General features: G+C 33.1%; 7 protein-coding genes across 13 annotated transcripts; 4 read left to right on the forward strand and 3 right to left on the reverse strand.

The window, feature by feature from the left end:
- Positions 1–6666: 6666 nt before the first annotated feature.
- On the reverse strand, positions 6667–13133 carry LOC148601111 (uncharacterized). Of its 2 annotated transcripts, XM_088554916.1 has the most exons (5): positions 13001–13127; positions 11506–11675; positions 9093–10297; positions 8309–8449; positions 6667–7509 (listed from the first exon to the last, which is right to left on the reverse strand). In XM_088554916.1, the coding sequence occupies exons 2-5, from the start codon at positions 11576–11578 to the stop codon at positions 7309–7311; spliced, it is 1620 nt and encodes a 539-aa protein (XP_088411042.1). In that variant the 5' UTR covers positions 11579–11675; positions 13001–13127; the 3' UTR covers positions 6667–7308. The 2 variants fall into 2 exon arrangements, with proteins under 2 accessions (XP_088411042.1, XP_088411043.1); XM_088554917.1 differs by lacking the exon at positions 11506–11675 and having other exon boundaries at positions 13001–13133.
- A 5-nt stretch (positions 13134–13138) lies between these two features.
- LOC148601112 (succinate dehydrogenase [ubiquinone] iron-sulfur subunit, mitochondrial-like) lies at positions 13139–21356 on the forward strand. The gene is made up of 9 exons (XM_088554918.1): positions 13139–13245; positions 13918–13989; positions 14282–14340; positions 15518–15661; positions 16027–16105; positions 16783–16905; positions 18053–18162; positions 18847–18961; positions 20389–21356. Exons 1-9 carry the CDS (start codon positions 13183–13185, stop codon positions 20470–20472), a joined length of 849 nt encoding a protein of 282 aa, XP_088411044.1. The 5' UTR covers positions 13139–13182; the 3' UTR covers positions 20473–21356.
- Positions 21357–23888: 2532 nt separating this feature from the next.
- Positions 23889–28338, forward strand: LOC148601113 (uncharacterized). Its single transcript, XM_088555882.1, has 3 exons — positions 23889–23988; positions 25151–25634; positions 27259–28338. The coding sequence occupies exons 2-3, from the start codon at positions 25325–25327 to the stop codon at positions 27903–27905; spliced, it is 957 nt and encodes a 318-aa protein (XP_088412008.1). The 5' UTR covers positions 23889–23988; positions 25151–25324; the 3' UTR covers positions 27906–28338.
- Positions 28339–34446: 6108 nt separating this feature from the next.
- Positions 34447–52916, forward strand: LOC148601114 (uncharacterized). 2 transcript variants are annotated; one of them, XM_088555215.1, is made up of 3 exons: positions 34447–34597; positions 48162–48660; positions 51187–52916. In XM_088555215.1, exons 2-3 carry the CDS (start codon positions 48186–48188, stop codon positions 51834–51836), a joined length of 1125 nt encoding a protein of 374 aa, XP_088411341.1. In that variant the 5' UTR covers positions 34447–34597; positions 48162–48185; the 3' UTR covers positions 51837–52916. The 2 variants fall into 2 exon arrangements, with proteins under 2 accessions (XP_088411341.1, XP_088411340.1); XM_088555214.1 differs by lacking the exon at positions 34447–34597 and adding an exon at positions 45454–45612.
- Positions 52917–61424: 8508 nt separating this feature from the next.
- LOC148601115 (uncharacterized) lies at positions 61425–68176 on the reverse strand. 2 transcript variants are annotated; one of them, XM_088554538.1, is made up of 5 exons: positions 67966–68172; positions 67303–67455; positions 66684–66781; positions 65612–65692; positions 61425–62070 (listed from the first exon to the last, which is right to left on the reverse strand). In XM_088554538.1, the coding sequence occupies exons 1-5, from the start codon at positions 68012–68014 to the stop codon at positions 61975–61977; spliced, it is 477 nt and encodes a 158-aa protein (XP_088410664.1). In that variant the 5' UTR covers positions 68015–68172; the 3' UTR covers positions 61425–61974. The 2 variants fall into 2 exon arrangements, 1 of the variants encoding a protein (XP_088410664.1); XR_015916988.1 differs by lacking the exon at positions 61425–62070 and adding an exon at positions 66121–66422 and having other exon boundaries at positions 67966–68176.
- Positions 68177–70333: 2157 nt separating this feature from the next.
- On the forward strand, positions 70334–85838 carry LOC148601116 (uncharacterized). 4 transcript variants are annotated; one of them, XM_088554534.1, is made up of 6 exons: positions 70334–70504; positions 76078–76545; positions 77210–77310; positions 80811–80927; positions 82188–82319; positions 82693–85838. In XM_088554534.1, exons 2-6 carry the CDS (start codon positions 76251–76253, stop codon positions 82999–83001), a joined length of 954 nt encoding a protein of 317 aa, XP_088410660.1. In that variant the 5' UTR covers positions 70334–70504; positions 76078–76250; the 3' UTR covers positions 83002–85838. The 4 variants fall into 4 exon arrangements, with proteins under 4 accessions (XP_088410660.1, XP_088410659.1, XP_088410663.1 ...); XM_088554533.1 differs by lacking the exon at positions 77210–77310 and adding an exon at positions 78676–78776 and having other exon boundaries at positions 70336–70504; XM_088554537.1 differs by lacking the exon at positions 77210–77310 and adding an exon at positions 78676–78776 and having other exon boundaries at positions 70336–70504; positions 76222–76545.
- Positions 85839–86277: 439 nt separating this feature from the next.
- LOC148601117 (fatty acid synthase-like) lies at positions 86278–113285 on the reverse strand. Its single transcript, XM_088554532.1, has 24 exons — positions 113099–113285; positions 111633–111785; positions 107573–107746; positions 106991–107191; positions 105697–105819; positions 103978–104208; positions 102816–103240; positions 102233–102466; positions 101807–101996; positions 101042–101271; positions 99810–100111; positions 99165–99547; positions 98508–98741; positions 97596–97775; positions 96045–97131; positions 95638–95780; positions 94629–94927; positions 93803–94160; positions 93158–93280; positions 91955–92178; positions 90545–90883; positions 89596–89842; positions 88797–89030; positions 86278–87587 (listed from the first exon to the last, which is right to left on the reverse strand). Exons 1-24 carry the CDS (start codon positions 113262–113264, stop codon positions 87397–87399), a joined length of 6471 nt encoding a protein of 2156 aa, XP_088410658.1. The 5' UTR covers positions 113265–113285; the 3' UTR covers positions 86278–87396.
- Between the last annotated feature and the right edge of the window lie 28097 nt (positions 113286–141382).

Raw genomic sequence — 141382 nt, forward strand, 5'->3', positions numbered from 1 at the left:
GTGGTTGTCGTTTTGTAAATAAAGCACATGGAAGGGAGTTCAGTATTATAAAAATAAGCAGGGATAGATTCTTTATATGTATGATCCATTTTGATATATCAGCAATTTTGATGAAATAAAAGATTGCGGGTGTTTCTAGAAAAGCAGAGGACGCTTACCCTACCGGTGCACCTGGTCCATGCTCCCAGTTTTTAGTGGAGTCCGAGTTGCTCATTTACTTTTGTTACTTTGTATGTATGATTTTAGTTACTTTATGTTCTTTGTTGTGAATGTCTGTTTTCCATGTCTGGTCTTTGTCCCTGGATTACATTCTTTTGATTACCGCTATAACCTTGGTTCTCTTGCTTACTCTTAAAAGAGTTGAATTAAGCAAGTTCCAGCGCAAAAGCTTTGTAGAATATATTGCATAAGGAAATAAGTGCAATTAAACATTTTTGACGCTTTTTGCATAAAAATTCACCTGTCGCAAACTCGCCCTAACTTCCGTAACAATTTCAAAATCATGTGTTATGATTGTTTATCAAGCTGCTGAATTTGATAATGGTAGTTGTAAATTCCCCAAATGAAGGCCCATCTACACCAACAAGATCAGCATCGACCGAACGCGGTTTTCTTGCATCGATACTACCAAGGTTTCCGACAAACGGAAAGTTTGTTGGGAAAAGATACAAGTCTTCTTTAAAGAATGCGAATAGAAAAATAGAAGAACTACAAAAAAAAGAATTCAGCACTCATCAGGAACAACAAAAGAATACAAAAAAGGATAGAGAGACTCAAGGCAAACGAGTTTAAAGAAAGGCATGTATCATCAGACGGAGATCTTGATACAAAAGATGGTACATTGTCACAGCTAGCCTGAATCTCCAACGCTAACTCCTAGATCCAAAACCAAAGAGTTTGTGAATAAACTGAAACTTACAAAGACCGGACGAAAGCTACTTTGCAAACGAATTATGTTCGCTGAATGCATAATCCGCGACTTAAAACAATCTATGGGGTCGGTGAATAAGACAATCGTTGGAAAACTTCCGTTCTACGCTGCCAAAAAGTACAAGCTTATGTCAGAACTGAACAGACAAACAGGAATCAATAGAAGAATCGGCAAGAAGAAAATGGAACCATCTAAAAGATTGATAAGAAAGGAAAAACTTTAGGAAACAATCACGACATTCTTGACCCGAGAAGACAATAGCACAGTATTAGTTGGAAGAAGAAGTCCGATGCAGTTCGGATAAATGAGACGGAACACCAAAAAAAGAATCCTAAATGATTACACACACAATCTGCACGAAAAATTTAGGTTAGAAAATCCTACCGTGAAAGTTTCAAAAGCAACGTTTTATAATGCACGACCCAACTATCTTCTGCTCGCAAACTTTGCCTTACGGAGAACATGCCTTTGCTCCCGCCACCAGAATATTGCGCTCAAACTGAAAGCTTTGTGATCCTTAGGCGTTCGTGTTTCAAGGAGTCCCGATACCTTAATTAAAGAAAACGACACAAATGAGAAAGTTAGAGAAACAATCGAACCAAAGTTACCGGAAAATGTCAAATTTACTTCATGGAAGAAGGTGCTGGAAAACAACAAAAACAGATGGAAGGAAATAGAAGAAACTGTATCAAAGAATCAGTTCCTGGAAATAATTGACCTTCAAACCTCAGACTTTAGAGATCATGTGAAAAGAGTACAGAACCAGTATTCTGAAATGAGAAAACTCAGAGAAACCTTGCCAGAAAAAGAAATATTTCTCTGGGTGGACTTCGCCGAGAACTTTATGTGTAACTCCGTTGAGGCAGTCCAATCATCATATTGGAACCAGGCCATGGTAAGTTTGCACACCATGGTGGCGTATTTTCCCCAAGATGGACACCAACGTCTTCAGAGCTATGTTGCGGTTTCAGATGTACTTTCGCAAAATGCTACTGTCGTGTATACATACTGCAAAAACTTATACCACGGCTGAAGGTCGACTATCCTAAGTTGAGTAAAATACACTACCTCACTGACTCCCCTACTAGTCAATACCGAAACAAAACAATATTTAAGGTACTAGCAGACCATAGTGATGACTTTGGAGTGGAGGGTAGATGGAATTATTTAGAGTCGGGCCATGGAAAAGGCCCATGTGACGGCCTAGGAGACAGTATTAAAAGAGGAGCAGACATGGCCATCCACCATGGAAAAGCACCGATTCAGAATGGAGAAGACTTTTACGCTTGGGCCAAGCAAATAGAGGAGAATGGAAGCAAGACATGACAAGAGATATGTCTTGTTCCTGCAACGAATGTCTAATGGACGTTAGAACCAGTACTCATTCATGGAAACTACACACACTTTGTAAAGCAGAAAATGGAAATGACAACAATGATAAAACTGATCAAGTCATTGAAGAAATAAAAGCAGAAGAGCTACGTGTGCATACGAGAGTAATTGGTACATCGGACAGGTAGTAACAGTTGACCATGATGATCCTGACAATGAATTCGAGGTAAATTTTCTTACAAAATCAGGAAAATATGGGAAATACAAATGGCTCACTCCTGACCAGATTTGGAGGGCTAGAAAACACATTCTGACCGTTTAACAGCACGTACCAAGACCAACTGAAAAGACTAAACGCACAGTAGGTACATACGAAATTGACCAAAGAGAAATTGACAATGCAGAAAGGAGGAATTTTTATTGCTGTCTCGTCCAATATGTATGCATGAAATAAATGTGACAGTTCAGCACTTTTGGTTAAGTATTATTTTCGGTTTCACTTTTCAATAGATAGACCAATTTCATTAGAACAACTGCATATGTATGGCTGGCTTGTATATAACAGCACAAGAAGGTGAGTTTTATAATTTTGAAATCAAATTCATCTCGTTTGTCATATATTTTTGTATAGAGATGATTAATGATTAATTGTCAGCTTCGAGGTGAATGTCTAAAAATTACGCACAGATAGTTGTGTCAGTAGTGTCTTCAATTTCTAGCTCTGGTGGATATATAAACTGAAGCCGCTCTTTAAATTTAGGATTATTAATGGAGAGAATATCGTCAATATACCGATATGTGAAATTAAAGGATCTAACCTCTTTAAACTGTTTGTCATGCACAAGGTTTTGAAGGAACTCTGACTCATAAGATTAAACAAAACAACTATGAGAGAGGCACAACTAGTGCACATTGAAATGCCTATACTTTGTTTAAAAAGTTCCTACAAAAATGACAAACATGTTGTCGAAGAGAAACCACTTGTTGCTCGGTATGGCAATTTTTGTCTTTTGGTTTTGTAATGGTAAAATATATAGAATCGTAGCTTGAAACGATAAATTTGTGAAATTTACTATTCTTTAAGTTAAATGCTTTGTAGGTGATTTCTTGAAAGAATCAACATAATTATGATTAATAACACTAGTCGACTTTCACAGTCTTTCTGTTGCCCCTTCTTCACTGCGGACAAAATATTTTACAGACAGCTCATCTGTTAAATAAGTTGATGATCCTGTTATGTACATTTGCTTGTATGGATTTTTACGTAGTTTGGATTCCAGTACAAAATGGTAAGTCCTCAGACTTCTAGCTTGAAGGAATATCCAACTAAATTAGCAGTCAAGGATATGAACTGATATAAATAAGCGAAATAAAAGTTACAAAATATAACAATAAACTGTTATCAAAGAGATTATGTCTCAAATATTTTACTTTTAATGTTAACTTCAGGTTCTACGATGTTCTCATAGGTAAACAGTAAGCACTGATTTTACCATTTTCTTCGTCTTTTATATATCACTTTTTTCATTTATTCATGTGCGCTCTGTGGAAATAAATAAATATACACTTTTTGAAGTATCGTGTAAACTGTGGGATAGTTGATAAGCGTATGTTATACACACTTCTGTGGGTAATTCTTGGGGTAGAATAAAACAAAATCTCGCGGAAGTGTACATAAAGCATGCTCATCGACTACCCCTGCACTAAACACGAAAGAGTCTATTCTCAATCACAAGAATACAGCGTGGAGCTAACAATAATTATACCCCTTCACTTCGAATTCAATGTCTAAACGGCAATAAACTGTCGGATAGTCAATGAGCATGGGAGGCCTTGGCCTGACATTTTCAGAGGGTTGCTGTCTCTTCGACATGTAGACCATACCTATTCTCGTTATATCAATATACACTTCTGCAAGGAAATTTTTCCCACTCACAGCAGCTTGCTCCCTTATAAAATATGCAGCCTGGCTAATATACATGCATAAAGTTCTATATTAATATAAGACTGCGTTCTATCCCAAGCCCTGCCTCGGGCAGTGCATGTAACGCGTGCTCATAAGGGTCTAAACCTATCTTACTTCACACACTTCAATCTTTAATGTACATTTCACACACTTCAATGTTTGATGTGCATATGCATGAATTAGCGAATCGTTGAGCATTTGCACACTAAGTAACATTCGTAATATATTTAGCTTTAAGTTTTTTTTTCTCTAATTTTTCTAGGAGTTGATAATGGATGAAAGAGTAATCAAGGAAATCAAGGTTCTATAGCTAAAATCAAAAGAATGTAATCCAGGGTAAATACCAGACACGGAAAACAGACACACACAACAAAGGACATAAAATATCTCCACTAAAAACTGGGAGTATGGACCAGGTACATCGGTAAGATCTCACGTACCTGGTATTTAACAATATCCCAAAGTTTCGTTAAATCGGATATAAACTTTTCCAGTTATCGTCGGGAAACCAATTATGTTGACGCACTCCCACCCGCATGCCATCACAATACCAATTAACTTCGTTGCAAATCGGCTAAAAATGTATTACTAAGTTGAGACTTAGCAGTCATAATTTAGCCGTTGAATGTGGTCCTTTTTTATGCCATTTGTAGAAAAAATAGATGTTATTTTTATATGTGTTCGTTTGATTCCCTCTTTATATTTTTATTGTATAGAAAATTATTCTTAAAATAATAATTTCGTTCTCTTGATTCCTTATTCAGTTGTACATATCACCTGAATACATTCTTAAGTCATATTATTTTCTAACACAATCCTCCCTTCTCAACGACTAATAGTTCCAATCAAGGAAAATTAATACTAGAAACTGTGTCATATCGCGTGATTTGTTGTGGATTTTATTTATTTTTGTTTTGCTTTCATTTCCTTTGCTTGGTTTGCTATTTATGTTTGTGTGCTGTATGTGTCTGTCTTATTGCTTGGTCAATGTATTTTACTTGTATGCATGCACTGTATAACTATTTATGTACATTAAGTCGGTTATAAAAGCTCCTGAGAGCTTATGTTGTACTGCTGTAATGAACTTGCCGACTTAAAGCTTTAGTGAAAATCATTGGAGCAGAACCAACTACAGCCTTGTCCTGTAACTTATCATGTTGAATGTATATACCAAAATCATGCCAATATCTGCAAGCGTTTGGAAAAAAAATCCGGAAAACGCTTTTTTCTGTGAAGTTTGCTAAGTTCAAGGCCCATAATTTCAGTAAAAATCATCAGAGCAGAACGAAACATAAACTTGACCTATACATGTAACTCATGGTGAACTTATATATAAAAGATCATGTCAATATCTGCAAGCGTTTAGAAAAAAAAGTCCCAAAAACTCTTATTTCTGCGAATTTTAAGTTCAAGGCCTGTTACTTCGGTAAAAATCATCGGAGCGGAACGAAAGTTAAACTTGATCTGTAACTTATCATGGTGAACTTATATACCAAAAATCATGTCAATATCTGCAAGCGTTTAGAAAAAAGTCTGGAAAACTGTAGATGGACTGAAGGACGGACGGGTCAAAAACATTATACCCTTAGCAACTTCGTTGCCTGGGGTATAATAATGCCCCCACTTTTTGGTTTTCAAAGCACCTTAGTATACAATTGAAATGCATGCACTTTATTTTCAAAACTAAAGAGTAGACAGTATCTGCATCTTATATACTTATTCATAACTTTTGAAATACCGTCACTTTGAATTTCACTGTGACATTGGAGTAACATTGCTGATTTTATTAAATGCATCAGCACGAATGATACCGTTTATATTTACCCAATAAATCCATTGAGGGGTTAAAAGGAGGGTATGTAAACACAAGTGATATGGACAGACGAGGGACAGCCTGCATGGTGGTTCCCATTTACACCCAAATTTTACACAGGAGTAAAAGTAATGAAAATCATCTTGATGTTATTGGGCACTAAACAGATTGAAGTTTGAACTTCAATTCAACATTCCTTGCTAAATTAATCTGCATGCCCAAACCTTTAAGTATATATCACTGATATTTTTTTCAAACAATTCCTATTATCTGGATCAATATTTTGAATATGGGAAGAATTAAGATGTTTTATGAAACTGGACAGGTTTTATTTTTTTCAAATGACAACTGGTTTTAAACTTACGGAAAGATGGGAAAAGACAAGAAATAATTTTTTGCTGAAAGTGTGTATAACAAATTGCAATATCAGGGTATGACTTGTCATAAAATATAGAATGTGTGCAAGTTGCATCAATGTCCATTCAGCAATTTTCTGAAGAATTGTGGAATGAAACTGGAGAAGTATGAATAAATGAATGGAAGATTAGACTGATGGAAGAACAGATAGATGGACAGACATGATTGCTATATACTGCTTCGTTTTTAATTGAGGCATAATGAAAATTTTACTACAAAATATTTTCTTTAATGTACATAACATTGTATAGACATTATCACAATAAATATAAAATTACTACAAACAGTTCAGAGTGATAATATAACATGGACAAATTACCAATCCTAAAAATTCTTCACTCAGAGAATGTTACTTAGTTTCTTGTAAAACTACAAACACAATAGATCGTGACACCACTATTGATTAAATATATTCTTGGATTTTTTTCAAATTTTGTTGCAACAGGGCTTTGATTTGAAATTTAACGGTAAAATTCTGATTTAATCATGCTGGATTTAGCATCCATGAATGCATGCGCTTTAATTTCATGTGAAGTAATAATTCAAACTCTACCTGCATAGAATCTTTACTTCCCATATCTTACTACCAAAAGCAAATTTGATAATATAAACTTTGGAAAGGAAACAGATTGTTTCTTTAGGTTAGCCCATAAACAAAACCTACAACTATTCAAAAGTAGATTAATTTATACCTGAGTTTACCTAAAGCCATGTAAAGACTTTTCAGTGTAAATCTAGCAACCCATTATATAAAACTTGACTTTTAATGTGCACCAGTATTTATATTTCCTAGTATTTTAAACCGACTTTTAATATTTATACATGTACACAATGTACCGGTACATACAATTACTTTTTCGAAGCACTGAAATAACTATTATTTTCCCAAACTCTATTGTGTCTATATAAATCAAATGCTCTCCTGTGATTAGCAGTCAATAAGGATTCTGATGGCGTTGAAAGTCCAGGAAGTGAAAATTCTGCTTGTTCTTTTTGTAACTCTGGTGTGAAAAACTCCATCAGGTCTGGCTCATTAGAATGTTTGGAAGTCTGTTAAAATAGTAAAATTGGTTTAATACAAAATTACATGGATTAATATCAACAAATTTATTTGAAGTAAAAAAAATAAGAAATAACCTGGCAATAATAAAAATTCTAATGGAAAGGTAATTTACCCAAAGAAAGCGGAATCTAGAACTCTCCTTGATCATTATTAGGGCTAATATGGCTAAGAATGTAGCAATACTCAAGCAAAAATATTTGTTTTTGTTGCAATTTTCAGTTTTCAATTCAATTGCAGTTAATTGTTCTCAGTTTCTGATTGCAGTTAATTCACCTTTTTGAAAGTTAAAGTACATATATGAATATGTTATATGAAATAATACAGTTTGTGGCAGTTTACACTTCATGGTTTAAAACATATTAATGCTTGCTTGAATTTCAGCAAGATGCCAGAACAGATGCCATAAGCAAGTAGCCAAATATTCTAAAGGAATCCTAGAAAAAGATTTCATAACTCAAGAAATTTAAATATTGCAATATATCAACTCCAGTGATTTAATTTCAACATGATAACAAACTTGTGGAGATTTGTTTGTTGTGATGTTCATATTTAATAACTGGAGTTGACATTTTGCGATATTCAACTTCCACTCATGAGTCATGTAACCTATACGTACTGTGGAAATTTATAGTACGTATCATTTTATCAAGGAAGCCTTTGGTTACAACCCTATGTTTGTGATCTCTTAATGCTGACGCTTCGGTATTTTTTTGCCAATATTCAGTAGCACAGGTTTTTTTGACATAAATTTATAAAATAATTTTTAATTCACATCTATGACCCTACCTGAGACTTTGGTCTAGAGACTTTACTGGAAACTTGACCAGCTTTACTTTGTTCTACATTGGTACACAGATCCTCCACTGGTATCTCTAAGCTTACTAAACCAGAAAACATACTTTCCTTTGTATTCACCTTGGAAGTAGCCTAAAACAAGAAAAAAAATACTACTAACATGTACATGTAAGTTTATTTTAAACTGCAATCAATTATCATATTTCTGTGACTGATAATATGTGTACATGTAACACTATTGGAGAAAATATTAATGGTCAGTACAATAAATGTGGTTCCTATGACCATGGGGGCAATGTACCTGTGGTTCCTATGACCATGGGGGTAATGTACCTGTGGTTCCTATGACCATGGGGGCAATGTACATTCAGAAATTATTGCATGTATATTACATGTACATTGTACATACTATTGCAATTTTGCTCTTTTTTATTTTAACAATTTTGTAGACAAATTCCAGATGTAACAGTATCCATATCAATTTTTGCTTACTTCATGTTCTTGATTACTCCTTCACTTTTTTTTACTATTGTGGATGAAGATACAGACCGACAGTAGTCATTGGCAGTTGATCAATACATTATGAGCATTTCAAAATTCAGGAATATTTTGTTTTCTTGTATATGTACATTGTGTTTGTGTTCTTGTACAAAATGTATTAAATAGGAAGTTGTTGAAATTGAGTCAATATATACAATGTACAAACATTACAACACAAACCTGTACAACTACACAATGTATAAATGTACATGTACAATGTACTAGTGTACTATACCTTTTCTGTGATCTCTGTTCTCTTTGTATCAGACAATGTCAGTTTTTTCTCTAAAGCTTTCGACACATTAACATGGCTATCCTTTATCTGTTGTAGTTCTGTCCTCATCCGTAATGTACTGTTATACTCTGGTCTATTAAATACATGTTCATACTCAGATGTATTCGGAATCCCATCAGAAAATGGAAAGTTATAATTGTTCAATGAAGGGTGCTCTGTGTTTTCACGTTTAATTTTCACTTTACGTTTAGGGGCTGATTCACCTTCACCTTTGATGTACACCTTTTCTTGCTGAATTTCCTTGACTTTGTCAATTCTCTTTGCAGTTTTGTTTACTTTCTGTGCTTCACTGATTTTAGGGTTTTGAACATGGCACACTGGACGAGAGTCTAATTGTTCGTCATATACAACCTCAGGTAGCACTGATTCGATTCCCTGCTCTTTACTTAGGGATTCTTCAACAATCTGATTTTCAGAGGCTTTTTCAAAATGATTAGCAAGTCCTTTGCCGTTCACAGGAACATAGACAGTTCGGTTATTTACCTTACTTACTGTATATTGTGTAGGTTTACCATGAGTTACTGCCCCTGTTTCACAAATGTTTTCTTTATTTGTTTTATCGCTGTAAGAAGCTGGTTTATATGGTTTCATTTGTCTTGATTTTTGAAGAATGAAAGAATCCTCTCCACTATCACTTAGTCCTTTTGAATTGTCCAGTTCAAATCTGACCCTGTGTTGATTTTTTGATTTTCCATCATCATGCATTCCATTTCTTAAGTTACTCTTTTGCTCTTTAGAATCTGTAGCTTTTTCTGGTGTTAAAGTCAAATCTAAATTAGTGTCAATCACATGACTTGATTGTTTTAGTGGAACAGGAGCACTTTGAAACTGACCTAGCTGACCGGACACTCTCCCAGCAAGAGACTTTTCTGGAGTGATACACAAAGAAGGATCTGGTCCAATCAATTTAGTTGTAGTTTTCCATGATGGTGCAGGCACTTGGAAAAGAGGCAGCGAGTCCTCAGAGCTCTCCGATGTGTTCCATCCAGGGGGAGGAAAGTGGCAGTGCTGCTTGTCTCTCAAGTTCAATACCTCATACTGAGAAACTGCACCATGACCTCTCTCTGGAACTCTTGAAGTAGGAAATTTATGAGGAAGTGGTTCTGTTGCTTGACAAATGAAATGAGTTGCCATGTTCACAATACCTGAAATCAAAAATAAATAAAACATTAAGTTTGTTACATGTACGTACAGTAGCTGAAATCATCTCATAAAAACATAACCACATTTGTACCATGAACATGTACATAGAAAGTTGGAAAAAGCAGAGAACATTAGTCTTGCTTTTTAATTTTGGCTTACACTGATATAATGTTACAAGTTATTCCAGTCTGCCACTTAATTATACAATTAATGCAGGACAGGATAATTATGACTACTGGGTACAGTTTACTACAAGACAGTTGAAACTTTTAATGATACTAATATGTTTCTATCAGAGTTAGCCCCTAAAAGCATTTAATACTGAAACCATGGACCAATCTAATTAAAACTAGCTCTTGTAATTTGTCCAATGCGGGAACATAGTGGACAAAATACAAGAGCTAGTTTTAATTGGTTTGACCATGTACGTACAGTGTACAGCATCAATTTACATGTACATCTAGTACAAAAATGTACATGTATACTGAAAACACTGTGTCACTGTGTTCTAGGATCCCACTTTCCCATCATTCAGAACTAGTGCAATTTTGGTGTGGGAAAGTGTTTTTCATGTTCCACTTGCAGTGTGTTGTCTGTCATAATTATAAGTTACAATACGAAACGGCGACCTCAGCCAGTTGTTTTCGACTGCTAAAAAAGCTTCATTTGAACTCTGAGACATTTCTAATTTAAAGTACATTTGAAATACAACCTACATGTACATAGACATTTTGTATCTTTATTTTCATGATAAGTTCTGTTAAATGATTTTGAACTTTAATAACTGAAAAAACCAATGTTTACTCCCATATAAAAATAATCCCTTGACAAACCTCGCACACAGTTGTCTATTTTTTTTAGAAATTTAAATGAACACATATACATTGTACAATTTCCTTCATGTTTCTCTGGTCATCAAATGTACTGCAATTAATTATAACTCAAAACAGGACAGTTATAAAGAATGTATCAACGATAAATGTCTTTATGATTTTCACACTATATTTGCCAATTGTTAATACCACACGCTATTCGTCTCAACCCCTGTTTTATTGTGCCGACTGCTTGATTTAACTATTGACTCATATTACTAGTATAGATTTCAGCGATTGGATTGAGAATTTTCATAAGTTCCCCGGACTCCCCTTTTGTGATTTTCAGCGGTCCCCAATTAATTTTGGAGGTCAGAGATAAATGAGATTACCGGTACCTTCACAGTGCTGGTTGAATTTCACACCCAGGTCAGTGATTCTCCATTCACAATTAAAAACCTGAATATACATGTGTATGATGTAGCATTAGTGTCCTTGAGTGTATTGTACATTGGGCTGACATTTTCATCCCGGTGGGGTTGTTGTCACTCTGACAAATACACCATACCTATTTCCATTATACAGTATTTGTATAGATGTGTACAATGCAATAAATTATCACTATATGCATACAAAAGATTTCATATTTTGAAGCTCATAGGTAAAACTCCTCCTAAAGTATTTACAATTACACTACACCCAGAGAGTATAGATTCTGGAACTCCCATTTTGATGTCACTTATTGGAGTGTCCCCAGGAAATTCCCAAAAATGCCATAAAAATCCTGGAGTGATCTTGGCATACCTCTTCCAAAAGGCAATAAAATACACCATGCTGGCAGTTTTTCATTGCCCTAATTATCCTTTGAAGTACCACCTACATCCTGTCTTACCTGTCAGGTGAACATGGCTACAATACACAAGGTGATAAAATACTTGGAGTGACTCCCAAATACTCCCAAAAAGGCAATAAAACACTCTCAGATTGGAGTAATCACCTAAAGGATTTTAGGAGTGGACTCTGATCGAATGAACACCAAAATAAATGTAAGAGAAACCTCCCTCTCTGGGTGTACTGTTGAAAGACCATTTGATGAAACTAAACAAAATATTGTTTCACATGTATCGGGTGAATAGTATTAACCATGAAGGAATTTTTTTCAGTTACATGGAAATGTATTACTCATTGCATTTTTGAGGATTTTTTTCTATAAAAATATTACATGAACAATATACTGTATGCTACAAAAGTCTGCTTCAAATGTTGCTTGAAGAGTAAAGTGGGGTATCATTTTTTTTTTCACATAAGGCGAAATTCCCATCATTTGCTTTTCATTTTAATATGTTGACATTTTTTGTAATTGATTTTTAATATTCAATGTTTAACTTAATTGCACTGTTAATATTTTCAGACATTAAATCAAAGGGAAAATTTTTAAAATGGTAAGGATAACAAGTGTGTCACTGTGTGGTATTCTTCCAACCCTCTGGACAGCTCTTAAAAAAGGCAGCATTGTAACCTAATAAAATCTACACATAACAAAATTTCATAGAACAAGACTCCAGAAAAACATTTTGAAAATAAGCTGGGACTCTCTAATTTTAGACTTAGACAAGTTAAGAGAAAACTTTGTCAATCATGGGGCTAAAATTCCCTCACATTGAACTATTTGCATGCCGGATTGCAACAAGTAAGCATAACTAGTAATAACTAAAACTGGTTTTTACCGTCTATAGTAAAATTACTTGACAAAATGATAAAAAAAACAGATTGCTGTTTAACTGATCATCATCAAGCCTCAAGGCAAGTCCATGCATGACAACAAAATAAAATGACGAGTATTCATAAAGAAGCCTCTTTTGGTACTTTAAATTTATGAATCTTTAAACAAACCGAATATTCTTCTATTCGCTTTTTCGTGTTTTGTGTGTTTTTCACATCACAATGCACTTTATCTGTTATTTTGCGTGTAACATTTTTCAAATGAATAAAAAGTCAGCCATTTGTAAACAAGCGGAAGTCGATCTTACCGGAAATGCCAAGTGCGCATTTCTGCTTACATAAAAATAGGGAAAATGGCAAGTTCAACTGTGATGAAAATAGCTCCTGCCAAGAGAGCTTTGGTGCAACTATTTCAGGTGAACATATTGTAAAATTAAAACATTGAAATTGTAGACTGTTAAATACCAGTGACTATACATGTCACATGCTCATTTTTTTGTTCAAATAATTATAAAAACAGTTTGTTCATGAATGCTACCTGGAGGTTACACAACATAAAATGTCAATGTCAGTGCATTTTAAAACCGTAATTAAAAGTTTTATTTAATGACAAAGTTTTGTCCTTTGATATTACTAAGGAAGAGGGAATGCTTCAGTTGCTTGCTATTGAACTTATACTAAGTAAACAGATAAATACAAAATGTACATGTAATCCCTTTTGGGTTTTGGCGCTGGTGATAATTTTTGCTTTTTAAAAACAAAAAGTATATGCGGTGCAAAATCCCAAACAGGATTAAAAATACATGTAGCCTTTTATATGATACATGTAATCTCTGAAACGTGTTTACAAACCTCATGAATTTTGTTCTTCTGCATTGAAGTCTTCCAAACTCTTTATCGACGCCTCTTTATTTCATAGCTTTTGTAATTAGTCTGCCTCAACCTTTCATGGTTTGACTTCTGTAGTTGTATCAAGCTGAAAACATATGATGAATCATAAAAATTCGATCTCATTTATCATTTGCTCTCTTGCAATGTACATGTACTTATATGCATATGAATTTTGAACATAGATTTATCTCTTTCAGACAAGATGTGCACAGACAGCAGCAGCTACTGCACCAGCTCCACGAATGAAAAAGTTCTCAATTTATAGATACGTAAGTAGGAGGAAAATAAAACAAAATTATGTACAACTTCTGAAACCATCAGTATCTCAAGAGCAAACAATTTTTTTTTATGCATCAGATGGTAATTTTCCACAACAGATTTAATATAATTTACAACAAGGCATTTATCCTGTGGGTAGTGCTTGTGAAACTGCTATTGACTTCTGTATGAAAAAAAACACCGTTTTTTAGATAGAAATGAAAGACACAAGATAATTTATGACTTTCGGGAAGTGGATTTAATTTTATTAATGTTTTATGACAGTACCTTTTTTTTTTATAGAATCCAGAAAAACAAGGTGACAAGCCAAGTGTACAGACTTATGAAGTTGATTTGAACACGTAAGTTTAAAAGGTTTCATATAGAATTACTAGACATGTTCCTGCTTGTGGAAGAAGTTCGTCAAGAACTAAAATTGTAAAACAAAGAAATTAGAGGTGATCATATTGTGTTTTGTAACTACATGTGTATTTATTGGTTATGCTGATGAAATTTAATTTTCATTGACAAATAGGGCTGCAGCGATACACCTACGTGTACCTCACGATATGTATTGTAACACAAGGGTAACAATATGATACACAACAGCATACTGATTTATATATATATAATTTTTTTTTTTTGGAGTTAAGAATATTTAACAGATTTAAATTTGGTAAGGTTTGTTGAAGCTAGGTTTCATTCTTAGAGTCAATAATTTTGATCTTAACAAAGATTAATGAATTTTTCCTCACAAGTAATATCCTACTTTACTATTTGCCTAGTAATTTCATCAATTGTTTGAAAAAAAGATGTATTTTAACCTGTATCATATCCTAACTTGGCCAAAAGTATCGTTATACATCAATTTCATGCCGAATTGTTTCATCTTTATAGACAAAAAGACAGAATTGAGTCCACTGTACTTTTTACAATTGTTACAGTATATGCAGTTTAGTTACAGTAATTACTGTTTAGTTGTTTTGATTTTATCTTAATGACCTAATTTTATTTTATGTTGTCATTTAAAATACTTTGGGAATCTGATAAAATTTGAACATATTAATCAGGTGTATAGCTTTACCTATAATTATAAAAGCTTTACACATAAATAGATTAAAATTTCTTTCATATGTTTGAGTAAACTTCGGAGTAAATTACATTACATTAGTTTATGTATGTTATCAATCATTTTTGTTTTGGTTTGTAACAAGCTTTCTAGTTGGTTGGTATTCTTTGATCAAACTAAGTTATTTTGTATAATTTGCTTTGGTACTTTGATGTCATTAACATCAATTTGTCTGCACTCCAGGATTTAAATAATTTCAGACAAAATACCCTTTTGATGGCTAACTATTTCTTAATCCATTAGAAATTGAATAATCAGGAATGTTTCTAATTTTTGAACATGTTATTTTGTACAGTCTGTTAAAAAAATAGTGATATTCCTTAATAAATATGTGAAACATGAACTTAAAACATATTTTCATTCATAACAGTATGTTTTGTTTTTGTTAATTGTTTGTCCTATTGTTGTAGATGTGGCCCTATGGTGCTTGATGCTTTGATCAAGATCAAAGATACAATGGATCCAACTCTGACCTTCAGAAGGTCATGTCGAGAGGGCATTTGTGGGTCATGTTCTATGAACATTGGAGGAATTAATACATTGGCATGTCTATGGTAGGTTGACAATGACATGTTTATATCTGTTGTAAAAATGAATTAGCTTACAGTATTGCAACATTTTTATTTTTGAGCATTATGGAATTTTAATCATTATTAAGCCTGGATATTTATCAAAACCACAGAAATTATAATTGCATTTTCTGCAAAAATTACATTAGTGCAAGAATTAATGTACACAATACTTTCTGAGTTTCATGTCATTTTATAAAAGAATATTTGAATATCTCTGTATTCTCCATTACCTCAAATCATGAAAATGATAAATTGAATAATGAAAAAAAAATTGTAATTATTCACAAGAAAGCCATTAAAAACAACCTACTAAATTAATATTCAAGTATTTGTATTTTATTTAACAGTAAAATCGACCCTAACACAAGTAAAGCTGTAAAGATCTACCCCTTGCCACACATGTATGTTATTAAAGATCTTGTTCCTGTAAGTATATTTAAAAGGATAGTACTAGTCTACTATATACATGTAGTTGTTTAGTTCAGTGGTTTATTACATGTATATGGAACCTAAGAAAAGTTTTTAAAAAAAGCTTACATATTGTATATACCCTCACTCAATGATTGTTATTAGAATCACCTTGTTCATCCATCATTCTGTAAACCTAAACTTCATCACAATTTTCTCAGCTCGTAATGGATGGATTAATTTCAAACTTGGGGTGTGGTTTAAAATTGATGGGGCATTTGTTGTAAGCAACTTCAACTTCCTGTATGAGCTGGGGTATATGTAGCACAATGAACCTCATGTTTCCATTTAAATCCCTTTTGCCATAAGTCTCACATATTATTATATATTGGTAGTATTGGCAAATTTTGTGTTGAAATTAATAATTTGAAGAGCATAACTTCAGGGAGAAACTTATTATTTATTATTATTATAAGATAAAAAAATCATCTATGTGAACTTTTTTCACCATATTTATGTATTTTATTTTATTTTTGTATTCATAAAAAAAAAACGTTTTGAATTTCTAGAAAAAACAGTTGTATCTATAGTGTGAAAAACCTTCTAAATATCATACTCCATACCAGCTGCTCTGTACTGTACTTATGATACCTGGTTTTGTCTATTGGTATTAGTTTCAACATACCTATATTTAGGACATGAGTAACTTCTATGCCCAGTACAGAGCCATTGAGCCTTATCTGAAAAAGAAGGACGGATCTGACAAGGATGTTGGAAAAGAACAGTACCTACAGTCAGTTAAAGACAGAGCTAAACTGGTAAGAATTAAGGGCACATAAAAAAAAGAGAAGATTTATGACTTGTCTTTCTTTGTTATTGGTAATTTTGGCCTTAAATGGCATTCAAATATATTCTATTCATGCACATTTATTCAAGGGTATAAGTTTTCATAGATTAAATGCAGGAATTTGTGGTTTCACAGAACCAAGAACCCCCCACCCCTAATTAGTATGCAGTGAAATAAATTTCATTCACCAAATATCACAAAAACGATATTTAAGGTAATGCAATTTTTATACAATCTAATGTACATATACATTTTCCCTGAATAGCAAAAAATGCCAAGGAAAAATTTCGTGGTATACATTATATATAAAAAAGTAACCTTATACCATTTGTTCAAGCCAAGAGAAAATATATATATATGTCTATTTAAGGTAACATTGGATGAAAAAATAGGGTGGGGATGAAGGTAAAATTTATTTTAAAAGTGATTTTATGTAGGCACTTATGGGAGGATTTCTTGACTTTGATGATGCTCAACTGAATAATGAAAGTGGCATTTCATTAAAAAAATACAATAAAATGTGCCAGGATAGGTAAGGTAGCCTTAAACAGAGAGTTTTTTTCTCTCTGACCTTAGGTCAACTCAGTGAGCAGTATTCCATCATTTATAGATGTTTGTACAGGACTTACATATCCCACTGACAGTATTTTGGCTTTTAACATTAATCTCAACTGCCTAATATGAACCTTTGGCTTTATACTTCATGTTAAACTTCAGAGTTATCTCCCTTTGATGATGAAATGGCAATGCATTTCATATAATTTATACCTTGAATTAGTGACACGTAAAAAAAGAAATGAATGCCATTTCTGCATTTCAGATAACACTTTGATTAAGATTTCATTGAAAGACCTTTTTCACCATGATTCACCCACTGCCTTATTCTTCCAAAAAAAAAAACAGTGATCAGCATAATTTGCAATGGACCGTAAAGTTTCAATTGAACCAATCCAAATCATTGTTATTTATAATCATTTATTAATAAACAAAGTTACTGAACTGACAGACAAACTGATTTGTACAATACTGGAGTGGGAATCAAATTTCAGACTTATATTTGATTGCTTCTGTGGTAAATGCTACAGTGCTACAGTGCATGTACTACATGTCTGTTGCAGGATGGATTGTATGAGTGTATATTATGTGCTTGCTGTAGTACATCCTGTCCAAGCTACTGGTGGAATTCAGACAAATATCTTGGACCTGCAGTACTCATGCAGGCTTACAGGTTAGTCTTTTATAAGGGACCTGCAGTACTCATGCAGGCTTACATGTCTTTTATAAGTCTGATTCTTACAGGGCTTCTGAAATGGAGGGTCCTGGACCTGGAACCACAACCACTAATTTGAGGCCCTGTTGTTAAATTTAAAAAAATTCCCCCTTTTAATTGCCTTTTGCTTGGCTGTCTATTACAAATTAATTACACTTAACCACTGAATTTATAGTTATTTACATGTATTCAAATTGTAATGAAACTTCTTAGTTATAAAGGTAAAAAGGTGAAGCAAGAAATGGAATGAAAATGTGTTTTATTTTTATGATACTAGAATTAAAATGAAAATTATATCAATAAAAATGATCATTGCTATGAAAAGCATACAAGCTGCATTTCCATCCCAATTTGATCATTATATAGCATTTATCATGAACACTATATATCCTCTGAGCAAATTGACTTATTTTCAAAATCATTTATTTTTCTTATTTCTTGATTTTCAATTTGAACAACACTTATGTCACTTATGACTGTTATATTTTTTGGTCCATTTGAAATAACCTCAATGCCCGTGTTGCACACTTAAAGATAACCTGCATTTTAGTGTGCACCATGTGATTGAGGTTTTTTCTTCAAGACCGAAACAATTTTCTCCTTAAATAAACCTAAAATTTTAGTACAAGAACATTTTTACAGGTGGATGGTAGACTCAAGAGATGACTTCACCAATGAGAGACTTTCAATGATGGAAGACAAGTTCTCTGTATACAGATGTCATACCATTATGAACTGTACTAAGACCTGTCCCAAGGTTTGTAATGATAGAATACCCACAAATTATCTCCCTTTTGACACAAGGACTTCCCTTTATCAAGGTGAGATAAAACTTGCAGTGTTTGTGGTGTCACTCTAAAAAGTTTAAGGATGTACTGTAAATCCAAAAGAATAAATGTAGTAGTGTGTTCTGAATTGCTGTATTTATTATATAATTATTATATAAATAGCAGTGTTTTATCCAATGTTCTCAGTGTGATGAATTTCGATAATTCACACTGTGAAATAAATTCGATAATTTCACTCTCGGACTTTCTTCCGCCAAAACGTCACAATATAGATATCTATCCGCCAATCACAGAATTCAAGATTCATGTTGAAAATATCGATAAATTATGAAGATAATCTATATAATAAATAGGATAATCAATTGGTTATCGTGAGTAACCAAAATATGACCACTCGTTCCAAGAATGCTTGAGGATTTAATTCGTGCACGGAACAAGTTCTGCATTCTAGTTAAATCTAGGCGTTCTTCGGCACACGTGATAATATTTTGGTTATTCACTCTTTCCAATTATTCATTTTAAAAGCATGGAAAATATCAAACATGACCAAAAAGTACAAGACAAGAAAACCTCAGACATCCTAGGATAAGATTACAATACTCTGTAGGGCCTCAGGAAAGAAGTTGAAATCTTACCCACAGGTGCCGGAGATTTCTTGGTCTTGCACTCTCTGCATTGTTAGATTCCTTCTGTTTCTTTACCGTTTTTTTGTTTTATTCACCATAATTTAAAAAACAAAGACAACTTTTTTTAGAAGTGGAATCATTGAAAAGCACAAGTTTACTTGCCTCTTTGTTAACATTTTTAAAGGCCCATCCAGTGAGGGGGTTGCATATTTTGGTAAGCAGTCTGTCCATTCATTCATGTTGCAATAACTCAATGTTCTTTGAAGGCTCTAAATATATTATGTAACAATGCATGAAACAATGCATGAATTTCTTCTTGGAAGAGTAATCAAGGAAACCATGTGTATTTTGTTGGAAGGTTGTTCATGTTAAAATGTGTTTATTTTAACCTTTGCCCTTGTGGGGTCATTGTCAGGGGGGAGATTAGATAAAAAAACAAAGACTGGTTTTGTATTTTATTAATTTTTTCCATTAGATAGTTGAACTTAGGATTTGTACATAGTATGCGCAACTTCCTTAAACAACTTTCCCTGGTGTGTTAAATTCTTTAAACACATTGAACCAAGGGAAATGAACTCTTTTTGATATAATTTTCAGAGATTAAAACCCTGAATTTGATTTTAATGAGACAAAAACTCTTAAAATCTTTTTCTTTCTTTTTTCAGGGTAACCCAGGAAGATTAAAATTCATTTGTTATTAATTTCAGGGATTGAACCCAAAATAAGCTTTTAATGAGATGAAGAGTCTTAAAAACTCTATCTTTTTTTAGGGATTGAACCCAGGATTGGCTATTGGAGAGATCAAGAAAATGTTGGCTTTGTACCAGAAAGAAGCTAAACAGGCCAAGGCATAATGATAACACTCAGCAATAGGACAGATGCTTGTGATATTAGTTTTATTTTCCACCTTATTTTTATTCTATTTTGTTGTTATGGATTAGATTCAATTCTTTTTTGAAGTATATGATGAAAAAGTTAAAGATGTATGATGTTGGTAGTAAAAAAGATGGCATGTGCTAGCCAGTTCTGTTGAGTCCTGAATATAAAAGTGCCATTTGGGACATTAAACCTTTTTCAGAGCTTCCTATATATGTATCAGTGGATATGCAGGATGATGAAACAAAATAGATTTCTCTTCTTTATGTAAAGAATGATACAAGATGAAAAGCAATTTGTTACTTAAAATTGTATGATAATAGATCCTAATAAAGAAAAATTCTTCTTTTTTAAATTAATATATAAATGATAAGTTAAAGATATGAAGAATATCTACCATGGCAACAGTTAGGGATCTGATTATTCAGTGGTGTTTTTCAATGAATTTCAAAGAATTTCAATATATTTTGTAAAAAGGAACACTCACAATTGCTTATAATGCTTGAAGTAATACAGGTACCTCGTAGATCTAAGAGAGGAAACTGTATTTATACCTGCTGTAATGCTTTTGATAATTATTGTTATATACTAGTATTTAAGGTAGAGACAAAAATTGCTTGATAAAATGTGTTAAATTTGAAAAATGTGACATTTTGATGTACTGAAATCCTCCAATATTTCAAAACAAGAAGCAAATTTTTTTTCAAGAAAATTTACTAACTAAAAAATGTGTATTGACAAACAAGTACAGTAGGTACTGTCATACAATCATGTATTTGTTGTATCTTATTGTTAAAATATTTGAAAACTAAAATTGTTTTATATTTATTGGAATCCATGATGATATAAATTTTGAAGCTTATTGTGTTTTTTTTGTTTCTACATTAATCTTGTGCTGGTATCTGTTTGGGGAAGGTATGTAACATCCAAACATTAATGTCGAATTCTACAGTAGAATATTTTCTGTTAAAATTTAACCTCCTCAGAACAACTCAAATTTTGTATCCTCTTTCCCTAACCCCTTCATCATTTGGGTAGCAAATCACTAATGGGGAAAAACTGAAAGCATTTGCATCATACAGAAAAGTGGGAAAAATACAGGTTCGCACCCTCAGCATGATTTTTCTGTTGTTCTGTACTTAAAAACTTGCAACCTCATTGTGACTTTTTCAAAGGAAAAAGTGCCATAGTTCTGGATTGATAAAGCATTGTAAAACATAATTGAACATAACATGTATTTTATTGTCCACATCATTGTGTTTAAATTTGAAAGTTCTGTAGTTGAGTAGTTCTGTATTTTGTTCCAGAATCAAGTAAGTATGAAAAACCAGCAGACCAGAGAATAATTTTTGCTCTTTTAGTACCCAAAACTCCTCGAGTGAGAGAGGTATTCCTCCCTTTCTATGCCGTCGGTTATAATACTTGTAACTTTTTTCCAGCGGCAATGATTAAATTTTTGGAGATGTTTATTATTTACATTTTCCTTATTTTCTACAGATTTCATGGTAGAAGACTTCTCCATCAGATTATTTTTATTTAAAGTATTTCTCCACTATCTATGGTGTAATTGATATATTAACGTGATTGCATAAGATTGTGTGTAAAAAAAGTTTTGCCACCTCGGGTTGAGAAATGATTACTCATGGAGAATGTATTTACAAACAGATATAATGATTTACCCACTAATCAGCATATCAGCTCTGGATACTGAATCCCAAAAGGACACCTGTCTCGGAGTGAAGGTCTTTTTCACACGCAATTGCATTTGGCAGCCTGTTATCGCGTTTTTAAGTACATCAAGTGATAGCTCTGTTCGAATCATTTTAATGGAACTAGCAGTGAAGATGATACAAAAATAAAAGAAAAAGAGTCGATGTAATTTACATACCATGAAAGTACTTTTAATCGTTGGAATTTATTTTTGTGGTTTTAGAGAAAAATGTTAGTTCGTAGATTCTAAACTTCGTGATCTTATAGTTGAATTGGAAATCCACGAAAATCGATACCCCGCGAACTATAATACTTTCACAGTGACACCATGAATGTTGAACGTGGTTAAACGTATGTGCCATAGTCGTATGATAGTTTTGTAATAAGCTTTCTCATTCGAAGGAATTCTTAGCTGTCGACTAAGGTATTTAAACGGACGTAGTTTTGATTGTACAAACAAAAATTCTTTAGATGAGCATTCTTGTAACTTACTAGTTTCATAGACTGGAGAAATACTTTAATTTAAATTGCTCCAGAAGATGAAAAGCAAGACATGCATACAGATTCTGTTTGATAGGACACGTTCAAAAATATCCAAATAACGGCAATTAATAATTCAAAAGTACAATCAATATATTGATAACGATTGCTGGTATATTAAATCATACTATTAAGGAAACTATCCCTGCTTATTTTGATAATACTGAACTTCCTTCTATTTATTTTATATACGAAACGCCAACCACTTAATATGTCTTTAATTATAGTGAATTATGCAAAGATGTAAACATTAAAGAAAATACCCCAACATATTGAAATTGGAGTAACAAAATATACTGTGTGCCGAGTACCCATTTTATAACAGGTAATAGTGAAAACACTATATATAAAAGGAGATTTTTGGCATGACATGGGCTGTACATGTGTCCTTATTGTATGACTTATGATTTACTCAACCCCACATGGGAAGAATTGGTATTGATTTTACATACGATGGGAACATAACTTTTTGTAGGTTTAAACTGGTCTGGAGCTGGCATGTTAGTCAACTGCTAGTAGTCCTTAGTCTGTAAATTTGTTCATATTCAGTTTCTTTATTTTCGTTGTAACAAGGGACTCATATCTTTTTGAGCTGATCTTTAGGTGTGTTAAAATGAGTAATATTTTTCCAAATGACCAGATTTTAAAGAGGAAGGATTGTGATCACGCCAAAATACTTTAACCCCGTCCCAATTTTTGCGCCTGTCCCAAGTCAGAAATTTCTGGTCTCTGTTTTTCTTGTTTCGTTTTTACCTTTAGTTTATTTTTTGTGTTACTTGAGTATATAGGGCAACTCTTTCGCTGTACCTGTGTATATTGGGGCCAACTGCAGCCTGCTTTGTGGAGTGAGGGTTTCCTCGTCGTTCACTGAAGACCAATGTGTGGCCTTAGACATTTTCATCCTGGTGAGTTGTTGTCTCTTTGACATATACACCAACCTATTCTCGTTATAAATTAAAAAATAAAACATAGAAAAAAACGTAAGTAACAATAGAGAAAAATCCTAGTTAAACCCAATGCCTTATCCAAAAAATGATATTTTCATTATAAGTGACGAAAATAGAAAGGAAACAAAGCGTACATCCAAATTCTGGAACTGTATATTGAAAAAGCAATTGCAGTACATGCATATTGATTAATGATCACACCATTTCTAATTTAAACTTCTCATATTTATTTTTACTTGGGAATTCCTGGTTTATCGATATTGCATTCAAGGTTATAAGACTGCTCGTAGATCAAAGGTAAATATATTGTGTGTTAATTAATTAATTTCATACTATCAAACTAAATGCTATTATTAGTTATACTTGTACAAATATCCATGAAAGCTTCAAAATGGTTTCAACATACATCGACATATATAAATCTTTCGTCCAACAACGTGATGACACAGAGGAAGTTAATTTATTCCCACACAATTAAACATCATGTTTTTGATTTTTCAATATCACAATCTGCTATCTACTGTCTCAGAATTACTGTTTACTAGTATATTAAACTAACATCCGTCGTCCTATTTTTCTAAACATAATGATATGCATTAGTTTTCTGTTTTTTTTTTTTCTTAAAACGGTCGCGGTTATTCTGCTTCATGAATGCGACCATTAATTCCATTCATATAACGTATGCACGCTCCATTCTAGGAACGACTTAAAGGGTATATGTATAGATTGTGATTAGGACATTTGAAGAAAGTATGAACTGAATTGCATTTCATTAATCAAAATACACACTCTTCTTTACTATAACCTTAGTAAATATTCCAACAATTGTTGTACAGCTTGCATGCATCTATGTACACATGTATTCTAAATCACACGTGTATGCATTTAGAAAATTTTTATTCACGGTTACATAAAGGTGTTTTTGATTGATTATCTTTTGTCCGTCTTTAGTTATTCTTTTAAGATAAAACTAACACTTTTGATTGATGAGACGGACACACCTACATGCAAAGATATTTTTTCCGTTTTTTTCAAACATATTTATAACACCATCCGTTCAAGGGATATGGTTAGGTCACAGATCTTTAATCTTATAGCTACAATGTATTATAAACTTGTTCATCTGCTTGAGGAAATACTGTGGAAGTATTTTAATTCATAGATGCCAATTTTCGTGGATTTGGACAGAAACATAAGTTCGTAGATTTTTGAATTCGTGGTTTTGAGGCTTTCAGTATAAACACCAATGAGATTCTCATTTTCGTTTGAAACCCAATTTTGTGGTTTGGTCTACTCCAGAAAACCAAACAAATTGGTACCCCACGAACAACAGTACTTTCACAGTACAAAGTGAAGGAGAAACGATTATTAATAGCAACGATTATTTCCTACTTCGTGTTTGAAATGACAATTGAATACGGTTGCAAAACACCTTGACATTATTTTTTTTTCTTTTCAGATCAAATTTTAATTATCACCTAACAATGGAAATTAACATAGAAGGGAAAGGGGAAGACATTCCCCGAACCATACCAACTACATTGCCTCAAGGCAAGAATTTTCATATCTTCATATTCTGTGGGTCAGTGAAACTGCACAGGACATTAAGAAACGGCTTTCTAAGAACGGGTACATGTGTACCATCTACGAAGTCGATTGCGAGCCTGGTGGACGGATTTTAGAAAGTATTTGTGAAAAGATCACTCGGTCGATAAAAGTAGCGTTTCTCTTATCAAAACACTCTTCAAACATTGGATTGTGCAAATATGTTTTCGATCTAAATGAGATTTATCAAATAGAACGCAAAGGATATAAACCAATTATTTTGAAGCTTGATGATGGTATAATTCCAGACTTGATGATGAAGCATACAACCCTGAATATTGACCGCGACTCTATGGACTGGGTTCCCATTCTTACTAACGCAATCGACGATACAACTGGTAAATGTAAATGCACATACATCTTGAGTTTACACATGCATCCGCGAATAAAGTGGAGTATGCTTTAAGTATAGGTTTACTGAAGAACATCCTAAAAAGTGACCTTCTTTAGTTGCATCATAAATCTTTCAGCAACTCCCATTTATGATAGAATATTTGTGTATCTTAGGTTTAAAAAAAGCGGAATTTGTCAAAACAGTTTAGTTGATTTCTATTGAAACATATTCCTCGCTTTTTTATTCATTATATAACCAGGCAATCGTTTCTTAGTTTCCCCGACTCTTTCCTTATTACTTAAATTCTCCAATCACTAATTGAATATGAATTTACAGTTTTGACTTATTACCATTTGTATGATTCTTCGGCGAACCCATACTTTTACGGTTTTATAAAGACTGAATAAAACATTTTGTTGAAGAAAAATAAATGGAACCGAGATTCGAGTATAATTAAAAGAATACACTCAAAGGATAAAGACCAGACAAGGAAATTCTACACGCCACCAAAGAACATATTGTAACTAAAATAAATACGTACGAGCAACACCATCTCCTTTTAAAATTGACCAGGTGCACCGATATGGTAACACGTCCGGGGTAAAGTAAAACTATGACATGGTGAACAAATTGGTTAGATGGATACGCCATAACGATATACAAAAAAAAAAAAAAATTAATAATAATAAAAAAATAAATAAATAAATAAAAAAAAAATAAAATAAAAAAATAAAAAACTTTAAGCAAGCAATGAACCCCCTTCGTGTTATTATGAAGAGAATATCAGCATACAATATACAGCAAGAATAATGGCTTGCCACCTACATATTACAGAAAAAATAGACAGTTTTCATGGGCACGGAAAGCAAATGATCATTTTTATTGATGTTAACAAATCCGTTTGTTTGGGGATAGTTGGTGAACATGCTTGGCATATACTCTTGCAAGATTAGTCTGGGTGGAAGGGGGGCAATATAATTTGCTTGCGAAACGGATATCGAGCATGCTCATTGACTCGCCTAGTTAATGATCTTTGGTTACTAGTATGTAGACATAACAACAATCCGCTTAAATTCCAGGGATAAAAGAATACGAACACGCACAACAAAGAACATGAAAAAAAAAAAAAAAAACGAAAATAGCACACACAACCCGAACCTTAAAAACTTGGAAAATGAACCAGGTGTACGTCAATATGGCAAAACTGACTGTATACCAGCACATTTAAAAAAGTAATAAAATACATATAACACATGACCCTTACTTCTAGATGCTGGCGCTTTGATATTTGCAAGCTTGCAAATTACCAGGACATTTCATCAATTAATTTGATCTCGGGATACAAATTATACTCCATTATAAAAATGAAAAGAGTGTACAATCTTAAGCGATCGACCTCAATAAAATTGAGAAAATCAAAAATGATTTAAACACAAAATTAACTCTGACGTCTTTGGTGCAAAACAAACTTAAGCCGTTAAACGTTTCGGAAATGAAATTTTGCAAAATTAAGAAAAAGATGATAAAAATTACTTCTTTGAGTCAATAATTTTCAAGTCGATTATTGTTTTATTTTTTTATTTCTGTATTGTCTAATCGGTTTTACATTCTTTTAACACATGTTTCAGACCATCTGATCACAAGTAGAAGGAACATTAAGTTTGTGGCTGTTCCCTGTATTGATTACAACAGAAACAAGAAACACGATGTCAACAATTGCAGGTACCCACATGTATGTGCCAAATTCATAATGAATGACGAACCATGTGACAAATATTGTGACAAGAACCATGATCTTGTCACAGACCAATCTCGCGAGATTCTGCTCGAATTGGGATTTGTCACAGACGAAAATGGCGAAGCCCTCTTAGAAGAATACAGACAAAGGTGCAAGAAGAAATTGACTTTGTTTGCAGATGATAATGTCACAGGACCGTGTTGCTATTATAATCACACGGGATGTTTAGATGGTGACTTTCATTGCCGGTTCACACATATTTGTAAAACATGGTTTCTAGGGAAATGTAACAATGGAAATTGTAGGTTTTCACACGATATTTTAGAACCTCATACCAAATGGTTGTTGGAAAACAAATTTAAAATAAATACAAACCAGCCTAAGGATGCGATATTAGATGAGTACCGACTAAGACATCCTCATAAGCAATTTCTACATTTACCACCAACTACGAACAAATGGCATTATGCTATTTTGGCACTTGGAGTGGGAATACATGTATGTTTTGGAATAAGTGTACTGATGTCTAAGAAATAATAAACGAAGCCAATTCAACACCGTATTTCCTTCATTGAATAAGACATTTTTCGAGCTATTGAATATGATTTTAATGCGTGGCATATTAATAGTGTTTAGGAAATTATCAGAAATATCTTTACTCATTCATTTTGAACTGACATTATTTGTCTTCTAACGAGTAATAATGAATATATTCCAGTGGAGTCGGATAAAGGTATTTTTTCTTGGAACATTGCTAGCAACTATCACGACATAATCCACGATTCATATGTAAGCAAGCGGAGTTAGGGGGGTATAGACAGTATTCATTTATTAAATATTGAATTTTAAGTCTGTCTTTTACACTTTATAGTGTCACAAAGAAATATTTTGTTAAGGTTTTCTGTAAATGAGTAAATTCATATGTGATATTATTGGTGCTATAGAGGATAAAATGTATAATTCATTGAGATTATCATTTTACGAAGATTTTTGCATTTGTATTCAACATTCTCGATGATTGCTTCATATTTTGGAGTAAAAGCCCTGAGGATGTCAACAAATTCCATCTGGAAATGAATGATACACATGAATCTATCAAATTCTCTATGGAAATTTGATGAACATCATCTTCTGTTTCTGGATATTTTGATAATGAAGGTCAACAATATCATAACAGATTTATACTGCAATGAAACCGATGCTCATCTATATTTCAAAATTTCAGGCACTACCATCCGTCTCTTACAAAAAGAATATTCCATTTAAGTCTTGACAGAAGAATATGCTTCGTAGTGATCGATCCCGAGTAACAAACACTTCGTTTTAAGACTACCAAGAAAACCTCATTATTTCGAGAGCACACAGAGCAAACATAATATCTACAGACGAATTGTGGCGTACAAAAGACTTCAAACCTACGGATACATTAATACCTTTCGTTATTACTCATAATTCTAGGAATCCTAACATTTATAGAAGGGTTAGAAAATATCTGTTAATTTCTAGAATAATCTCCTGAATCAAAGGCTTTTAACAGTCGCGTGTTGCCATATATGTCAAACATATTTGTGAAACTTCTACGATTACCGTACCATTATCATTATGATTTTGTAAGCATTATATTTCCCAAACCGCCTAATGCTATGCAACTTTCAAACATTTGTCCTGGGTATTCACAGTAAAGATTCTTTTCAACATGTCACGTAATGGAAGAGTAATCAAGGCAACCAAGATTCTAGCGGAAATCAAAAGAATGTAATTGAGACATGGAAAACAGACAAACACAACAATGAACATAAAGTAACTAAAATAATACATACAAAATAACAAGGTAAATGACCAACTATGACACGTTGAATTGTTAGAGGTGGTTAGTGAGACCAAGGGTCTGCCAAAATCCTAACGATGATATAACTGTCTAACTTGCAGGACAAAGGTTTGGTTGTTTCTTACACAGGCCTTCAATATTCGTAACGCTGTGACATATATGGTAACACAACCTGTACACAGTCCGCCATCCTCGGTCACTCAGACAGCCAGGCTGTATAGAGATATATATTTCGCTAGCCGATTCATTCCTCGTCGAATGATAAATCTAGGGTTGTAACTTAGTGCAAAAAGTATGGTAGTACAGGACAACTAATCTAGTTGTTGGTATGAAGGAAAGACGATCAAATTAACAAAAAAATCACATCAAATAAAAATTACTATACAATATTTTTTTGTCCGTACCATGGTACAACAGACTTCAGACTTCATTCTTCCTGATTGTGCTTAAGAAAAGGCAAGGTGTCTCCTGAGTAATATTTACATATGGTACATGTAATACATAGTTTGTATTAGAAAAATGGAACAGGCTTCGTGAAATGTTAATTCTTTTGAAAACCACAATTAGGTTTGCTGCAATATAGGAATCATAAAAGCATATTTTTTTCGAATAATTTAATGAAATGAAATTGCAAAATACAACTTGCATGTAATGTCAGAATAAAAAAGATAATATTCACAATGTTTTAAGAACGTTATTGCTATACATTTGTATTGAGTAAAGTAAATTGGAAAAGTAACAGTGTGAGAAAAAGAGGAAGACCAAAGAACACCTGTAGGAGGGGTTTGAACTCTGAACTGAAGAGAGTAGGACTAACGTGGAAGAATTGTAACACCATCGCCCAAAACCGAAGCGAATGGAGAGAAACTGTAGTCGTCCTATGTCCACCCATGGACGAAATGGAATAAATCAACAGTGTGACTTGTGACAAATCACATACAAAATATAAAAAAATCAAAAGAACTTTGATTCAAAATGTATAAAAACCCATTAGGTAAAAACAAATTGTGGAAAGTTCGAAGTTTATTGTACAAGGGGTTCCGAAACACAGTGCAACATGTGAAAAAAAGATATTAAAAAGTCAAATACTCCATAAAAAATAGATATCCCACCAAAATATATACAGATCTTAACCAGAAAAAATATGTAACAACGAATTATTTGTGTTTGGTTTGAAGTAAATCCAACATATGAGAAGTGGGATCTCAAAATTTTATATTCAATTCCAAAATATGGAATGGAATGTAAAATTTTGACATCCCACTTTTGATGGAATAAAGTACAGGTATCATAACTCAGAAACTAAAACTCGAAAAAAAAAGTATACAGACCAATTGCCTTTCATGACAAGCAATTGTATATGAAGTTTATAGTTAACAAGTGTTACTAAAGTATGTATCTAAATACGACCATTTTTGTCGGACTTTTAAAACTGCTTATTCATTGACAGAAGATTTGCTCTTTATTTGTAGCTGATTTGTGAATTTTGATTCTGCAAATTCGATTTAAGGTGGGATTGATTAGATATTCACGAAAGCAAGCTTGTGTTGGAATGAGTCTATATGCTACGTTAAAGGGCCATTTATCAATTAAAACTCTTGTCACCATTCCTTTTAAAGTCCAAGACTAAAATGAAAAGTGCTTTTTCCTTTTGCCTTAATTTTATTTGTTAAGTGGGAATAGTAAGGGGGTTAGGCACAACTGGTCGACATTCAATTTTTTAGGTTGAAGGGGAAAAATAGAGGTTCTCATAAGCACTGGACTAGGTGAATCAACTTTAAAAGTTAAAAGCATATTTGTTTACTACTTTCACATCCTATTGTCTTAGTATTCGATATCGTATTTTACACTTTATTTACCATGGAAGTGCTCACGTACCTCGGGATGGTAGTTCAATATACAGTTCATTTAGGAACTATAGAGTGTTATCACACAACTTCGTTATAAATGAAGACTATCGTGACATGAATGGAGAAGATGAACCCTGATCAGTTTGGGCAAATGTGGGCACGACATTGAAGCTAGATACCTCTCAAAATTTGAATTGTGATCAAATTTACACAACATTAGATTATTACCTACAAGAAATTCTTTATTGACAATTCATCTGTCCACGTACCTAGTAAGTACTATTTCAACGTTCCAGTTTTGTACAAAATGGGTCTAAAACTACTCTAAAAGGTCCGCATTGGAATATCTACTTAGCCGAATGCCGAAACCTATTTGAACTTGAAACTTAAGATGTAACCAAACTACCCAAAATTAAATTGTAGTATCCTTTCATCTATATTACAACCAATTAGAAAACAGGGTCCAATGAAATCAGTTCATGGGCTGAGATAACCCCCTGTTCCCTTTTATTCTTCATCTTTTGTCTTTCTGCAGGAAGAAGTAAATTCACATACTCGTATATAGGTTTTTCCAGGCAGTCCAATGTCTCAGACATTTAATTTTCAGAAAGAACTTAAACAAAAAATGTTACTCCTACCCCTAGAAAACTGGTCTCAGTATCAAACAGAATTCTCATTCACAGCATACTGATACAATAAAACTCATATTTGAGGTATTCATAATTAAGATAAAGATGCACCCAACTTATGTTATTAATTCAGGTGAGGTGTTTAAATGTTCTTTTTAGGGTTACAATTACTGAAAAATCAGAAATAGGGGAATTTTCAGAATTTCAGAAATTCAACTAAAATTGATTTTGCCTCAACGAGGTATAAAATGCAGCAAAAAAATACTTCAGATTATTTTATGGTGACAAAAAGACGTAAATGGGAAGTGTAGGGCTACCTAAAAGTCTCATCTTGGTTGACGAGTAGTGGGATGGGGTGCAATGAGGTTTATGTATACTATAACATAGCAAATTTTACCCTTACATTTTTTATTTGGTAAAAAGAGCTGCTGTTTTTGTAGGGTAGGAGTAATATTATTTATTTTCTAGGACAATTCTTACAAGAAAATACGCTTTTCTTGAATTCGCACTGTCGGTATGTGTATTGTCTATCGAATGATACCTCACTGAAGCCGTTTTTGTCGAGCAATAAGTTGTAGAGTCAACTTCAAAGGACTTCAAGAAACAAAAATAGAAAAATCCTCATTTTAGCTTTTTTCAGTTATGAAATTGCCAAACGCATCAAAAGAACCCATGAAGTATCAATGATAGTAGTTCTAAACAAAAAAATACCAAATTAGCCTTTTTTCACTGAAGCATAAATACTGTAGGAGTCTTTACAAGGTCAAACATATCATTGGGGTAAGGGTATATATTTTACAGATAACTCAATAACTGTAAGTGTAACCAGACCTATCGTGGCCGCATTGCAGAGCTCAGATTATATCTGTATATATTTGATTTATTCCTATTTGAAGGAAGATGCTATAACGATAGAGTCTGAACAATCTTTATTTTCTGATGGTAGTAGTTGCAACAACAAAAATCAATCATTGTTTGTATTTTTCAAACTTCTAGCACGATTTCATAAGTATCTATACATTCAATACACATAAGGTGCTGTCAGTTTTTGTTTATATAAGATAACATGTCGATTTTATACAAATGCATTTCCATCGTGATATGAATGTTCTTCAAACTATATTTGTTTTTGTTTTTGTATTTGTTTGTTTGTTTGTTTTCTTTTTTTTTCAAAATGTGTAAATACTCTTATCCAGTGCATATTCTTTGATTCTATTTTCGTTTCTATACTTGATTTTTTAATTTTTTTTAACCCTATGCATCACTTGTGGGTTTTGAAATAAAGAAAATTTATTTTTCGTATCATTTTCAATAACAAATAACAAAAAACACAAACAAGCAAAAAAAAAAAAGCAAAAGTATAATTTGTATAGCGTACTCCCTCAAATGTAAAATAGTCCAAGTTGAATTACTATAATTAAATTTAAGGAATGATATTCACAATAAAACATGATTTTGTTTTTTCTTAAGTGTCAATCTCTGTAGGAATCAGGCAGTGGGAAAATATATTCTATGCAAAAGTGTTTAATTTGAATATTTGGACAATCAGAATCAAGAAAAAAAGAAAAGATTTTCCATATCATTTTGGCAAATTGAGAAATGAACATTTCAAGGGCAAATAACTCTGTCAAAAACCTCATTTTTAACATACTCCTGAAGTAGTGGACTAAAGTTTACAATTACATGTATATAGTTGTCCTTGCCTACTACACAACAATCTTGATTTTTTGATGCCAATAATCAAACGATTACTACCATTTTTTCCCAAAGTACGGTTTTTTGTTGATATACTGGACATGCAGGATGTAAGCATGACAATGACAACCCATTAAAACATGAATGATGAATGAAATAATAAAGAAATTATTGGTGTTATCGTGAGTTGAAGTAGCCCCGTACCATAGTACATGTCCATTCGATAACGGTCAAATGAAGAAAAAACGCCCACAATTAAAACATTATAATAATCAAAATTTGATGTTTGCTTTTACAAAACATGCAAAACACGTGTTTTAATGAATTACTGGCGGAATTGACGCTATTTTGTAAATACGTTCAGTAAATAACAGTCACCTACATAACACTATAGGTATAATTATATAAATGGACAAATATTGTTATGTTGAGTACGTGTGTAGAATACGTTTACGCAGCAATTCGTTGCAAATGGGAGCGATAAATATGGCATATTTCACAGATTGTTTTCTAACATATTCATAAGCACGTTCTAGTTATCACATAAACCGCACAAGCATTTTGATTTTGAAATGTAAGCATTTTTTTAAAAGACCCATTTATGAACAACATGAAATATGCCAGCATTCATTTCACAAGTAAATCTACAATTTTCTAAAAGTTACAAACATTCTTTTGTGTAGATGTAGCTCTTTTTTTTTGTGTGTGTTTTTGTTTGTTGTTTCTTTAGTCTTGTTTTTCTTTTAATGTTTTTTTTTTCAAATTGTATTGTATTCTGTTTTCTATAAAGTGTATGTGGGTCAACTCTGTTCCATATTTTAATTTTTGGTCATTCATGTCTTTGAATTGTGAACATGTTCAGATTAATGTGCTTTTCTCACGACTCACACAATTTTATATTGCCGATGTTCAGAACGGTACAGATTCATACAAGCGAATATAAACATTAATATCAATTGTCACTCGTCAATAAAGAAATTATTTAAAATGAAAGTTCCTATTCTGGTCTATATGACTCTAATTGAATTACGATTACGTGATTACTATCTGTGCTGCACACACCAATTGATATAGTTATATTTTTAGACCTATTTAGTTGATTGCTAGAGCTATGGAAATTCATAAACAAATAATGGCCTCCGTAAAAGTCAAGTGAATATTGTCTACTAGGGAAAACCGGTCAAGAACGCGTAATGCTCTAAGACTAACCTAAATGCTAATACAAAGGTAAGTAAGTTATTTTGTAGTTTTGTTTTGATAAAATCCGATCCGTTATTACAAGTTCAGTAGCACTCCAGTTAAGAACCATGCAAAATGTGATTCATGGGTGAAAAGCCTATATATTTTTATTTTTTATAATTTGCTTGAATTCCCATAGTAAACAGAAATAAACAATCGGTTTTTCTTATTACCTGTGTTCTTATGAGACAAAATATAGAGAATGTACTGTAGATTTCAAAACTAAGGGAGGTAAGTATGTAAATTACACTATAATACAATAGAAACTGTTTGATTTTCAAAATGAATTATTTCCTAAGAGCAGACAGATTGGAATGTATAATTACACATTTCATAATATAAACCCATAAAACAACTTAATTACAAAAATAAAAATATGTAGCCTTATTTTGTTGTATTACATTTTACAGATTTTGCATGATTCTTTCATTGACTGCTACTTACCTTGATAGCGAACTCATTTTGATACAGTAAAACCTGTCAACCGAACCCTAAATAATCCGAAGTCCCGTTTTAAAAGTCCCTTTAAACAAATGTAAATCTATTTGAATCTAAGCAAACTAACCTATTTTTAAACAAAACACATTTAAATGGGGCTCTGATTAAACAGTTTCCACTGTTCTTGGATGAGGCAAAATTGTGTGTCATTAAGTTATCTCAAATCATTCTTTAAACTTTTAAACTGTTACAAATATTTATATAGAAAAGTAATCAAGGGAACCAAGGTTATAGCGGTAATCAAAAGAATGTAATACAGGGACAAAGACCAGACATGGAAAACAGACATACACAACAAAGAACATAAAGTAACTAAAATCACACATACAAAGTAACAAAAGTAAATGAGCAACTCGGACTCCACTAAAACCTGGGAGCATGGACAAGGTGCACCGGTAGAGTAAGCGTCCTCTGCTTTTTTAGAAACACCCGCCGAGTTGCTCATAAAAAGTCAAGTCCGGGGTAGACAAACGAGGGAAGGAAAACTATGTCCCGTTGAATAAATCAGTTTTCATGGTTCTGATGGATACACCACGAGTTCATGATAACGATCATAAAACTTCTGTAATGATGACTTCAATCTTGTACCAACATAACCCTGTTTCAGAAGCCTATTTGTTAGAGTTCTAGCGCGATACAAAAAGTCTGTGTAGTTTCGGCAAGCTCTGGCATAACGTATGAGTTGTGATATGAACACTCCATCAGCAGGAGCCGAAGGAGACTTTAATTATACACAATCTTAATATTTCAGTAGGATTTTGTGATAAATAAATGATTACAGGGAACACAGTCCTCTAATAAGAGCACTATGTATGTTGTGAGTAGTGAAAATGAATGCTTTGCATTCCATAGCTGTTTAATGCATATGGTATATCAATGTAAAATAAGCTTCCGTCTTGTTCTTTCTTTTAGCATAACGTACATGTACGTGCTATATCGGATTTTAACAAAGTTTAAATTGCTAGTACGAAACCATGTCAAGAACATTTCAATGTACAATCTTTTACAGATTACAAAAAAATGCAACTGCAGTAATTAAGTAAAAATTCTCAACATAACTGAATAACCATTTACAAATTTCGATCAACTAATTCATAACATAATAAGGGGACGAGAATTTGATACTGTAAACTTTCCTTAGCTAAAATGTACTATGTATGCATGATGGTATACTGAGATTATTATGCCACACCAGTTACTAATGAAAGATGATAATAGTACCAGCTGGTATGTCGCGATTAAGAAAATACTACTTATGTACGCTCTGCCATTGCCTATGGAATTATTATATAATCTAATAAAAAAAAAGTTTGGAAAACTTTAGTCAACAAGAGTGTAAAGTGTGTATATTGGAACGATTGCTTCTTTACAAAATGCTGGAATTTTGAATCGACAACATGTTTGTCCAGTGTGGTGGACATGTTTTCCAACAAACGGTCTGTATTCCAATGGAAACAAATTGTGCTCCTTTACTTGTTGACCTATTCCGTCACTCTTATGAGGCTGACTCTATCGCTGATCTGATCCGGAAGAAAGAATACCAATTGGCTAGACCCTTCAATCTCAGTTTCCGCTATATAGATGACGTATTATCTTTAAACAATCCTAATTTCGGGGATTAAATACATCGTATCTACCCAAAAGAACTTGAGATAAAGGATACTACAGACACTGTGAAGTCATCCTAATATCTTGACCTACACTTAGAAATCGATGGTAAAGGAAAATTGTTGACCAAACTTTACGACAAACGTGATGACTTTTCATTCAAAATTGTCAACTTTCATTTCAACTGTGGCAACATCCCTTCAGCACCTGAGTATGGAGTGTTCATATCACAACTGCTACGTTATGCCAGAGCTTGCCGAAACTACAAAGACATTTTTGTTATCGCGCTAGAACTCTAACAAATAGGCTTCTTGAACAGGGTTATGTTGCTACAAGATTGAGGTCATCACAACAGAAGTTTTATGGTCGTCATCATGAACTCGTGGATCGTAATGGTGTATCCATCTGTACCATGAAAACTGATTTATTCAACGGGTGATAGTTTTCCGTTCCTCGTTTGTCTAACCCGGACTTGATTTTTTATGAGCAACTCGGCGGGTGTTTCTAAAAAAGCAGAAGACGCTTACTCTACCGGCGCATCTTGTCCATGCTCCCTGTTTTTAGTAGAGTCCGAGTTGCTCGTTTGCTTTTGTTACTTTGTATGTATGATTTTAGTTACTCTATGTTCTTTGTTGTGTATGTCTATTTTCCATTTCTGGTCTTTGTCCCTGTATTACATTCTTTTTATTACGCTATAACCTTGGTTCTCTAGATTACTCTTTCATTTATGTCAGACATGCAACAAATTATACACTTGTCGACTTCCCAGTGAGATGTTCCATAAGTCCTCAAAACGACGCTTTAAAAGAAACAGCACGAATAGAAATAACATTAAAGTTAGTTACTGGTTCCTATATTTTCCAGAAAGATCCTTGCAAATATAATAATGAACACTTAACTTGTAAATTATGTCATGTGGGAGGAGAGAATTTATTGTGAAATTCTAGAATTACTCTGAAATACATATATACATTGTATTTTATACTTTATTCGTCCTGAAGCTAGATTTCTTAAATCTGTGCCGACATGAAAAGGCGCATCTGTTGCTTGACTGCTCAGGTATATCGTTCCCTGTGAAGGTTGAGTCAAAAGTTCTGGTGGACTCGGAAACATTTATTAGGCTTTATTATACTTTGCTTCGCTCACAAATAGATACAGATCATTAGATATAAGGAAACTCAATCTTAAAAAAGATCTGGATTAAACTACGCCTAAATGAGTATAAATATGATTTACGGTGATCATATTCAAAACAAGGGTACATTCTATAATATAAGTATATATCTTTTATTTTTACCAATATGCCCCCATTTACATATTTAGTTTGCACGGTCATAACAATCTGAATCATAGTACATGATATAGCAATATGCTCATTGATAGACACAATAATGTCGATATTATTAAATATGTTACCTATACCAGATAAAGTGACATGTAATTATTTATATTGGTATGGATTACACTGTAAAATATGTACCTGTAACCCTATCAAATTGACAAAACTCTTGAATTGTCAAAACCGCTAGAGTATTTCTGCTTCAATAAACAGGAGGCTCCCAGGAGCCTAAATGGCTCACCTGATTAAGTTTGTGCCTTTCAAGGGCAATAACCCTAACTAAGAAGGAGTTGTCCGAAAATTTGGACTCCATTTGATTCATATCCATTGGAGACTTTTGTAAGCCTTGTAATAAGGATTATTTCAGCAATTGAAAGCTTTTGGCTAAACCTAACGGATTTGGAGATGTATGCAAAATCTGCTGTCTGACCCCTTTGTTCCATTTTTAGAAACGGCTGCCATGCTTTTCAACCGATCAATAATCCAAACAGTTATTTTGTTAAGGATATCCTATAAAACAAAAATGTCAACTTTCATTGAATTTTGTAGAATAGTTTCTGAGGAGAAGATTTTTTAAAGTAATAACACCAAAAACAGAAAAAAAACGTTAAAAAGGGCAATAACTCTAACATGGGTTAACAAATTTTCACCAAACTTTAACCACAGATAGATCTCATCATGCTGAATACTTTTACTCATGTCAGAATTTGGTTAAACCTAACCATTTTGGAGATATATGCAAAAATCTGCTGTTTGACCCCTATGTCGTATTTTTAGTAACGACGGCCATGTTTTCAAACAGATAAAAAAATCCAAAGGATTATTTTGTGCAGGATACCCTAAGGAACAATCACCTTGAATTTCATGCAAATCTATCCTGTAATTTCAGAGAAGAAGATGTTTGAAGAAATACTTAACGACGACGACGGCGGACGCCAAGTGATGGCAATAGCTCACCTGGCCTATGGCCAGGTGAGCTAAAAAGGCTTTTTTGCTATTAAAATAAATGAAAAAAATAATTATAATTTCCTTAAAAACCCATAGCTTTTTGTGGCAGGTCAGCATTTGCTAACCGGATTTGGGAATAAGTATGTCACGCATTCATCATAGTAAATTGTTTGAAACTTTACAGGCTAGGAAAATAACGATCACAAACAAAATCATGTTAAAAGAGTGAAAGCTGAAACAAAAACATGATTCATTCGTAAGATGAGTGATAATATGTAAATCTGAAATTTCCTGTTTAAAATTGTGTCGTTTTATTGCCCTATGGGAACTGAAATTAAACATGTATACTAGAAAATAAAATTTATACATAAAATCTTTAATATAAATGTTAGGAAGGCATTATATACAGTTTTTACATGCTATAAACAATATTTGTTTGTTCCAAATGAGGCAAATTTTAGCGGGGAATTGGTACAATTCTTTCACCTAAATGACCTTGAAGTTGTTAAAGTGTTATTTATTTTGGCTTATTATATAGCTAAGATCTATATAAATTTGTGATGTGCACAAACTTGTTTAAAGTACAGTTTTTGGGGAGGAAAATGCCATTTAACATGTAAAATGGAAGATAATAAGATAATCTGAAATTCCGTAACTTCCCCTTTTTAAGAAAAGTTAATTATTGTCACACCAAAACCATTTAAATTAAGCGTCTGGAATGAACAGATATGTTACGTACATCGATATATAAAACATAAGTGCCTACATTTGTTTTCATTTGGTGTTTATATTTTACAAATTATAGGCATTTTGGTTCAAGTTGAGGTAAATTTTTCGGGGTAGGAGTGGCAATTTTTTACGTAAATGGAGGTGAAATAGTTCAAATATTTATTACTTGGTCTGCATGGATAGCTAAAACACTATACTAATGTTTGTTTGTTGGGGTTTAACTCCGAGCAGTATTTTAGCTATATTCAGACGATGAACATGACATTGATGATAGAATGAACATGAAATGATGATGAAATGAAAAAGGGATGGGCCATAAGGACAATGGGGTCGACAAATTTTGATTACCAGTGAAAATAGGGAGAGATGGGTAGGATCAGGCAATTAAGCCTCCTGTGGCGGAGCCCTATGGTTCCTACTCTCCTTTCATTTCATCACGCATTCATCGTGCATCTAGTTAATTGTTTGAAACCTTACAAGTTGAGATAAATTTTTCCGGGGTAGGGGTGGCAATTTTTCACGTAAATGGAGTTGAAATAGTTCAAATATTTGTTATTTGGGCTGCATGGATAGCTAAAACACTATACTAATGTACTGTTTGATATAAAAGTAAGATTAAATTGCGGTATTTAAAAAAAAGAAAAAGACCAAAACGGATGAAGTAGAAGAAAATCTGAAATTTCTTCCTTACAACTGTATAAATTGTAACGCCAAAACAAAAAACTAAGCCCCTGAAATGAGCAGATATAATGGATACCTCAGTATCTTTATATGAAGGCAAAAAATAAGAGATAAACAGTGCTAGTATGCTCTGAATGAGTATTTTGATTTCTACTGAGACCTGTGCCTCTTTCTTTAAAAAAATACGTGCTTAATATCTGTAGTCGTAAATTATGACGTCATTGTAGATCAACATATTGACAAAATAATAGTCCATGGTATGGGAGGGCCCACCGTGCACATGTTGCTTTTTAGGTACCTTTATACCTCCCATTTCCGAATCAATTTATCGCCAAAGAATATTCTCGGATTCGTTTTTAGTATAAGCCTATATTTGTACCCCACTGATTCAAAAAGCAAAGATTTTTGTAGCTCAATTGTTTGAGCGGCTAGGTCATCCTCGGGCAGCATGTGTGATCGAACTGAACATATTAAGACATCATCATGTGGCCCAATAACTCAGCTTTACGATTGCACAATGAAAGTAAGTTGCAGTAACACTTAGGGTTTGGGGTAAAATGAAAAAAAATGTACCCCTACCCCAAAGAAAAATCGCTTAAATTGACATATATTTCCATGCCAAAACCACTGCAGTATTTATGCCTCAGTAAAAATGGCTAATTTGGTATTATCACAATTATTACTTCTGGCGATCTTTTGATGAATTTTGGCGATTTTCGTAGTCAGAATTTATCATAAAATGCAAAAAATTAGATTTTCAATTTTCCGTAAAAAATCATATAAATTCGACCTACAAATTATTGCTCAACTAACACATCTGAATTTTGGTATAATTCGATAGATAATTTAATTTTCTACATAAATGAACAACACAAAAACGAGTTTGCAGAAAGAATTTTCAAAAAATGTTAAAAATGTTACTCCTACCCCTAGGAAACTGGTCTCAGTATCAAACAGAATTCTCAATCACATTATGATACCCTAAAACTCATACTTAAGGCACTCGTAATTAAGATAAAGATGCACCCAACATACGTGATTAATTCAGGTGAGGTGTTTAGATGTTCTTTTTAGGGTTACAATCACTGTAAAATCAGAAGAAGGGGAATTTTCAGAACTTCAGAATTTCAACTAAAATGGATTTTGCCTCAACGAGGTATAAAATGTAGCCAACAAAATAAATATCAAAAATGCTTCAGATTATTTTTTGGTGACAAAAAAGATTCGGAAATAGGAGGTGTAAGGCTACCTGAAAGTCAATTTATTTTGTAGAAAGAGCTATGGTTTTCTAGTGTAGGGGTAATATTTTTTCCCACGAAAATTCGTAAAAGAAAATACGCTTTTCTTCCATTCTATCGAATGATACCTCATTGAAGCCGTTTCTGTCGAGCAATAAATTGTAGAATAAAATTTAAAAGATTTAAAAATCGTATTTTTAGCTTTTTTCAGTTATAAATTCTGACAATGAAATTGCCAAAAGCATCAAAAGAACCCATGAAGTATTAATGATAGTGGTTCTAAAGAAAAACTGCCAAATCAGCCTTTTTCACTGAAACATAAATACTGTAGGAGTCTTTACATAGGCAAATATATCATTGGGTAGGGGTACATATTTTACAGATAACTCAATAACTGTCAATGCATGTAACCAGACCTAATATGGTCGCATTGCACAGCTGAGATTATATATTAAATTTATTCTTATTTGAAGGTTCAAGATGAGTTAAACGCTCTAACAATAGAGTCTGAACAATCTTGATTTCCTTACGGTAAGAGTTTTAACAGCAACAGTCAATGTATTTTTCATACTTGTAGCACGATTTCATAAGTATCTATACATTCAATACACATAGGGTGGTTTTTTTTTTATTATCTATATAGGATGGCATGTCGATGTTATACACATGAATTTCCATCTTGATAGGGATGTTCTGTTCAGACTATATATTTTTTTTCAAAATGTGTAAATATTCTTGTCCAGTGACGATTATTCGATCCTCTTTCCGTTTCTATACTTGATGTTTTAATTTTTAATCCTATGAATCACATGTGGGAAAACTTATTTTTCGTATCATTTTCAATAACAAATAAAATAACAAAATGATGATGTTCATTAGTCGGTAATAATGTGTTTGATTTGCCTTGTCAAAAAACACAAACAAGAAAAAAAAAAACGACAGCAAAACTATAATTTGTATAGCGTACTCCCTCAAATGTAAAATAGTCCAAGTTAAATTATATAATTAAATTAAAGGAATGATAATCACAATAAAACATTTTTTTTCTTAAGTGTCAGTCTCTGTAGGAATCAGGCAGTGGAAAAAAAACATTGTATGCAAAAGTGTTTAGTTTCATTATTTGGATAATCAGAATCAAGGATAAAAGAAAAGATTTTCCATTTCATTTTGGCAAACTGAGACATGAACATGTCAAAAACCTCATTTTAACATTTTCCATTTCATTTTGGCAAACTGAGACATGAACATGTCAAAAACCTCATTTTAACATGCTCCTGGAAAATGTCTGAGCAGAACCAGTAATGCACATATCAAATGGTGGTCTTTTTAAATGGAGAACACATTCCTGAATGAACTAGTAATCAAGAGAACAAAGGTAATAGCGGTAATGAAAAGAATATAATCCAGGGACAAAGACCACCCATGGAAAACAGACACACACAATAAAGAACAGAAACAAAACCCAAAATAATACATACAAAGTAACAAAAGTAAATGAGCAACTCGGACTCCACTAAAACGTTCTCAGCTTTTTTGAAACACCCACCGAGTTGCTCATAAAAAGTCAAGTCCAGGGTAGACGAAAGAAGGGAAGGAAAACTATAACACATCGAACAAATCAGTTTTCTTGATGCCGATGGATACACCGTAACGATTTACGAGTTCACGATGACGACCATAAAACTTCTAGATCTGTAGTGATGACTTAAATCTTGTAACAATATAACCCTGTTTCAGAAGCCTAATTGTAGGAAGTCTAGCGCGATACAAAATAGTGCGCAGTTACAGCAAGCTCTGGAATAACGTATGAGAAGTCTAGCGCGATGAAATAGTCCCTGTTTTGCGGCGCATACACACAATCAATTCTGATGGAAGTACCCCCACCACACGGGATAACAATAGGCGCACAAGAAAACATCTTACGCAACCGGAGTCCTAATTAAGAAGTTACATAATTTGTAACCGAACTGCAACCCAGTCTGCAGCTGTCGAATATTGATTCAGTAGTTCGAGAATGGCGCGATACGATGTAGGTTAAAATTGTTGACATGACCTTGTAAAGTTGACCCTTGGCCAAAATATATTAAAATACATTATAAATATTTAAAGGATTAGCTTATAAGATTGCGCCTGACCAATTTTAGACTTTTATCCTTGAAATGTCACGAAATATGGGATACACACATGATTGTTATATATAGTTAAAATTTTTCTCCTATTATTGGCCTTCATTTTATCTTTGAAGTCTCTAAAATTCTGTTGCAGCTTGGTAAACAAATGGTTATGTTTGTGACAAGAGTAAATATTTTAAAAGAGTTATCAAGGGAACCAAGGTTATAGCGGTAATCAAAAGAATGTAATCCAGGGACAAAGACCAGACATGGAAAACAGACATGCACAACAAAGATTATAAAGTAACTAAAACCATACAAAGTAACAAAAGCAAATGAGCAACTCGGACTCGACTAAACACTGGGAGCATGGACCAGGTGCACCGGTATGGTAAGCGTCCTCTGCTTTTCTGGAAACACCCGCCGAGTTGCTCATAAAAAGTCAAGTCCGGGGTAGATAACCTATGAATAAATCAGTTTTGATGGTGAAATTATATTGTCAGATCGTTGGGTTTTTTGACATGCATGTTTCCGACTTTCCCCATTTTACCTGATTCTTACAAATAAACTTACACTTAAACGTGGATTAACGTTTACAATTACATGTATATAGTTGTCCTTGCCTACTACACAACAATCTTGATTTTTTGGTGCCAATAATCAAACGATTACTACCATTTTTTTTTCCAAAGTACGTTTTGTTTTGTTGATATACTGGACATGCAGGATGTAAGCATGAAAATGACAACCCATTAAAACATGAACAATGATGAAAGAAATAATAAAGAAATTATTGGTATCATCATGAGTTGAAGTAGCCCCGTACCATGGTATATGTCAATTCGATAACGGTCAAATAAAGAAAAAACGCCCACAATTAAAACATTATAATAATCAAACTTTGATGATTTTTTTTACAAAACATGCAAAACACGTGTTGTAGTAAATTAGTGGCGGAATTGACGCTATTTTGTAAATACGTTCAGTATATAGCAGTCACCTACATAACACTATAGTATCGTTATAGAAAATGGACAAATATTCTTATGTAGAGTACGTGTGTAGAATACGTTAAAATGTTCGTTGAAAATGGGAGCGATAAAGATGGCATATTTCACAGATTGTTTTCTAACATATTCATAAGCACGTTCTAGTTATCACATATACCGCACAAGCATTTTGATTTTGAAATGTAAGCATTTTTTAAAAGATCCATTTATGAACATGAACTATGCGAGCATTCATTTTACATATAAATCTACAATTTTCTAATAGTTACAAACATACGCTGTGTAGATGTACCTCTTTTTCTTTATTGTGTTTTTGGTTTTTTTTTTCAGTCTTGTTTTTCTTTTAATATTTTTTTTTCAAATTGTATTTTATTCTGTTTTCTGTAAAGTATATGTGGGTCAACTCTGTTCCATGTTTAAATTTTTGGTCATGCATGTCTTTGAATTGTGAATTAAACAATGTTCAGATTAATGTGCTTTTCTCACGTCTCACACTATTTTCTATTGCCAGTGTTCAGAACGGTACAGATTCATACAAGCGAATATAAACATTAATATCAATTGTCACTCGTAAAGAAAAAAAAATTACTAAAGACGAAAGTTCCTATTCTGGTCCATATGACTCTGATTGAATTACGATCACGTGATATATATCTTTGTGTTGTTGCGACACGCATGCTGCACACACCAAGTGATATAGTTCTATTTTTAGACCTAATTAATTGATTGCTAGAGTTATGGACAAGAACACGTAATGCTATATATATGACTATATATATATATATATATCTAAATGGTTTTATTTAGTACAGTATGATTGACCACAATTGCTAATACAAAGGTAGGCACGTTATTTTGTAGTTTTGTTTGATAAAATTCGATCCGTTATTACATGTTCAGTAGCACTCTAGTGAAGATTCATGCAAAATGTTATATTTTGCTTGAATTTCCATAGTAAACAGAAACAAACATTCGTTTTTTTCTTATTACATGTGTTCTTAGGAGGTAAAAATTATAATGTACAGAAGATTTCAAAATTAAGGGAGATAACTCAGTACATGACACTAAACTGTTGGATTTTTAAAGTGAATTATTTCCTAAGAGCAGACAGATTGGAATGAATAATTACACATTTCATAATAAAGACCCATAAAACAACTTAATTACAAAAATAAAAATATGTCGCCTTTTTTGGTGAATCACATTTTACAGATTTGGCATGATTCTTTCATAGACTGTTAGTTAACTAGGTACCAAACTCATTTTGATACAGTAAAACCTGTCAACCGAACCCTAAATAATCCAAGTACCGTTTTAAAAGTCTCTTTAAGTAAATGTAAATGTATTTTGAATTTAAGCAAACTAACCTTTGTTTAAACAGAACACATTTAAATGGGGCTCTGCTTAAATACTTTTCACTGTACTTGGGTGAGGTAAAATTGTGTGTCAATAAATTATCTCAAATCATTCTTTAAACTTTTAAACTGTTACAATGATATAGAAGGATTATACACAATTTTAATATATCAGTAGGATTTTGTGATAAATAAATGATTACAGGACCACAGTCATCTTATAAGAGCACTATGAATATTGCGTGGTGAAAATTTATGCATTGCAATCCATAGCTGTTTCGTGTATATGGTATATCAATGTGAAATAAGCTTCCTTCGTTTTCTTTCTTTTAGTATGACGTACATGTACTTGCTATACCGCATTTTAACCAAATTAAAATTGCTAGTACGAGACCATAATTTAAATTCAAGTACATTTCAACGTACTTTTTGTTACAGATTACGAAAAATACAACTGCAGTAATTAAGTAAAAATTCTCAACATAACTGAATGACCGTTTACAAATTTCTATCAACTAATTCATAACATAATAAGGGGACGACTATATGATACTATAAACTTCCCTTAGCTAAAATGTAGTGTGTATATATGAGGGTATTCTATTATGTATCAACTAAGATTAACATGCCACACCAGTTACTAATGAAAGATGATAATAGTACCAGCTGGTTTGTCGCGATAAAGAAAATACTACTTATGTACGCTTTGCCATTGCCTATGTAATTACTGTATAATTAAATTAAAAAAAACAACGTTTGGAAAACTTTAGTCAACAAGAGTGTAAAAGTGTATTACACCGATTGGTTAATTAATTTATGTTGGACATACAACAAATTAAACTCTTGTCGACTTTCCAGGGAGAAGTTCCATAAGTCCTCAAAACGACGCTTTAAAAGAAACTGCACGAATAGCAATAACATTAAAGTTAGTTACTGGTTCCTATATTTTCCAGAAAGATCCTTGCAAATATAACAATGAACACATAACTTGTAAATTATGCCATGTGGGAGGAACGAATTTATTGCGAAATTCTAGAATTACTCTTAAATACATACATACATTGTATTATATACTTTATTCGTCAAGTCCTGAAGCCAGATTTCTTAAATCTGTGCCGACACGAAAAGGAATCTGTTGCTTGAATGTTCAGGTATTTCCTTAACTGTGAAGGTTGAGTTAAAAGTTCTGGTGGACTCATTTATTAGGCTCTATTATACTTTGCTTTACTCACAAATAGATACAGGCCATTAGATATAAAGAAACTCAATAGTAAAAAAGGTCTGGAATAAACTACGCCTAAATGAGTATAAATATGATTTACGGTGATCATATTCAAAGCAAGGGTACATTCTGTAATAAAAGTATATATCTTTTATTTTTACTAATATGCTCCTATTTACATATTTAGTTTAGATGATCATAACAATCTCAATCATAATACATGATGATATGCTCATTGATAGACATAATAATGCCAATTTTGTAAAATATGTTACCTATACCAGTTAAAGTGACATGTAAATATTTATGCTGGTATGGATGGCCCAACATGTATAAAGCAGATGCCAGTCATTTTAATGGTATCATCAAAGATCAAGCTTGTATTGTTTTAGAAGTCTATAATATATACAATATATCTCCTGCACTTGATATATCCGAAATTTACATTGATACTTTGTTTATATTAATATTCCTTAAATAGAAAATGAAAACAAAATGGGCTGTGATAATGAAAAGGAAATTTGCGAACATGTAAATGTTTTAAACCTGATAAATCTACCAATCTTCCACCTCAATATCAAATGGCCGTCCTTTACGTACGTTTATCAACAGATAAAAAAACCGTCTATATTCATGTACAAAAACTTCTATTAATAAAAATTATCAAATCCAACTTGTATGTGTGACTATCTGCACCTTAAAATTGTTTGTTCATGGCATTTAGATAGTGTTACATAATACTTCATTTCGAGTGTAAATACCTGTACAATTTATTAGTTAAATCAGTCATATATTTCACAATCCCTTTTTCAGAGGAAATTTGAAGTACTTGAATATATGATGGAGGTTGATGATATCAAATACGACGGGGATGGAAAATTCTCCATAAAGCCAGTGACATTACCTATTGACAAGGAATATCACATTTTCATATCTTACAAATCAGTGTCACCGGACAGAGAAACCGCCTTAAAGATTGACAAATTGCTTGCTGATGACGGATACAGGTGTTGCCTTCACGAAAGAGATTTTTTGCCTGGGGATGCAATAGTCAATAATATCACTAAAAACATTGAACGATCGGTTAAAGTCGTTTTCCTTCTTTCTGAAAATTCTGCAAGCAGTGAGTGGTGCCAGTTTGAGTTCAGTGTTACTGAGACACACCATATACAAAACAAAGGATATATACCCATCATTTTGAAGCTGGACGATTGTGATGTACCAGACATAATGAGAAAATATACTTATCTGAATATAGAAAGGGCCTCCGATTGGGATGTCAGACTTAAAAAGGCAATCAACAGTACAACTGGTAAATCTTAGATATAATATACATATACTATTGAAGCACAGGTATAGTCAAAGTGAGTTGCTATCATTTTATGTTCGCCTTTTCATAAAGACTTTGCTCTTAAGTGTAAGTATGTGTAGGAATCAAGCAAAATGGGAAAAATCAGAAACATGCATGTCAAAAACCTACAGATCTGACACTCAATTGTGCTTTCTTTTATTTTGAAAAAAAAAAACATTATTTGATTTCTGCATTACTGGATCACTCAGATTTTTTTCAATAGAATGTTAAAATGGGGTTCTTGACACAGTTATCTGCCCTTTAGATGTTCTGTGCATTTCAAAGAAATTTTAATTCAATGCACCAACATGATATGAAAAATATTGTCTTTTCTCTTCGATTCTGATAGTGCAAATAATCAAATTAAACTTTCAAAATGCTGTTTTTATACCATCTTTTACCCACTGCTTAATTCTTACAGGGACTGACACTCAATTGTATAATGATAGTTTTATGTCTTGATCTCGTACCATCCGTATTACTAAATAACTAGAATTTTCTCAAAAGATGGCATATTGTGTCTGAAATATATATTATTGACACAAAGTATTCCTATTTTCCCAAACCGTTGACCCATTCTGACTGCAAAAATTAGTTACTGCGAGTTTACCTCACACACACACAAACACCAAAGAAACCAAACAGTTTAGAGGTAATTCAACTTTTATTAGAAGATTTAACATTTTCTTACTGTCTATCTAAATTTTACTCTTTATCATTTGTCGATCTATTCTGAGAATCCATCGTCGCTATGAGGACTTGCCAACATCCACGGTCATGACATTTACTAACTGATGTGGCATAAACAAGTAATTCGTGCTTTAAAAATCACTGTGATACATTTCTTGTTCACACTATCATGCTTTCAAGGCTATGTGTTCTACATTTCCCAATTACCAATAGTATTCCTGACTTTAGTATATTACTCCTGCTACGATTGTATGTGCACTACTACTATACCCCGTTCCGTTTGAAGGCTTGAAGTATACAGTGATCTGCTGCTCTTTCGTCCGTCAGTTCCTCCTTCTAAGTATCTATTTACAACCCATCCGAAGTCACTGAAAAGAAAATGCAATAAAACTTACATATTTTCTTAATCAGATAATGCAATTGTGTGTCTCCTATCTTGATAAAACACATAGTGTTTTGGAGAGGTGGATAGATCGCCTAGTTAATTTTGCCAACATGCAGTTCCTTCTAAAAAAAAATGATTTGTTAAACGTGCAATAGTTTACCTTTCCTCCTTCGTCTACCCAGGACTTGACTTTTTATGAGCAACTCGGTGGGTGCTCCTGGTCAATACTCCCACTTTTCAGTGAAGTCCGAGTTATTCATTTACTTTTGTTACTTTGTATGTATCATTTTAGTCCAAATATACAGACGAAGATGTTTTCAAAATGCTGGAGTTTTTATATCGACAACGTATTTGTCCAGTGTGGTGGACGCGTTTTTCAATAAACAGTCAGCATTCCAAAGGGAACAAATTGTGCTCCTCTACTTGCTGACCTATACCTTCAGTCTTATGAGACTGACTTTATATCTTATCTGATCAGAAAGAAGGAAAATCGTTAAGCTAGAACCTTTAATCTCAGTGTCCGCTATAAAGATGGCATGTTATCGTTTAGTTTCGGGGACTTGATACATCGCATCTTCTTCAAAGAACTTGAGATAAAGGATTCTACAATCACTGTGAAGTCAGTCTCATATCTTGACCTACACTTAGAGATCAGATCGATGCTAAGGAAAACTATTGACCAAACTTCATGACAAACGTGATGACGGTTCATTCAGAATTTCCTTAAATCTGGGGCAACATCCCTTCTGGACATGCGTATGGAGTTTTCATATCACAACTCATAAGTTACATCAGAGCTTGTCGTAATTACGCCGACTTTTTGTATCGCGCTAGACTTCTCACCATTGCCACTCTGGAACAGGGTTATGTTGCTACAAGATTGAAATCATCACTACAGAAGTTTTATGGCTGTCCTCATGAACTCGTGGATCGTTACGGTGTATTCATATGCACCATGAAAACAGATTTGTTCAACGTGTCATAGTTTTCCTTTCCTCTTTCGTCTACCCCGGACTTGACTTTTTATGAGTAAATCGCCGAGTGTTTCTAGAAAAGCAGAGGACGCATACCCTACTGGTGCACCTGGTCCATGCACTCTGTTTTAAGTGGAGTCCTAGTTGCTCATTTACTTTGGTTACTTTGTATGTACTATTTTAGTTACTCTATGTTTTGTTGTGTTTGCCTGTTTTCCATGTCTGACCTTTCTCCATGGATTACATTCTTTTCATTTCCACTAGAATCTTGGTTCCTTTGTTCCTTTGATTACTCTTTTTAGGAAAAGATAGGTAGTGGTCCCTCTGTGAGCTTAAACTATATGCAGTCTTTCTAGTTTCTGGTGGGAAAAGATAACCAATGGTTCTTCTGTCCATTGCCTATGACTCTTTTGCAAGTTTCTTGATTTTATATTTCAGATCGCCTTATCTCAAATAGAAGGAACATAAAGTTTGTAGCTGTTCCCTGTATTGACTACAACAGAAACAAGATTCACGATATAAACAAGTGTAGATACCCACACGTGTGTGCAAAATACATCGTAAGTGATGAGTCATGTGACGGCAGTTGTGGGAAGAATCACAACCTTGTAACAGATCAGTCACGTGAAATTCTTGTTGATCTTGGGTTTGTAACTGAAGGACATGACAACTCGCTCTTGAAAAAGTATAGGTATGAATGCAAGCAAAAATTAGCGTCGATGGCTAATAATGTTGTTACAGGACCTTGTTGCTATTATAATCACACAGGTTGTTTACTTGGTGATTTTCATTGTCCATTCACTCACATTTGCAAAAACTGGTTTCTTGGAAAGTGCAACGCTAGAACTTGTAGACTTTCGCACGACATTTTAGAACCTCATACTAAGCGATTGCTTGAAATATTCCAAGTCAACATTAACCAGTCTGATTACGCAATATTGGATGAGTACAGATTTAAATATCCACACAAGAATTTTTTGCATTCGACTACGACAAAGACAAAGTTCTTAAAAGAAAACTGGCTTTTTGTTTGTGGTGTTTTAGTAGCAGTGATAGGAGTTACTGTGGTAATTGCTAAAGCATTTTGAGTATTACATAAAAGGACGCACAAAAAGAAGTAAAACAATTACAAACGGGGCTTGTTTTTTTACTGTTTCTGTTATACAGCGATGCAAGCAATTAGAATTAAAACGTTTGATCAGTGCTTGTGTATTTTTTCCGATAAAGACAAAGCAGTTCGTCCTGCCCCGAACATTAAATAAACAGGTATACAAGTAAATGCATAATTTTATAAATGCTTGATTAATTCATATTACTGTAATGTTCTCAATTACAATTTTAATATTTTTCCCTTGTCCCAATAGGTATTGTTTAGTTATATTTTCATTGGTTATATCTAACATTTGATATATTTAGATGTTCTAATAATTAACCTATTCCTATGTCCTATTTCATGACCCTAGGGTACGCTTGATTTCTATTTTGGATATTGTACTTTTACTTTCATTTTTGAGTCATTTCCTGTTTCCGGGTTTGAGATTACATGTGAACCACGTAAGTCAGAGCATTGAACCAATGCGTTTTCCATCGAGATTATGAGTCAATCTTTTCATGACAGACCACTATGTAAGTCTTATTATTATCTTTAATGCTTATATTTTATAGTTGCATACATATTTTTGATGGGAAAAGAGAAATTAATGATATTTTTTACACAATTGGCACACATGTTTTCTTACATTTTGCCTAGATAAGCCATGCCTTTATAGTTTATGATAGGTATTTTGAGTTGTTTTCATTCCACTTGCAGTATTAATGATATTGTGACGTAAAATATGATATATCATAATTATTTATGCATCCCACATTCCCTTCACCAGTTTTGAGATATTTTGAGATACTTTGAGGGGGAGACTTTCCTTTTTGAAAAATTGATCTTACCCCTGCATCATAAAAGGAGATAATTCAAGTTTATTTCATAACACTTTTCTTTAAAATATTATGTGATGTATTATTTGTTATCTGTATTTTGATTCTGATAAATATCTTTGATATTTTGAATGTATGATAATTTTGATTGGACAATTATTTAGGAAAATCCTTTTTTGTATATTTTCAGCTTTTTACCACACACTATGTGCATTCATCAAATAAAAGTGAACTTCAAATGTTTTTTTGATTGAGGCCCATAGATGGTTATCTATCTGTCTGTACCCGTCTGGCTACGAGGCGGAATAATTACATACACTGTTCTGTTATGGAGGAAATGTGGTTTTAGAAAACCGGGGCTGAAGCGCTTGAACGAAGTAATACCACACACTACCATTTCAAATATTTCCTATAGTGCGCACGTGTTGTTGAATATTCGCGAGCACTCACAAAATCTGAAAAAATAGCTCTGTAGGGTACTAATACACAGACTAAGCAAGTGAGTAATATTTATTCAGTGTAAGTATTTGCAAGAATCAGGCAAAATGGGAAAATTCAGAAACATGCATGTCATAACCTCACCTATCCGACAAAATAATTTCACTCACGGGTGCTTTCTCTATTCCAAAAGACCATTTTATTTTATCTCTGCAAAATTGGATTTGAAATTCGTTTATAGAATGTAAGAAAAATGAGGTTTTTGACAGTTATCTGCCTGGGAAATGTTCATTTTCAGTGCATTTCAATGAAATTGTAATTTAATTGTCCAGCATGATATGGAAAAATCAAAGTTGTTTTCCTTGATTTTGATGATGCAAATAGTCAAATTACAAAATGATGGGTATTTCATACCATGTTTCACCTACTGCCTGATTCTTACGGGGAAAGATATTTAAACAAGTAAGACATTCTAGCGTTTTCAGATTTGTTATTCATTATTAATCTTCTAGCATTGATTTATAAATATTTTCATCGTTACTCGAACAGTTCAAAACTTAGTCTAAATTGTATGGACCGTTTAATGGCTTCAAATTAAATTAACAATTTATGATGTTTCGGCGAAACATGCAAAGACCGCGAGAAAATTTATAACAAAAATTTACACTAATACCGTAATACTATCATAATTTCATATGAAAAGGGTACAATACACTCATCCACAAATGAATATCTAACGAAAATAATAACTTAAAATATGCATATAATGAAGAATAAGTCTTTGATAAAGTCAGACAAAATGGGAAAAGTTTGAAACATGTAAGTAAAAATATAGTTTCAATCAAAGAAATTGTTTTCTATTTGAAACGATCATTTTGATTGCTGCACTACTGCGTAATTAGTACTTGTTCAAAAGAACTTCAGAAAATTGGGCTTTTTGAGAGTGTTTCGTGACCTTGAAATGTTCATTTGCAGAGCATTTTAATGACATTTCAATTCATTTTGATGAAATAAGAAAAATGGCGTCTTTCTTTTTGGTGGTGGTACAAATTATCAAATTACAGTGTCAAATTGATGGTGTTTTACACACACACACACACACACACACACACACACACACACACACACACTATGTGATCACTACATAGAGATTGATACTTACATGAAACCATACAACTACGATGTACCATAATTTACGAAAAGTTGGATAGACATTTTGCCAAAGTAATGCATGAAAAATTGCAAACACTCACATGTTTTGACAAGCTCGGCTACTATACAAACACATTTTAGTTGTGTCATTTGTAAATAGAATAATACGTCAAAAAGAGTACATGCAATTCATTTTGTATGATATGATAGCTACTTTTAAGGACCACATATGTATAAATGATTTTTTTGGCAAAATCAGAAAGAAATGGGGACAAGCCTTTTAGCTTTTTCATCGGAAAAAAATATTATGATAGAAATGTAGATCGGAAACTCGAAAAAAAGTCGAGTTGACGATCTTGCTCTTGTATAAGGCCATGTCATAGAAACTCAGTATCATCTTCCCATGGATCAAAGCTACTGTAGGTCATGGTTCCCCTCGAAACGTCTTTAAAAAATTAATACAGTAATGTTGAAAATTCCCAATATATACCCGACGCGAATTTAGCTCACTTGAGGTACACAAAAAAAATTAATTGGAGGTCAAAACAGATTAATTCGAAGACGTCAAAACAATAGTTTTAGTAACAGAAACAATGAAATGTTGTTGATTGGTAAAAATAAATCACTCGCTCTTCGGACTTCTTTTTTACGAATCAACGGCATTTCATTGTATCTCTATTACATACAAGACCATTTTGAAGCATATCATGTTGACACAAGAATTTCTTTAATAAAATGAAATTGTAGATAGTATTCTATTTTCTTTCTTCAAGTTGAAAATTCTAGGAATAGAATTAGAAAAAAGGTCAATTACTTACAGAGTCAAATTGACTTAAGTACCAATCAAGATATAATTCAGACTGCCACTGATAAATTGATTCATGATGAAGAAAACCAAGCCAACCAAACGATGCATTTTCAGTCCTATATATGTTATACTTTTACGTAACGATAATAATTTTTGCATTCAGACCTATCTACACTTTTTGGAAAATCATACATTCATTTCCCGCTAAAATCAACCAAATGCGCCCTAGACTACTCGGCCAGCTAGGTTATATAAAAAATATAGCTTTCGCTGGCCGGTCATTCCTCCTCGTAGGATTAATCTAGGGCTGTAACTTAGTACACGATCTATGATAGTACCGGACAGTTCATTTAGATGTTATTATGTAGGACAGAGGATCAAATTAATGATGGATGTCACAATAAATTAAATAAACGTCTAAATATGTTAACATCACCAGAAGATGGTAAAATTTACATTGAATATTTCGGATAACTGATATCCTTATTCCGCATAAAACTCATAAAACCTTACGAGTATAAAACTTATAAAACTTAATGAGCATACAACTCACAAAGTTCAAGATCAAAACAAATTCAGAAGCTGAATCACGTACCCTGTGGGTGATTGTACCTTTATCAAATGCACACATAAGTGAATGATAAGGAGCCTGGATGAAAATAACAAAGGGGGTCTTTTTATCAAAATTAAAAATTAAAAAAAATCAAAATATAGTAGTACGGCGTATTGATGTACAGCATGTAGTGCTGTACCAGCCTTAGACCAAGAACTAAAAATGGATTATTTTTTTCTCGTTTATTCCATGTGGAGAAGTTGTTTGTAATTTCTTCGTCCGAAACACTCTTTTATATTTTGACCAGTTTTTTTATTATGTTCTATGATCGTAACCACAATGTTGTGGAGATCCTCCTGAGTGTATCCGGCGGATCTGAGATGGCGACTTAGAGGGAGGTCTGGTTTACATTTTAAGTCATTGCGATGACCATTCATACGCCTGTTGAAAGGTTGATCTGTTTTCCCAACGTACTGCATACCACATTGGCACTGGAGAAGGTATTTGCAAGTCACGTCGCAAAAAATGGAAAATTCCTTTCCAGAGCAGTAGCTTTTAAACGTTTTGGTGTGCAGAATCTGGGTACCGGTGGTACATCTTTTATCTCCACATGGTCGACACTGGCCCGTTGTATTTTGTTTGGGCTGCGATGAAATATTTCTGTTCTTACTAGGGCATCTCTTAGGCTCATAGGTCTAGGAATGCCAGGACCGGGGCCACAGGAAAGAGCTTGGAGAGCTTAGAATGGTTTTGAATGTCTTCCCAATTTAGATGCAGTAGCTGCGAGAGTTTCCCAAAGGCTGGATGGTATGTAAGCACAAAAGGAACCCTTTTGTTCTTTTTCTTAGGTTTGCACTCGAGGAGATCTTTACGGCTGATGTTGTTAGCACGTTCAAATCCCCGATCTATATCTGTAGATTTATAGCCAAGCAATAACAAATGACCACGGAGTTCATCTAGACGTTTGTTGGTAGTATCGTCAGATGAGCAAATGCCCCGAATTCGAAGTGCCTGGCTGTATGGTATGCTTTTAGTGCAATGTTTTGGATGACAACTATTGGGAGATAAGTATTGGTGACTATCAGTTTGTTTTCTGTGAAGATCCATTGACATTTCCCCGTCTTTTATAAACCTAGTAGTATCCAAAAAATGTGATTTTAGTGTCAGGAATTTCATGGGTGAATTTGATTGATGGGTGAACGTTGTTGGTATGTGTGATAAAATTGTCTAAATTTTGTTTCGACTCAGTCCATTTCATGTCAACATCATCGATGAATCGAAACCAAGAGAGGGGTTTCGACAAAGATGTTGAAATTATTTGATTTTCTAATTTACCCATGAAGATGTTAGCATACGAAGGAGCCATTTTCGTTCCCATAGCTGTACCATTGATTTGGAGGTAGTGTTCGTCGTTGAAAGTGAAGTTGTTACACTTCAAAACTAAAAAGTGAGTAAATTTACTAGGCAAATCAGTAGGGGGTCCAAAATATCTCGTGATTCCTAAGCTTCTCTGCAGGCTTCTATACCGTCATCGTGTGGGATATTAGTATAGAGTGAAGTGACATCAAGGGAGACGAGAAGTGTGTCGGGAGGATTCATTGATTCCATTTTCCTCAGATAGTCCATGGTGTCTTTTAAATATGACGGGAGCTTTTGAACAAGGGTCGGAGATGGTAATCAACAAATTCAGAAATGTTTTGGTTGGGTGACTATTAGCAGAAACTATTGGCCGTCAAGGGATATCTTTTTGGTGAATTTCGCTGATTATTTAAATTTTATCTCAAAAGCGCAACAACCAAATGAAAAATTAAGGCTAATTCTGTGATCAGTAACAATGTCTGAACAAAAAATTACACTGAATTCGGTGGATTTTTTTATCTAATCTGTTACTTAAGTTCTAAACCATTCTTATTTCGCACTATTTTTGGCAATAATAATAGGATAATTAATTGGACACAGTTAGTAACCAGAATATTATCACGAGTGCCGAAGAACGGCTAGATTTCACAAGTGGGCGGAACGTGTTCTGCGCACGAGTTAAATCCTCAAGCGTTCTTGGCACGAGTGATTATATTTGGGTTATTCACGACAACCAATTGCTTATCCTATTTATTATATAGATTTTCTTCATAATTTATCGATATTTTCAATACGAATTGTAAAAAATTCTGTAATTGGCGGATTGATATCAAAATCGTGACATTTTGGCGAGAGAAAGTGCTTGAGTGAAATTACCGAATTTATTTCACAGTGCGAATTATACTTATTTATTACACTGTGAACACTGTTTCTATATAATAATCAAGGTCATTATCTGACTGTATTTTGTAACATTTCTTTGATTATAGAAAACCAGTATTAAAGTTTAAGTGGTCCTATTGTTTGGATTACTTTTTCATTCGGAGAAAGGGACTTCAAATATCAATGCCCATTATTAAGAGGGACAGTTTAGTACTTACTCTGTATGCACATAATTAGACGATATCGGATATTATACTAATGATTAACTTTACCTTTTATGGAGTAATTTACATTCTAATAAATATTTCTATTTCCATATTTTATGTTATATATTACAAGGTACATGCATCTTTAATGACTTATAGTACGTGGTTTGAGATAGCCCATTGCACACCCGCAATATTCAACAATATGATTTTCATATACATGTACTCAACTAACTCCCATACAGTGTTTACCATTCTAAGTAAAAACTATCGTAGGGAAAGAGAGGAGTACATCAAAAGTATAGGAAACCTTTCAAGCCAATATAACAATAGCAAAAATTTGATGAATTTATTTGACAAAAATCCAAGACGGGAAAGGAGTCATGGCCATCGCCACTATACGTCACCTAAGTTACATGATGTCTACATAAATGGTCTCCTTCCTTTCATATAAAAACCTCTTGGACTTCATACACTCAAAATAAGTCTTGACACTCCTGTTTCTGACCCCACCCCATCATTATACAGACTTGTTGCCATCATGTTGGATATTGGTTTCCACAGACTCTTTAAACCAGTTTGTGTGAAAAATCAAGATGAAGAAAAACGATCATTTCTTCCACTACCGTTTGTCAACAAAGTTATAGATGCAATTCATTTGGCTAACATCCTCCATCACAAAAACGTTACCAACAAAATTCCCCCATATATTTCAAAGACAAATCCATATCAATTATTTCATATTCCTATACTTCACCCATTGCATCCAAAATTTTCAATTATAAAAGGCCATTGCAGAACCTCGAGATTGAGGACTTCAAGGCTAAAGCACTTGACTGTTCTTGCAAAACCTCACAATTCAAATATGGTCATTCTGGTGACGTCGTTACGGCATATTTAACCATTATCGAAAACGAATCTCTGCGTAATATCCCTTCTAAAGATCCAAAGTAACGTGAACCACGCTCCATAAATTGGAATTATAACTTTAAAGTTTTTATGGATGCCGTCAAGGACTATGCAAGTAAATGGATAAAACGAGAACAAGAAGACATTGATTCTCTGTCAAAGTGATTAAAGGCCGTGAGGTCTTTAATTTTGAAACGAATGAAAGTTTTAAGTAAGTCAATGAGTGCCAAGGCTACATCAGTTTTCAAAGACCCCGATATAGCAAAAACATTGTCTACTATACATGACAAATATACGGAGGTAGACGTAGAAAATGATAGCAGTGATAAGACCTATACTGCTACCACTCTCTCTCCAGAAAAGAGATTGTGGAAAACCATAAATCTATCCTCTTTTGGTCTCTCTACCAAGGACGATGATTGTGATTTACCGTCTATGTACTAGATTCCTAAACTCCACAAGAATCCATACAAACAACGTTTCATAGCTGGATCTGCAAAATGTACCCCCAAACCTCTTTCAACACTTTTAACTTCTATACTCACAACTGTCAAAGAGGGTCTGCAGTCCTACCACAACACTTGTTACTCCCGTAGTGGTATGAACTCAATGTGGATCCTGAAAAATTCGAAAGATCTTTTGGAGACAATCAGATCAAGACTATTATCTGAATATAATAGCATTAAAACCTATGATTTTTCAACACTGTATACTTCTATTCCCCATACTCAGTTAAAATTCCGGACTTAAAAACATTATACATCGTTGTTTTTCCAAAAAAGATGGTACACCTAGATACAAATATATAGTTCTTGGTAGAGATTCCTCATACTTTGTAAGAAATAATTCCAAATCATCTTCCAAATATACAGAGGAAGATGTTTACAAAATGCTGGAATTTTTAATCGACAACATATTTGTTCAGTGTGCTGGACGTGTTTTTCAACAAACGGTCGGCATCCCAGTGGGAACAAATTGTACTCCTTTACTTGCTGACCTATTCCTTCACTCTTATGAGGCTGACTTTATAGCTGATCTGATTAGAAAGAAAGAATATCGTTTTGCTAGATCCTTCAATCTCAGTTTCCGCTATATAGATGATGTATTATCTTTAAACAATCCTAATTTCGGAGATTTGATACATCGCATCTACCCAAAAGAACTTGCAATAAAGGATACTACAGACACTGTGAAGTCAGCCTCATATCTTGACCTACACTCAGAAATCTATGGTAAAGGAAAACTATTGACCAAACTTTACGACAAACGTAATGACTTTTCATTCAGAATTGTCAACTTTCCTTTCATCTGTGGCAACATCCCTTCGGCACCTGCGTATGGAGTGTTCATATCACAACTCATACGTTATGTCAGAGCTTGCCGAAACTACGCAGACTTTTTGTATCGCGCTAGAACTCTAACAAATAGGCTTCTGGAACAGGGTTATGTTGCTACAAGATTGAAGTTATCACTATAGAAGTTTTATGGTCGTCATCATGAACTCGTGGATCGTTATGGTGTATTCATCTGCACCATGAAAAGTGATTTATTCAACGGGTCATAGTTTTCCTTTCCTCGTTTGTCTACCCCGGACTTGACTTTTTATGAGCAACTCGGCGGGTGTTTCTCATTTGCTTTTGTTACTTTGTATGTATGATTTTAGTTACTTTATGTTCTTTGTTGTGTATGTCTGTTTTCCATGTCTGGTCTTTGTCCCTGGATTACATTCTTTTGATTACCGCTATAACTTTGGTTCCTTTGACTACTCTTTCACCTAAGTGTCCTTGAATATGAATTATTCATTGCTCTGCTCATTAGAAAACTACTATGCTATAAAAAATGTGTTTTTAATAACAACATTTTGATTAAACTACAGTTTACGAAAAAGAAATGCCAATTATATTTGATGTGGAAGAAAATCTGGAAACTCCAAAAATTCCCTTTCTAAGATAAGATCGAACAAAGGGGTTAGAAAAATATTTTACCCATTGGGGTACAAAAATATTCTTATACTTAAAAAATAATCTGAGAATATTCTTTGGCGACATACAGATTCGTAAATGGGAGGTATATCATCATGAAGTTGATAAGTGGGGGTGTACGGTGGACCCTCCCAGCACATGGACTATAATAGCAATTAAAAATATAAACTTATAGGTGTCGATTCCATACAGTGAAGCCTGTCACAATCGAACCCCTTTGGGGTGTAAATTTTGTTCTGTTTACCAAGGTTCAGAATATATTTGAAATGATATTACGGCAATTTATACAGTATTTAATAGGAAACCAAATATATGGCAGTATAAGAAATGACACCCAACCGTTTAATGAGTTTTGAAATTTTGCTAAGACAGAAAAGAGACAATCAGGAAATAGAAATTTATAGTAAAACTTGTAAATGTATTAACTATTATTATAATCAGTAATTATAGATACCAAGAACAGATCAAGTTTTAATTACCAAAATAAGAAGACTTTTATTACAAATATGAATACAAATATATGTGTCGCCAGTGCTCAGTTGAAGTATCCATGGTCAAATCCACAGCTTTGAATGTAACAGTACTTAATTGACATATAGGTTTAAGTACGACACACAATTATCATTATAAATATGTCAACATCTCTCTCATACATGTGTGACAACGTCATTTAAGCAAACATATTATAAAGTAAGAATTTTTTATGGACCTTGTAGTGTTTTGTGGACTCTTTAATGATAGCAAATTACAGATTAATCTTATATCACACCCTCAACTGATAATCATAGTCACGTAGTAGGATTACAGAGAATGAATATATAACCAATACCATAAATGACTATAATAAAAAAGTGTGAGAAACAGGATCATCGTACCCCTTTACTGAGGAGTTTCTATAACATACTTTGAAAAACTAATAAAAAACTTGAGTTCTCCCTTCGTGTATATATGGTTGTAATTGAATACTGATCTACAATTCAAGCCAAGTATTGCTAGCCTTAGATTTAATTATTTTTTCAGCCATCTGATATTCTTAGTTGCCTTTCCCGTGAAGTCTAAATCATCTTCCACCCGACTTTCCTTAGAAGCCATCGGCGACAGGAACTAAAATATAAATTAAAAATCGGTTGATGTAATAGACCGTTTGTAAGTACTACAATGTAGTCCATGTTGGTGTGTGCATGGCATCTTGTGGGTAATGCAAAACTGTATTCTTCGAGGCATATAAATGACTACTCTGTAGCTCAGCAGTTAAGAACAAATTAAAAAATCTATTTTGATTGACAAACATTTTCGGGTAAAATAACCAACACTTCCGGTAGTTCCGCTGACTTGCACTGTCTTCGCCAACATACTTCTTAAATATCATGTTAGTATTTCTGCACAAAATGTTTAAAGCAATGATAGGGACAACGAAAAAATTTCTGAATAGTGAACACATGCTTTAGAATAAACTACTGGATCTAAAAGAGTAATCAAGGGAACCAAGGTTATAGCGGTAAGCAAAAGAATGTAATCCAGGGACAAAGACCAGACATGGAAAACAGACATACACAACAAAGAACATAAAGTAACTAAAATCATACATACAAAGTAACAAAAGCAAATGAGCAACGCGGACTCCACTAAAAACTGGGAGCATGGACCAAGTGCACAGGTAGGGTAAGCGTCCTCTGCTTTTCTAGAAACACCCGCCGAGTTGCTCATAAAAAGTCAACTCGTCTTACAACTTTGATCCCTGGAGACTTTTGTAGGCCTTACAATAAGAATTATTTCAACAATTAAAAGTTTCATTCTATCTATCATAGTTTCCAAGATATAGGCTGAAAACTGTAAAACAAAAAAGGTCATTTTTCACCACTGAAGGGCTATAATCCTTACATGTAGTTGTCTGACAACTTTGATCCATTGGAGACTTTTGTAGGTCTTAAAATAAGGATATTTCAGCAATTGAAAGATATTGGCCAAACCTAAAGGCTTTGGAGAAATATGAAAAAACTACTGTATGACCCCTATGTTCTATTTTTAGTAAAGGCGGCCATGTTTTTTAACCAATCAAAAATCCAAACGGTCATTTTGTTAAGGATACCCTACAAAACAAAAATACCAAATTTCAGTGAATTCTGTACAGTAGTTTTTGAGGAGAAGATTTTTTGAAAGTAATAACATCAAAAACAGCAAAAATCGTCCAAAGAGGGCAATAACTTCAACGTGGGTCAACAGATTTTCACCAAACTTTCGCCACAGATGGATCTCATCATGCTGAATACTTTTACCCTATGTCAGAATTTGGCTAAATCTAACCGTTTTGGAGATATATGCAAACATCTGATGTCTGACCCCTATGTTCTATTTTTAGCAACGGCGGTCATGCTTTCCAACCGATCAAAAACCCAAACGGTCTTTCTGTTAAGGATACTCTACAAAACAAAAATATCAACTTTCATTGAATTCTGTGTAGCAAGTTTTGAGAAGAAGATTTTTGAAAGTAATAACATCAAAAAACGTCCAAAAAGGGCAATACCTCCAACATGGGTCAACAGATTTTTACCAAAATTTGACCACAGATGGATCTCATCATGCCGAATACTTTTACCCATGTCAGAATTGGCTAAACCTAACGGTTTGGAGACAGAAGCAAAAATCTGATGGCTGACTCCTATGTTCTATTTTTAGTAACGGCGGCCACGTTTTTGAACCAATAAAAAATCCAAACGGTCATTTTGTGCAGGATACTCTAAGAAAAAGTCATTATAAGTTTCATGCAAATCTATTCAGTAGTTTCAGAGGAGATGTTTGAAGAAATTGTTAAAGACGACGACGACGACGACGGACGCCAAGTAGTGACCAAATCTTAACCGCCTCCTCCGCGATCATTGTAGGTATAATTCGGTCATTTTTATACAATGCATCAAAATAAAAACAAAAAAATACATTAGACAAAAAATCTTAAATAAGAATTAGAGAAAAATGGAGAAAAAAATATTTGTAGAAATCGAAATAAACTGTGTTCACTCTCATAATAAAATGCATCGGACGAAATTTTGCCTTTTGTATTTTCTAACAAACTGTCCATATATCAAAGTCAATGATAATTACTACATATCCTTTATAAATAGTGATCATTTTGACTGACACCTTTAATTGTTTTGTTCGCAAAAGTTACAGTTTTGCTGTAATTGTTGAAAAAGTAATAGAAAATGAAGTGGAAATCTCCTATATAGTGGTTCACGATAATTAACGTGCTCCATTCAAGCTGTAGTACTGATCTGTTCACGTTCATTTCTCTCGCTTGGCAGTGTGACGGGGGTGAAGACATAGGTACATTGATTAAGTCATTATTTTATAATTATTCAAATATCCTTTATTATGCACCCCGTTTCGGAGCTATACTTTATTTCTGCTAAACCTATATAGAAACATTGGTATACAGATAAACATGCATATTTTACAATATTAATGTACAGTTGTTGAGGAACATAGATTGAAGTACACATAGACAACAGACAAAAATATTCAAATATAACGAGAATGGATATGGTGAATATGTTAAATAGACAACAAGCCCACCAAGATGAAAAATGTCAGCTCAAGGGCATCCATAGGTCTTCAATGAATGACGAGAAAACCTTCAAACCACAGAGCAGGCTGCAGCTGGTCCCAAAACAACATTATACACCGGTACAGCGAAATAGTTGCCCCTTTATACTCAAGCAACATAGAAATAAACTGAGAGCGAAAACGAAACAAAATACATGCAGACGCCAGTTGTTCCTGACGAGACAGGCGCAAAAAATGCGGCGTGATCACAACCCGCCCCTTGTAAACCTGGCCACTGCGGAAGCACATTTATTTAAAACATCCATTGACATTCATCAGATTTTTCTCTTTCAGTGGCAATTAATTCCATTCTTAGACTACTAGATGCAATAATTTTCACAAACACTAAAAGACAAATCTTTGTTTCTAGAAAAGCAGAAGACGCTTACCCTACCGGTGCACCGGGTCCATGCTCCCAGTTTTTAGTGGAGTCCGAGTTGCTCATTTACTTTTGTTACTTTGTATGTATGATTTTAGTTACTTTATGTTCTTTGTTGTGTATGTCTGTTTTCCATGTCTGGTCTTTGTCCCTGGATTACATTCTTTTGATTACCGCTATAACTTTGGTTCCCTTGATTACTCTATCAACCTTTATGATTTTGAACTATGAAATTTATAAATTTGTCTTATTTTCAATAAATAAAAAAGATATGTTGCCAATCTCCAATCTATTGTCTTTAATTTGGTATATCGTTCATCAGAATACATTCAGTTGTTTTTGCAAATACTCCTAAAAAATTACCCCATTTTCCAACGAAGAAATTTGTAAAAAATTGTTACTAGAACTTAATAAACATCCGAACAGCCACGGCAGTTATCTATCAGATTATTACATGTGACGTTTCCTTCTAATATACAAGTTCATCGCTCTCATCATGGTGACTTTCTTTTATTTTATTTTTTTGTATGTTAGTATTCTAAAAACAAATCTTGCTTTAAATAAACTAGATGGTTGAAATAAAACTTTCTAAACCCCTCGCCCTCATCCCCTAAAAATACCCAAAGATAAAAAAAATGCCTGGTGCTAAACATAATCAATACTCGCCATTGCATCGTCGTCATCCGGCTTAACCATGAACGCTGCTTGAAAAATCCGCTGCTCAGTCAGTGATTCATTTTCGGCAAACTATGGTAATAAAAAACGTATTTGTTATATTTTTCATGTAAATAAATTATCTAAACGCTTTTAAAATGACATTATTAAGTTAATTGGGCAGTATTGACTGACCCTCCACACCATAGACGGACAGTATCAAGAGGTCCAATTTCCCAAGATATTTGGCATAGTTGCATTTCTAATGGCAAACTATGAAGTCGTAAGTGTAACTGAAAGCAGAAAGTTTCCTTTTTGACGTTATTATTTACGACTGCGTCCTAGTCGCTCCTGACTTACAAGGCTCGTGAGGATATGCACAGCAAGAATCTATCTGTATAAATCAGAGAAAATATATTTTTCACTGTTTTTTCGTTTTATTGTTCTATATTTCTTGATTTTGAATTCCAATCTAATTAGCATAAATTATGCCTTTTCGTACATAATGATTGATTGTTCACCTTTTACCGCCTCAGCGATGGCTATTTTACAACTGTCACAGTGTAAATTCCCTTTGCATATCGTAAACTGCATGGCCATGATAATCATCGCTTCGAGAAAGATGGAGCCGTTTAGAGGCTCAAAATGGTATTATCGGCTTTATTCCATTCATTTGTCGGCATTGTATATTGAAACAAAAACTTTGAAAGAATATAATATATAGTTATCAGTAGCCCGTAACAATGAATATTGAAATTGACAACCATGTCACGCTGTCGGTTGAATGCCGCCATTTGAAACGTCAATTTCACTGAATGAGAGTCTACAAGAAAAAAAAATATTAATATATTTCAGTTAGTTAGGGATTGGAACACTGTTTTTTTTCAGAATTCTTGGGTGTGTAAAATCGACCCATCCACTCACAAACCTGACATAAACGTATTCGGACTTTTATTGTCTTGTGAGTGAATGGTTTAACCACGGGTTTCTTCGAAATCTCTCTTACATGTTCCAAACGTACTACATGTCGTTTCATTCGAAGGAAACATATTCTTAAAATTAATTCTTATAATAATATTCTTACCACATTGTCACAGTCACTGATTTCTTTTAACGACAAAAGATATACTCTAAACATCAATTTGGGTTCTTTAACCTCGTCAGCTGAGGACTTGTATTGTACTGAAATCAATGTAAACAGTAGATTATAAAGCATCATTTCAGATCTTTTCTTTTCGTTAATACCTTCCCTTTTCGCATATAAGTATAAACATAGTCCATAATGTGAATTTCTAGAAAGGCAAGGGTGCTTGTCACGCTGGAATACCTGACTCAATTATTTTTTTCCTGACGAATTCCGATTGCTTATCATTTTTAGCTTATTTGGTTTCTATATAAAATTTATTGTTTCTGTCCTAGTGTTTCTTCTATTTGTCACTTGGATTATATTTTAACATCGTTTTAATCATGGTAACCTTGAAATTACTCGAGATCCCAAATGAACTGGTAGCTACATGTAGTAAGATGACCGAGTTGATGGTTAAAACATACAAGTAGTTTTCTAATATATCAAGACTTCTTGCACAACGTGTGCTGATGTATTTTGATCATTGAAAAAAACAAGGTTATTTGTCAATAAAAAACTGAGTGAGAAAAATATGAAATAGTTTAAGTTCTATCTAGAACGGTTAACATTTTCGTACTTTTTACTGTTTTTGAGCCTTTTGCTTCTATAACTGCTGTCTGAGGTGATAAAACAACTCTTGATGGTAGAGTGGTCCGTATTTTGTATTTAATGTCATGGTTTTCATTGTTCTGAAGCTTGATTGTTCCGGAACAGTCCTCGTCAGCCGTTCCTGTAAAATTGTATTAAAAATGATATACATAAAGGATAATTTTATTTTGACTGTGCATAATCAAATTTCGTTTTCAAGTCATCAGCAATATTTAGATTCAATAAAGGAATTTCAACATACAACAATGAATAATCAACAAGAAGCACATCGAAGCCAAATACATCACCGACAGGTTGTAACATTTGTAATACAAGGAATAAGGTCTCCTTTTTAAGGTCTTGGGTTTTGATTTTTACTAAAAAGGATTAACAGAGAACAAATTTGGTCAAGTTACTAATAAAACTATCCCGTCTTGAACCATACATCCAGAAATGTATATTATGGTTCCTAGTCGAATGCATGCTTTGTAGACTGACTTTTAACCAACGCGGAGGTATGTATTCCTCACGTACATTGGAAGCAATCTATAATAGTATCTATAAAACTGAAAATTTGGAGTTGTATTTCACACAACATTTCCTTGGCTACAAGTAAACAAATAATGCACATATCTAAGTGGAGTATACACACCCGACAGAACGATGCCAGATTTTGGATTGAAGACGACGTCCATTCCCATCCAGTTTTCCAATTAATTTACGGTCCTTTCTTAATTTCAATTCTGCATTGTACGTGGATTATTTCTAAAACTCTACTCGTATCATATATACATACAGTGGATTTACCATTCTAATGTTTGTATATATTTAGAAATGTAAATCGATCAATAGTGCTTATGAATATGTAAATTGAACATTTAAATTCAAAAATGCCAATCATATAAATATTGTAAATTTCGTATTGAAAGGATTGTTCATTTTACAATATTTTTCATTCATGCACATTTAAATTTTCTGAGATATCATTTTAATGTATTCTGTTATAATAATTGAATCCTTATCTTGAATGATACTTCAAAGTATTGTGTGGGTCTGAATTATTAATGTTTTTACACTTTTCCAGTTTTTTTTTACATAGTTTACATGTAAACAAAAACTATTGACTTGAAATGTCTCCATGGTTTAATTGCCACTCATATCAATGTTAGGAGTAGTCACATGTAATTCTATAACTTTTCGTCATTTCACTTAGGCTTACTTCACATAGCAGATCCTTTTTGAGGCATGTTCTGGTTTTGATTTAGAGTACTTCTTGTAATTAGTTTTTTTTTTTTGGTATTTAGATCTTCCTATGTGTATCTGATTGTAATGCTGGTGGTGTGAGGTTACCCCTTGAAACATGTACACGTGTACAGCATACTGATATATGCCATATCTATATATGAATATTTGTTATTTTTTTGTATTCAATGCATGTTTGGTTTCTTTTTTATGACAAAACCCTAAAAAGTTAGTATCGGGAAAGTATTTAACGCAATATATGTTAGGGACCGGTCAAAATTTATCGCATAGGACAAATGCAAACAGTAGTAGGACAAAGTCTTTTTTATGTAATGCTTTTGTTGGGACACCACTTTTTTTACTGATAATATCCATATGACACGTTTTTTTTTCGAACAAATACTTGGAACTTAATTTTTTATTAACTTTTGAAAAACAAACTATTATAACAAAAATAGTCAACATATAAATGCAGTAAAAAATACAACTATTTAACATAATTCATTGTAATTGGAATAACTATATATATATATATATATATTAAAATAGAAATAGCTTTATATTAATACCTCATTGGTAAGATCTTTAATACAATGTAAGTGTTAATATAATATTTTCAAATAAAAACTTTATAAGAGAACCATGATAGGACACTAACTTTTTTCTTACCAAGTTGACATAGAATATCTCTTTTTTTCAAGTCAGATAGCCATAGGGTTGCAATTTTTATTTAGGCTCTTATTTTTTTGCACCGGTACTATGTGGCGGTAAATTTTGACCGGTCCCTTAACAGAATTTATTTAAAATTTTGTTGAACTTCGTTAACCTTTTCTTATTAGTACTGGTCCTATAGACGTTCGCGTCTGTTAATTTCTTTGCGTGATCACGTCATAAACATCGCACTTTGCGTGATAAAATAAGTTTCCACCGGGCCCGGTTTACCTCATTACACTTTTATATACATGCAGAGACTTTGCTATTACAATCTGGGCTATGTACACGTATACTCATGATTATAATTTGAAATTTGCATTTATATTAAAAGAGTCTATATTAATAATTTACAGTTGTTACTGTTAAAATAAATGTTTTGCTATTTTCATTGAAATATAGGTCATATACATATACCCATGAAGCAAGCCCCGTGCAGGTCCGGGTGTTAAAAGAATAGGCCTGCAGCAGCGCTAAGCTTGTCGTAAAAGGCGACTAAATAGTGCTCAGAACCCTAGCCGGGGGCTAGGGCGCTCTGCCTACAGAGCAACTGGGATGTGTGCCCCAGGTGGTGGAATGGGGTACCCCTGGCGTATTACATGCTGGGGTTGTCAGGCTGTAATACGGAAAACCTGACCGCAAACCATAGTGGTGCACCGTGTTGGGAAAGAAGCCACGTTCCTCGCACGTTAAAGAACCCTACTGTGGTATTCTCCCGGAGTAGGAACCATAGGGCTCCGCCACAGAAGGCTTAATTGCCCGACCCTACCCATCCCTCCCTATTTCCAGTGGCAATCAAAATTTGTCGACCCCATTGTCCTTGTGTCCCACCCCTTTTTCATTTCATCATTTCATGTTCATTTTATCACCCACTTCATGTTCATCGTCTGAATATAGCTGAAATATTGCTGCTCGGACGTTAAACCCCAACAAACAAACAAAAACAAACATTCTAATCCGAAGATCCCCTTCCTGACCCTCTATTTCTGCAACGTGTTACTTTCCGGAAATTTTACATGTTTGATCCAATAACTTGATAGAATTTCTTTACAAATCATTCGAACGTTTGCTTTTTATATTACATTTCATTTTTTTTAAAGATCACGAATGACAAATTGTCATGTAAACATTGAGCATTGAGTCAGAAAATAGGCTGACGTGGGCTAAGAAGTATATTTAAGTCATTATTCTTATTTTTTAGATAAAATATTAATATCATCACAAGCATACAATTACATGTAAGTATTTTAACAAAGAATGCAATGAATATGAAGATCAAACTTACAACTGTCATGACCGTAAATTGAATTTCTTTCTCTCTAAATTTACAGCACTTGTCTCAGAATAAAACAGTATCCCGACACATGTAAGCTAATAAGATATAGGGATATTTTTTTCTGTATCTATAGTGCTTGTGTCTATTAATTTGGTTATAGTACAAATGTCTACAATGATCTTTCAAATGATAGTTTGCTAGAATTCTAGTCATAATGGCACTTGTTTCAAATGGCACCTATATATAGTTAAAATGGCATCCATCATAAATGTATGTTTACAAATTTTATAATATAAAAATAAATCCTCTGATATATTTATAGTATTCTTCCTGGTATTTTTTGGAGGTCATTCATTGTGGATAGATATAAAAGTAAAGTCTTTTTGTAAGACATATCATGCATTAATTGTGATAAAAAATGTTTTATAATTTCACCTGAATAAATTTTATTTTGTCCGTTCATATACATTATTTTGTTCACATATTTTGTTATTTTCATTGAATTATTTATAAAAATGGGAAAATATATAACGCAATAAAAATTCTTTGTGAAATTAAATGCAATACAAAAATAAATAGGGTGTGAAAATAATCACAAATAAAAACTAGATTAAAATACAGGAGTAAATATCACATTTTACTTTGTAAATAATTTTATAAAACTTATACATTTTATAAAAGTAATCTGGATATCAGGACATATCAAGATGGTAATTGAAGTATATATTGAAATAATCAAATTAAATAATTATAATAATACCTGTATCATCTATTAAATAAACAAAGCCATAAATTATAGGTAATTTGTAAAACAATAAACCATAATCCAATTCCCACACTAATTTATGGTAAACGGAAAAGAAGTCGCAGGAAAAAAAGTCGCAATAATATTAGTACTCTGACTTGGTATGATTTACTCGAAACTTTTGCTGTGAACATAGATTTACTTCTGGTATAAAATGTGGGTAAAACACTGATTTATTGTGACATATTTGACATATTTTCTTGCATGTTTTAATGATTACTTGTTAGTTTATTTGTCATGTTTTTATTGTCTTTAACTAATCAATTTATTGAGGGATTACAATAATCCAAAGCATACACAAACAAACAAAGATACAGATACAATACGTGTGATATGATTGTATGAGTTTGACAATTAATAATAAAAGTTGACAGTTAACATATTTCTTTCCAATTAAATAAAGTATCTTGAAAAGGTATACCCAAAAAAAAGGTGAATAAATATAGCATAGATTTAATAAAATTAGAAATAGAAGTATTAAGATGATAAGTCAGATTTGAATATAATACTTCTTTTCATGTATTGTGACTTTTTATCTGTGACTTTTTTCCAGTGACTTTTTATCCGTGACTTTTTTCTGTGACTTTTTTTCCTACATTCCTAATTTACATGTACTTAATGAATTTACAATCAAAATTTGAATAATATTTCCTTTTCTTAATGATATTACATGTAGCTTTTGAAAATAAATAATATTTAAAAATAAATAACAAAAATATTTTATTGGTAATATTTATGACTAAATATGTGTGTGTGTGAATCCACATTGGTACATGTATGTGTAATGAAAATAAACATTTATTCTGTCATTGGTTGGGTCTATATGGCCTAATTTATTTTCAGCTACACTCCAGTTGATTGTGTTCATTGCTTGTTGTGTTTATTCTTTATGTACAACATTTAATAAGATAAGCTTTATTGTGATCTAACTTTTTTTTCTGTATTTCCAATAAAAAATATATTACAAAAAATACAATAATAAACCAAGTGCCAATTTATAGAAAATAAGTGGCATTTTGACTATACATGTATTAGGTGCCATTTTAACCAAGTGCCAATTTAACCAGGTGCCATTTTAACTATTTACACGGTGCCATTTTGACCAACTGCCATTTTAACTAGCACCTGCTAGCTATAGAATGGTCCATCATGTGAATACCTTAATTCCTTTTTGTTGTTAGGATTCAGTTTCCAAAACTTCTTTTTTATCTAGTCCCTTTATGGGTCATCATGACCAAATCAGATCTAGAAAAGAGCTTTGGACACTGAATTGAAAAATGGTTGCTTTGGTATACAACCTCAGTAAGGGATCTTATACATTGTACTGGTGGACTTGTTTACCAAATTAAGACCTTTCTGAAAGACAGTAGCTATTTGTCCACGCATTCATGGACGGGGAGCCTCTCCAGTCTAATCATCCACACATCAGGTTTGCAGCAATAACATGTGTTAGTGGAAAAGATGAGAGTGAGATTATAAGCTTTTGGATCTATTGATACAAAACATAATGAGGACTTTTAAAAAACACAATTAATTCAAAGTGTGAAAATATACCATGTACTTGTACAAGTATAATGGCAGACAAGGATATGGTTGAAAGAAATACTTTGTGTGAAGAACTGCCACTTTTAAGCTTGTAACCAAATACAATGTACATGTATATCTGTTTCATATTTTGAAGACTTTTAAGACGGAGATAACATGTGAGAGAGTAATCAAGGGAACCAAGGTTATAGTGGTCATCAAAAGAATGTAATCCAGGGACAAAGACCAGACATGGAAAACAGACATACACAACAAAGAACATAAAGTAACGAAAATGATACGTACAAAGTAACAAAAGCAAATGAGCAACTTGGTCTCCACTTAAAACTGGGAGCATGGACCAGGTGCACCGGTAGAGTAAGCGACCTCTGCTTTTCTAGAAACACCCACGTAGTTGCTCATAAAAAGTCAAAAACGGGGTAGACCAAAGAGGAAAGGAAAACTATGGCCTGTTGAATAAATCAGTTTTAATGGTGTAGATGGATACACCATAACAGAGAAATTGAAAGTTACACACATTGGAATTGCTTTGGATTACCTTAATAATTAAAATATTTCCTGATACATGTATGATTAAAACCTTTTATTAAGTTAACTGTGGTTTAGCATGTCATGTTTTAATGTCAAATTATCCATCCAACCTTAATTAAATTTAAAGTAAAAACATAATCTATAAGGGTTGAAAGTCTTGATTTAGACAGCAGATAAAATGCATAAACTAGAACTAATTAGGGAAAGGCTACATACAAAACCTTAAGAAAAATAAGAATGACGCAGACTCCACCAAGACCTTGGAGTAATGACCAGGATCACTGGCTGCATTGTCCAGATGATGTTAATTTCATGTTAAAATATAATGGGGGCTATTGGACATTGTGAACAAATATGTTCTAATATCTTGAATTTGGTTGAATATGTGAAATAAGCTTTCAATTGTAATTAAATCACAAAGTCATTAATAGTTGTGCATTTGCAGATAAGTTTTAACTATGTTTCTGTATTGAATTGTGCATTTCCATCACAATTTCCTATGTTATTGACAAAAACCTGATGTGTGGTCAAATAGCCTGAAGATACTCCCTGTCCATGAATGCTTGGACATGCAGCCACTGCCTTTTCCAGACTGTCTTAAAGTTTACAAATGTAACTTATTTAGGAACAAGGACTTTTATAGTAGACAGGATTGGAAACTTACGCTTTGTTGTATATCTGGCAATATTTAATTGTACTCGTCACTGATTTTTTCGAGTGATATTTTCAAGCCTTGATAAGATTAAAGACAAAAATGTTATTGTACTTTTGCCAGAACACATACATGTACATCGTACATGTATGTTCATGTCACAGACACTTGATGTTTTGAAACATTTGTTGTACAGTACATGTAGATACAATGTACAAAACTTGAACAAAAATAAAAGAGTAATCAAGGGAACCAAGGCTATAGCGGTAATCAAAAGAATGTAATCCGGGGACAAAGACTAGACATGGAAAACAGACATACACAACAAAGAACATAGAGTAACTAAAATCATACATACAAAGTAACAAAAGCAAATGAGCAACTCAGACTCCACTAAAATTTGGGAGCATGGACCAGGTGCACCGGTACGGTAAGCGTCCTCTGCTTTTCTAGAAACACCCGCGGAGTTGCTCATAAACAACAAATCCGGGGTAGACGAAAGAGGAAAGGAAAACTATGACACTTTGAACAAATCAGTTTTCATGGAGCAGATGGATACACGGTAACGATCCACAAGTTCATGATGACGGCCATAAAACTTTTGTAGTGATGACTTCAATCTTGTAGCAACATAACCCTGCTCCAGAAGTCTATTTGTTAGAATTCTAGTGTGATACAAAAAGTCTGCTTAGTTTCAGCAAGCTCTGGCATAATGTATAAGTTGTGATATGAACACTCCATACGCAGGTGCTTAAGAGATGTTGCCCCAGATGAAAGTAAAGTTGACAATTTTGAATGAAAAGTCATCATGTTTTTCGAGAAGTTTGGTCAAAAGTTTTCCTTTACAATCGATTTGTAAGTGTAGGTCAAGATATGAGGCTGACTTCACAGTGTCTATAGTATCCTTTAGGGTGCACTATACAGTTACAGTGTGGCACACTGTTTCGCACACCAAGTTACCCCGGTCAAATTTTGTAATACTTAAAAAAATTAAAAGTTGAAATTTGGTGGATATATTGTTTAAATGTAGTTAAGCATTTATACATAGAGAGATGTAATATATGTAATGGTAAACAGGTGTAATTTAAATGAAGAATGGTATCCAGAAAGCTTCAGTCCCCTGCCATATTAGGTTCTCTCCTCAGCATCAGGTGGCTGATTTTCAAAATACCTTATTTCGCACGAACTTTTGGAACTAAAATTGTGAGAGAATGAATCGATAGGGTCTTATTATTTTTACCCTTTTTTCACCTACTCCATGCATGCGTTCATCCTGTGGTAGTGTCTAAATGCCTGACATTTTATAAAACATAGTAATTGGCTGTTAGTTTTTGAATTGCACCCCTCATTTGTACTAAAACTCAGTAATATTTTTTCAGTATGTTACCATGGCTACTGGATTTTATAACAATAATCACTAAATTATTTATAAATGACTTGAACCTCCACATACCAAAGATTTCAAAAATATGCACTTTTTATGACAAAACACTAGAAATTTCTGTGCGGACTGCCTCAAAACAGCTTTATTTCAACAAAATGAGACCAAATTTTCAGAAATGACCTAACTGTATTGTACTACCTTATGGCAAGTTTTTGGGAACCCTGCATCTGAAAAAATAGTATTTTCACCATAGAAACCACAATTTTTTTTGTAGGTTAAGGTGCATTGAGTAAGAAAATGTAGTTTGTGTCAAGAAATTTAATTGTTTAGTGCAAATAAGCCCTTAGCAATAGTTTTCCTTTACCATCGATTTTTAAGTGTAGGTCAAGATATGAGGCTGACTTCACAGTGTCTGTAGTATCCTTTATCTCAATTTTTTTGGGTAGATGCAATGTATCAAATTCCCAAAATTAGGATTGTTTAAAGATAATACGTCATCTATATAGTGGAAAGTGAGATTAAAGGATTTAGCTAAACAATATTCTTTCTTTCGGATCAGATCAAACATGGGATTTGATTTCAGGTTTGAACATTTGTGCTCTTTGTTTTTTTTTTCAGATTAATGACTATATTGAACCAATTAGGTAACAACCGACGACTACATAGAGAATTATAAATTGATAAATTTCTTTCATTTATTGAACATTAAAAATTCAGTTGGAAGAAGCAGACTCCAAGTGTTGGTCTTTTACTTTCTTATAGTTGGCAAGGATTGAAGAAATACATTTACAATGGAATTCATTAGCATAGTTATATTTGCTGTGATAGTTTTCTGCATTTGGTATTTCTGTGGTGCTGAAAGCAACAAGCCTGGTCCCAGGTCAACCGGGAACCAGAATAACAGACTGTATCCAGATTTATCAAATCTTCAAAAAAACAGTGCCAGCATGCAACAGAACAGTGTGTGGAAAATGTTTGGTGGTGGATCATCTAATTATAATGCTATTTTGGACAAATTTACATCACTTGATAATGTGACCAATGCCATTAGACAAGCAGGGTTGGAATCATGTAATCTAATATTTGGTAAGTTAGTAGATATAGGTACACATTCATACAATACAATACTTATACATTATCAGCAACACAGTGACGAATCCAGGGAGAGGATTCCCGAGGTTAATTGAGAACCCTCTTCCTTTACAGTTTTGTATGAAAATTTTGTTGGTTTTTATTAGTAAGTTGGGAAAAATTTGCCAACTATAGCCAGAACCCGTATTTCAAATTAAATTTCCAGACCTCCCCCTCAATTTCCACTTTTTTTGGATTTCTGGATCTATTCATGAAGTCATAATAAAATAGTACATGTACTTAATTTCTTTATCAGAATTCAAAAGCAGTGTGTAATCTTATTTTACTTTCAATTAGATGACTAATTGATATTCTATGTGTGGCTTAACTGACTGATTTAATAACTAAAACAGCATGTAAGAAGAGTTATATGTACATGTACATGTATGAATTTGATGTATGAATTCTCAGAAAATCAGAATTGAAAAGAAGTCTGTAAAATTGCTGTTACTTTCAATTACATGTAGATGACTAATATTCTATCTAAAGTGACTGATTTAAGAACTAATACAGCACATAAGTCAAATTACACATTCATGTAATGTTCTCATGAATTTGACATACAAATTTTCAGAAATTCACAGATTTTACACATATATATGTATGGTACGATTTCTAGGAATGGATTACACAGCTAGCAATCTACAGCAGGGTTTAAAGACATTCGGAGGCAGATCTTTACACCATCTTACACCTACTGATTTGAATCCTTACCAAAGAGTATGTTCAGTAATGTCCTACACAGTTATAATTCAGGGAGTAACCATTTGATTTATATTGGGCTAGGATCATACATGTACATGTACATGTATATGAATTTAGAAGGTTAAACCCTTCATATTGAAAGTTGTACAAGATCAGCAAGCTACCATACCATGTGAGTTTTTGATTCACAAATTACTTGTAATCATTACAACCTCTCCAGTTTTTACATTTCTGTTGAAAAAAGAATTAGAGGTTTGACAGTTCCATGAAATCAACAAAATTTGTCAGGGGTTAAAATTTACTTTTAAGACTAAGAGTGAAAGGTCCTGGACGTATAAGAAAGCAAAAGGTCCTAGAAAATTAAACCTAAACACTGTGAAAGGGTAATTCGTGGATACCAATTTTCGTGGATCAGGGAAGAAACACAAGTTCGTGGATTCTTGAATTCATGGATTTAAAGTTTTCAATATACACATCAATGGGGTTCTCCTTTTCATTTGGGAATCAAAATTCGTGGTTTGGTCTATCCACGAAAACCACAAAAATTGGTACCCCACAAACAATAGTGCTTTCACAGTATGGTGTGTTCAAGACTTAGGTAAATGATAATTTTCAACGTCCTGTGTCAGAGTCCAAGACCTCAGACTTTTGAACTCCTGTTTGTACATGTAACAATAGTTTGCCATAGAGTAATTGTATGTGGCAAATAATGACAAAGTTACAGATTATACCGAAAACATACTACATGTTTGTACTTTTACATGTTTTAGTGCTAAACAATTTTTCATGGAAGACAAAAAATGTGAGTAAAAATTCATTTCTCTGACAGTGTAATATTTTTTTTCATTTTCTGAGCCATAGAATTTGCAAAAAAATAGTATCAACAAAAAATTATAATTTAAGTATTCTACTGTGTAAGTACTGCTGTGTTTGTGGAGCACAATTTTTCAAGGATTTTGCCTGAGAAACCATGAAATTTGTTTCTAAATGAAAAAGAAAGGGAAATTTCCCTTCATTTGTATAATGCAATTGTCAAATCCACTAATTCAAGAATCTACATGTATCTAAGCCACTGAAATAAGTAATCACAATAACAGTGTATAAGTAATTTTACATCTGTCTAAGTATTTAATTACTCTTTGGCCTGGCCCTTGCTTAAAATCAAATGGTTGCTACCTAATTTCCTATTTTGAACAGACAAGGGCCTGGTTTTCATAAAACATTTCTCATTTATTATTTCCTACAATCCTTGAGGTTACTGGGAATAAAAAAGAAATGAATTGGGAAAAAACTCAATTTTAGATGTTTTATGACACTAAGCCCTGCCCATGTACATGTATCGTGTTTATTTAACACTGTGTATTATATTGTATTTCTCAGGTATTGATTATACCGTCAGCAACTTACATCAAGGTCATACCACGTTCAGTGGTAACAGTCTACATGCAATTGAACCCAGATTTATGAACCCTTACCAACAGGTACATGTTTTTTTTTTTAAATATGGTTAACCAAAGATTCCAAAGATAGCCATGTTTTTGTCTGATGAATAAATAAAGTTTATTTTAGAAAAAAATGCACCTCAAGAATTAAAATATACATGTATATGAACACATACATGTATGTAAGCTAATGTACATGTACAGATGAGATCAGTTATAACCTCTCACAATACTGTCCTAGAACTGTCAGAAGAACAGTTCTTTGACAGATTTAGAACAGTTCTAGAGCAAGCTCTTCTGGTTATACTAGTAGAACTGTTCTCAAACAGCTGGCACTGCTAGAACTGTCAGAAGAACTGGCTCTAGAACTGAATGACCCTTTCAGAGCCAGCTCTTCTGACAGTTCCCCTGAGAGGTTAGAACTTTTAGAATATTTTCTGTATGTCTTGCCAAATTCATTGAAGTGAAAGTCTTTGTAAGACTTAGACAAAATTGGAAAAAAATAAATATGCATGTCAAAAATCCACAGATCTGACAATATAATTTCACTTAAGACTGTTTTCTCTATTTGAAAAGGCCGCTGTTTGATCGTGAACTAGATTTGTTCAGGAATGTTTCAATAGAATGGTAGGAAAATAAGGTTTTTGAGTTATCTGCTCTTGAAATGTTCATTTTCAATGCAGTAACTCAATATACCAAAATGAGATGGAAAAGTTTGTATTTTTCCCTTAAATATGATAATGCAAATAGTCAAGATAAAACTTTCAAAATGGTGGGTTTTTCCATACCATATTTTACCCACTGCCTGATTCTTACAGAGGCTGGCACTTAATGCAAGAAGTTCAGCTTAAGTTTTCAGTTTACACCAATTCCAAACTTCACCACATGTCTGTATTATACAGATATCAGGTTTATTCTTGGTTTGATTTAGACAGGTTTTACTGTAATGAATTTTAAAGAATGATTTGATCTTAACATGTACTTCATTCTACTTTCTATTCAGATAATCCTTCTCATAGGCAACTTTATTGTTTGTCTATTGTTCTGCCTGATAATTCCTATATCATGCTACTGTCGTGATACTGAAAAATACTCGCCATTTCCAATGACAACATTACATCAAATGGATTATGGTGTTCCTGATATACAGAATAACATCGGTTTTGAATGTCTCAACAGAACGTCATAGCTTGACAGGCTCACTGTCGTATTTCCAGTCTGGACTTAAAAAAAACTGCTGTAATTCTGTTTTTATTTGCCAATCAGATTTTAGCTTTCATGATTGTGAAAACTTCACTGAAAGGAACAATGATTAGGTCTAATTTTAATAAAATTGGCCACACAGTCCCCAACCTTCATACTTCAGAAAGTAAAATGGCAATACCAACTTGAGATCTAGCTGTAGTATCTATGTGAGGTCATATGGGTGACTAAATGATTGAAATCTTGACTAACTAATAAAAAAAATCATGTTGGGTTTAGCTGCCAAAAACAACAAGTCAATAATTGGCAATCCTTTCATTGAAATCTTTGTTTATCTGTTGGGTTTTGTATCTTATTTGGGTCACAGTGTGTATACCTTATTGCATGTATTACTGATTGTCGCATAAGTAAGTAAAATGTGTAGTATTTTGTTTGCATGAGGGGATGAAGGTTAGGCCCTGACAATATATCTGATTTTTATAAATGTTAACATTTAAAAGTTTTGTTTTGTTAAAATTTTAATGATACATGTATGTTTACTTTCGAGATTTCTGATAGCATTTTGTAATTTTGTTTTTTGCGTAGAAAAAAAGTTAACAGGGAAAGCAGAATTGATCAGGTTATAGAAATCATAGAAATTTACCAAAAACAAATCCTCGATTCATATTGGTTTTGTTTTACACCATCAGTTTTTTAGTTTATTTTAATAGTGAAAATATTAAAACAATGCCTGTTGTTTTATTGGCTGGCTGACTGGTTTTTATTTGTAAATATTTTAACAGTAAATATTTTAAAAGTTTGCACATTTTGAGTTCTGATCCAAAATTGTTCATACAGCCAATTTATATTTATCAACAATATTTTTTTCAGGTAATTTGTATTCTTGGAGAAACTCTAGAACCCTTTGATGAAGATGGAGTTATTCCAGCATTTGGGTTTGGTGATGCTTCAACGAAAGATCGATCTGTTTTCTCCTTCAGATCAGAGGTAAGGATACCCAATTTTAACAAATAATTCATGGAGTTTTAGCCTAGCTGTCTAATTTTCTCTGTCTGTGTGACTTTGTCTCTAGAACATATTAAGTTTCAGTATTTATCAGTATTGCTGGTACATGTACAAATGTACATGTATGATAAATGTTGAAGACTGTTTGGTACCAACTCATGATTTGTAAGTCTTCAAATTGAAATGGCCTGGACTTGATTTCACAAAAAGTCGTACATGTAGGTATGAAGTTGCTGGTAATTTCTTACAGAATTTTTGCAAAACATACATGTACATGTATGCTGAAGCATCAAAATGGAAGGACTATTCAGAGACATCATAATTCAAGTACATTGTCAAAATGTGAAAATAGGAAAAAGAAATATCTACACACAAAATGAACAGAATCAATATACAATAGTATAACCTTATGATAATGGAAACTAGACATACATGTACACTACTGGGCATTTAAGACTTGTATTGACCTAGAATACAACTGAAAATACATTGTATATTATCAAGTGTTAAAAGTTTTTTATTGTGAATTTGGAGACTTGAACCCATAACAACAGAGAAAACATACAGATTTCTGAAAATTCTTGCATAAAAAAGGCAAAAGCATTGCTTGATGATATTCTATTCATTTTGTACTTTTTGGTCACTTTCTGACCAAATTTCTGGTAAAGAAATGGTCTCAGACTCTCCAGACCCAAAAACATGTTAATATTTAGTGAATACATTCATTATTTCATTTCAAATGTGAAAAATTAAGTTATTTCTTGGGTTTTGACATAGTGGTAATTTTCTGGATGTAAATATGTATGAACAAAAAAAAAATGTACAATTCTCTACAGTTTTTCTTAAGTGAGGTATAATTGGGGCAACATTGCCCAGTTAAGCCACAAAACAATCATTTTCCTACTATTTATAAATTTGTTATGTTTTGATGAACCTTAATGAAACCAGGAGGTTTAGCACGCTATAAAACCTGGTTTAACCCACCTTTCATTTTGAAATGCCTGTACCAAGTCAGGACCATTGTGGTGGTTTTTACCCTGAGATTGCCTTTTGATTATTCCTTTATATCTAGATTTTATCAATATAGTAATTTTGTTATTACTTTTCATTTTGAATAATTTTTATCTTGTTACAACAAAATTGATATTTTTGGACCATATTCTCATCATTATGCCTCATACCTTTCATTAATGCATTACATGTATAACATCAAAAGTTAACATAGTTAGCTATCACTTACAGGGTTACTGTAATGGATTCCATGATGTGTTAGATGCCTATAACCAGCTTACACCTAACGTGAGAATGAGTGGTCCTACTAGTTTTGCTCCACTAATCAGACAAGCTATAGATATTGTCAAGAGAACTAAATCTGTGAGTATTTAGGCTTCCTACCAGGATCATTTAGGTGATAATGTATTCCCACATCTTTTTTATTGTTTTTTTTATAGACAAGCATCTATTATCAACCTGAAAACTTAAGTTATGTATATTTTCAGAAATTTCTGTTGCAATTATTTTATTATTGAAAAAAACTGTGGTTGATTAAATATCTAATAACATGAATTAACTAACAGAAACTACACAGAGGAAATGAGCATCTTAGTTTTGACAAAAAACTGGTAATATTGATCAGGTGTGGACTGGTCTGATAAATATCCTTTGCTTTTCTAGAAACATCTGACGAGTTGTTCATAATATGTTACTTCTGAAACATAAATAAATTAAACTTTTGTTTTTTTCACAGTATCATATTCTGGTTATAGTAGCTGATGGCCAAGTGACAAGCGAGAGAGATACTGTCAACGCTATTGTAGAAGCTTCAAGATGGCCGCTGTCAATAATCATGGTAGGAGTTGGTGATGGACCCTGGGATACCATGGAAGAATTTGATGACAGAATTCCTGCTAGAAAATTTGACAATTTCCAGTTTGTAGAATTTCACAAGGTGATGTCCACAGCAAGAAATCCCCAGGCAGGATTCGCTCTGCAGGCACTCATGGAAATTCCTGATCAATATAAACTCATTAAAAAGTTAGGTCTTTTGGACTTTTAAATGGTATAAATCTTAATATTAATTTTTAACAAAGAGCTAGTTATACCATGTAGGTATCGGAAATACCATGTCAGCATGTCAAATACAATGGAAGCATATAGAAATATTTCTAAGAGAGAGTTTGTTTGAACCATGAAACCTTGTCTTTCAAGAAAGATTGTCTAATGACTTGGACTGCCCATAATCAAAATAATATCATAGGGTATATGTAGATTCCATGACCAAGTTAGGTCAGGAAAGACCTCAATAGCAGGTGCTCTAATTTTGTGACCTTAAGAATTTTGTTTTTAATTGTAGCTCAGCATTAATCATATCAACCAAGTACATCATATATATATAGTACTGTAACAATAACTAATGAGGTATAGTAATAAATATACATGTAGTTGGCTTCTGCTCTAACCCTCAGATTTTCATAAATTTTCTGCCCTCCACAGAAAAGTTGTCTTGCAAATTAACCAACAACAAAAACATTCAACCTGTCTAACTAACAAATATCTGTTTAATGTAAATTTGTTTAATGAATGTATTAAATTTCTGATTAGTTTATACGCTATAACCTAATTTGGGTCCGTTTACGCTGAATAATCCACCAAGCGTATAAACTAATCAGAAATTGAATACATTCATTATATTTTAATTAAAAATAAAAAAATATGATATATCCATCACTTTTTACTGAGTAAACAGCAACTTTAATTTTCCCGCCGTGTAGTAATTCTAGTAAACAAATTGGCCGCCATTTTAAAATCAGCTGCAAGACACTGTCATTTCATCATTGGGAAATGTTCAGTTATTTTCCAAAATTGAAGACACAGTTATTAAAGCAGGAATTTGACATAAACCTTGTGAACATATAATTAGTTAATAAATTATTGTTACAAAAATGTTTCAACGTTACAGTTTGACTGAAAACATTGTTTCGGATGTTGACAAACAGAAAGTAGTTCCGTAAAAGGTGGGCGTGGCCTGAATAGCAAGTTAGTTTATACAATTGAAACAATGTTGATTTTTGTCAACAAACCAATCAAATGGCAGGATTCTCATCAAATTAAAATATTTCCATCTGATCAAAAAAGGTTATGTTATTATTTCGGTTACATTGTTCTAAAAGAGGAAGATGTCCAAACAACACCTTCCTCAAATTTTACATATCAGTCACTCAATGTAATGAATGCCAACTGTTGTATGAATGAACATATATTTTAAGTTACATTTTGTGTTAATTTGTTCATTTGTGAGAACACATATTAATGAGGACTGATGACTTATACATTTTAAACATGAACACTACTGTACCAATTTGTATTCTATACAGTACTGTTCAGCTGTTTTGATATGAAAATTAACCTTTGTAGATTTTTGTATTTATTTTTGTATGTAATTAGTATTTGTACATAAACCATCTTGAATATCTAACATTCCATTTTCAGCCTGTAAAGTTTTTTGTGTTTTTTATGAAAGTCTCGTCATGTGACAAATGTCTAGTCCAGCATAATAAAGATATTAAGAAAAACATGAAATAGAAGATTTTGCATTGTGATTGCATTGTTTCAATTTCCCGGAAGTAAACAATAAAATGCAGATCAGTCTTCAGATTTCAATAGGTTCTACATCAGAAATTCCAGAAGGGAAACTGAAACCAGAACGAGACTTGCTTATGGTCATCATCATGAACTCGTGGATCGTTATGGTGTATCCACCAGCACCATGAAAACTGATTTATTCGAAGGGTCATAGTTTTCCTTTCCTTGTTTGTCTACCCGGATTCGACTTTTTATGAGCAACTCAGCGGGTATTTCTAGAAAAGCAGAGGATGCTTACCCTACCGGTGCACCTGGTCCATGCTCCCAGTTTTTAGTGGAGTTTGAGTTGCTCATTTACTTTTGTTACTTTGTATGTATGATTTTAATTACTTTATGTTCTTTGTTGTGTATGTCTGTTTTCCATGTCTTGTCTTTGTCCCTGGATTACATTCTTTTGATTACCGCAATAATCTTGGTTCCCTTGATTACTCTTACAAACCCTATTGAGTCAATTCTGATTGTATATTAGTTTCCTCTTTCGAGTGCAAAACCAGGAGAGATCCTGTAAACTTTGAAGTGGGGTTCCAGGCAACTATTTTCTCATGTTTGCCCTAATTTTGCACAAAATTTACAAAATTATACAACAAAAGTTAGGGTCCAACCCCTTTCCTCTTGAGTCCCCATTGCAAGCACTGATTTCAGTTACAAAATTATATGCAGTTGTTTAATATTATTTAGGATGTTTTAGGTAAGATTTTTGTAAACTATAAATTAATTTTTGGTAATATTTCTACAATCAAAACCACAAATTTGTTCATGTATATTCACACTTTTGTAGGGATGCGCTTCTCATCCTGTCACATCACATCAAAATATGACAACTACTACATAGATAACTGTCTAAAACAAAACCCTTTAGGACTAAATGTTCGATGGTTTTTGTTTGTTTTGTTTTTTGTTTTTCTTTTATTAGGGGGGCGGGGTGGGGGGGGGGGTGTGGCAGATGTTTGGTTAACAGGTTCTAAACATTGAAACTGATATGATTGTTACCACCAGGATTTGCTTTAGACAGGTTTCACTTTATTATCATGGATGTTCATCACACATTTTTTATGTGCCCAGTGTGGTTCATGTGTATTGAATTTAGAATTTTACATGTATATGTTTAAGAAATGTACATATGAATAAGGTGTATGTAAATGGTTTTGTGAGAATTTATTGGTATCATTTTGAATCAAATTTTTTTTTTTCAGAAGAAGTACTGTATTGTTAACTTTTTTTGTAAAACATTAAAAAAAAAGTAACACAAAAGTTGCACGTCCATTTTTTTCAGTTAAATACACAAGGAAACAAGTATTGCAGTTTTATTTTATTGATGCTTTTCAAGATGACACGAATTAAAAACAGAAAATTTGGTGTAAAAAAATTCCTTATAATTGAAAAAACTAACAATACATGTATATTCCTGCAATTCGTGCTACTTCCTGGCAATAGATCATGTGATACTTCCATCTTACGAATGGTCGCCAGGCACAGTCTGCCTATTCAATTATGCACGACACACAGTCAATGTTTAAGTTATGTTAATACAGCATTGTATTTATGGTAGTCGAGTTCATTGGCACTTTCTTTTCCGAAGTATGGTTCTGTCTATAAACAAGGCAGTAGATGATTCATCATATCTCAAGATTGAAAAAAAAATGAAACTATTCTCCTAAATCAACTCTTTCTATAATCATTTCCATCGATCTGCTATACATGTATATCATGAAATATTTTTTGACTGGTTATAGTGTTGAAATTCTGGCGGAAAATCGAACTGCCCTTATTTATATAAGTCAGCCATTACAAATTGATGAAAATGTCATAAAACTGACAATTTATACTATATGTATAAATTATTGCATTTAATCAATTTTCTTTCACCTGAAGTGACATGAATGTCGTCACATGGAATCATTATAACCATGTCAATTCCAAATGGAATTGAACTCATTCGAGTTTTTCAGCATTGAAATTGTTACTTATCATATGGGAAAGCTAAACTTTCTTTTGCTTCCAGCTACATGTGAATATATGAAAATAGAAAATAAAGCATTCCTACGCTGATTACAATACTATGTTTTATAAAAAGGGGCAAAAAAATTAACGATTGGAACCTTTATTTAAAAATTGTTTATTTTTCAGTTTATAAAAATGTAAACAACCCAAAACCTGGTAATGTTGTACATGAAATAACAATATTATCCTTAATCAAATGTAATTCAGAACTGAATTATTTGAATCACTAATTGTGGGTCTGTCATTCGACATTTATCACATCATAGGTTATACAATATAGCCTGTGTTTCCTAAAGAGAAGGGCTGTTTAATCTAAAATAAGCTACAATAACCACTCTGAGCAAAATTACTTCTTGATACTCCCATCATATGGCATCATGAGATAAAGAATGAGTGAAAGTTTCTTCAAAATCCATTTAGCCGTTTTAGATGTGTTACTGATTAGAAGATGTTCATTACTTTGACGACCAATGACAAAGTCCATGTTAGAAGTTTCAGAGTAATTGCAGATTAGAAAACCCCCCTCCCCTTGGTCGACCAAAGACAAAATCCATGTCTTGCATCAGGAAACCCCAAAAGGCCCAAATAGAAAACGAGAACATTAAGAAACCATGAAAGTTATTGAAATAAAAACAAAAAAAAAAAAAAAAAATACAGAATACAGGGTTTACTATTGCATCATGTGGAACAGAATGTGAGAAAGTTTCATCAAATTCTATTCAGCGGTTTTCGAGAAGTTCCGAGTATTAGTGTAATACGATGTGAAGAAAATCACACCTTGTAAATTGTATAAACGTTCAGCATTATGTCATTTTCCTTCACTGATTTGGATATTAAGATTCTTCATCCTATCTAGTGTCAAATGTTGAATTTCTGGCATAGATAAAAAAACACCGAATTTCCTTTCCAAGGTGTTCCTGACCTCTTCGACCATCAATGAATCAAGGCCAAGTTCACCTAAACTTCTGTTTGGTTTAATAGAGCTAGTATCCGTAACACCTAGAAGAAAAAATTGAGGCATTTAAACATCATTTTTATAGAAAAGTATGTGTTACCATTTAAATTAATGTCAACCGTCTGTTCTGTGACCATTTAAAGTTCATATTCCATGGTTTTCCTACTTTGAAAACCTACACATAAAGCAAATCAAATTTATGACCGAGCAGGAAAAAAAGATGTAGTGCCTTTGAAGGAAATATACGTTCAATACTTCGGAATTAAGTCAAGTCTGGGATTGATTTGGGACATTTTAGGTACTTTGTTTCACATGTACAATAAGTATACTAGATGATACAGACCTTGAATGGTATAAACTACCCATTTACACCATAAACCACCCCGTTCCCTAAAGAAAAATTTCAATCCTCCCCATTGCATTTTTCTGTATCAAAATATCTACATTATCAAATTAAAAGGTATTTATTTCCATTTTTCAACATTTAAACTGTCATTTTTGATTAAATTTATACATTTTCCATATCAATAAATACTTTAAAAATGATTTCCCTATCCTCCCGTTTCAAAATTCCATCCCACTATTGCCCACCCCCAATATACTATAGTTTTTCCCATACAAGTACTGTGAGTATTAAAAACTATTATTGACGATCGACGTACACGAATATTAACATTTTACATTTATAAATATAATTATATAACTTAAAAGAATAAAGCTGGCCTTCCCTTGATAAAATGCATTAATTAATAAAAGATAATTACATAGACAATGACAGCCTTAATTCTATCAAACATAGGTTAAAATCCCTAAGAACTGATAGAAAGTTTAAATCTCCTGGACATTCTCGTCCTATATATGTTTTTGGATTGGATTCACGGACTCATTTTCGTGAATTCACGGTGTCAGATTGCAAAAGTCCTATCCGAATGTCCACTGACCACTCAACTTTAAGCTTATCATTGGACTAATACGGGTATAACCGGTTGCACTAATATTAAAATTACAACATGCAAACCAATTTTAATTGCCAGGAAGTCGTATTTTGATTTTTTTCATAACGCTTTAAATGTATAGAGACGTTTAAGTTTGCCTTCTATCGAGATCCGCAAATTTTAAAATTACATTAACAAACCCAATATACAGAAATAAAAATGCAATTGACACTAAAGGCTAAACCAGTCGACCTTTGTACAATCTCATGTATCTAAACCTCTTTTATCTTTTAAATATGTAACTGGCTATAATCTCACCTAAAATACGAAACACTGAATCGACAAGATTAACTTCTGTGCATTCTTTGAGGTGTTTCTCTGCTGGTACATAACAGGAAACAATTGGTGTACACTGAGTAAGAATCATGTCGAGAGCGTGTAAACAGGAAGCAATCTTTTGAGGACGCGTACCGGCGATTACAATGTCATCAGTACCACGCGTTTCAATAGCAATTCCAACATCATCAATGGCTCCCCACTGAATTGCCAAACCTGAAATGTACAATACTCAAACTTTCAATACATGACTAACTGCAAATCAGTAATCGGAAAAAAAGGATTAAAAAGTAAAGACAAAAACATAAATTATTAAGACACATAAATTGGTTCAAAAAACATCGACATAATTTTGTCATGTTTAGAACTCGTGCCTGTTTTTAATTTGAATAGAGTTTGTTTTTTCGTCCAATGTACAAATAAATTGATTTGAGATAAATACTGTAATCAGATTGATAAAAATAATTTTGTTATATCTCAATGGATAAAAAAATATTGACACGCCCCTATTCAGTTAAATTCAGAGCACTTTTCTCATGTTTAAAGATAAAAATATGTATTAAAATTAATTTATAAAAATTGATAATAATAAAAATTTTGTCTATTGAAAAATAAAATAAATTTTCCATGTGCATATTTTGTTTATTGCACCTCGCGCAATAAACAATATACGCATGGAAAATTTATGTTATTTTTCAATAGACAAACTTTTTTTATTATTGCCAATTCTTAAATAGAGTCTTTACGTAAAAGGACATGGAATGACGTATGATATAAATACCTGGCAAGTTACTGTTTACTCTATCTTCACAGATTCTTTCCATTGCAGAGTTTGCAAAACCATAACTAGTTTGACCGGCATTTCCATTCTCACAAACTTGAGAGGAAAATACAACAAACCAGTCGAGACTGCTCTTACAAAGATTTCTTGACGCTATGTCTAAATTAAGGGTTCCATTTATCTTTGGTTCGCAGACTTCATCAAACTGCTCCTTTGTAAGGTTTTGAAGAAGACCATCTTTTAATACCTATAATAAAAAAAAACTTAACCAGCCATTCTTGAAACAATGTAGTAAAGTTTGTTAATTAGGAGAAAAAAATGGTAAGACTGGCATGAAGACGGGAATAACTTTAAAAAATGGCAGGGAAGAAAGACCTCATCAAACGAAGAGCATAATAAGTCTTTAGGTTATTTTCCAAAGAATACCTCGGTACTGTGACGTCATAAAAGTCGGTACATCCACAGTCCACAACTAAAATTAATCTAAGCTAATTAGGCTATGGTGATGGGACAAATCCTTATTTTGACTTACACTGGTTAAATATTTAATAATAAGGTTTTTAAAAAGTTTTTTCGCTCGCATAAAATTAAAAACAATCCTTAAGTATACCACTGTTCCAAGCAAATGATTCAACTAAAGGTCTGAACGTTTACACCATGCCAATGCCCCTGTATATAAAGTAGTGGAATATTGGAATATGTTCTTTTTGATTACCGTTCGAACCCTGATTCCCTAGATTTTTCTATGTTGCGACAAAAAAAAACCTTATTTATCATTCATAAATAAACCTGCAATGACATCATTTTTTATAAGAAATGGAACAAAATGAATGTCTTATGTTAAGATTTACCTAGTGCAAAACAATGTATGTACATATTTTATTTTGATATGAACATGCACGTCAATCTATTTAAACGTCTTAAATTCTATTTTTTATAATCAACAAACCATGGCTAAATGAAAGATACCACCAATTGGTTCTATCGAGGATGATTCCTTAAATAACTGTTCACAAGCTTCTTGACCCACGATGTTATGTTTGGATATCCGTACTGTAATCCCCTTTCTTCTCAATTGTTCGATCATCCTAGTCTGGTAACCTGTCTTTATACCTGACCTTGATGTAAGAACCAGGTTTCTTGCACCTCTACAAATCAACCATTTCGCAAGCTCAAGACCAAATCCACCAAGACCACCAGTAATAATGTAGGACTTCTTGGGGTTGAAGTAAATTCTTGGTGATGCATGAATTGTACTATGGTGTGCTATCCCTAACTCATTTCTTACCTTGAATGAGAAAAGATCGTGACATAAAATATGTTCTAACTCACCAGATTCCTTTGGTATGCCTGTACCAAGGCTGGAATGTAACAGCTTTTTTTATTTCTTCGGTTTATTCTTGATTGTGATCCCTTTATATCGATATTAACTTTCATGGTATCTATGCACATTGCTTACCTAACAGGTAATTTCGATAAGTGCGCATTTTTCGGTTGTTTCTGTGTGTATTATTTCTTTTATTATCACGTTCATCCCCTGTTAATGTAAAAAGAAAGGGAAGAAACAAAACTCGAGACTTTTTGTTTAAAGATTAAAGGTATTGTGAGATAAAAGATACTACAGACACTGTGAAGTCAGCCTCATATCTTGACCTACACTTAGAAATCGATGGTAAAGGAAAACTATTGACCAAACTTTACGACAAAGGTGATGACTTTTCATTCAGAATTGTCAACTTTCCTTTCATCTGTGGCAACATCCCTTCGGCTCCTGCGTATGGAGTGTTCATATCACAACTCATACGTTATGCCAGAGCTTGCCGGGACTACGCAGACTTTTTGTATCGCGCTAGAACTCTGACAAAAAGGCTTCTGGAACAGGGTTATGTTGCTACAAGATTGAAGTCATCACTACAGAAGTTTTATGGTCGTCATCATGAACTCGTGGATCGTAATGGTGTATCCATCAGCACCATGAAAACTGATTTATTCAACGGGTCATGGTTTTTCTTTCCTCGTTTGTCTACCCCGGACTTGACTTTTTATGAGCAACTCGGCGGGTGTTTCTAGAAAAGCAGAGGACGCTTACCCTACCGGTGCACCTGGTCCATGCTCCCAGGTTTTAGTGGAGTCCGAGTTGCTCATTTACTTTTGTTACTTTGTATGTATGATTTTAGTTACTTTATGTTCTTTGTTGTGTATGTCTGTTTTCCATGTCTGGTCTTTGTCCCTGGATTGCATTCTTTTGATTACCGCTATAACCTTGGTTCCCTTGATTACTCTTTGTTACCAATAGCTTAGCATTAAAATTATCTTGCGTTCTGGGCTTATTCTATTTTTACAAAGAATAGTTTCGTACCTTAACAAGAACTTTGCCCAAATGTTTGCCTTTGGCTATACATTTAAATGCCTCTTCTACTTGTGTATTGTTAAATACTGTAGCGTTCAAAGGCTTAACAGCACCAGACTGTATTCCATGTGTCAATAATTTGGCCACCTCTTTCCAGTCCTCGTTATCTTCCTCAAACAAAGCATCTAACAAAATGCCATGGAAACTGATATTCTTGAGAAAAACTGACATACCTGTAAATATAAAGTGACCATTTAAAAGTTTTTGTGTCGCCGTTAACGTAATTGCTGAAAGTTTGTATTCTGCAACATAACATCTTTAGTTCAATGATACAATAGTTCAATTAACCATTTAAAAACAATCACAGCAGCATCATATGTTTACCATCTATTTTAGTTTAAGTAGTAGTCTTTATAAAAATCAGACAGGAGGTGGTTCCTGCATGTGAAAAATACACGGAATTTATTTATCAAATGTCTTATTCAGAAGCAGTTACCAGACTTCATAACCAGTCTTAGTTTTTAATTTTGGTGGTGCACTTTTGAGACAAAAAAGATATTTAGATTTTACATGAAATAAGCACTTTGCAAGAGTTATTGTTCCTGATATATTTTGGTAAAGTGAGATGTTTAAGTGTGATTTTCTCAAAAGTGCAGAAAGGACTATTGTAACATATCAGTACGGCTTATTTTGACAAAAAAAGCATCGTTTGATCCGTGGATTTGTCTACACCATGAATCAGTTTACAGTAGGCAGTGTCTGAATTTTATGTAGGCTGGTTCTTAAAACGTATGAAATATACTTTCACAAATGTTCTTATTGATCGTTTCCAATATACATACATACATAGGTCCTCCGAAAAAGGAAATAACTTTTTTCAATTGAATCTTTTCAATTTTCCAATATATACGTTTTGTCGTTATCATGTTTGTTTATAGAAATACTTGTAAAAAGTTCAACACCATAATATTTGATATTTTGAAACAAAACATCGAAAAGAGTAGTTATTAATTTTACTTGACAATCCAACCAACAACTTTGAAAATACTTCTGTTGTTGTAGCTTTAAGAATCTCGGGACCATGCTTGTTGCTAATCGTGGTTAATCGTTGATTTCAATGACGCTAAGAGCAAACTAAGTAACTTAAAAGACCAGTATTTGATGACACAATGGTCAATTATAGTAAACTTAGCTAACAAATTGCAAACATACCCAAAGAGTTGTTGTTAGCCAAATCGAATTTGCCAATTTCGAGGAATCTGCCATGCTGAGCAAGGATCTTTATGCTAGCTTGCAGTTTGTCTTCTGATAATGAGTTTAAAACGACATGTACACCTAGAACAAAAATAAAAGCTTTTTTTTTAAATTATACACATGCTATACTCTTTGGGACCTTTTTGCAGTGAGAAATAATAAGTTTAGATATTTAAAAACTATTTTTTACACAAAACTTCCGACAGTTCCTTCCAGAATAACTCTAAATTATCATTTATTTTTCATGTATTATATCAGGTTTTCATAGTTTGCGCCATGGTGTTAAAAGTAATATAATACCTGAATCGTTTGCATTGGATGCACGCTCAGTAATGTGCAATTGTCTTTCTGGATCCGACACAAATAATTTACACACCTGACCGTTCATGCTTTTTATTGTATTTACCTACTTAATAGACATGGAGATAACTTGTTTCAAATATATGTCTTTCCTTTCACTTTCCAACAATCATAAGTTATATAATTGTTTTTACTTCGATGAATATTATTCATATAATAAGTTGAGGTTCTACAAACTCCGAATTTCGAAAATAGATAAGTAATAAAGTACAAAATATATTAATAAATACATTTTATATCTACCTTTTCCTTTCGTTATTTCCATAAAGTGATTAGCAAATTCAGTCGACCTTGAAGAGCTGAAATTCTGATCTTTCAGTTGAGGAAATTTATTTTGTAAAAATGCTTTTTTTTCATTTGAACCAACTGTAGTGAACACCTCACAACCATAAGATAACGCTACAGCAATGGCAGCCTGTCCAACACCACCACTTCCGGAATGAATCAGAATTCTTTCTCCGTGTTTTATTCTCCCTCTTACTACCAGAGCGTAATATGCTGTAGCGAAAGCTACCGGAACAGTTGCAGCATCTATGAGCGACCAACTATAAGGTATTGACCATTGAAACTTTTTATTGATAACTACTGTAGTGGCAAGGCCCTAAAATATAGAAGACATCTGTTTTAATGCTATTAAATATGATGAAATCTTTTGTAATATGCGCTCTATAGAGCTATTTACATGTAAAATTTGGATACCTTTTTGACCTGCATTTGGATACTGACTTTGATCATTTCTGGAAACGTACGTTGACCAAGCAAAATCATTTTTGCTCATTGACAAGACTACATTTTCATTAATTGAACAGATGGGTCACTTCAAATTCTACAATAAGGTGTCATTCCATCGAAGGATTGATTGATTGATTGATTGATTATTTTAACGTCCTATGGCAGATATTTCATACATTTTAGAACACAAAAGGAAGGCTTGTGGTTTTAATAGTTGTTTAATTTTGGAGCCTTAAAAGGACCAGAAACAAGCATCACCACTTGCACAAAATGTTTAAAAAGTACTTTAGATTTATATGTAGATTCGTTCACCGACATTTTTAATAAATGTTCGCACCTTTGAAGGAACAAGGCCCATTACTCGATTGCCAGCACCATCGAACCCAGATATTTCCATTCCAAGTATGCAATCGTTGGAAAATAATTCTCCCGGAATAGCTTCTGCTGATATTCTACCAGTTGCAAGCATAACGTCCCTGAAGTTTAGTGCTGCATATTGAACGTGACAAAGGATTTCACGGTCATCTTTGTGGTAAAACTTCACGGGAGACTCAATCCATGTCAAACTTGATAAATCCCCTTTAGTCCGTACATCAACAAAAGCATGATGACACAGTGTCTGCTGAATCAAGGTCTCTGAAAAGATATAATCTTTCTTTAAAATTTATAGAACAACAATTGTATTCAGTTAAGCTTTTTAAGAATTCTAACAAATAGGCTTCTGGAACAGGGCTATGTTGCTACAAGATTGAAGTCCCCACTACAGAAGTTTTATGGTCGTCATCATGAACTCGTGGATAGTTATGGTGTATCCATCTGCACCATGAAAACTGATTTATTCAACGGGTTATAGTTTTCCTTTTCTCGTTTGTCTACCCCGGACTTGACTTTTTATTAGCAACTCAGCAGGTGTTTCTAGAAAAAGCAGAAGTCGTTTACCGTACCGGTGCACCTGGTCCATGCTCCCAGGTTTTAGTGGAGTCCGAGTTGATCCTTTTCTTTTGTTACTTTGTATGTATGATTTTAGTTACTTTATGTTCTTTGTTTTGTATGTCTGTTTTCCATGTCTGGTCTTTGTCCCTGGATTACATTCTTTTGATTACCGCTATAACCTTGGTTCTCTTGATTTGTCTTTTAAATAGATAATCACATTACATTATAAAAAGTACATACATGTATATTTTTTTTGTATTTTCTAAATATAGCGTATGTGTGTATAGTAATGCTTTTTTGATAAAGTATGAGAGCTAACCAGTCTATCTGGCGCGGAAGGTAATTCCAATTTCCAAGAAATTCATAAGAAAAGTGTATAAATAAAAGGACTATCGTAACCCATACATACATACCTCTTTTTATAGTAAGTTGTCTGTATGATCCCCATTTCCCATTTTTGTATACATTCATCACCAAATCATTCTCGAGTAAAAATTTGAAATCATAGTCTTCTAGACAGATCTTTGGACCATTGATGTCACAGATGAAAATGCATCTTCAATCAAAAATATCGCTTACAGTATGAATTTCGAATTTTAATAAATTCTTTCATTTTTCTGAGACAGTGCGAGCGGATGAAATCTTTTGGATGGTGTTTTTTGTTTTGTTTTTGTCTTTAGATTGACAAAAAGATTGTTGTACTTTTGTTTTCTTTTTTACTGCATCTCAAACAAACTATAGAAGATACTATTATTAACATGATTATTTGCAATGATCGGAATTATACTTTGTTATTACATGCAAAACTAAATTGAATTACCGTATATTTTCTCCACCTGGTTCAAGCTTCAGACATTTGAACAAGCCCAGAATTCCACTTTTTGGTTCTGAGTTCACAATCAGCCACAAATTCCTATCATTGATATTGGCAACTTCCTGTTTCAAATTATCCAACCAAGAACCTGTCAGATCATTTAGCTGTATTACTGAGAACGGTTTCGTTTCAGTTGTTCGTTTTGGTCGCAGCAAAAACAGAGTAGACGAACCATTACTTCTTGTGAATATAAGATTATATCCTGCGTCGCCAAACACCAAGCCCAATTTCAATTTACTGTTCGTGCGGTTGTTCTCTTCAACTGACTCCGAAATCGGATTAAATATTTCTAGGCAATTCCTTGTATTTTCTTCTATCAAAAGAAATCCGTCATTTTCGTTCAAAGCCAATGACAACTTTGAAAGAGCCTTTGTCAAGTTTTTTTGTTGGCAAAGAATACCTTGTGCAACAACCAGGTTGGCATTTGTTAAACCCACAGGAGGGGTGGATTCAAGATCCCATTCTATAATTTCTACATTTGTATAAATATCATGTGATGTACCAGGACTGTTACATGTCACGTAAGCAACATTTGATACAATTGGATGGACGGTTAACAATGGGTAGACGTATTTGTGCATTCCGTCTTTACCTGTGCTGATTTCTACAACTTTAATCATTGTTGGGAATGCAATGTTTTCAATAACAATGTCCAAACACGGTTTTAACATTTCATGTCCAAATATACTTGACAAAGAAGATTTGTTTACCTGCTCAAATGAATTATCATCACCATCTTCGATCGATGTAGGCAATTGGTATCCTCTTCTATTATCAAAATCACAATGTTTCTTACAAATATCTACATCTTGTCCCGATTCTTTCAGTCCAATGCATGAAGTGCAATTATTTTTACTTTCACTGAATTCATTCCATTCCTGAAAATCGCAAATGTTCGGAAGAAACACGTTTTGTGTAATCACCAGATCATTCTGATATGGACGCCGGGATGCTTCTGTAGCATGGAAGCCAATGATCTCCAATCCTCCAGCTTTAAACGTATTTAGTGATTTGTACGCCTTTGCAAAGATAACTGCAAATCATATTTAGGTATAGTTCAGTATAAATATATAACGTTGTTGGTAATTTTTAAAACTTGAAAAGAAATTATCAAAACAACGATAAAATGTACAAAATTTCTTCTCGCTGCATAAATCATTCTATCGAACATTACCATCAAAAAAGACAAACAGTAATCAAGGGAACCAAGGTTCTAGCGGAAATCAAAAGAAGGCAATCCAGGGACAAAGACCAAACATGGACAACAGTCATACACAACAAAGAACATTAAGTAACTAAAATAATATATACAAAGTAAAAAAAGCAAATGAGTAGCTTAGTAAATTGGGAGCATGGAAAAGGTGCACATGTAGGGTAAGCGTCCTCTGCTTTTCTAGAAGTTTTCTCTCGAAGATTTGTGTTTTAAATTGACTATAGCAGTAATGCAAATACATACAAAAGCATATTATAAAATTTTAAAAAAGCTGTAATATATACCGTTTTCTCCTGTTTGATTCTGGTACACCATGGCATGTTGTAAATCTGGGTGAATATTCATGTAATTGATTCTTGAGGGAAGCCTGAAAATATCATCTGTCCGACCAAATATTGACATCTGAAGTAAAGCATCTATGTAGGATACCCAGTTGCCGTTCCATAAAAGCTCACCTGCATCTCCTTGAAAAAAATCCATTACAATAAGTAATTTATATCTAAGTTTTCATCAGATGATGATACCCCAATTATTAGTATCAAACTGCGTCATAAAAAAAACCTGTGAAAAATTTGTATTACGAAAAGGATAATTAATGAGTTATTGTGAAGAATCAATATATTATCACGAGTGCCGAAGAATTTATGTAATTAACAAGTGGATATATCTTGTTCAACCTACGACTTCAATCTTTAAGCGTTTTCGGCACTAATAACTATATTTTTTCGTTTATTTATGATAAACAATCGACTTTCCGTTTTATTATATAAATTTTCTTCTTTATCTGTGGCTTTCTACAACAAGAATTCGGTGGATTTATATTCGTAATATAACGTTTTGGCAGGATAAAATCCATGAGTGAAATAACTGAATTTCATTCGCAGCGTGAATAATACATGGTATTACAGATGTAGTAAAAAAACTAAAGCACAAGCAACATATACCTCCACAAAAAATGGTAGTGACATTGGGTGATCATGAAGTGTAAGCTCGTCCTGCTACACTAGTGGCACCCTTCATATTACAAGTGAGTGCAACAATGCAGCTCCCGACAATACCTATACTGAACTAACAAATATCAAGTGTTAACTTTCGTACAGAAAAAATATCCTAAATGCAAATTTATATTCATCATTAAATACGTAAAAAAATCTTCTGTTACTTAAAGCATCAATTTCCAACCTATGATATATTACCTTCAATACTAGTCGTATGAATTCCTTTGAATTCCTGTCCATATTCGTAACCTCTTAGCCTCAATTCTTTATAAATATCTGATTTACTGAATGCAAGGTCTACCTTTTCTTTAAAAACCGGGGTAAGGGGTTCTTTCAATGGATATATGCTTCCATTAGAGATGAGTGCGTTGTTTTCAGTTATTTCAAACGTTCCCGTAGATTCCAGTATGTTTACTGTAAACTGTACTTTACCTAAACATGATAGCTTTACATTTAACATTTATTATTATTGAGGTATAAATGCTTATGACCTGAAATAATCAGCTATCAAAAACTTAAAATTGAAAAGAAGCGAATTATTTATTATTCTTCCGGAAGGAGCTAAATGGTAGAGAATTTTAATTAAATGAAAATAAAGGATCCGCTATACCTAGGGCCAAACAAAATTTCTACAAGAGGTTGGAAAAGGTTTTCTGCTATCTGTTCGGTGTTACAAGCCGTCGTTAAATGGCACTTTTCTAATGCTTTAATATTTGAAATTCTAAGTACGTTTTGGGAAGTTTTTTCATGATACTTTCTTTCTTTGTAAATCAATAAATAAAAAAATATAAAGTTTCTTTACAGTGTATTTTTCTGATGAAAGACGAAAGGAAACGTAGGAACAATATGACAAACCTTCCGACGGAAGCATTGTAACTCTTTTAATATTCACATTTTCAAACTTTACTGGCATTGCTTGATAGTTCTTTCCTTTAATTTTCGCAAATGTTTTCCAGGCCAAGACAATGTATCCAGATGCCGGAAATAAGACACGCCCATCAATGACATGACCTCGAAGATAATTGTCAGGTGAATTTTCAGACATGTCAATCTCGTAAGTTACACCACTTTTTCCACTTAAGGGTCCGCTGGGGAAATCATTAAACGTGGCTACATTCCAAGATGCAGAATGATCCCAATTTATCAAAGGCGAAATCATTGGGGTTCCCTTGGGAACTGGAAAATGTACTTCATGACAGATTCTCAACGGGTCTAATTCCACTCCATTCAAGAAGCATCTAAAATATTTCAAGATGTCTTTAAAAACTAAGGATTTTTTTTATTAAATACTGACATACTATTTGAAAGTCAATAAAATTCAATATTCGATGATTGTGTTTTGTTATGAGCAAAACTATTCGCAAGTCGTTTAGTATCAATGTTCACACTTTATTATTTTTATCTCTGACATGTTCCGTTTTTTTATATAATAAACCCTTTATGCAAAATAAAGATGAAGACTGAAAAGTATATTCATTTTTCACTTTAATTTATACTTACTTTCCAAGACTGGATAGAAAGAACTCAACATTGTTTGGATGTCCTTGTTTCATTAAACCAACAAATGAACAGTTTGATCCTAGGGATCTTTTCAGTATGGACTGCAATAAACAGTTAGGGGCTATCTCTATGATAACAGCATTGTTGGAAACGTGTTTCAAAGCTTCGTGAAATAAAACAGGACTAACCAAGTTGTTGGCATGGTAATCAGCAGATGAATATTCAGCTAAATCGGTGTGCCAGTTGCACTCTGGAATTGATGAACTTATCCACTTGTCGCTTCTTCGCTTTGGAACAACAACCTTAAATACATTTACATACATTCTCATCAAAGTATAAATACCTTACAAAAGAAATTACACTATGCTCTTAGAGAGCTGAAATTATCTTACTGGTTGAGGTTGTAATGCATCAGTTCTCTAAACATTTATTTTCATTTTCAATACAATAAACTGTCACACAATACCGAAGCCTCAGCGGTGGGATGATTTAAATGCGTTAAATGCCCAAAATATATCTTAAATCTGAACACATGAAAACAGACGATAAATATGTAGCCAGCCGAATAAAAAAATACAAATTAATACTGAAAATAAGGGAAAGAAGACGTCACACTAGCAATTTAAACACCCACAAAAACAAAAATACGGAAATGACATCATGTGCATGGAAGGGTAAGCACGTCCTGCTTTGCCAACGGCACCCGCAATTTCTCAGGTTATAATCTAGCAATAATAATGCAGCTAGGCAACACCTATTAAACAATCTCCAGAGTATGATTCATTTCAACTAAATATCATGTTGTAAAAGTAGTAAATAACTTTGAAATAGAATACAAATATTCGAAATAGACTAAGGTAACGAAAAAAAATCACAATAAAACATACATCATTAAGAATTATCAATTAAAACCGACGAAATTTGATCTTCAACTTGATATCACAAATTAATATTTCTTATAATGAAATTTGACATAGGGCCAAAAATTTTAACTAAGGCACATATACTTTTTCTGATTTATCGGCGATATAAAAATTAGTACTAATTGTAATGTGAAAGAACATTTTACGACACTTTTCGTAACAATTAAAAAGAGTATCTGATAAATAATATGACAATTTAATATTGAAATACAAATGAACACAAGACTTTGGATTACCAAGTTATTTTTATGTAAATCAAACATTAATTAGTGTTAATGACATGAAGCTCATGTGTAGTCGGCTTATTACTTTTTGTAATGCACTATTGAGTGTCGGTCCAACAGCTTTCATACATGGAGAATGAAAGGCTACGCCAGCAATGTTTATTTCCTTAGCAAAGATATGTTGTTCCTTGAGTTTTTTGACAAAATCTGCTACTAAAATGGCAGGTCCAGATACAGTGACATTGTCTTCCGAGTTATGGCAGGCAGGATAAATCCCAGGAGGGCATCGTTGATGAGCTTCTTCCCAAGATAAACCTTTTTGTAGATAAACAAGGGTATAGTTATGATCACATTCATAAACATGAGGTTTTATCTAATAAACTTAAAAAAGTAAAAGGGCATCTTAAATAACACTACGTCAATTATCTATCGAAAATGTATACGCATTGCTTAATAAAATCTATGAAATAAAAAAACCAAACGAGAGGGATGAGGTGGACGAAACAACTTAACATAATAAAAAATGTCGACAAACGACATATTGCAATTAAAAAAAGAAGCCTGACGAATGAACCCAACGTAATACCAGTCTCATAAGAGTGAAGGAATAGGTCAGCTAGTAAAGGGGCACAATTTGTTCCCATTGGAATGCCGACCGTTTGTTGAAAAACACGTCCACCATACTGAACAAATATGTTGTCGATTAAAAATTCCAGCATTTTGTAAACATCTTCCTCTGTATATTTGGAAGATGATTTGGACTTATTGAGACTTGAAAAAATCGGCAAAAACACCGAAGCAATAAAACATAAAGTCATTAGTTAAAAGATTAAAAACTTAAATAAACAACCTATTGCAGCCATTCCTCCTAAAGGTAAATCTGCATCCTTTATACATTTTCCCCTCCAATATGCCGCCAAAATGGTCTCCTCAGCAGTAAGAGACCCATCAGCATAGCCACTTCCTAATTCTCCGACAGAATGACCAACAATACCATCTGGATGAACTCCCATGGCAAAGAGTAGGTCTACCAAGGCAATCTGTAAAATGATTAGAGGTTTCTTGTATCAGGATTTTTCACTAATGTTAATGTTGCCCCTTTCATAATGACAAACGTCCTTTTCCTCTTCATGATAGGAATAGAAAGTGAGATATGCATCGTTTTCTAATGGATTATTAAGGTAAACATTGTCTATTGATTGAATATTCTTAAAAAACATATTATATTTTACATCGTTCAACTTTATTATTTTATTTGGAAGTAATGGTTGTATACCTGTATTGATGCAATACCAATGAACGAATAAATAATATCATTGGGTGCCTCTTCTAAGCCTCCAGACAACCATTTGTACAATTCTACGTCAAATGGCTTAAGAACTACATCTAGTTTCTGGATGCACTCCTTAAATAAGGGTATCGTCATCATTTGCTTTCCCATTCCATTCCATTGGCTACCCATTCCAGAGAAAACAAACCAAACGGGTCTCCTCTCGTCAATTGAAACTGCCTGAAAGTAGTGCGATTTTATTTATTCTGGTAATAAATTAATATAAATTAAACAGAGAAATTTTATCACGATATATTATCTCGGTAGGGTTGTTGTCTCTTTAACCTATTCACAATTTCCATTTTCATTATATACTGGAATATATATTGCAAAGTGTTTCAATCTTCGACGGGAAAATTCACTTAATTTAAGTAAAGTTTTTGTGAATGATTTTGTAGGATCCTAGAACTTCTATGAATTTTTGTTTAACTCCATCCTTATGACTAACCACAGTATTGAACGAAATATTCTGGTGTAGGGGATAAGTCAAGAAAGAAGTATTATCTTTTTTTTAAACTAATCTGCTAACCTGAATTTCTCTAATTTCATCCTTTGTATTCAACACACTGTATCCCCTATAAACTTGACCATTACTGCATGAACCGTTCAATAGAGCATGAAAATGTATGTTTCCACTATTATATTCTGCTGCCTTTAAAACTCTCTCGAGACCTTCCTCAGTCCTAGCTGTGTAAACTAGCAGCCTTTGTGATAGATCAACAGATGTGTCATCATTATCATCATTTGGCTTTAGCACTGCATGCACATTTGAACCCCCAAATCCAAAGGAGTTTATAGCCATTAGTCCACCATTAAATTTTGTTGTCTTGGTTACGACCTTTAACCTCCCGTCAACTAATCCAGGGATATCGAGATTAGGTGACTTGTAATGCAAATTAGCAGGAATCAATTTTCTCTCCATTGTAATGATAAGCTTTAGTATACCAGCCAAACCTATAAACCATTAAAAAGAACTTGATTTTTTTTTGTTTTTGTTTTGTTTTTGTTTCTTTGTTTTTTAGGTTTTTTGGTAGTCAAACATTATATTTCAGATGTACATATCATATTTGTCACTTTCCTTATATTTATAAATCGTATGTATGTGTATGAAACATATCGAATATAGGGCATCTCAGTTTTTCTTAACGATTCAATTTTTTACATAATTTATGTTCAAACGAAATATAAAATTTTATAACTAGAACAATTAAATTGCAACAACGAAATTAACCATAGTTAATCTTAAATAAATATAGTACGCAGACTTTTTCATGCATTCATACGCTCATAACACCTCTTAGGGTCTTTATTCCTTGCAAACAAATTCTACTTTAATTTTGGCACGTCTGTTGGCACTGCAGTGCCTGTATTTTCTTACAATGTATTTTATACGCCAGATTTTTTGAAATGTGTCCAAAGACCTATTCGGTACATGCATTAATGAGACAGAACTTCACACCAATCAATGGTAATTGATCATCGGAATTTGACATATCTGTATTTCTCATGTTTTTAACCATAAATCTCGAAAATTACGAAGCTTTTCACGGAAAAATAAGAGAAGATAAAGACAAAAAAGCAGAAAACGTTATTGTTTTAGTTGATGATTTGAATGAATTTTATCGTATGTGCATCTTTGCTTGTAGCTTTTCCATAGGATTTCTTAAATTGAGGCTATTTTTACACTATACCTGAAGCAGGCTCTGGATGACCCATATTTGACTTAATTGAGCCTATCAACAAAGGTGTTTCTCTGCCCTTACAGAAAACATCAGTAATTGTATTCAGCTCCTGTGTATCGCCAGCTTTAGTCCCAGTCCCGTGTGCCTCAACATACTCCACTGTTGAAGGATCAATGCGTGCCTCTCTGTACACCTCCTGTAATAACTGTTTCTGTAAAGCCCCAGATGGAAATGTTATACCTGGAATTATTTATATACTATATTTAAAGATATCGAAGTGCATACTTAACCAAGCTAATCCATATACTAAACAAATTAGAACGAGTACTAATATTCAAACTTTGAACGGCGTGTATCATAGATGCTTTCATAGTACTTTAAAACGCACTAAGTTTTGATGGACTTTTTCTAATTATTCATGTATATTTTTGTGATTTTTAGAAGTATATGAATTACGATAAATAGTTATTCATATAGATAAATTCCATACATCAAACACAAATCGTAGGCTTTATACAAGGTATTGCTTCTACTTTTGATTGTCCATTTAAAATTTCATTTATTTAAAACAATAGTGAAGAAACCACAGAAATGGTCAGGCTTTTTTCAATTACACGATAACAATATATTTCAAAGGAGGATAAGTTAAAGGACAGCCTCAATGAATCTATTTTTATAAGAATTAATTTTAGGTGTCTTAAATGTAGGGTCAAATTGTGCCATGTCCAATTCTTAATGATTACCAATTTTCAGAAGAGTCCTTATTAAATTCTTATTTCAAGTATACATTGTTCAAGACCTTTTGTGTGAGTGTAATAAAGGTTTGAAACCAGTCACCAATTTTTATTCGAATACCCTAAATATTTAAACGATGCAAGGCATACTTTTCTGAATATTTTGCTGCTGTTTTTTGTTCGTAGTGAAAAACTCCATTTGTTCATAAGCAATAACTTAAATCGTTCTTCGTTAAATATATGACCTAATGATTTAATTTACTATGTAATAAGTCAAATGATTGGTTCGTTTTGGGCAACATAAGCTATTTCTTATAAACTGAATTGATACTGTGACGTCATTAATGTCGATTGGTCCACGTCCTCGCTTCAAATAATCCTAAACTAAATAATGTTTTGATTAAAGATCAAATATACATTTGGAAGGTATCGATAATAAACCAGTTTACTAAGTTATGTTATACTTGGGAGGGGGCAGTTTAGGGTTCATAAATATTGAATAAATAAGATTCTCTATATTGTCTTAAGTATGTTCACCTATTGCATATTACATATCCCATAATTCTTGATTTTTAATTTTGTCCTTAGAACATTTTATATTGTATAGTATAAGGAGAACTGATATGATGAATATGTAATAGAGGCAACAACCCCATCGGGATGAAAAATGTCAGCTGAAGGACACCTATGGGTCTTTGGACAGGTGTAATAAATGCGACGGGATTATGTACTTTGGCGTGATTACAATCGTTCCCCTTTACAACTGACCCCTGTGGAAAAATATTATATAATTAAACATACCTAAAAATTAGTTCTAAAAGGTGTAATTCCCATGTTAAAGTTTAGATAAAGAAACTGAGTATACGTTACGGAAATGCACAAACAACGGACTACTAACAGTTAACTCAAGCTGCAGACCAGATTTAATCTTTATGTTCTAATCGCATTTAATATCAGAATGTATATGTAACCATTCACTTGCTTCTTAAGATACCTTGTTCTTTATTGCCATCTGAATTCGTCTTTGAGTGTACAACTGTGCAATAGATACGTTTTGCATTACTTCTTTTCTGTAAATAGACGACAACAACGCCTTCGCTTCTACAATAACCGTCACCTTGATGAAAATAGATTTTATCAGTTTTATTAATCATTAGTGAAAGACAATAAAAATACACAATGTCTATAAAACATAACAATTAAAAGATAGTATTCGTCACTTCATGCGCATTGTTACTCCATCTGTCCAAAAAAATACGTTTTAGGTTTTTTCGTCAAAATTCAATAAATTTCACTGTTGAAGAAAGGAATCTACATATGAATACATTTTTTATACGAATCAATTGCTACAATAAACATGTATATTTTTACGGAAAGAGTAATCAAGGGATCCAAGGTTATATCGGTAATCAAAAGAATGTAATCCAGGGACAAAGACCAGACATGGAAAACATACATACACAATTAAGAACATAAAGTAACTAAAATCATACATACAAAGTAACAAAAGCAAATGAGCAACTCAGACTATACTAAAAACTGGGAGCATGGACCAGGTGCACGGGTAGGGTAAGAGTCGTCTGCTTTTCTAGAAACACCCACCGAGTTGCTCATAAAAAGTCAAGTCCGGAGTAGACAAACGAGGAAAGGAAAACTATGAACCGTTGAATAAATCAGTTTTCATGGTGCAGATAGATACACCATAAAGTGATGAATTCATATGGTAATGAATGAAGAAAAGTAATTTTGATGATTGTTTAAATACTGTCATGTGACCCCGTGAATTTATGAGAATTTATCGTAAATTCCAATAAAAGTGGAAAACCTGTTATGCGTTCAATTTTAGAAATATGATATATTCCGACGAATTTTGCTAATATCATATAAAAGACCATTCTAATGCCGGTGCAAATTACATGATTTCAGCTTCAACTGTCGTTTTTAATAGAAATCTTCGGAACAAAACCAGCATGCCCTGTAGAAGTAGTATGCATGTGTAAAGTTTAGACGGAAACTGTAGACGCAGTTGATAAATGGACTCTGTGTCAAAATATTCTACACTATTTTCAAAAAGGGTTGTTTGTATAATTTTATCATGTGATTAAATATTAATACTTTACTGATACATTTTCATAATATGTAATTGAAGAAACACCGAATTTTGACGTGTTAAACGCCTTCATCCTCAAAAGAAAACATTCACACAATACAGATATTGTTGAATACCAGTTTTAATATCAGATGCGATTAACATTACGAGAACTTTCTTAACACCTTCAAAGTAATACCTGATGCATCAAATGACTTGCAAGTTCCGCCTTTAGATAACATGCCAAGTTTATCGAATTGTACCGATGTCGTCGGTCTTAGACAGAGATGACAGCCACCTACTATAGCTGAATCACATTGACCTTGATTTATACTTCTTAGGGCTATGTCTACTCCTACTAGACTTGACGAGCATGCTGTATCTATGGCGTAACTAGGACCTGAAATAATATCAAATATAATAGATGGCAACTACATTTACAGAGAAAAACCGAACAGAGATCAAGCAATGTAAACATATATGATAACTTCAATAAGTATCAGAATTAAAACTATCATATACATGTATTAGCATCCCTTTGCAAATAAGCTCAACAACATCGCATATTTGCAAAGGGATACTTATACACTATATATTTACTTTGTTTATTCAGTAACAGGGGAGCCAACTGGCATATCCGAAATACATAATGCATTATTGAAGATTTGGTATGTACCAACGACTATTATAAAATGAGGAAATGCTTTATTGCACATGGAAAAAGATAAATGTCATAAACTTTAAAGAAACTATAAATATTTTCTGACAATATTTGACAAACCTTTAAAATCAAAGAAGAATGATATCCTGTTTGCAAACATCGACTTAGTACAACCAATCAAATTGTATCCAACAGTGGAAGATGGATCACATGACCACGCATCATGTGATTCAGATGCAGTACAGCCAATAAAAACTCCTGTCTTTGACCCTTTTGTACTGTTCGGGTTAATGCCTAAATACAAGTGACGTAATTTCAAAGGTATGAATTTCTTCTAAACAAAGCAATGTTCAGCCTTTTTAACCGAATCTAAGAATGACTGATTTTTTTAAATTCTATATTTTACAGTCAGAAGCATCCAGTATGGAATATTAAAACCTTCAATATATAAATTGCTCCATTGACAGTTTATAATGATAATGATAAAATAACAATACCGTTGTAATTTTGAATTTTCAGGATATTTGAAACTCTTCGTGCCTTCCTTTAAAATATTAACATTATTTTATATCGCCACTCTCCTACATGTATGTTCGTACTCAGAAAAAGATCCGTTTTTCGCAACCTCTGTAAGAATCAGACAGTGGGTCAAAGTTTAATTTGAATATTTGCAACATCAGAATTAATTTTTTAAAAATTCATATCTTTTTGGTAAATTGATTTATAACGTCATTGAAATGCACTGAAAATGAACATTTCAAGACAAGCGACTGTCAAAAACCTCATTTTTCTAGGATCTAGCTGCCGGCACGTATTGGTTATCACTTTTCTGTTGTAAGGTTAACTTAATTTGAAGTCATCAATCATTTGGACAAAATTTTAAAAATCAAAATAATTTAAAACTACAAATTAATTATTGAGAAAATATATATGTGTTAGACCTTAGTGCACTCGTTAGTCACATCTCGGTTAGATCATGGAAATGTATTTTTCTATAGATTACCCGACAATTCAACTAACATGTTACAGAGAGTACAGAATACTTCAGCACGGTTGCTATCTATACCTATGCGACTCTCATATATCTCAAGCTTTATCGAAAGGAGAACGGTGCATTAAATAAACCCCATGTGATCGGACCAACATTAATGGAGGTAGAAGTTATCGCAATGTACAACACTTTAACTTAGAGCATTGAGAAATGAGAAAATGCTTTCTTGTTTTAAAAGGAATGTTAAAACTCACCTTTTTAGACTTGTTCACCCAAATGTTCAAATGTTAACATTTTCATTGACTATTATGCATTTTTTATTTACATTTATTTATTTATTTATTTATTTATTATTATTATTATTATTATTATTATTTTTGCTTTTAGTTTAATAGAATAGATTTATTCTTTATAATATAAGGATTACAATAAATGGTTCTACTTTTTAAAAGTTTTTATTCAAAAATAGTTTTCTTGTACCCAACAGCAATTAGATTTTAATATTGCGAGGACTAACAAATTAATACATAGGTTATGACCTTATTTAGACAAGCCAGAATGACACGTATGAAAACTTAAATTTCAAAGCCCAGAAAAAAGAGTCCAGGTGCAAGTAATGGAAAAATAAGGCAGATTCATGAGCAAATAATGAATAAGACCAACCGTTTCATTCTTAACAAATTTTGGATCAGAAAGGTAATAACTTAAGTTCGCCATTTATTATTCATATTTGGTGTTGCAAAACTTCTTTCCAAATGTTAATTGTGTTCAATAACTTGGATTGTAATTGACAAGAGATTTTTGGTTGTTCTTGTAAATCGGAAATATTGAATATTGAACTAGTCAATGCTGGTGTTTCTTATAAATGATTTTTTTGGTTTCATATTACTTTATTCTTTTGTTATCTTTCATTTCTTAACTTTGTTCATTTTTATATCTAAATGTAAAAGTAAAGCGCAAATAATCGGTGTCAAATAGTGTCCGAACCATTCAAATTTGAAATTAGAACTGAAATAATTGTAGTACAGTTTTTGGCTTTTGCCAATATTTAAATTATCTAGCATGATCGACTCAATTATATAAAACCATAATGTCTTTCTAAGAGTAATCAAGGGAACCAAGGTTATAGCGGTAATCAAAGGAATGTAATCCAGGGACGAAAACCAGACAAAGAAATCCAATGGTTATTATAATCAATAATTTATCGCTTTAAAACAAAATTGACAGAATTGCAATGAGACTTTCGTAATTTTCGTGAAGCAAATTATCGAAGTATGTTGATTTCGAAAAAGCAATCGCAAGTATTGATGTTTTGAGGTTATTAATTGATAAATACATGAAGAATTACAATTCTAACTCAAGAGTTAAACTGTACAAGTGAAAAGATAAGGTATTTTTTTAACGTCGGTGAATATACATGCATGTAAAAGTCAACAGTTAACATATGATTTGTAGACGGCGAGATTTATGACCGTTTGTCCAATATATGCATCTCGCATATTCGCAAGTCTTGTAGGAAAGGAAAGCCCGATATTCAAGGCTAAAAACTTGGTGAACTGCCGGACCAAGGTAGGTGTCTGGAAACCTAGACGCAAGATGAACGTGAACCTGCAGCGGTGTCGATCTCGTTATTACAAGCCCAGCGCCTTACTAACTGGACTAACCTATCCTTTAGGAGAAAACTGCTCTTTCATCTATGGCAACATTCCTTCATCACCTGCGTATGGAGTTTTCACATCACAACTCACACGTTATTCCAGAGCTTGCCGTCACTGCGCAGACATTTTGTATCGTGCTAGACTTCTTACAATTAGGCTTCTGGAACAGGGTTACTAGATTGAAGTCGTCAGTACAGAAGTTTTATGGTCGTCATCATGAACTCGTGGATCGTTACGGTGTATCTATTTTCATCATGAAAACTGATTTGTTCAACGTGTCATAAGTTTTCCTTTCCTCTTTCGTCTATCCCGGACTTCACTTTTTATGGGCAACTCGGTGGGTGTTTCTAGAAAAGCAGAGGTCGGTTACCCTATCGATTCACCTGTTCCATGCTCTCAATTTTTAGTCCGAGTTGTTCGTTTACTTTTGTTACTTTGTATATGTTATTTTAGTTACTTTATGTTCTTTGTTGAGTTGGTTGGTTTTCCATGTCTGGTCTTTGTCCCTGAATTACATTCCTTTGATTTCCGGTAGAATATTGGTTCCCTTGATTATTCTTTCGATTCTTTTCATTATCAAAGTGATGTCGACGAAAGTTACAACACAGGGTAATGATGAACAAATAAATATTTCTAATATAATATTCTTTAAAGTATTAATTTTATCTTGGTAAACATTTAATCAACAGATATTACAGTGGTAATTTTTTTAAATTTATTTACTGATACATTTACTCCAGTTTTTTTGCGGTTTTGAAGACAAATAACCGGTGATATGTTAGCTAAGTCATCTTATAGCCAAATGTGCGAGAAAACAGATGCAGTATAAGGGGGTAATTTTATAGATCTGTCGTGTTCAATTTTTTTTATCAAATGATAATGTTAATAATGTTAATACAGAAGTACCACTTATCATAAAAAAAATATTGCTAATTTCAGAATGCTGTACATTTGCTTCAAGGGGTAACTACTTATCAGCGGCATAAGAACCAAATACCTAGGAGTTCCATATCCAAATATAAAGTATATACGAGATGTACTATAAAAACACAAATACCAAAATAAATGTAGTAAGCCAAAACAAGCACCGATAGGTTATTCAAAAGTATGTAAAGTGGACTACATATTTATTCATAACATGCATGTGTAGTACAAGGAATAACGCATCAGTGTTTGTGGGTTTCGAATTTTGTGCTTTTGTAAATTTCATTAAATTATCTATAAATTTGAATTCAGCTCAGGCGAGTCTGACTTCTTGGCTGATGAATACTCTCGGGGACCTATGGTCCAGCAGCATTGATATCGACCCAGTAGTTTTTAAATAAATACCAATCATAAATTTTATGTCTAGAGATGATATACTTAGTTAAGAATAACTTGACAACCAACATTGATACGTTTAGATAAATACTGAATATGTATAGTTTGCTATTACTGTGTTTAAATGAGTGTTAAACCAATATATATATTTTTTTTCTTTCTTTCTTTCTTTCTTTTTTTTATTTACATTATGAAATATTTATTAGTTTACCAGCATCAGTAATAGCCTCGTATGTCACCTCCAACAAAAGTCTTAATTGTGGGTCCATACTGTTAGCTTGTTTTGGATGTACTCCAAAGAAAGATGCATCAAATTTACTGATATCCTTTAATTTACCACTCCTTTTAGGCAATCCGTATATTCCTACAATAATTATACTACTTGATTAGTAAATATCGTTAGTTCATGGTTTCCATCAAATAATTTGATGTGTAAATGTAAGTTGAAAATTGGTCAGAAATTTGTGTAAGTAGACGGCTATGACTGAACCATAAATCATGAAAAATTATACCACGCGTATTAAGTTTCGTTCATAAACATAATACTAGTTATGCAATCTATATATTTTTTTTCGTATTTTTGTTATCTTCAAAATCAAAAGATTGGTGACGGTTCGAAACATGGAGAAAAAAGAGCTTGTTATTCGATTTAATCACATGAGCGATACGATACGCTTTATGAATCTCGGAAATATCTACATGAAATAGCAAAAAGTTACACATATAAAACTTCGTCAAAAATCAAAAAAATAATCCTTCTAGTATATTTTCGAATAAAGTCTAGTAAAAAAATAGATGATCATTAATTGTAATTTATATACTGCCTTACCCAACCAAGTCCAAATTAAAATATTGTATGTTTTCAAATAAACTATTTTGTTTGGGGATTTATGAATCGCGCACATCGGACTATTTCACGTTTATAACATTACAGTACAAATGCAAATTTATTAGTACAAAATAGCTTATGTTGCACAAAAAAGCAAATCTCGTTAGGAGTAAATTTAATTACCTAAAATTTTGTTTATGCTTGTCCAAGTCATGCGATATAATCAACTTAGGGATATTTTACGTCTTTACGTTCAAAAGTTGGTTTTTCATGCAAAACTGTGGTCAAAGCAAAATTTAGAAAAAAAAAAATCTTTATAAATCAATTTTTAATTGATTCCAGTCCAATCTGAAAAATCTTATCTTTATCGAAAACATTATGGTTGCTCCCAGAACGAAGTAGGGAACATATTTTATTTTACAGTTTCTTATTATTTATTATTTAGTTTGGGAATATTTGAATTGCGAATTGTGAACACATCAATATAAAAGACGTCACAGAACTAAATCTGTTACAAAATAGCAACGATAATTCACTAATTAGAATATTATTACAGTTATTAATTATTATTCACAACTTTCATGATTTTTATATTTTTATGTATATTTTTTTTGTTGTTGTTGTTCAACAGGACGGTGCGTTTTGTTATATTTTTCTGTTTTTTTAGATTTAGTTCTAATAGCCTATCTGATTCATTAAGACTTACAAGGCTAAAGATTTCTATATAGTAAAACTATAAATCCCTTTGCCGTAAAAAACTCGCATTATTTGAATGTAAAACCTTAAAGTATATCATTGAATAAATGTACGCAGTTAAAACTAAGACAAAAAAGTACCAGTGCATTTACCTGGTGGCCATCTCCTATCATCTTCTGTAACCATGTCTATCCCATTCATCAAATTGTGTTGACATTCCTCAGCGTTGTCAGATTCTGGAAGGCGACATGATATTCCTCCTATCACTACCTCGGTATTGTACGCCGCACTAGCATTTTCAGAATTTTTTACCTTCATTTTTCGATTTCTAGAACTCTCTTGATAATACTACATTCTTATCTGCATAATTTTCATATATTAGGCAAAATAAATAGAAATTTATAAAACAAAATATGTTAAATGATTGATAAGTAATATATTACGCTAAGTATTCTGGCAATGCATTGAAACAAAGAAATTGTCCGTTTATATCAAATTTCAGCAGATAATTGTAAGTAACATGTTATATGAGTTAAGTAATTTTACGAATGTCTTTTGTAAAAACTCGGCGGGTGTTTCTAGAAAAGCAGAGGACGCTTACCCTACCGGTGCACCTGGTCCATGCTCCCAGTTTTTAGTGGAGTCCGAGTTGCTCATTTACTTTTGTTACGTTGTATGTATGATTTTAGTTACTTTATGTTCTTTGTTGTGTATGTCTGTTTTCCATGTCTGGTCTTTGTCCCTGGATTACATTCTTTTGATCACCGCTATAACCTTGGTTCCCTTGATTACTCTTACAATAGTCCTTGAACGATGGAAAATCTCAGCATATACATGTTTATTATTCAAGTCCTATATCTGGTACAATTTTAGCGCTTTTCTTCATGAATTAACACTATTTATTGGGGAAAAAAATGGGAAAACATAACTGTAATAACAAATAAATATAAGTAGGTCTCACACATTCTTAATTTATATTAAAACCATACCTTTTTCATTTATTAAATCCTATGGAAGACATATAATTACAATTTAATTTTTATTTACCTGATATCTGATGATTTAATTCGTTTGTTTAATGTTAAAGTTGTCATTTTGCAGAATTTTGTTTACGAGCCATATCATATGAAATTTGTTAGATTGAAAAATAAATGAACTACTTGAGGGGTAACGCAAAGTCTCCCTCCAGTTGATTTGATCGATTTACGTGTACTTTTATCACTACAGAAACACAATGTCAGCTGATGATATAAGATCGTTATACGTTAAACTAAGATAAATTTTGAAGAAAGCTCACTAAATTATACCCCACTCCCCAAATATTAATTAAGAAATTAATGCATCTTTAGTATAAAATCGACTCTAAAGAAGTGGGGTCCCTATATAAAACCTCTCTCAAAATATCACGTGGCTGTGATTTTTAGTAAAAGAGAAAACTGCTACGACAAAAATGTGAAAGAAAGAACGATATAAAAAAAACGACGGATGGACACCATGATTACGATTTCTGTATACCTCTTGCATAGCGAGGGTACACACCCAAAATTATCGGGTCAATTATTATTAAATAAAAACCTGACAACATCATTAAAACAAGGATCAGTGAAATGTTTGTGAGGTACAAATACAAAACAAATCATATAAATTGCAGAATCCAATGTGTTGTACACGTGTTTCAAGGAGAAACGTTCCAGCAGCAACGTAGAATTAAATATTTATAAAGATTTGAATCCAAAAATATAATTGTAAACATAATTGTAAAAAAGTAGTTCTCAAGACCAAAACTATCCATATAGGAAGCCAAATTTACACACAAGTTTTGAAATGCACGATTTATTTAATCTCCATGGAATTCTAGATTTTTGAGCTGCAACAATTGTTTTACAGAAATCAACTATTAAACTACTGATTGTTAAGATATATTTTTCTACTTCTATAAATTGCGTGAGTTTACTGTAAACTCAGTTGCAAATACATATGTATAACTTTGTTAACCTGAAATTAAATATTAAGTATTACACACACGCTAAAATATTTAAATATAGTAATTAATCGCTAACTATCCAATTCGTTCTCACAGAGCAATATTAATTCGGAAATTCTTCTGACTGAACAGATAACAGCATTGATGTTATACCAGTAATAAGTTGAGTAAGGATTACTCAATTCACTGTTTTACTGGTGCATTAGACTTACCTTAATTTGTCCTTGCCAAAATCATTTTAAAAGTAGTTGAAATTTTGGCTTCGCTGAATATATATCGCAAAACTCAAGGTCACGTGTTATCTTGTAGCTATATGATTTTGAAGATTGTTTACTATTGAGTTACCAAGCAAAAGTTCCGGTTAAAAAATCTAGTTTTTAATAGTCACGTTCCTTAAAAGGTATAGATTAAAGAAATTAAAATGTTTTTTTTTAAGACGTACACTTGACTTTATGTGGTAAATATGTCAGAGTGTCCTAATAGGATATGCTTCAAAGATCTGAAGTCCAAAGTCGTGGTAAAAATGTTGACAAACATATCACAGTTTGTTTCGGACGTCATAGAAAGAATTTACCAAATGTCATTGTCCGTATAATATAATTTTGCTTCACAATAATCGCTTTTTTTGTTCAACACATGGGCATCGAATTTTCATAAGTATGAAAAAAATAATCCTTGGTGGAATCGAAATATATTACCGGGACCTAATTTCATTCTTATTTCATCCCGGGCTGTCCTTTACCCCACGCTATCATCGGTGGTAAAAGAAATAAAAATACGGTCTCGGTGAATAATTTAGGAAGTAGGGAATGAGTATATTGTTTGAGCTGCGTCGTACGACATGCCTTATCTGTCGCCGTTGAAAGAGATCAAAATATACCATGACAGTGAATTAAAATCCGTACATGTTCGACTTCATTTTTTTTTAAATTAACGCAAGGCAACCAAGCACTTGGTCACGACGTTCAAACTCCGCTTTAGTTACGTCTTCTTTTTAGAATTAACTTTTTAGCTTGCCACGTGTTATTGAGTTTGTTTTCATTTAACAAATTCTTTAATGCAATACGTCCTAATATTTTCTAGGTGTAGTTTTAAATTTTACCTTTAATCTTGATGAGTGTTCGTTTTTCATTATAACTGGGCAGCTTTTTCATTGTTGTTATGTGTGAGTCTAAGAAAAAAAATAATAATATTTTACTAAATTGTTCCAATTGTTTTAGCTCAGTCCTTAAATGGACATGCATTATAACGTTGTGTATATGAAAATACATCAAACCGATGTTTTGAGATAAGGTTTTGCCAGGTTTACATTGTTGTTCGTCACATTACATGCAACAACGTTTGAAGAAAAGTTTTGGAAGACAATTTGATATACAATGCATGTCCGCAACACGTGAATGTCAGGTGGTTTCAAACGATAGTAGCTGAAACTAAACTTCCACTGGTTTTTGCCAAAAGTTAAAATAATATGTTATATCGATCTTGAAATAAACGTGAATTTTGGTTGGATATCTTATATATGTTTACTTCCTCTTAGCTTTCTTGGTCCCTAAATTGTTAATGTTGATCGAGGGACTTCAGGTGCCGTATTTATTAACCCTGAACCCTATCCTCATGAAACGTAATACTTTGTCTATCATTTCAAATCATATTGTATTTTAGAAATAGTATGCCTCTTAAGGATTTTTAACTACAGTTTTTACGGTGTGACTGTCTGTATACACACCCAGAAATATAATTCAGTTGCATGTAAGTGAATCATTGAGACTGGCTTTTTTAAGATTTTCGAATATATTCCAACTATTAAACAACACTTCTTATGTTATCGGGTAGTTTTGAAATGTTGATTTATAGTCTGATTTATATATATGAAGGGGTAATTGATACATGATAGCTATTATTTGGAAGTACAGAAACATTTCGTTACGGAGGTATACCTAGGGTAAGGGAAATAAACCTTGAAATCAGTGATATGTTTGTACTATATTCAGTTTCACCAAAGACTTTCAAGCTTTCATTTGAAACAGAATGAAATCAATCCCAGTTACTTAGATGCTTATATAAGATTGGTGTAATATGCTAAATGCAAACATTCCAATGATTTGTAATAGGTGTGTCCCATACCCAAAGTCTACTTACTTAAATGAGCAAATGTGTGAGGTCTGTAATTTGGATATGATTGGTGGTTAGTTGTAGGATGTGATAATCAAATAAAAGAACTTCGGGGAAAGTGTATGCCTTAATATTATACAAAACATCCTTAAGTGGATAAAATGAACAGGTTAAAATAAATGAGTACTATAACAGTATTCACAAGTTTCTTAGACTAACTGAAAATATCTTAATTATTCTGATCATATAAAAATGTATATGTTTGTTTGTTACATTGTTACTTAAATTTGCTTTGTTTGTAATATTTCTTTATATTTTAGATGAATGATAACCTCCTGAAGGAAATACAATACCTAAATTGTAACAAACCTTATTTTTGTCCTGTCAAGTGCTGATGGGAAAGGACTTTCTAACGTTTGCCTCCGTTAAAGAAAGGTCTAAAAAAGCAATCCATTGACCCTTTTGTGCTAACAATGGGGTAGTCGATAAATATGTGTAGACCATGCTTAGTATACATTTTTGCGAGGAAATTTCTTTTGTTCTACCTCGCAGACATGTACATTAAGCATGCCCATCTACTTAGAACAAAGAGGACTATTGACCCGTGTCTCATGACAAGCTATACCAATATCTGTTACAATTAAAGAGGTTACCATGACAGTAACCTTCGACTCGTATATAAACTTTCCTCTATATGTTGAACTTCGCATTTTCAAACAAGCAAGCTATCACTTATCCCGTTGTTTTCATTCTATTTAGTACATTCTCTTATCACTATATGTTAAATTTTGATGTATGGTAATTTGCAAAAATAATTTCTATAATGCAGTAGCAATTGATATTTGATTAATGTTGTTTGCAGTAAGCTTCGGTTTATAGAAGAATAAGATATTATATACATCGACCAGGTTATATTTCATCTTTAGTATTTAATCTGCCAATATAAAGATTCATCAGATCACTGACGTCTTGTGATGCATTGAATAGAATTGAATAGAAGAAAGATTTTGTATTCAGAGTTTTAACCATCCATTTTTAACATTTTTAATTTTTTTTAAAAGAAGTTAGAACGTGCATCATGTTATATAGACAACACATGACTTAGTTTACAGTAGTTTTATTTGATTTCGTCACATCAATTAAGTTGAATTAAGAAAGCGTGATGGATTGTATGAGTTTTAATCACAAATAGCTTATTCAAAAGATATACGATCGTTAGATCCCCAAAAGCAGAGAACGTTTACCCTACCGGTGCACCTGGTCCATGCTCCCAGTTTTTAGTGGACTCCGAGTTGCTCATTTGCTTCTGTTACTTTGTATATGATTTTAGTTACTTTATGTTCTTTGTTGTATATGTCTGTTTTCCATGTCTGGTCTTTGTCCCTGGATTACATTCTTTTGATTACCACTATAACCTTGATTCCCTTGATTACTCAATCAGAAAAAGTTTTATATGCTGATGGAAATTTTATTTTCATTACAACTAGAACTTGTATTTATGTGTATACTTTATAAAAGCAGATTAAATAAACTGTTAAAAATCGCAGTTTGAGAGTATAAAAGTATTTTGGACAGGGCATGTTTTTTTGCACAAAACACAAAGGACGAGAAAGGCTATTCATTTTAAAATCCATTTATAGGTTTGTTTTTTTTGTTTGTTTGTTTTTTTTTTTTTAAAGACTAATCCAGGGAAACAAGATTTTTAAATGAATATCTTTCAAGTATCTGACAGGAAAACACAGACATAACAAATAACAAAAAATAACAATAATAACGCTTGAAAAGGATCAAAAGTAAAAGAATAACCTGGACTCCATTGAAAACTGGGAGAATGGACCTCCTTCACCGGTAGGGTTTCGCCCGTTGCCTGTCTACAAACAATGGCAGTATTGTTCATAACATGCCACGTCCACGTAAAAGGAAAGGAAACATATGGCACGTTGAACCAATCGGCTCGAGTGTTGCATACTGATACATCATAACGACCCACAGGTTTTTTTTAGTGGTGACTTAAATTTATTAGCTACAGGTGATTTTATTGTTAATCAACATTCTCCTACTGCAGAAGCCTAATTGTAAGAAACCTAGTACGATATAAAAAGTCAACGTATGTTCGATAAGCTTCAGCGTAACGTTTGAGTTTTGCTACAAAATTTCTATTCGCAGGTGCTGAAGGGAGTTTGCAACAGATAAAAGGTTAACAATATGGAATGAGAAGTCATCACGTATGTCATGTAGTTTGGTCTTGAGATTTTTCTTTCCCTGTAATTTCTCAGAGTAGGTCATTATTTGAGGCTGCCTTAATAGAGTATGTAGTGTCCTTTATCTCAAATTATATCGAGTCTATGCTATGTACACAATCCCTGAAACAGTAGTGTGTAATTGTAAGACAAGTAAATGTTCCTCTGTATACAGTCAGATGTTTAATTATTTCAAGCGTAGAATGTGATAAACTGGTCAGCATGTCAACAAACTCTAGATATACTCTAAGTACTTTTGTTGACTATGGAAAGTCAATTATAAATTCAGGGTAAGTTTTTTTTTTATGAATTAGTTCATGTGCAAATTTGTTTTCGTAATAATGGTGCAAATATAAGTCAAGTTTACTCATTTAGTTTTGCTGCTATGCTCGTATTATTTTAACTATGAAAGGGGACGAAGAACATTTAGATTTAACTACATTCTGTAGTTTTTAGAAGTACATATATCTAATTATAAAACCAAATAAATTGATCGACTGTCTATAAGTTGTACTTTTGAAATAATTTTTATTTTTAATTGTTATACCCCGCCACACGAAGTGACGAAGTATTATGTGAATACCTTCGTTAAATTGTGTGTCCGCCCGTCTATTCGTCCCATGACGGTTCCATTTGCAACATGATAAGTTGACAACGGATTACTGCTTTTTTGTTTATACAATACACAGTAATTTAGTACCATACAATACAGGTAAGGTTAAGTTTTCAGCAAAATCATAATTGTAGTTTTTTTAGTTAAACCATGATGAAAATGTGTCTATTCCCCTTTATCACCATAATGTGATGGGGTATCACTACATGGTCTATTAACGCCAACTATCTATGCAAAAACTTCATACATTAAATTTACATTAATAAGTCCAGAATGACTTCGTCAATTTATTTATGTTAAGGTACGCAACACTTAACAAACATAAAATTAAAATTATGGTACAGTGTATGGTATGAAAATTTAATACTCCAACCACATAACTTGAATATGAATACTACAAAAACAAGGTATATGATACCTAATATTACGATATGATAAATATTCCTAGTTTATTCTCAAAGATGACCATTAATGGACATATCTTAGAATTTTAATGTAAAGATCATAGGTCATCGAACTTGATTTTGAGATAATTGAGCCAATATTTTACTACATTTCATATGGATTCTGTAGGGAATTTTCAATATTTTGCTAATTTATAAAAAAAAAAAAAAAAAAAAAACTGGTAGTAAAATTTTCTTGTAACTTTCTATAAAGAACACTTGACTGTCAATCTTTTATACGGAGCTCATTGTTTTGCAATATTACACAAAATAAAATTCCCATTTCATTTCAATGAAACATTTTCCGCCAGGAAAGAGCCTTTTTGAAATCAATGGTCATTATTTTACCATTCTAATTTTTATGTAAAAAAATCATCTAAAATAATTTGAATAAATCATTTCCACAACATTTCAAACACTATCAGCTAATTAGTTCTCCGTGTAATAGATATTATTTACCATGCTTTTGTTTCCAACTACTACTGTTTCTCTTGATTCAAATGAAACTTTTCAGTCTACATGTAACATATTCTGGATTGCTATCCGTCTATTTCTTGCTCCCACTCCTTATGCAGAGTACAAACGTTTCTTACCTGTCCATAAATAGTAAGTCGTATCTGGTTTTCTTCTAATATAACTGTCAATTCAAAAACAATGGTCTCTTTGTACCCTGTAACTTACGTTCTATATCTGTCCTGGATTTTTAATTGAATTATCACATGCAATGTTAGACTCTGGTTAAGGGTGCACTATACAGTTACGTTAAGGCGCACTGTTGCGCACACCAAGTTATCCGCGTCAAATTCTGTAAATCTTAAAATTAAAAGTTGAAATTTGGTGGATCTATTGTTTAAATGTAATTAAGCATTCATGCAAAGACAGATGTAATATATGTAATGACACTAGAAATTTCTGTGTGGACTGCCTCAAAACAGCTTTACTTCAACAAAATGAAACCAAATTTTCAGAAGTGACCTAACTGTATTGTACTACCTAAGATCTACAGTAAGATTCTAGTCTACTGCATGGCTGATTATACCAAAGATAAACGAAGTTTTCTCCTGAACAGATTTTTCATCCTTCTCCATACTATTGATATGTGTATATGTTACCTTTCCTTGTTCCTATGTTGTCGTTGTTTTTTGTTTTTGTTGGTTTTGATTTTGTTTTGTTTTAGTTTTTAATCTCTTTCGTTTACAAAATGTATGCACTCTTCCCTTTACTGGATAGGCACCACACTGGGTTTGTTTGACATGTCAAGTCATGAAGAAGTTATGTTCAATTATTTTCAACAAACGATCGGCATTCCAATGGGGAAAAATTGTGCTCCTCGACTTGATGACCTATTCCACCACTCTTATGAGGCTGGCATTTTAGCTGATGCGATCCAAAAGAAGGAACATCGTTTAGTTAGATCCTTTAATCTCAGTTCCCGCTATATAGATGACGTATTATTGCTGAACAATCCAAATTCCGGGGAATTTATACATAGCATCAACCACAAAGAGTTTGAGATAAAGGATATTACAAACACTGTGAAGTCGGCCTCATATCTTGACCTACACTAAGACATCGGTGGTAAAGGAAACTATTGACCAAACTATACGACAACCGCGATGACTTTTTGTTATGTTTTGTGAACTTTCCTTTCATCTGTGGCAACATCCCATCCGCACTTGCTATTGAGTTTTCATATCACAACTCAAACATTATGCCAGATCTTGCCGTAACTGTGCCGACTTTTTATGCCGCGATAGACTTCTTACAATTAGGCTTCTGGAACAGGATTATGTTGCTACAAAATTGAAGTCATCACTCCAGAAGTTTAATGGTCGTTATCATAAACTCGTGGATCGTTACGGTGTATCCATCTGCACCATGCGAACTGATTTGTTCAACATGTCATAGTTTTCCTCTCCTCTTTCTTCTTCTCTGGACTTGATTTTTGTATGAACAACTCGTTGATTGTTTCTATAAAAGCAGAGGTCGCTGACCCTACATGTATATCTGGTCCATGCTCCAAGTTTTTTGTTGAGTTGCTCCTTTACTTTTGTAACATTGTTGGTACTATTTTGGTCATTGTCCTTGGATTACATTTTTTTTTTATTTCCGCTAGAATCCTGGTTCCCTTGATTACTCTAAAAACAGATGTCATTTTATCGAGCTACCTATCGGAGATGGAAGTATTGGCATCTCTGAAACAGAATTTACTGTATCGAGGCACCTCTCGGACATTTGAATTTTCGCTATCTCTGAAAATGAAGTAATTGTATCGAGCTTCCTCTCCGGGACTGTAATTATTGCGGGCTAAGCAGTTTAAAGAGGGAAATAAGGTTTATCAAACTTGTTTGAAGGGAAAGTGGGGCGATAGGACAATTTATTGAAGAAATGGTTTTATTTGTGTATACATTAAACTGTTTTATCATTTATATGTTTTTGGGGTACATTTTGTATACACGTATATATTTCGGACCAAGACTGAATTAAATTATGATTATTTATAAGACGGTAAATTTCAGTATCATGCTGATTGCTTTCAATTTGTTAAATGTAAAAGGAAGGATTAGTCTAACTTTTATTTCATGCACCATAAAAAATTAAAATGTTTTAGACCATTTTGAAATACTTTATTTACATCATGAAACTTCGTTAAATTAAACTATTTTGGTCATGTGTCTTTTTCTTCTATTTAGATGAACACAACATCCGATTGGAAAAGTACAAACAAAAACAGTTTTCTTCAAAAGTTTACCATGGTGTGATGCTAGATATATCGTGTAGATATGTTACCATTTTTTCCTTATAATTTTTAGCTAATTTCAGTTTTATGTCGGTTTGAATATTATCAGTATCACTAAGTTAAAATACAAAATACAATTTTCAAAAAAAAAAACACATTACTTTGAGTAGGGTTAGGTGCGTCAATGCCACTGTCAAAAAATACTAATTATTTTTTACATTAATTATAAAAATGCAGTCCAGTTGCATACCATGAGGCTTAAATTGATTAGTTACAAGCTTTCTGATTGATTGATTCTATTTGAGCAAACCCGTTTTTTATTGTATAACTGGCTTTTTACTATTGCGTCATTAACGTCGATTGGTCTGCATTCCGCGATTAAAATAATCCCAAACAAAATAACGTTTTGAATACAAATCGATTATCAGTATTTTGACTGTTAGAAATTAAACTATGAGGAATGTTTCTAATTTTTTTGACAGGTTATTTTCAATAATCTGGTTAAAGCCAGTTTCGCGGTTAATAAGTGTAAACTACCGTAAACCAGACTGAATCAAACAACCTGTTGAAAAAAAAAACAAGAAAAATGAGTTGCGTTGGACCCGTTCCCTATGTTTGTTGTTTTCATATCTTCGTTGACTGGTTTGAATATTACATGTTCGTACCATACATACCATAATTTTCATTTTATACTTGTTGAGTGTTAAGTACAATAACATATATAGACTGGATCGATACGATGTAACCAAGTGCAACATGAAACCTGATGATTTGTGCAACGTGTCAAAGTTTTCCTTTCCACGTTCGTCTACCCCGGACTTCACTATTTATTAGCAACTCAGTGGGTGTTTCTTTAAAATCTGGGGACGTTTTCCGTACCGGTGCAACTGGTGCATGCTTCCAGTTGAACTCCCAGTCAAAGTTGTTCATTTACTATTCTGCTTTGTATTATTTTGGTTATTTTATGTTTTTGTCGTGCGTGTCTGTTTTCCCGGTCTGGTCTCTGAATCTTATAACATACTTTTGATTTCCGCTAGAATATTGGTTCCCTTGATTACTTTTTGACGAATTGACGAAGTTTATTCAGTTGAAATATCTAATCATCATAATTTCAAAATATACATTTTTTGATTTAACAATCTGACTTTTTTGTACAAAAGTGAAATCTGCAGATCATAAATCTATTCCGGTATTGAATTCTTTTACAGATTTAATTAATAAAGTATCTATATAAAAATGGTGCATGGAATATATTTTTAAAGTGCAATGTATAGGTAGTCGATCTTTATATTATTATTTTAATTAATGTTCTTTTAAAAATTTACAAAATATTATTGTATTAATACCAGAGGACGCCAATTCTATCCATGCATCTAGTACACACTCCCAGTTTTTTTTTTTGTTTTTTTTTATCTTTTTTTGTTTTTTTTTTTTTTTTGTTTTGTTTTGTTTTTTGTTTTTTTCGTTTTTCTTATTTTGTTTTGTTTTTGTTTTTTGTTTTTGCTTTTGTTTTTGCTTTTGTTTTTTTTCGTTTTTTCTTAGTTTGTTTTGTTTTGTTTTTGCTTTTTTGTTTGCTTTTTTGTTATTTTAGTCCGAACTGCTCATATACTCTTGTTTCTGTTTACATGTTATTAAAGTCATCAAATATTTGTTGTTGTGTGTTTATCACTGTCTTTATCCTTGGGTTGTATTCTTAGAAACTTGTACCCTTGATTACTCTTCCATCAGCATGAACAAAATTATTTGACTGAGATGTAACCACTGTAGATCTTTTGAAGCAGCTGTGTAAATTAAAACTGATATATTCCATTACGATCACTTAATTCAATTTATTGGATGTGAATAAAAATAAATAAAACTTAAGAATTCTCAGCCATTCTGTCTCCATAAACCGGTACACGCTAATTTCTTTGGTTAAAAAATCTATTTTTTAAGTCAAACATTACAACCCGTGACGTATTTAAAATTGAAAAAAAACTTACCTTTCCAGAGGCGTCAGTGTTTTGGATGATTCTATTTCATATCATATAATATTAAAAATAAATAAAAATGATGGTATAAAACCTGTATAATATTTTTAAAAAGAAGCTAATTCTAAACAAAAGCTATTACTCCTGCATTAGAATTTTTAATGGCGATTATTAAACACTTCAAAACTACCCAGTAACATACAAAGTGCTGTATAAAGAGTTTGAATATATCCGAAGCTCTAAGAATAATCCGCCTCAATCATTCAATGAAGTAAATCATATTTCTGTGTTAATATACAGTCAGTTCTGTAAAAATGTAGTTTATGGTCTTCAGAGGCATACTATTTCCAAAGAGCAGTAGCATTTTACGAAATACACGAAGATATTCAGCAAGTTGCTGGAGAGCAGGGATAAGGATTAATAAATACGGCACCCGAAACCCCGGGTCAAAACTGACAATAAAGGGACCAAAAAGGCACATATTAAATTGAAGAGATTGAAGAGGATGGAGAAATGTATTAAATCACAAACCCAATTCATAAGATCGAAGATATCGTGTATATCAATTCCGCTGTAGAAGTCATTTTAGTTTCAGCTTCTATCTTTTGAAGCTTCGTAATATTCATGTGTTGCTTACCTATTGCATTCATCACAAGTTATATATACAAATTCTTTCATCTTTTTTTTTTTTTTTTTTTTTTTTTTTTTTTTTGTTTGTAAAACCTTGTTACATTATCAATACAAAATCACCAGATTTATATTTTTTTTTTCATAAAAGCAACGTAATACCTCAAGTCAATTTTGAAACAGATCTATATAAAAAAAACTAGAATAATTTTTAGTAAAATATCTTTTATTAGATTTCACATATAACAACAATGTGAAAGCAATGATAATGATAACGAACAATCGTCTGGCTTAAAAGTAAAATTCAAAATTACGCCTTTAAAAAAAAGGTCGTATTGAATGAAAGAATTCGTAAAAATGGAAATAAACACAATATACAAATGTAAAACTACAATAATGAGTTATTTCCAAAAAGAAGATTAAATTTAAGCAGATGGTGAATGTCGTTTACAACTGATAGATTACCTTGCGTCTTTATTTAAAGTGTAACGGGAGAGCATGATTTGACCCACAAAATTATACTCCGCCAACGAGGATCGAACCTTAGACCGCTCGGTGACAAGCCGGTGACAAACCAATTCGGCTAAAAAGCATTTTTTTAACTTTACCTGAGCAGTCTTTTCGAACTGACCGGTGTTTGTATCATGCATGTCAATTAGTACAGTTTGTTCTTTTTTAATTTTTCAATTGTTGCTAGGGATATTAATTGTGACAATACCGCTGTATTGGTTTTATTGCAAACGAATTTAAGCGAGGTTCCACAAAACTTGCCGTCTTCAGACATTTTTTGCAGTAGAGTTGTCTCATGTTGTAGCAGTTTTTCACTCTTATGAGGTTGACTTTATAGCTGATCTGATCCTAAAGAAAGAATATCGTTTGGCTAGATCATTCGATCTCAGTTTCCGCTATATAGATGACGTATTATCTTTAACCAATTCTAATTTCGGGGATTTGATACATCGCATCTACCCAAACGAACTTGAGATAAAGGATACTACAGACACTGGGAAGTCAGCCTCAAATCTTGACCTACACTTAGAAATCGATGGTAAAGGAAAACTATTGACCAAACTTTGCGATAAACGTGATGATTTTTCATTCCGAATCGTCAACTTTCCTTTCATCTGTGGCAGCATCCCTTCACCACCTGCGTATGGAGTTTTCATATCAGAACTCATACGTTATGTCAGAGTCTGCCGAAACTACGCAGACTTTTTGTATCGCGCTAGAACTCTAACAAACAGGTTTTGGAACAGGGTTATGTTGCCACAAGATTGAAGTCATCACTACAGAGGTTTTATGGTCGTCTTCGTGAACTCGTGAATCGTTATGGTGTATCCATCTGCACCATGAAAACTGATTTATTATTTCCTTTCCTCGTTTGTCTACCCCGGATTGACTTTTTATGAGCAACTCGGCGGGTGTTTCTAGAAAAACAGAGGACGCTTACTCTACCGGTGCACCTGGTCCATGCTCCCAGATTTTAGTGGAGTCCGAGTTGCTCATTTGCTTATGTAACTTTGTATGTATGAATTTAGTTACTTAATGTTCTTTATTGTGTATATCGGTTTCAATGTCTGGTCTTTGTCCCTGCATTACATTCTTTTGATGACCGCTATAACCTTGGTTCCCTTGATTACTCTTTTTATTTCCCTGATCCCTATGAAACATTGAAAATCTGTTGCATGATTCTTTAATTCCATATAATAATTAACCAACCCCTTAATAGAATGTTCAAACGATAAGATATGTTTTAGAGCAAATGACAACTTCAGTGTAACAAATTCTAATTCTGCTCTAACGTTTTGCTCTAACTCGATAAAATGTTCCAGAACCTTCTTTTTTGTTTCCATTATTTCATCCAGCAACTGACTACGCTGTGTTTGAAGCTGCCCTCTGCTGCGTTTAAAAGAATTCTATTCTATGCATTTTGTTCAAATTTAAACTTGTTTCCTCAAAGACATACGACGTTTTAACGTTCTTTAATACGTCATCAGTAATTGGAGTATCTGAACATTTTATGGGATGTTTCTTTATATATTTTACAGATAGGCTTATCATCATTTCGACAGTAATATTGGTACTTTTCCCCATGATCATTACATTAAAAATTTAAATTTCGAATAAAGCTCGGTAACTTCTGATAGTCGTTGAGTGGTATAGTATTGTGATCCCGGGATTCAATTGACAGGAAATGTTGAATATCACATGATTTACACGTGGTTATATTCGACATATCGGACGTTTCTTTTTCCTGCTGTTGACTGCACACATTGCAAATCGAAGCCAAATATTTTTCACGTGAAATTCATGTGAAATTCACTAGAATTAGCATGATTTTCACTTGAAATTCACTAAACACGAATTTCATGTGAACATTTCGTGTGAATTTCACGTGAATGCTCCATTCACTGGAATTTCACGTGAACTCTGTCACTTAGTTTATTTGCTCAATTCAGGTGAAAATCATGTGAAATAATTTTGCCAGTGTATGGTTGCTAGAGTTTTATTTTTTTCTGAAAAGTGTATAATTGTAAGACTTGCAACGTTTTAAAATGATTATGGCATGATTAAAGTTTTTTTATTCCCTATTTCGGTAGGTAAATTATACAAAAGAAAAAACAATTAACAAATCTCAAACTTATATATAATGATTTTTGTAATCTAAATGCAATGTAGCTAATGGCATAATAGGTGCATATGTCTATGGATGCTATACAGAACTTAATCAAATTCCTTTCAATGAAGAGTTACGGAATGTGAAGCATTTCTCATTAGTGACGTTTTTTATCTCTATGTTCTTACATTAAACCTATTTATTACTCAAAACAGTTAACGACATACAATAATAAATACATTATTTACCTCTTTTCAAATGTTGTCTGTTCTTTATATTGAAACAATTGGATTTAAAATCTGATCAAAACCTTACGATAAATGTCTGACTGAAAGTAAGTTTTCCTTACGATAAACTTTGAACCTAAATTATTTAAGGTGTTTCATAAATATGCCCTCAGTATCGATCTGCTTGTTTTCTTCGTCATTACGTAAACAAAGCTCTGTTTTGCTTGACAACGATTTAAATTTCTGAGGAAAAGTATGCTATTCGCCTCGCTGTTAACCTATTTTAATAAAATGTAATCAAGGGAACCAAGGTTATAGCGGTAATAAAAAGAATGTAATGCAGGGACAAAGACCAGACATGGAAAACCGACATACACAACAAAGAACATAAAGTAACTAAAATCATACACACAAAGCAACGAAAGCAAATGAGCAACTCGGACTCCACTAAAACCTGTGCACCTGTAGGGTAAGCGTCCTCTACTTTTCTAGAAACTTCCGCCGAGTTGCTCATAAAAAATGGGGTAGACAAAAGAGGAAAGGAAAACTATGACACAATGAACAATTCAGTTTTCAAGGCACAGATGGATACACCGTAACGATCCACGAGTTCATGATGACGACCATAACACTTTTGTAGTGATGACTTCAATCTTGTAGCAACATAACCCTGCCCCAGAAGCTTATTTGTTAGAATTCTAGCACGATACAAAAAAGTCTGCGTAGTCTCGGCAAGCCCTGGCATAACGTATGAGTTGTGATATGAACACTCCATACACAGGTGCTGAAGGGATGTTGCCACAGATGAAAGGAAAGTTAACAATTTTGAAGGAAAAGTCATCACGTTTGTCGTAAAGTTTGGTCATTAGTTTTCCTTTACCATCGATTTCTAAGTGCAGGTCAAGATATGAGGCTGACCTCACAGTGTCTGTAGTATCCGTTATCTCAAGTTCTTTGTGGTAGGTGCGATGTATCAAATCCCCAAAATTAGGATTGTTTAAAGATAATACGTCATCTATATAGCGGAAACTGAGATTAAAGGATCTAGCTAAGCTATATTCTTTCTTTCGGATAAGATCAGGTATAAAGTCAGCCTCATAAGAGTGAAGGAATAGGTCAGCAACTGAATAACGCGTCCACCACACTGGACAAATATGTTGTCGATTCAAAATTCCAGCATTTTGTAAATAGCTTCTTCTGTATATTTGGAAGATGATTTGGAATTATTTCTTACAAAGTGTGAGGAATCTCTACCAAGAACTATATATTTGTATCTAGATGTACCATCTTTTTTGGAAAAACAGCGATGTATAATGTTTTTAAGTCGGGATTTTAACTGAGTATGTGGAATAGAAGTATACAGTGTTGAAAAATCATAGGTTTTAATGCTATTATATTCTGATAATAGTCTTGAACTGATTGTCTCCAAAAGATCTTTCGAATTATTCAGTATTCACATTGAATTAATACCACTACGTGAGTAACAAGTGTTGTGGTAGGACTCTTTGACAGCTGTGAGTATAGAAGTTAAAAATTTTGAAAGAGGTTTGGTGGTACATTTTGGATACAGTTAAGGAATCCAGTACATAGACGGTAAATCACAGTCATCTTCCTTGGTAGAGAGACCAAAAGAATATAGCACAAATTTATGGTTTTCCATAATTTCTTCTTTGGAGAGTGAGGTAGCAGTATAGGTCTTATCACTACTATTATTTTCGACGTCTACATCTGATAATAAACATTGAATGTAAAACGCTTGCAGACAAAAAGCAATGTTGTTTTGGGCTTTGTCTGCAAGTACGACTACATATTTGTCATGTATAGTAGACAATGTTTTTGCTACATCGAGGTCTTTGAAAAATGATGTAGCATTGGCACTCATTGACCTACTTAAAACTTTTATTCGTTTCAAAATTAAAGACCTCACGACCTTTAATCACACTGACAGAGAATCAATGTCTTCTTGTTCTCGTTTTATCTATTTTCTTGCGTAGTCCTCCACGGCATCCATAAGAACTTTAAAGTTATAATTCCAATTTATGGACCGCGGTTCACGGTACTTGAGACCTTTAGAAAGGATATTACGCAGAGATTCGTTTTCGATGATGGACAAATCTCCCGTAACGACGTGACCAGAAGGACCATATTTGAATGGAGAGTTTTTGCTAGAACAGTCAGGTGGTTTAGCCTTGAAGTCCTCAATCTTGAGGTTCTGCAATAGCCTTTTATAATTGAAAATTTTGGATGCAATAAGTGAAGTATAAGAATATGAAATAATTGGTATGGATTTGTCTATGAAATATGGGGGAATTTTGTTGGTAACGTTTTTGTGATGGAGGATGTTAGCCAAATTAATTACATCTATACCTTTGTTGACAAACGGTAGTTAAAGAAAAAATCGGTTTTTTATTGGTTTTTTTATAATCTTGACTTTTCACACAAACTGGTTTAAAAAGGCTGTGGAAACCAATATCTAAAATGATGGCATTAAGTCTGTATAATGGTAAGGTAGGGTCAGAAACAGGAGTGTCAAGACTTATTTTTGTAAAGGGAGTGTAGAAGAGTGAGAGGTATAGAATAGAGTTTGGTTCTAATGTGATGAAGTCCAAGAGGGTTTTGTATGAAAGGAAGGATACCATCTATTGTGACATCACGTATAACGGCGATGGCTCCTTTCCCGTCTTGGAGTTTTGTCAAATAATTTCATTACATTTATGCTATTGTTATATAAGCTTGGAAGGTTTCCTATACTTTTGATGTTGTCATTGCATCCGTAAGGTATTGCAGTACCTAGTCTGCGTATCCAGTGCTCCTCTCTTTCCCTACGATAGTTTTTACTTAGAACGGGACTGTTCATAGGATGGTAATTTTTTTCTAAAATACGAACTTTCATAGAGAGGATTGAATGATCTTGTTGATTAAAATGTTGATAAACTGTCGGGAATTTAGTGGTATTTATTCCCGAACGATGACCGCACATTCTTTTGTTTAATCTTTCTTGTGTTTCACCGACATGTATTAGACCGCATAAGTTCATTCCAATCCATATATTAAGTTTGTTGATTTGCAACTTAAGTCATCGTGACTTCTTGTATGGAAGGTTTTGTTTGTAGGGGAACTAGAGAAGTATGAGTCGGTTATAAGAATGTTGCATGTTGAAAAACACGTCCACCACACTGGACAAATACTGTCAAGGAACATTTATTCGAGGATACCAATTTTCGTGGATTAGGGAAGAAATACAAGTTTGTAGATTCTTGAATTCGTGGTTATGAGGTTTTCAATATACACGTAAATGGGATTCTCCTTTTCGCTGGGAACCAATTTCGTGATTTCCCCTACCCACGAAAACCACGTAAATGGGTACTCCACGAATAATAGTACTTACACAGTACCCGAGTAAATGCGCGAGGCATAACATTGAATAAAATATAAGAAAAATATTGTAACATGTTTTAGGGTATTATGACGATATCCTCCGCTTATTAGATTCATTGTATTGTTAACGGAAATGTATGTTTAGAGTCAATTGTTTTTGTTTTTGTTTTTGTTTTTGTTTGTTTAAGTTTTTGTTTTAGTTTTTGTTTTTTTTGTTTTTTTTGTTTGTTTTTTTTTTTTTGTGCATGTGGAACCTCTATGTCAGCCATTTTTTAATATAGAAATCAAATTCGTTGATTATAAATTGCTTTTTATGTTTCTATTAAGGACATAGACCTAGGGTAAGGGACACAACTCTTAAAAACCATTGGAACGTTTGTATTCAGCATTTTACATCAATCTTATGTAAGCATCTAATTAGTTTGGATTCATTTTATTCTGTTTCAAACGAAAGCTTGAGAGGCTTTGGTGAAATTGAATATATTACACACATATCAATGGTTTCATGAGTTATGTCCCTTACTCGGGGTCTACTCCCTTAAGTAGTCATCAAAATATCAGTTAAATATTTCGTTAACTGCCATAAATAGTTATAATAAGTTGTTTAGTTTGCATCTAGTTCAAAACTTTTTACAGTTTCCCAGTTCATGATATTTTCACTTATTATTACCGTGGAATGCACGACATGTTTTGTAAACACCTTATCTTGAAACAGAATTAAATCTGATCATTTCGTACGAAATAAACCATTTAATAAAGATGTCATGATAAACAATGCGTAAATTACCTTTAATAATAAGTGAGCTATAATAAATCTATTTCAAAATATTCAATCTTCACGAATAGCCATTCAAATTAAGTACTTTTTCCGTATTTAAAAATTAGACGGATTTCACGTAATTTTTATTCTAATGTGTGAAATGGGTGTACACAACATTTATATCTAAAACCTTGCTATAAAAGGGTGGAACTGCTCTACTGAAAATCCTGAGGTGATTTCATGTTCATCAACCTCTATAATGTGCTTGTTTTCTGGATGAAAATATTTTAAAACAATTACCACAATAGTCATTTTTATTGCTCTTAGACACTGCAGGGAAATAACTCTTACACCATACAGACTGATTACTACCTCATGTAGAATGCAGAAAGAATAACAAAAAAGAAATAAAAATAAAATAACATTTTACGAAAATAAAAATTACCCTATGGAAGAGTTATTAAGAGAGCCAAGATTTTAGCGGAAATCAAAAGGACGCAATTAAGGGACAAAGACCAGGGAGGGAAAACAGACACACACAACAGAAAACATAAAGTAACCCCAAAAGATACCTACAAAAGTTACTGAGCAACTCGGGCTCCCCTGAAGGTGGGAGTATAGACCAGGTGCAACTTTGTCTAATCGTTTTCCCTGGATTGTGTTCGATTAATTGTGCTCGAATCCTAATTACAATAACTGCTCTTTGGACAGTGGTATTGACTCCATTAATGATAATGGCATCTGCAGGGCAATTGCAGTCAGCACCGCCATGACAGATACTCTATATTTCAAGAACTACCAATGTATAACTTCTTATTAGTAGAGTCGAGGTTTTTATTCATTACAAACTCGTTTCACAACAAAGTGAAATTGTGGTTACCCTTCCTTCCGGTGCACCCGAGTTCACATTGGTTTTTGGTTGGTATTCGTATATTCTTTTTTGTGTTTTGCGGTTTTGTTCTTCATATTTTGTCCTTTTATTGTTCTCGACGTTGTTTTGTCTTTTGAACTTTCGATACTGCTATGTCTTCTCTTATCATATAACATGACCAAGGAAGGAAGTACATAGTACATATATCTGTAAACAGGAAGACAGTCACGCAGAATTCCACGAAGTTATATAAAACACAAATAAAACAAGTAGTTTTCTACTCTTTACAATTCTTTCTTTTTTATTTTGAACGTGTCTCAAGGTAGGCAAGCAAACGAATACTTGTTGAAGTATTACTTAGGGGACGACCATTTGATTCGGCGGGGTTGGCATATTTAGTGGGGTCAGAATATCACTCTTTGAAAATTTTGTGGGTCAGAAAATTCCTTTTCAGTCACATCGGGGCAAGATATTTAATTTCCATTTCTCTGTATGAAGTTCAGAACGGAGGTCTGAAAATTCATTCATTTCTAGGAGTTGTATGCCAGAATAGAACAGTGAACGACCAATTTTTACCGTTTTTATATTTTCACCGTATCTTCTCTTATTCTTATATACATGTACTTATCGAAATATTCTCGTCTGACGCTTGTTCGGGTGCTTCTGCTATTAAATTACTGATGGCATATTTTTGTAGGATTGATCAATAGACAGATAGGAACGACATAGAGGGATCAATTCAAATGTATGACCTGCTGAGTAAAGTTGTAGGTTCAGAGGATGTTATCAGGGCCAGAAGACAGATATACTGTGCTATGGAGTTTTTATTTCAGAATAAAAAAACGAAGCTGATTCCTGGCGGAAGTAAAACTGAAGGACTCGATATGTCAAAAAGTGATTTCGACATAATGCTTTTGTTATGAGACAAAATGATATGGCCACTAACCAGCTACAGACTCATGCAACTCTAATCGGTAATTATATTGCTGATGCAAGAAAGGTGTTATATGAACAGCACACTATCAACCCTCCTGAAAATACACCTTTCAATACACCTTACGCCCCTCATGATCATGTCGCACAGACATTATCATTTACCCCGTAGACCCCCATTTTACATCGATGCCTCAGTCGTTATTCACAATGATTGGTGATCTTACTGCGAAACTTGATCAACTTGATGCCTTACCTAATTTGATGGAAAAATTGAATCTGCTCCCTAGTATTAATGACAAGATTATTCAACTAGAAAGGCGATTTTCTTATGTTGAAAGTGAAATTGTATCGATAAAACATGACATGGGTAATTTCAATGTCAGAATCAGCTCTACTGACACAAATATGAATGACTTGTCTAAAAGAATAGCGGATCTTGAAGCTGAGAAAAACGATTTTATTTCAGATAATTACGAGCTTAAAGAAAGGGTAATAGATGTTCAGACAAGGTCAATGAGAGAGAACTTGATTTTTTCTGGTGTAGATGAAGCAAGTAATGAACAATCGAAAGGAGCAGAAAATATACACACAGAACAACAACTGAAACGCTTTATTAAAGAGGTAATGAAAATAGAACAAGAGATGTCGTTCCAAGTCGTTCACAGGCTGCGGCCGCGTACTGACGGTAAGCCTAGGTCAATCATTGCCCGATTTGAGCGCAGAAAGGATAGGGATCTCGTTCTAAAAAGTGCACCCACAACACTTAAAGGTACAACGTACAGTGTGTATGAAAAATTACCAAAAGAAATCTATGAAAGACGAAATGAACTTTGGCCAGTCTTCAGTAGGGAAAAAAGACTGGGGAAAGATTGCAAATTTAAAGGTGATGTGTTGTATGTTATAATGTACCTGTTTATCCCGAGTCGAAACGGCCGACTTACAAAAACCAACGGAGAAGGCGAAATATTACAGACGCTGATGAATCCCAGCACCGACGTTCCGATAATCAACGGAATGATGAGGGTTGGAAATAGGACAGGCCAACAAGAGGACAGAATGTTTCTGATAATTTAAAACCTTTTAATGATCTTAGATTGACTTGTATTAATGTATGTGGCCTTGCCAATACATTATTAATACCTGAATTTAGTGAAACAATTCAAAATTATGACCTCTTTGTATGCTTCGGATCTAAAACTGATAAATTTGATTTTTTTTTAATATACCTTCTAATTATTCCTATTATGCAAAACAGAGAGATAAATGTTCTAGGAAATCAGGTGGCATTATCGTTATATACAACAAAATTTTAGAAGATAAAATTAAATTTCCAAAATCAAACTGTGATTTTGTGCAGTGGTTGCAATTTTCAAATCCATTCTCCAAAACTGACTTTTTACTTATTGGGTGTATTTATATCCCTTCTGAAAGGTCAAAATATACCTCTGTTGATGCTTATTTGAACATTGAAGCTGATATGCTATTACTATCGGAGGAAAATAATAATTTTTTACTAATTGGGAACTTTAATTCTAGAACTGGTGTTTTGTCAGATGTCACAGAACCTGGTGATAAGTTATTTGATATATTAAATATTGATACCGTGCAAGAATCACTACATTCAGTTAATGTTCCGAAACAAATGAATTTCCCTCTATCTAAATGTAATGAGGATCAGGGTCGACCAAATATCTTTGGATTTAAACTAATTGATTTTTGTATTGAGAATGATGTTTTATAGTAAATGGTAGAATTGGTAAAGATGCAAATATAGGGTGAAAAACATGTAAAAATACAAGTTTAATTGATTATGCGATTGCATCACCTAATTTGTTTGTTTATATAAATGAATGTGAAGTCCTTGAATTCGACCCTGTTTTTTTTTCGATATACATTGTCAAATACACATTAGATTCCATTCATGTTCGAGTGAGAAAACAAATTTAAATAACAAAGCGGAGAGTAAAGTTCTACCTATTCGTTGGGTAGCAGACAAACAAAACCAGTTTATTGATAGTATACAAAATGACCGCGAGGCGATTGACGATTTATTTACCGAAGCGGAAAAACTAGATGTTCATGATAGTAATTTTCAAACGGAGCTCGATAATGTCATTGAAAAAGTGAATAGTATTTTTATTGGAACGGCGGAACGGACGTTTGGAAATAGAAAACGGGTCGGTAGTGTTAAAAAAGTGGAGGATTGTAAATTGAAGCGCGCAGCTCTTCATAAAGCGAAGAAAAACTATGATGCTAATAAAAACGAGACGAACTGATTGTGCTTAAAACAAGCAAGTAGCGACTATCATAGAGCCATTAATAGGACATACAGAGCTTACGAATTGAAGGCTGAGAGTATAATACGCGAGAAGGCTAGAAGTGATCCGAATAGATTATGGAAGCTACTAAACGACTTCAGTAATTGTAATAAAAACAATACCTCCAACTTCTCAATTGAGACTTTACGTGATTTTTTTGAAGAGTTAAATAAAAATAAAGAGAATGTTATAGATGATTTTGTACCGAATTTTGAAAATGTCAATGATGATGTAATTAATGATACTATCAATGGATATATATCAGATGAAGTAATAATGGTTATTGTGAAAGGCCTAAAAAACTCGAAAGCCCCAGGCATTGATAATGTTATTAATGAATATATAAAAAGCACTGTACATATTCTGTTACATTTCTATGAAAATATATTTAATACGATACTGGACTCTGGAAAAATACCAGAATCTTGGTTAGTTGGAATTATAGTACCAATTTACAAAAATAAAGGTGCTCCGACAGATCCAAATTCATATAGAGGTATAACTATGGTGTCATTGATGGGAAAACTTTTTACAGCGATTCTTAATTCTAGGTTAACAAAATTAGCAGATATACTTGATATGATTTCGCCTTCTCAAGCAGGCTTCAGAAAAGGTCACTCCACAACAGATAATATATTTTGTTCATATTTACTTATTCAAATTTACTTTTCATCTGGAAAGAAGCTATTTTGTACATTTGTGGACTTTCGAAAAGCATTCGATACGGTTTGGCGGAGTGGCCTGTGGCAAGAAATGATAAAAAAAATGGGGTAAACGGAAAAACTTAAAATAATTTATAATATGTATGATAATATAAAATCGTGTGTAAGAAGTGGGAATGAGTTATCTGGTTTCTTTGCTTCAGAAATTGGTGTGCGCGAAAATTTATCGCCTTTTTTGTTTTCAATATTTCTATCAGATTTGGAAGAATATTTTATTCAAAATGATATAAAATGCCTGGAAAGAGTTAATGAAGATTTCCAAAAAGAATTTGATATGTACATGAAAATATTTTTTTATTATATGCTGATTACACAATTCTATTGTCTGAAAATGAACAAGATTTACAGCTGTTTCTACATGCATTTAATAAATATTGTAAGGAGTGGAGGCTGTTTGTAAACTAGGATAAAACAAAAATCATGGTTTTCTCAAAGAGAAAATCAAATAAAAAATATAGATTCATATTTGATGGCGTTATAATTCAAGTTGTTGACTTTTTTTCCGTATCTAGGGATACTGTTCAACTATAACTGCAAATTTTCACTAGCACAAAAACATTTAGTTGAACAGGCTCGAAAGGCCATGTACGCTGATACATAAAACTAAAGGATTGTGTCTACCAATTGATATACAGTTGAAGCTTTCTGATATATTAGTAGTACCCATTCTATTATATTCATCAGAGATATGGGGTTTTCATTGCAATAAGGAAATAGAAAAGTTGCATTTGTATTATTTGAAACTTACCTTAGATGTTAGATCAAATACTCCTAATTACATGGTTTACGGTGAAACGAGGAGATTTCCGTTGGATATGCGTATAAAACAACGAATGTTATGTTTCTGGTCAAATTTATCGAGCCAAAGTAAATTATCAAGTTCTCTGTATAATTTTGCATATGTGTTGTTTTCTAATAATGATGTTAATATAGCCTGGCTTTTGAGTATGAAATCATTATTTGATAACATAGGCCTTAGTTATGTGTAGGAATCACAATCTCTTTTTAAGTAAATTTGTTGTTAAATATGTAATAAAACAGACATTGATTGACAAATTTTGTCAGAAAATGTACAGTGATATGAATGTTTCTACTAGGGGCCAACTTATTTCAAATTTAAAAGATAAACTGGTCCATTCAACCATATTTGTTGAGACTGCCAAATTTCTTCAGAAAATTGATCTGTAAACTCAGATGTTCGAACGTGAAAATACCGGTAGAGACTGGTAGATGGGTTGGGGTACCACGAGATGAACGTTTTTGTCATTTGTGTACAGAGAGGGTAGTTGGGGAAGAATTGCATTATTTGTTTTTGTGAAAATGTGCAAAAGTTACTGAAATCCGTGATAAGTATATTTCGGCATATTATATAAATAGACCATCGAAAGAAAAAATGTATGGTCTGTTGACGTTGTGCAATATAACAGTGCTTAAAAAATTGGCATTGTTTGTCAAAGATCTCATGAAATTACTATAACTTACATTCAAGAATAATAAGATTCCGTCTGTCTCTGGTAACATGTTAAATCCATTTGTATATAAAGTATCTGGGCTCATGCACGTGCTTCCTGATCATGAATAGTTTTTGAGTTATCGATCGTGATTATGTTGGTCAATATATTGTTCATATATAATGTTTCTTTAAGTGTATGAAAATTTACTATTTATTTGTATGAATGTCTATCTTGTCTGTCATTGTTTTATTGTAAATGTGTTACTTATCTGCCTCTTGTTACAGTGTAATACCTGTCAGAGAGTATTAATAAAACTTGAAACTTGTTAAAACCTTTCCACGTTTTCGAAAATCTACACGATATCTCTCATAATAAATACCAGGCTTGTACGCTTGTAATGGACACCAGCGCTACAATATTAGAATTTACAAGACTGAAACAAGCAGACAAAATGGAAATGAATATTTATGGGAAACGATGTACAGAGGTCATCAATGATCATGTTTATTTGTCAAGTCAGAAATTTCGGTCAGCACATACTGTGGCCGAACTTTGTTATTCTAATCTGATGATGCAATGTTCCATGGTCCGTGTATTTCAACATTTGACGGGAACCTTGAGTTTCTTGAATGTTTTCGATGTTATAAATGGGTAACATCGGCTCAACCCTGGATAAACAGAGCAAGAAGGGCAGGGCTACGTTCTGAGATTATTAGAAGCATTTGTGGATTTCGGTGTTCTTCTTGTAACCGTAGGTTGTAAGAATTCAAAATATATAAAGATTTGGAAAGGCGAATATCATTTTCGAAAGCTGAACAACAACTAGTTTATTTGTTTTCACACACTCAGATGTTGTGTTATGCTGCTCTTAAAACATTGTTGACAGACATTCTAAAGCCAAAGCACGGGCAATTGTTATGTTCATACTTTCTGAAAACGATCATAGTTTTGGCGTGCTGAAGAGACAAGTGAAATAAAATGGGAATCGACAAATTTGATTGGATGTATCCGACAGTGCTTCAAGCGTCTAACATACTGCATTGAATATAAAATGTGTCCCAACTATTTCATTCCTGAAATAAATTATTTTGAAGACCGATTTAATGAATATGAACAAAAGAGTTTACTTGCAACACTACGGCAGAGACTATTCAAGATTATACTCGGCAGTCTTTACTATTACACCGAACTCTATAATCAAATTCAATCTCGGCAATTTTTTTTTGGTGTATGTATCTATTTTACGGTTCAGACTTCAATGCATTTTTTATCTATATGATACACCAGTCATTGAAAGCTTCGAGAGTTGTGTGTAGTTCATCGGTGAAAAGATTTGTGTCACTTGTTCTATCGCAAGTATTTCAGGGAGCCGTTTATGACTAAAAAATTAAATTTTCTGACAGAAACAAAATTTTCTACAGAAAAAAATAAGTCAATGAATTTCCACGCTTGTATTGGTTTACACTCAGATGCCGTCAGTGGTTGGTGCAAGTTAGCGTCACTGTTCTATAAGTGTAACCAATATGTAAAGTGCAGGGACGTTATCCGCTACTCTCTGTCCAAATGTAAACCAGACAAAATTCTTCTTACAAAGCAACCATACTTATCAGAGTCAGACAGGAGACGATTTTGTCCGAAATTATCAACGATCAGACATTATACAACCAGTCTGTTATGGTTTGCAACGACTAATCTTCTGCCTTTTGAACTGGTACCACTGTTTAATACAGATGGTTTCATCTTTGTTTTCCCAATTGTGTATTAATGTTTTATAGATACATTGTGTGCCTATCGTCTCGGCAACTATATGGACATAATGGATTCTATACGATGTCTAGAACAAATGATCAAAGGGAAATTTATGATGGGTCAAATTAATATTGCAAGAGAGTCGCCCGTTATTGTCTTGCTTTTGTGAAACAGTCATTTAATAAGATATGACGCAGGGAACGGAATGTATCAACGTAACAGGAAATGACTTAAAAGGCCGCACAGAAACTACGAAAGTCGACAAGGGTCATTCGGAAAAAGAAATTATGATGTTATTTCGACTTACTAGGTCGAAATAACAAGTTCAACTTAATTTGTCGAAATTACAATATAACATGTGGAAAGAACGACATATTTATGCCTTCAAAGCCGCTAATCGTCAAATATTATATGCCACTGATTTTGGTTTGCTTTCAACGTCCGAAATCGCACGAATGCGATATGCTAAAATCGTGTGAGTTTCGCTAGAATCTTGGTTCCATTGATATGATTACTCTTTCGTAACCGTGATGACCCGAATGTTTCTCAATCAAAACAACTGGTTACCAGGAAGTGTGGGAAATACTTTCGTTCCACGAGTTTCTGGATCCACCGCTGAACATCTCAAATAGATTCTACAATTTCCTTAAACTTTGAACTAGCAAATATGCCGAA

This window comes from Perna viridis, chromosome 12 (genome assembly GCF_037379345.1).
Source record: "Perna viridis isolate PV_CMFRI_1.1 ecotype Kerala chromosome 12, ASM3737934v1, whole genome shotgun sequence".
NCBI lineage: Eukaryota > Metazoa > Mollusca > Bivalvia > Mytilida > Mytilidae > Perna > Perna viridis.

Excerpts from the sequence above, each read along its gene's own strand:
- LOC148601111 (XM_088554916.1), bottom strand. The coding sequence starts at position 11,578 with ATGTATATTCAGGTTTTTAATTGTGAATGGAGAATCACTGACCTGGGT. Across the intron at positions 8,450-9,092 it reads GAACAGAGATCACAGAAAAG|GCTACTTCCAAGGTGAATAC; the intron begins GTATAGTACACT and ends TTCTTGTTTTAG. Across the intron at positions 7,510-8,308 it reads TCTCTAGACCAAAGTCTCAG|ACTTCCAAACATTCTAATGA; the intron begins GTAGGGTCATAG and ends CTATTTTAACAG.
- LOC148601112 (XM_088554918.1), top strand. The coding sequence starts at position 13,183 with ATGGCAAGTTCAACTGTGATGAAAATAGCTCCTGCCAAGAGAGCTTTG. Across the intron at positions 13,246-13,917 it reads CTTTGGTGCAACTATTTCAG|ACAAGATGTGCACAGACAGC; the intron begins GTGAACATATTG and ends TATCTCTTTCAG. Across the intron at positions 14,341-15,517 it reads TATGAAGTTGATTTGAACAC|ATGTGGCCCTATGGTGCTTG; the intron begins GTAAGTTTAAAA and ends CTATTGTTGTAG.
- LOC148601113 (XM_088555882.1), top strand. The coding sequence starts at position 25,325 with ATGTGTACCATCTACGAAGTCGATTGCGAGCCTGGTGGACGGATTTTA. Across the intron at positions 25,635-27,258 it reads CGCAATCGACGATACAACTG|ACCATCTGATCACAAGTAGA; the intron begins GTAAATGTAAAT and ends CACATGTTTCAG.
- LOC148601114 (XM_088555215.1), top strand. The coding sequence starts at position 48,186 with ATGATGGAGGTTGATGATATCAAATACGACGGGGATGGAAAATTCTCC. Across the intron at positions 48,661-51,186 it reads GGCAATCAACAGTACAACTG|ATCGCCTTATCTCAAATAGA; the intron begins GTAAATCTTAGA and ends TTTATATTTCAG.
- LOC148601115 (XM_088554538.1), bottom strand. The coding sequence starts at position 68,014 with ATGGGAATGGACGTCGTCTTCAATCCAAAATCTGGCATCGTTCTGTCG. Across the intron at positions 67,456-67,965 it reads ATCTGGCATCGTTCTGTCGG|GAACGGCTGACGAGGACTGT; the intron begins GTGTGTATACTC and ends ACAATTTTACAG. Across the intron at positions 65,693-66,683 it reads TCAGTGACTGTGACAATGTG|TTTGCCGAAAATGAATCACT; the intron begins GTAAGAATATTA and ends TTATTACCATAG.
- LOC148601116 (XM_088554534.1), top strand. The coding sequence starts at position 76,251 with ATGGAATTCATTAGCATAGTTATATTTGCTGTGATAGTTTTCTGCATT. Across the intron at positions 76,546-77,209 it reads ATCATGTAATCTAATATTTG|GAATGGATTACACAGCTAGC; the intron begins GTAAGTTAGTAG and ends TACGATTTCTAG. Across the intron at positions 80,928-82,187 it reads TTTTCTCCTTCAGATCAGAG|GGTTACTGTAATGGATTCCA; the intron begins GTAAGGATACCC and ends TATCACTTACAG.
- LOC148601117 (XM_088554532.1), bottom strand. The coding sequence starts at position 113,264 with ATGAAGGTAAAAAATTCTGAAAATGCTAGTGCGGCGTACAATACCGAG. Across the intron at positions 107,747-111,632 it reads CGAGGCTATTACTGATGCTG|GCATTAACCCGAACAGTACA; the intron begins GTAAACTAATAA and ends ACTTGTATTTAG. Across the intron at positions 95,781-96,044 it reads CCAGGTGGAGAAAATATACG|ATGCATTTTCATCTGTGACA; the intron begins GTAATTCAATTT and ends TTTTGATTGAAG.